The sequence below is a fragment of the Tetrahymena thermophila genome (assembly GCF_000189635.1).
Source record: "Tetrahymena thermophila SB210 genomic scaffold scf_8254385, whole genome shotgun sequence".
NCBI classification, from domain to species: domain Eukaryota; phylum Ciliophora; class Oligohymenophorea; order Hymenostomatida; family Tetrahymenidae; genus Tetrahymena; species Tetrahymena thermophila.
The window spans coordinates 165-144,343 of NW_002476169.1; the positions used below are offsets into that span (position 1 = coordinate 165).

Genomic DNA, 144,179 nt, shown 5'->3' on the forward strand with positions numbered 1-144,179 from the left:
ACCCCAACCCCAACCCCAACCCCAACCCCAACCCCAACCCCAACCCCAACCCCAACCCCAACCCCAACCCCAACCCCAACCCCAACCCCAACCCCAACCCCAACCCCAACCCCAACCCCAACCCCCCTGATTTAATTTTTATAATATTTTTATGTTTAGAGTTTAATATCTATTAACAATAGGTTATATTTGCAATTTAGTTTGTAGTTTTTTGTTTGATTATTTTAAATAATAAATCATGTCTAATATTTATTTTTATCTCTTAATTTATATAATCAATTAAAAATTTTATTTTATTATTTATATTTTTATAATTAAAAGTATTATTTAAACTTACATTTTATATATTTTTCATAAAAAAAAACTCCTAAATTGAATAATAGAATCATTTATTTTAAAATAAAAATTATTTTTTATTATGTCTTTTATAAATTTATTGCTTTAATATGGTTATAGCTAAATCCAAATAAAAATTTAGTGATATCACTATTTTTTTATTAGTTGTAATTTAGAGAACTTTGGCATTTTTTAAATATTTAAATAATTTTGAAATACAAGCTTTTTATATCTGAATAACAAAATAATACTTAAATTTACAAATTGGTAGTTTAAAATAAATTGTTTATTATTTAAAAAAATGAATGAGTAATTTTTTTTGTATACTAAGTGCACTGTAATAAAAAATAAGTTCTAGTCATAAACTCTAAATGCAATTTCATGCACGCTAAATTTATATTCAATAGAAAAACATAATTAATGAATATGTCTATTCATATTGCTAATAAATCATAAATCTCTTTCTGTAATATTAATGTCTTAAATAGAGCTCATATCAATGATATTTCTCTTTTTACTTGATGGGTGTGATATTTAGTCAACTGTTAAATTATTTTCTTCAAATTTCTTTGCAGCAGCTCTTTTTCTTAGGCAAATATATATTATTAAAACACATATTACAACTGCAAAAGAACCAAGTGATATAAAAATAATATCAGAAGTAGATAATTTTGAGCTTTCTTAATTATTTTAGCAAATCGATTTGTTAATGAACTAACAATTTTCATCATAAATTACCAAAGTGTTTTAAATAAAAGAGCATATTATATTAGAATCATTAGAATTAGAAATTGAATTAACTGATAGTTAAGGTTAGTTATTGATTTAATCAATTGTTAGACAAACAAATTTTGAGATATCTTTATTTTTAGTATTGATTGGGATTTCAATTTTCTGTACAACATTTGCTTACTAAAGTTGTCTTTTCTTAGAAATATAGTTAAATGTAACATAAGGAATGAAGTTATTTTATATCGAATTAAAAGGATTAGATGTTTTTGAAATTATGACTGAAATAGATTAATAATTAATTTATTCACACTCAGCTTAATCAATTTTATTTAAAATTAACTATGATTAAATATTACCTTAATTATCAAGCTTTATTAGACAATTTAATTTTTAATTTTGATTTAAGGTTGTCATCGTTAAAGAGTACTTTTCTGATTATTTAACAAGATACTTTTAGTTAATATTATCGCTTTATGATTATTATAATATCTTGATTGACTTTTAAATATAATTATAGTTTTATACCTCACTTACTTTATCGTTTTACAAATTCATTATAGTATCTACATAATTAGAGAGTTAAGTAATAATTGAGTTATTGAACTAATTATTATTATTTGATTGAATATTATTAATTATTACATTAAATTATTTTTCTAAATCTTATGAAGTAATTTAAGGTATCATTTCACATTAATTGCTATTAATATTACTAATTTATTAAAAGGGTGGACATTAATCTAAGCAAAATTTAGAATCAGCTGAAATAAATTATTTACCAATACAATTTTAAATATTATCGCATTTTCCAGTAATGCTATTACCAATTTAGTTATTAGAACAGCTCAAAACACAAGAATTTTAGTTATAATCAAAATAAAATAGATTTGAGCATTCACATAAATGTATCTCTTATTTAATTGATGGCTATTCATTAATACCACATTAAATGAGGCATTGTGTTTTATCTAAGCTGAGGTATGGATATTGGTCAGTACACTTTTCGCATTAAGTAGATCCTGGAAGGTTATTTGTTTTACCATTTTAACACTAAATACAACCATTACCTTTACCATCTTAATCATAACCAGAATTACTATAGTAACCTTTAGGGCATAATTTAAGATTCAAATCGCAAACAGAATCATTAATACCTTGTGTTTATACTTATTTTGTTGATTTACCAATACTGCATGGTTTACATCCATCACCTTATCCATTATTATCAAAACCAGTTAAGCTATAAAATCCAATTTAGCATGCTTTCAAAGTACAAGCTAAATTATCATTTCCTGCTGTTTATTATTATTTAGTAGTATATCCACTATCACATGGTTTGCATCCTCCATTATTTGTATCATTGTCAAATCCATCTGTGCTGTAAAATCCTTTAAGACAAGCTTTCCTTTTACAAGCTGAGTTATCTATTCCTATTGTTTATTCAGATAATGTTGTATATCCACTGTCACATGGTTTACATCCTCCATTATTTGTATCATTGTCGAATCCATCTGTGCTGTAAAATCCCTTAAGACAAGCTTTCCTTTTACAAGCTGAGTTATCTATTCCTATTGTTTATTCAGATTATGTTGTATATCCACTGTCACATGGTTTGCATCCTCCATTATTTGTATCATTGTCGAATCCATCTGTGTTGTAAAATCCCTTAAGACAAGCTTTCCTTTTACAAGCTGAGTTATCTATTCCTACTGTTTATTCAGATAATGTTGTATATCCATTGTCACATGGTTTACATCCTCCATTATTTGTATCATTGTCAAATCCATCTGTGCTGTAAAATCCTTTAAGGCAAGCTTTCCTTTTACAAGCTGAGTTATCTATTCCTATTGTTTATTCAGATAATGTTGTATATCCACTGTCACATGGTTTGCATCCTCCATTATTTGTATCATTGTCGAATCCATCTGTGCTGTAAAATCCCTTAAGGCAAGCTTTCCTTTTACAAGCTGAGTTATCTATTCCTATTGTTTATTCAGATAATGTTGTATATCCACTGTCACATGGTTTGCATCCTCCATTATTTGTATCATTGCCGAATCCATCTGTGCTGTAAAATCCCTTAAGACAAGCTTTCCTTTTACAAGCTGAGTTATCTATTCCTATTGTTTATTCAGATAATGTTGTATATCCACTGTCACATGGTTTGCATCCTCCATTATTTGTATCATTGTCAAATCCATCTGTGCTGTAAAATCCTTTAAGACAAGCTTTCCTTTTACAAGCTGAGTTATCTATTCCTATTGTTTATTCAGATAATGTTGTATATCCACTGTCACATGGTTTACATCCTCCATTATTTGTATCATTATCAAATCCATCTGTGCTGTAAAATCCTTTAAGACAAGCTTTCCTTTTACAAGCTGAGTTATCTATTCCTGTTGTTTATTCAGATTATGTTGTATATCCACTGTCACATGGTTTGCATCCTCCATTATTTGTATCATTGTCGAATCCATCTGTGCTGTAAAATCCCTTAAGGCAAGCTTTCCTTTTACAAGCTGAGTTATCTATTCCTATTGTTTATTCAGATAATGTTGTATATCCACTGTCACATGGTTTACATCCTCCATTATTTGTATCATTGTCAAATCCATCTGTGCTGTAAAATCCTTTAAGACAAGCTTTCCTTTTACAAGCTGAGTTATCTATTCCTACTGTTTATTCAGATAATGTTGTATATCCATTGTCACATGGTTTACATCCTCCATTATTTGTATCATTGTCAAATCCATCTGTGCTGTAAAATCCTTTAAGGCAAGCTTTCCTTTTACAAGCTGAGTTATCTATTCCTATTGTTTATTCAGATTATGTTGTATATCCACTGTCACATGGTTTACATCCTCCATTATTTGTATCATTGTCAAATCCATCTGTGCTGTAAAATCCCTTAAGGCAAGCTTTCCTTTTACAAGCTGAGTTATCTATTCCTATTGTTTATTCAGTTAATGTTGTATATCCACTGTCACATGGTTTACATCCTCCATTATTTGTATCATTGTCGAATCCATCTGTGCTGTAAAATCCCTTAAGACAAGCTTTCCTTTTACAAGCTGAGTTATCTATTCCTATTGTTTATTCAGATAATGTTGTATATCCACTGTCACATGGTTTGCATCCTCCATTATTTGTATCATTGTCGAATCCATCTGTGCTGTAAAATCCCTTAAGACAAGCTTTCCTTTTACAAGCTGAGTTATCTATTCCTATTGTTTATTCAGATAATGTTGTATATCCACTGTCACATGGTTTGCATCCTCCATTATTTGTATCATTGTCGAATCCATCTGTACTGTAAAATCCCTTAAGGCAAGCTTTCCTTTTACAAGCTGAGTTATCTATTCCTATTGTTTATTCAGATAATGTTGTATATCCACTGTCACATGGTTTGCATCCTCCATTATTTGTATCATTGCCGAATCCATCTGTGCTGTAAAATCCCTTAAGACAAGCTTTCCTTTTACAAGCTGAGTTATCAATTCCTATTGTTTATTCAGATAATGTTGTATATCCACTGTCACATGGTTTGCATCCCCCATTATTTGTATCATTGTCGAATCCATCTGTGCTGTAAAATCCCTTAAGGCAAGCTTTCCTTTTACAAGCTGAGTTATCTATTCCTATTGTTTATTCAGATAATGTTGTATATCCATTGTCACATGGTTTACATCCTCCATTATTTGTATCATTGTCAAATCCATCTGTGCTGTAAAATCCTTTAAGGCAAGCTTTCCTTTTACAAGCTGAGTTATCTATTCCTATTGTTTATTCAGATTATGTTGTATATCCACTGTCACATGGTTTACATCCTCCATTATTTGTATCATTGCCGAATCCATCTGTGCTGTAAAATCCCTTAAGACAAGCTTTCCTTTTACAAGCTGAGTTATCTATTCCTATTGTTTATTCAGATAATGTTGTATATCCATTGTCACATGGTTTACATCCTCCATTATTTGTATCATTATCAAATCCATCTGTGCTGTAAAATCCTTTAAGACAAGCTTTCCTTTTACAAGCTGAGTTATCTATTCCTATTGTTTATTCAGATTATGTTGTATATCCACTGTCACATGGTTTACATCCTCCATTATTTGTATCATTGTCAAATCCATCTGTGCTGTAAAATCCTTTAAGGCAAGCTTTCCTTTTACAAGCTGAGTTATCTATTCCTATTGTTTATTCAGATTATGTTGTATATCCACTGTCACATGGTTTGCATCCTCCATTATTTGTATCATTGTCGAACCCATCTGTGCTGTAAAATCCCTTAAGACAAGCTTTCCTTTTACAAGCTGAGTTATCTATTCCTATTGTTTATTCAGATTATGTTGTATATCCACTGTCACATGATTTACATCCTCCATTATTTGTATCATTATCAAATCCATCTGTGCTGTAAAATCCTTTAAGACAAGCTTTCCTTTTACAAGCTGAGTTATCTATTCCTGTTGTTTATTCAGATTATGTTGTATATCCACTGTCACATGGTTTGCATCCTCCATTATTTGTATCATTGTCGAATCCATCTGTGCTGTAAAATCCCTTAAGACAAGCTTTCCTTTTACAAGCTGAGTTATCTATTCCTATTGTTTATTCAGATAATGTTGTATATCCATTGTCACATGGTTTACATCCTCCATTATTTGTATCATTGTCAAATCCATCTGTGCTGTAAAATCCTTTAAGACAAGCTTTCCTTTTACAAGCTGAGTTATCTATTCCTATTGTTTATTCAGATAATGTTGTATATCCACTGTCACATGGTTTGCATCCTCCATTATTTGTATCATTGTCAAATCCATCTGTGCTGTAAAATCCTTTAAGACAAGCTTTCCTTTTACAAGCTGAGTTATCTATTCCTATTGTTTATTCAGATAATGTTGTATATCCACTGTCACATGGTTTACATCCTCCATTATTTGTATCATTATCAAATCCATCTGTGCTGTAAAATCCTTTAAGACAAGCTTTCCTTTTACAAGCTGAGTTATCTATTCCTGTTGTTTATTCAGATTATGTTGTATATCCACTGTCACATGGTTTGCATCCTCCATTATTTGTATCATTGCCGAATCCATCTGTGCTGTAAAATCCCTTAAGACAAGCTTTCCTTTTACAAGCTGAGTTATCTATTCCTATTGTTTATTCAGATAATGTTGTATATCCACTGTCACATGGTTTACATCCTCCATTATTTGTATCATTATCAAATCCATCTGTGCTGTAAAATCCTTTAAGACAAGCTTTCCTTTTACAAGCTGAGTTATCTATTCCTGTTGTTTATTCAGATTATGTTGTATATCCACTGTCACATGGTTTGCATCCTCCATTATTTGTATCATTGCCGAATCCATCTGTGCTGTAAAATCCCTTAAGACAAGCTTTCCTTTTACAAGCTGAGTTATCTATTCCTATTGTTTATTCAGTTAATGTTGTATATCCACTGTCACATGGTTTGCATCCTCCATTATTTGTATCATTGTCGAATCCATCTGTGCTGTAAAATCCCTTAAGGCAAGCTTTCCTTTTACAAGCTGAGTTATCTATTCCTATTGTTTATTCAGATAATGTTGTATATCCACTGTCACATGGTTTGCATCCTCCATTATTTGTATCATTGTCAAATCCATCTGTGCTGTAAAATCCTTTAAGGCAAGCTTTCCTTTTACAAGCTGAGTTATCTATTCCTATTGTTTATTCAGATAATGTTGTATATCCATTGTCACATGGTTTACATCCTCCATTATTTGTATCATTGTCAAATCCATCTGTGCTGTAAAATCCTTTAAGGCAAGCTTTCCTTTTACAAGCTGAGTTATCTATTCCTATTGTTTATTCAGATAATGTTGTATATCCATTGTCACATGGTTTACATCCTCCATTATTTGTATCATTATCAAATCCATCTGTGCTGTAAAATCCTTTAAGACAAGCTTTCCTTTTACAAGCTGAGTTATCTATTCCTGTTGTTTATTCAGATTATGTTGTATATCCACTGTCACATGGTTTGCATCCTCCATTATTTGTATCATTGTCGAATCCATCTGTGTTGTAAAATCCCTTAAGACAAGCTTTCCTTTTACAAGCTGAGTTATCTATTCCTATTGTTTATTCAGATAATGTTGTATATCCATTGTCACATGGTTTACATCCTCCATTATTTGTATCATTGTCAAATCCATCTGTGCTGTAAAATCCTTTAAGGCAAGCTTTCCTTTTACAAGCTGAGTTATCTATTCCTATTGTTTATTCAGATAATGTTGTATATCCATTGTCACATGGTTTACATCCTCCATTATTTGTATCATTGTCGAATCCATCTGTGCTGTAAAATCCCTTAAGACAAGCTTTCCTTTTACAAGCTGAGTTATCTATTCCTGTTGTTTATTCAGATAATGTTGTATATCCACTGTCACATGGTTTACATCCTCCATTATTTGTATCATTATCAAATCCATCTGTGCTGTAAAATCCTTTAAGACAAGCTTTCCTTTTACAAGCTGAGTTATCTATTCCTGTTGTTTATTCAGATTATGTTGTATATCCACTGTCACATGGTTTGCATCCTCCATTATTTGTATCATTGTCGAATCCATCTGTGCTGTAAAATCCCTTAAGGCAAGCTTTCCTTTTACAAGCTGAGTTATCTATTCCTATTGTTTATTCAGATAATGTTGTATATCCACTGTCACATGGTTTGCATCCTCCATTATTTGTATCATTGTCAAATCCATCTGTGCTGTAAAATCCCTTAAGACAAGCTTTCCTTTTACAAGCTGAGTTATCTATTCCTGTTGTTTATTCAGATAATGTTGTATATCCACTATCACAAGGTTTACATCCATCACCATGACCATCATTATCAAAGCCACTTAAGCTGTATAAACCTACTTTACAAGATTTAAGAGGGCAATCTTTAGATGCTTTTTAAGAATTACTTTATCCTTAATAATTATACAAAAATTATTTTTTTAATATTTAAATATTATTTTAAATAGTTAAAAAATATTTAAAATTAAATGAATTAATAAATAAGCTTAAAAATGATCTATATATTGTTAATAGAGGTACTAAAATATAAAGAACTGGATAGAATTATATTTTAATATCTGAATTTAATTTAATTTAAAATGAAAAAAAATAAATTAAAATATTTATGAAAAAGTAAGTAAAATCACTATTCAATAAAATTGAATATAAATTGGTATAAAAAGTATTCAAATTAAATATTCAAATTTTTTTCAAATTTTAAGAGATAATATTGATAAAATTTTAAACTTAATATTTTATATTTATTCTATTTTTAAAAATTTATGGTATTTATTAACTCTAGTAAGTTTTTAATATTTTTTTTAATCAAACAATTAATTAATTTTAAATCTATAAAAAATAATATATTAACTAAATAAAATTAAATTCTAATATCAAAGTTTAACTTTAAATGATTTAAAATGATTAATTCTTAGTAAAATAAAATTGTTTAAATAATAAAAAAATATTAATTATTATATTTATTACCTTAATCACACTTTTTACAATCTGATTCATTTCCATCAGTATAATAGCCATTAGTACTAAAGTAACCTATATCGCATTACATATAAGGGCAATCTGATGATCCTTCAGATAAATTATACTTGCCGCTAGCACATTAATTACAACCTCCACTATTTCCATCATTATCATAGCCTGTTGGACTAAAATAATTTATTTTACATTTTTAAGTTATCACACTACAAGAATCCTTTTCATTTCCGCTAGTTCCTTCACCTGGCGTACAATAACCTAGATCGCATTTAGAGCATTATCCATTATCGTCAGTTCCATCGGAACTATAATAGCAGATAGGACATTAAGATTATAAGGAAATTGCAAATAATTGAATAAAAACCAAATTTCTAATTAAAATTTTCTACATTTTTTACAGCTTTTTAAGTAGAAATATTTATTTATAATTTGTAATTACTATTTATTAAGAGTTAGATTTTTTGTCTTTGTTGTTTTGAAAATCTTAGGATTAAAGTGAATTTTGAAGATTATCTTATTTCAATTTTTTTATTAAATATTAGGAAAATACAATATCCATTTAATAAAAGTTTTTGAGCCACTTTATTCTCACATCAAAATAGAAACCACTAAAAATCTTATGAGTTAACAAACGAGTTTATTTCTTATCTTATTAATAAACTATTTACATATTTTATTAAAGAATAGTGACGTATTTATAAACAAAACATCAATTAGTAAGTGTATTATAATTTATCATGTAAATATTTTTGTTACTTAATTTAAATCTCTATTTTTTTCTTCTTCTACTTAATCTAAACAAAATAATTTTTTACCACATATATGCAAATCTGAAAGTATATGAATAATAGAATATTTAAACCACAAATCTTTGGTATTATCTTTCTATATAAGCACCTCGTATTTCTTTAAAAAGCCCAATTTTATGCATATATTTAAAATTACATTAAAATAAAATTAAACATGTTAAAGCTTATATTTATTTTTGAAATAAAATTATTTTTAAAGCTATTAGAATATAAATTAAATTTATTTTTTTCTCAATAACATAAGTAACAGAATTCATAATATAATTTTGTAAACAAAAAGCTTTAATAAAAACTCTTTGAGTCACTAGTTCTCACATCAAAAAAACCACAAATATTAATAAACGATCATTATATATTTTTTTATTAAAAATAGTTTTTCATATTTAAAAACAATGCTTCAATAATCTGTAAGATTATTATAATTTATTACGTATTCATTTTTATTATTTTTAATTTAAATATCTATTATTCTTCTTCTTCTAAACAAAATTAATTTTTACCTCAAAAATGCAAATTAGTATAAATTATATGTTTCCTTATAAATATCATACAATTTATAAATAATAAACTTTGACACAATCTTTCTATAGATGTCATTTATTTTCATTTTAAAAACTTCATTTTAAGAATAAATTTAAAATTATTTTCAAATAAAATTAAATGTTGAAATCATTTGTTTATTTTTGAAATAAAAACATATTTAAAACTTAGAATATAAATTAAATTAATTTTTTTCTACAAAAATATAAGTAGTAGAGCAGAATTCATATTATAATTTCATAAACAAATAATTTTAAGAAGTTGATAAAATTATATTTTTTAAAATAAATTATATTATAATCACAATAAATACAAGTATTACTTACTAATTCAAGCTAATTAAATAATATATTTTTTTATTTAAAAAATTAATCAATGTTATAGATATATCAAATAATTATATATTTGAGAATATCAAAAATAATAAAATTTTTGAAGAAATATCCTTATTAATATCTGAATCCACAATTTTGATAAAATTTTAAACTTAATATTTTATATTTATTCTATTTTTAAAAAGTTATGGTATTTATTAACTCTAGTAAATTTTTAATATTTCTTTTAATCAAACAATTAATTAATTTTAAATATATCAAAAATAATATATTAACTAAATAAAATTATATTCTAATATCAAAGTTTAACTTTAAATGATTTAAAATGATTAACTCTTAGTAAAATAAAATTGTTTAAATAATAAAAAAATATTAATTATTATATTTATTACCTTAATCACACTTTTTATAATCTGATTCATTTCCATCAGTAAAATAACGATTAGTACTATAGTAACCTATATCGCATTACATATAAGGGTAATCTGATGATCCTTCAGATAAATTATATTTGCAACTAGCACATTAATTACAACCTCCACTTTTTCCATTGTTATCATAGCCTGTTGGACTAAATTATTTATTTTACATTTTTAAGTTATCACACTTAAACAATTATTATCATGTCCTATAGTTCCTTCACCTGGCGTACAATAACCTAGATCACATTTAGAGCATTATTCATAATCGTCAGTTCCATTGGACTTATATTAGCAGATATGACATTAAGATTATAAGGATATTGCAAATAATTATATAAAAACAAAATTTCAAATTAAAATTCTCTACATTTTTAACAGCTTTTTAAGTAGAAATATTTACTTATAAGTTGTAATTACTATTTATTAAGAGTTAGATTTTTTGTCTTTGTTATTTTGAAAATCTTAGGATTATAGTTAATTTTTAAGATTACTCAATTTAGATTTTTTTATTAAATATCAGGGAAATACAATATCCATTTAATAAAACTATTTGAATTACTTTATTCTCACGTCTTAATAGAAACCACTAAAAAGGTTATGTATTGACAAACGATTTTATATATCACATAGATATTTTTGTTACTTAATTAAAAACTTTATTCTTCTTTTTCTAAAATAAATTAATTTTTGCCACTAATATTCAAATTAGAAATTATATGAATAATACAATTTATAAGCCACAGATCTTTGGCACAATCTTTCTATAAGAAGCAACTCATATTTCTTTAAAATACTCAAATTTAAGCTTTCATTTAAAATTATTTTCATATAACTTTAATATTTTAAAGATATGTTTATTTTTTATATAAAACTAGCACTTAAATATAAATTAAATTTATTCTATCTATTTAAAAATAAGTAACAGAATTTATATTATAATTTTGTAAACAAATAACTTTAATAAAAACTTTTTGAGCCACTAGTTCTCATCAAAAAGAACCACAAATAAATGAAATGAGAAATACAATTTTATTTCGTATTTTATTAATAATCGATTATTTTAGATTTTTTATTAATAGAAATCCATATTTAAAAATAATACATCAATAATTAGTAAGATTATTAGAATTTATTACGTAAGTATTTTGTTATTCAATTTAAATCTCTCTTCTTCATCTTCTAAACAAAATTAATTTCTACCTCAAATATTCAAATAAGTTTAAATTATTTGTTTCATTATAAATTTAATACAATTTATAAACTATAAATGTTTGACTCAATGTTTCTATAGAAGCCATTCATTTTTCATTTTAAAAACTCTATTTTATGCATAAATTTAAAATTATTTTCAAATAAAATTAAATATTTGAAAACTTACATTTATTTTTAAAATAAAAATATAATAAAAATTTTTAGAATATAAATATTAAATTAATTTTTTTCTATTAAAATAAGTAACAGAATACATATTACAATTTTATAAGCAAAGAACTTTAAGAAGTTAATAAAATTATATCATTAAAAAGAAATAAAAATCTCAATAAATAGCAATTATTTACTTACTAATTCAATCTAAATTTTTTAAATTAATTTTTTAATTATTACTTTTTAATTTATAATATCTAACTATGTAAATATTCAAAATATATTTTTTATTAAAAAATTTATTAAATATAATTTTTGAAAAACTTTGAAAACTTTTTTACTATTTTAAATTTTCTTTTTTCATATTAAAAATATTTTTATTACGTTAAATGCATATTTTCTACTCACAAAATAATTATTAGTGAATACAAAGCATTTTTTTTAGGTAAGAAACCTAATACTAAACCTTTTTATTATTATTTTATTAAATATATATTAACTACATGTTTATTTATAAATTTAAAAAACTGTAAATTTTTGCTTAACACAATCTTTCAACAGAAGCAGTTTTTATTTTAAAAACTTAATTTTATGTAGAAATTTAAAATTATTTTCAAATAAAACTAGATATTTATTTAAAAGCTTATGTTTATTTTTGTAATAAAAATATTTTTAAGACTTATAAAATATAAATTAAATTAATTTATTTATAAACAAATATAAGAAAAAGAATTCATATTATAACTTTGTAAAGTATACAACTTTAATAAATTTAGAGCCACTTATACTCACATGATAAAATAAAGGACAAAAAATTGATATGCATTGAAATAGGATTTTATTTCTTATTTAATATTAAATATTATTTATTATTTTTTATTTAAAAATAGAGATCCTTATTTAAAAATGAAGATCTATTAATAAGATAATTATAATTTATTATCTAAATATTCTTTTTACTTAATTAGAAACTCTATTCTTCTTCTAAACAAAATTATTTTTTGCCACAAACATGCAAATTACTTTAAATTTTATGTTTCTTTATAAATTTAAAAACTGTAAATCTTTGATACAATCTTTCTATAGAAGCCATTCATTTTTTTTTTAGAAACTCAATAATATGCATAAATTTGAAATTATTTATTATTAAATAAAATAAAATATCTTAAAGCTTATTCTTATTTTATTTTTGAAATAAACTATTTTTAAAACTTTAAGAATATTAATTAAAATTTATTTTTTCTTTTCAATAATAAGTACTATAATACATATTAAAATTTTGTATACAAATAACTTTAAGAAGTTAATAAAATTATATTTTTAAAGGAAATTTAGCTAAATTTAAAAATTTTGATGTAAAAAAATTATGTATTTTTGAAATTATAATAAATTAAAATATTAATTTTAATTCTATTATAAAATATAAAAATCTGATTTTTTAGTAAATAATTAAAAAATCTATTTCATTTTAAGTTAATTCCAAACGACGGAATTTTTTAATGGCATCTTGCTATATTTAAAAAATAAAGTAAAATCTTGTACTTTTTAATCTAAGATTTAATTAAAATTATATCTTAAATTAAGAGCTAATTATTGATAATAAAAATGACTAGTATTAAAGATAATATTTTGTGATATATATTTTATAGAACTTAAAGTTCTATCAACTAAAATTATAATCAAATAAAGATAATTAAAAGATATGTTGTTTATAACAATATAAATGTATTTATTATCTTTAGCATTCCACTCTAATCATATTTTGCTATTTAAATTTCATCATTAACTTATTAATTAGTTCAATAAAAAAAATTATTTAAATTTGATATAAAACTTAAAAATCATAAATGTCAAAATAGCAAAATACAGAAGAAGTAAATCTATTAAAAAACAATAGAAGTAGAAGCTATGAAGAGTAAAGCTTATACGAAAGACACAATGACTCTTTAATGATTCTTTTTTGGCTTGTGCTAGTAATAATTTAGTGGAATTGTTTGAGTGAAACATTAGATATCATCGAGCTTAAAGATTAGAATTCAACTCATTTATAAGTTGGAATAATAGGAGAAATTATTATAAATCTAATCTTTACCTTTGACTTTTTCTTTTTCAAAAAAGAAAATTATAAGTCCTTATAGCTATACTCTGGGCTATATCTTGGGATAGACTTCTTAGCAGGTCCTGTTGCACTTATAGGTGATATAATAAGCTTAATTTTTTATAGGAGATTGAATATTTACTCTACAATTTTTAGAAGTTTGAAAGCTTTAAGCACAATTTAAGCAAGAAGAGTTTTTAGTAAGATTGCTTAGATTCTACCTCGTGTAAAAGACATGTTCTTATGTTTATTCTGCGTTTTTTACTTATTTACATACATTGCAACTTATATGTATGGTGATCTATTTAGAAAGCAATACTATTTTAACTCTATTGGCTTCAGTTTTTTCACAATGTTACAAATCATGACATTAGATGGATGGGGAGAAGTAGGAAGAGATGTCTTGAGAAAGTAAAGCACACTAAGCGCTTTCTTCTTAGTTATTTTTGTCTTCATTATGGGTTATTTCTTTTGGAATATCTTAATTGGGTTCATATTAGAAATACTAAGATCATTAGATTAAGAACAAGATAATGGAAAGTAGTCACCAAATAACATTCTTAGCGAAATTAAATAGTAAGAAGATGGCATCAATTAAAGTATAAGCTTGGAATAAAATAAACTTTCATAACCTAATGAAGTAGGAATGAACTCAAGCAATAAAGTTGACTTAATTGGAAAAGAAAATTAAAATTAAAAAAACCTTAATCTGTAGAAAAAAGCTAAAACATCATCTGATGAGAATAGTGAGAATTAGGACGACTCAGACTAAGAAAAACTTGCAAGATTAATTTAAAACGAAAATCAGAGCTTTTTCGAGCATCTTTGCTTTGGAAGTCTTTACAACAAAATTGTTATGGGCTTATATTTTTTGGTTCTACTTAACACCTTCTTTAATGAAGATTTGCAAAATATTGACGGACTATTTTCTGAAACAGTTCACACCACCACCAGCTTTATCTATACCTTGCACACAATACTTTTATACACTTAAGACTCATATTCATTTTAGATTGAGCGCAAGCATACATGGATGATGTTTTTCCATATCATAAGTGGTCCTGTTGCACTAATTTTTGACATTATATCTCTTTCTCTTTCAGGAAATATTGGATTCGGTGGAATTCTTAAGCTTTTTAAAGTATTTACTGTTACCAGAGAAACAATAATGGGAGCTGTTATGATTTTCCCTACTCTCCTACCAGCTTTCTTGGGTATTATATCTATTATATTCTTACTAGCTTTGTGGGCATTGAACTACTTAAAATAAGTAGAAAATTATTGGACTGACTTTGTTACCAGTGTTTATACTTTTGTATAGATCTTAACTTTAGATGATTGGGCAGCTAGACTAATTAAAGATTTGTTCAAGCAAGAGAGGTACTTAGTTCCCATAGTATTTGTAGGATTTATTTTTGTTGCAAATTACTTTTTCTTAAATATGATGATTGCCTTCAGTTGTGAGACGTTTAAAAAAATTACCAATGAAGATTATGTTTATAGAAACTAACGTAAGTAATTAGACTTTTATGAGTAAGAAGATAAAGCAGTTTAAGGAAGTGCTTATCATTCTTTGTAGGAATTATATAGTGATTTGGAAGTGATAAAAGGATCTCATTTGAACAAGCAAGCTTATCATCATATAATTGATAATGGTCCAGAGAAAGAAATAGATCAAAATGAAAAATAGATTTATCAGTTACTTTTAGAAGCTAAGTATGGGTCTGTAAATTTGAACTCTAATATTACATTTAAGTTAAATGGAAAAACTGTAAATTTAAGATAAAAAGATTTGTCTCATCTTAAATTCAGTTTATGTAGCCCTAACTTCGAAGCATCAGATAGTGGCGAAGAAAATAATTCTAAAGTTTGATAAAATACTTTAAAATATTTTTAAATTTATACTAAATTTATAAAATCAATAAAATTAAAAGTTTTTGGTATAATTTTTATGTTTAAGTAATAAGTAAAAAGTTATTTTATGATTCAAAAAAATGTTTGGATATTATTTTTTTTATTTAAAATGGATATTTTTTAGGATTTAAACATTTAAAAATAAAATTTTATAATATCTTACATCACGTCATTAATTTAATAATAAAACAAAATTTTAAATTACTCATTTTTAAATAATAATTTGAAGATAAGAGATTGGTTAGTGGAAAATATTGAGGTTTTTTTAATTGAATTTGATTTATAAAATAAAATTTATTATACAAATTTGATATTAAAAAATAAGAAATGCAAAATAGGTATTTATTTTTATTTATTAATACAAGTAATTATCTTTAATTAATTTATATGTAATGATGTCTAATTTTTGCTCATTCGAGTTTTTTTTTCCCAGAATTATATATGTCATTTCTTTTAGGTTATGGTAAATTTATATTGTCAATATTTGAGCGAGGTACTTATAAATAATTTCCTCTTGGAGGTTTTCCTGGTGATATATTCATATTTGGTTAATAATTTTATTCAGGAGAGTTTTCTCTTGAATCTTCGAAATTAATTTGACCTGTATTTCCAAAACCTACAGCTGAATTACTGTGCCTATTTCTTTATGCTGATAGTGTTTTTTTAGGATCTTCTACTCTAACTGAAGGAATAACTCTGAAAGAGCCATTCAAATTTTATGTGGAACCCTTCATTATAAATTTATCAAGCATACTTTATTTTGGTAAATCATTTAAGACTTAGGGTTTTGGAGGATTATTCTAAGTGATATACTATTACAAATTTTTAACTTCTTTAATTTCAGGTTAATAACTTGAAAAGAATTTCCTATCATATTCTTTACCACTAGGTAATAAAAAGTCATCAATTAAATCCCTTTCTGACTATTTTATCAATTAATATTAAAAATAATAGTATCATTAACTTTAAATAATTTTTTACCTTTTTAGGTTGTATGAATTTTTCTTAAACAGGCTTAGGGATAGGTGGTTTCTAATCATAGTATTCTGTTCCATATAAATCCTTAAATTCCTTCATATATCTTTTGTCAGTCTCCAACTCTGCTTAAGAACTAGTCTTTTTGAGCATTTTCTTAGTTTCCATCTTGCATTTAAATAGTAAATAAGATTAAGTTAAAATTTCAATATAACAATTACCACTTCCCTTTCAAGTTATTCTCTCTTTGCTTTAATTTGATCAAGGTATTCAAAACTCTCATATTTTTGATTCATAATTTCATAAAAGTTTATATTTTCTTTTCTGTTAAGATCTTTTAAAGTCTATTATTTTATGCAAGTAAGTTGTAAAAATATATTTTTAATTCTATAAATATGTGAAGTAAATTACCTCAAGTCTTCTTTCAAGCTAGGACTTTTTCTTTTCCATTTATACTTTTTATTTATCAGCACTAATTTTTAAATTAAGCTCATTTTAAAAAATCTTTGAAAAACTTAAATTTTATTATCTTACTAATCTGGATATGCCAAAACTAAGAAATCATTGAGATAAATTTTTTCAGCAACTGTCTTTTTTTGAGATTTAATTATTCTATACGAGTTGGCCTATTTATTTAAACTACATTAATTTGCTTTAAACTAAAATATATGTTTATTTACTAAGTATCTAGAATATACATCTTTAATTTGGTTTCTAAATTCTTTATTTCTAAGCTGATGAGCTTGGCTATTTGTTTTAAAAATTCAAATTTAATTCATTTTTTGAGATGTGAAATAAGATTCAAAATATATAAATGTTTTAATATAAGTTAAAAATAAAAAAATTACCTAGTTCTATCAAGAGTATTCATTTCATTTTAAACTGATCTATTTTATATTAATAGTAATGTAAGCAATTATTTTTATAAATTTATTGCTAATTCTCTTAAAGTATTTAAGAAGTTACTTCAAATATAGTTGCGTCGCTTTGTTATATTACTCTTAACGTTCTTTAGATCTTTCATCTATATGGAGCTTATCTAATCTCCTAATTTTTATATAACAATTTTATTTAAACTAACCCTTAATTATGCAATTTATGTTTACAATTATTCTAAAAATTAGTCTATGTTTGGCAGCATTTTAGTTTATATCTAAAAAATAGAAGTTCTTTATTGATTTATTTGTATTTATAATGTTTCACTTGAATTTTATTAAATATCTTGCTTTTTAAAGTTCAAAACTTCAATTAATTTCTAAAGATAGCTTTTAAATATTATTTTTATGATTTATAATCAATATTTTTTTTGAATTTTATTTTTAAATAATACAAACAAATCATTTATTATTACTTGAAAATTTTATTTGGAATTTAACATATCTTGGGAATTATTTTAATTCAATCAATCTATCAATCATATTTTTTTTTCCAAATAATTAACTGAACAGAAACAATATTAAAACCAAGTAATATATTAATAGCTTTTAGTCAAAATATTTTTTCTCAACAATTTATTACTGATATCATTGTGAATTTATTAATATATGAAATTTAAAATATTTCAAGAAAATGTTAAAAAATCTAGAAATGAATTAAAACGATTAAATAAGTTTATTGTTGATAAATTTTTTATTGTAAAATAGTATCTAAATTTATTAAAATTATCAAGAGCAATAGATCTAATTGCGTTTCTATAATAAACTATATATACTACATACAATTTTTATAAATTTAATTTTTAAGGATATATAAAGGTAAATAATTTAGTAGGATTAGTCATGAATAGGATTAAAATTTTCAAGAAACCTCTACCATTTATATGTTTACTAATAAATGGATTTATAATAACAAATTATTGGTTTGAATAGATAAAAAACTAGAGAATTATAGCCAAAGAATTAGCTAATGATCCTAATAGAGTTATTGAAGGCGAATACTGGCGCCTCTTTACTTCATTTTTAACACATAAAACCATTTATTAATTACTCTTAAGTTCTTATTTACTCATTATGGAAGGTGCTGCTTTTGAGAATTTAATTGGAAGTGTTACTTATTTGGTTTTATTTTTAGTTAAAATGTTTTTAGTTTCAGTGACTTATTGCATTTGGTATTTAGGTTTAAAATAAATATTAAAATATAATGATGAATTAATTAATCCATTAGCAGAAGGGGCTTGGATGGTTATACTTAGTGATTTGGTTTCTCGTACTTTTGCAAATCCTAATGAACTCAGAATTTTTAAAACAATTACTAATAAATTCTATACTCTTATACTTTTATTAATTGCATTTTTTGTTTCTTATCTTGGGGTACATGTACTAGCTATAATTGCTATAGCATTTATTGAGCACAAATGCTTTAATGGATTGATAATACGCCCATACAAATCTCATATAAAATGTGTTGAAAAATACACATTTTTTTTAATATTTAAACACCTTTTTAAATTCTGCTTCGTATCTGTTGATGATGTTAACTAAAATTTTTTTCGCTTAGAAAGTACTGATTAATTTGAAGCTGTTTAATAGTAAAATTAAGTAAGTGTGAATGAGTCTTTCTATGGGAATAGCAATTATCAGGGGAAGCTTGCTATTTAATAAAGCTATTACAGCCAGGATGTAAAAAGGTGGAAAGAAGAAGATTTTGATGAAAATTTAAACGATGATGTTGAAAATCCACAATAAAAGCGTGAAGAAATCGAGGTAGAAATGTAATGATAAGTTTGTATTTAGGAAATAGATCATGCAAAATTTCAATTAAAATAATAATAATATTATATCATTTGATAATGTGCAATATTGCTATTCATTTTACTCAATTGAGAAATCCAAAATTAATTTAAGATGATATTAATATTTCTTTATTCATATATAATTTTTTTTAATTTATAAGGATTATAAAAAGGTTAATTCATTTTGTTTAGTTTTTATAATAAATCAGTAATATATTTTGAGTAAATTTATTTTATTTACATTTTTAAATATTTTATTGTTCAATAAAATTTTTTAATAAAAATTACAGAAAATTAATTTAATAATAGGCTAAAATCTTCAGGCAAGAAAGCAAATTAATTTTATTTTTAAATGGTTATCACATTAAAAACTATGCTTCAATGCATATTAAAATTTTGATAATTGTATTACTTTATTTGATTATTTAGTTAACTTAAATGAAAAATAAATATTCTAATAAATAATAGATTGAGCCTTTTACATGATTATATTTGATGAAAAGAATAATAAATAATTAAAAATCAAATTTTAAGAAAAATCTTATTGTTTTAAAAATCAGATATCTTTTTCAAGCTCACATAGAAATTAAAACAAAATATCTAAGAAATGAAGTAAAATAAAGTAAATATAAATGATATGGATAATTAATTGTAGTAGTTTGCTACTTAGTCATAGGCTATCTTTGGTAATAATGTGGGTGGAAATTAATTTCAAATTCTAACTAAAATTTTAACTCAATATGAATATATTAAATAAAAAATATAATGCAAACCAGAATATTTGTAAGAATTTGTGAAAAATTATTAAGATTTGTTTGGCTTAGTTAATCAGTCTGTAGGATTTAATGCGAAAATGTCAGAAGATCTAAAGAATTAGAATAATAAAAGGTTGTAAGCAGAATTCAATAAGCTAGAAATGCTTAAAAAAGCCATTTTACTTGGATTCAATAAATAAATCTTAATATTGATGGAGGACTAAAAATAAAGCGATATTGTAAAAAAATAAGTAGAATATATTACTTTATAGATAGCTGATCAAAACAAAGAATTTAAACAAGAATAGGAATAAAAAGAATCAATAACTTTGCATTCCTTTAAAAATGATACTACCATGAAGGAACATATTAAGAATCATAGTAAAAGCTCTCCTGTTATAATCATAACTACAAGATCCTAGCTTTTTAATAACTCTGTATTAGAGTATTTAAATGATTAAAATAATGTGAAATTTTTGAGATTAGAAGGAGTCATTTGCTTATGCGATCCTTAAAAGCTTTAAAATACAAAAAGCTAACTATAATTATGTTCAGTACCATTTAGATTCATTGACAATTAAGTAAAAAATTATTTTTTATATTCATAATAATTATCTTTAAATTTAATATAAAAAAAGGATTAAATATGCTAAGAGCTATACGATTTGATCAACAAAAATCAGTTTTTAAGAATAATTTCTTTAGAAGATTTTTCATTTTACATTACCAAGAAGCCTGTTTAATATTTTTCTGATAAAATTAACACGGAATATAAAAATAACAAAACACTTTATTCCTTGAAGCAACAAAATTATTTAGATTTATTTCAAAAATTAGCAAACTATATTGATAATAACAATATACCTGTTTACAAAGAGAATTACAATAAGTAAGCTATAAAGTTTATGTGTAAACATTTGTAAGATAATGTATTTAACACCTAAAATGAAGAATAACTAGCTTCTAACTTTATTTACTTCTACACGATGGAATCTCCATTTTACAAGCTAGTAAACAGTTGTTTAAATATATTAAATGAAGGTCTAATTTCATGTTTAGAGCCTATTATATTACCTCTTTAGCTTGCTTTGAAAAAGGCTAAAAGCCAAGAATAGTCTATCTTTAGCTTAACCAAGGAATAGTATGTCACTTTATACAGAGGTACAACTATACCATAAGGACAGCTAGATTTAATATCAAAAAATAAAGTAAGAAATCTTTATCTGTCTGTCTTAATCTTAATTTTTTTATTTTTATTTTTAAACAAAGTAATTAGTATTTCCATCGTTCTCATCCTTTACTTCCTCTGAAAAAGTAGCATTGAGCTTTATGAAAACCACTAAATCAGATTAGGACTCTGTTAGAATAATATTTATTGTTAAATTCTAAAAAGATTAAAACCCTGATTAAAATCCAAAATATCTTAAGTACTTAAGTGCTATTCCTTCTGAGGAAGAATATCTTATTCCACCATTCACTCTCTTTAAAGTTTCAGAGTCCAAAAAAGATAATGATTTTTATTAAGTCTTTTTAAATAATTGATTTCTAATTTAAAAATTGCTTATTAAATTTGAAAATAAAATATTTCATAAAAAAAATGAGACAACCAAAAAATTAATTGTGGCTAAAATTGTAAGATGTCAAAAGTCAATATATAACTAACTAAATATAAAATTTTATGTAATTTAGGATATTTAAGTTGTTTTGAATATATTAAAAAAATAAATATTTAATTTCATTGAAAAAAAATATTATCTTTTCGTTTAATTGTAAATAATTAGTATAATAAATCTCATTTAAAAAAATTTTAAAAATAAAATGATATAGATTTGAAAAGATATTATTGATTAAATAGTTTTCATTATAAAAATAAAATTATATTATAAATTTAATAATTATTGAACTTTAAATGTAACAAAAAAAGAATATGATTAGCAAATAATAAAAGAATTTATTTTTCTAAAATTTATCCTAATTATAAATATATATAAAAAAAATAAAAAATATTTAAAAAACTTAAAGTTATTTTATTTATTAGAAGAGTTTAATTTAATTTCTCAGTGTTATACAACTGCATAGTGAGTACGATAAGTACCACCAATAGAGAGAATATTTCCTCTATCGAATACTGTATTATCTGCAGAATAGACACCAGTTTTAATATTTTCGTTATCTGTTTTCAAGAATTTATTCTTCATAAATATATTATTATTTTCATCAACTATGGCAAATGAACGGAATGCAGCACCAAAAGTCTTTATCTTACCAGCTTCTGTTGGTAATTCGAATTTCTTAGGGAGATAAGCAAGTTTCATGCCACTGTAATGAATTTCACCATTTTATAGCTTGATAACTACAACATCTTCTGCTATTTAGAAATCTTCTATTGGTGATTTAAATGTTTCTGAGTGCACTAGAGATGGATAGGGTGAAGTTTCATGCATTTCAACTCCAATTTCATTATTGATACCCATTTAACCATAGTCGTTTGATCCCCAACCGACAAGTTTGCCATCACTAAGATGAGCAACAGTGTAGTAATTACAACTTTTTAATGATTTAATAATAGTTTTTTCAGTTTTTTAAAGTACATCAAAGTAATTATGTCTACGGGGAAGCAATAAATCTTTAGAGTAGCCATCACCAAAAGCACCGTGGGAACCTCTGCCCCAATAATAAAGTTCGTTTTAAACATTCATAGCTAAAGAGAAATAGAGACCTCCTGAAATGGATTTTACTTGTGGTAATTTACGTAAAGCTTGAACAGGTTGAGGAGAATAATGATGTTTTTAATCGCCATGACCTAAAGCACCAGCAAAAGAAAAGAATTACTACATGATTATATTACGGCCTTTTCCACCCCATCCCCAAGTCCATACATCTCCATCGTGAGTAAGTGCCATCATACAACTATTACCACAAGTAACGTCAACAACACGAAGATTCTTTTTAGCAAAGAATTCAAGATGCTTAGGTTCCTTGTAATCTTTGCCATCATTGTGACCCAATGCACCAAACTTTCCTTCACCAAATGTATAAAGATGACCATCAGTAGTTATCAAAGCTGAAACATTTTAACCTAAAACTACTTTTTCAACCTTGTTGTTTAGCTATTTACCGGTTTCATCACAAACCTTAACTAAGACAGGCTTTAAATCTGATGTTGAAGTAAATGTGCTGCCTTACCATAAGTAAAGATTACCACCTTACTTTTATGCTTAGGTAGAAAAATTATATCTGCCAAAAGCTAAGTTTTTTAAATACTTTCTAATGAACATTTTCAATTTATGCTAAATGATTTTATTCTATTAATAAGCTTTTCAATAATAAAATATTATTATTAATCAATTTTAGAAATAACTTTTATGTAATATAATGCATTAGCAGCTAAAATGTATACTTCATATTTTATAAAACTGTATTTTTTTTTCTAAAAGATGAATAGATAATCTGAAATGATATTTTTTAATATAGCAGATTGATATTCATAAAGTGCTAAAAAAAACATCCTAATCAGGGAATACATCAAGCTAATCTGTTAATAAATTAATGATAATTTCAAAGCATTACTTTTTAGATTGATATCTTTGAAAACTTGCCTACTACTTTAGAATATGGATAGTAAAAATATTAAAATTTTTAAGTAATCTATAAAAACTTTCTTTTTATACTTTTAAAATTAAATAATTAAAGTCTGTCTAATAAAAGCAATCAAAACAAAATAAATATTTAGATTTTTTTCTAATACTCATAAAGATATGTTAAAAGTATATATGTTTCTAGCTCTTTCTAATTTTTAAAATTATTAGAAATTAAATTGCTTAGAAAAGTGGACATTAACAAATCTTTATAAAATTTATTTTAATCTTAAATTACTTCGTGTATTTCAAATCAAAATTAATCATAGCTTAAAAAATTTCTACTTATAAAAATTATTTAAAATTAAAATTCTAATTAAATTTTTATTAATAACTTTTAATGATAATTTAAGTTAGATGAATTTCATAAATGAATTAAAAATTTGAACTAACCTTTCAAAATAATTTTCTATTTGTAAAAATACTCTTGTATGGTTGCACTAAAATTATATAAGTAAAGGTTAATGGAAAATAAATTAAAATCTCATCAATTTTTTTTCATAAAATAGTTAAAATTTCAGACACTCATTCTTTATTTATTAATTTCTTTCAAAAATATGTTAATTTGTTTTCAATGTATTGCAAATTTAGTGTAATATTAATCTCTAAAACTGCATAAGTAATAATCAAATTGATAAAAATATAAATATAATTAATTAAATATTTATATAATCTATATACAATAACATTATGAAATATATTTCCGAAAAATTATTTGAAAATATGTATTATTCATCATAAAATTTATTTATAACTTTAATTAATTAATTAACATTTTTATTTTTTTTAACTATTTTCTTTCAATCATTTAGTTGAGTCAAAGCAGCCACACCTCTCTTTACCCAATGCTCTGGTCTATGATAAGGAGCAATAGGAATATACATACTTAAAACAAAATTAGTACTGTGACCAGTTGTACTTAAAGTACCTGCTCTTCTACTTGTCTTATAAACAGGCATTTCATACACCTAATTTATTGTTTTTAGCTATTTAAATTTGAAATTAAAAATAATAAATTTACTGTTGAATCATTATCATAATCTCTCTTTTCGTCTGTTGGAACTAGCCATATATATGGAACCTTTGAGTAAAGAACTTTTGGCTAAGATTCGTTTAGATAATTTTGTTTATGATCCCATGCTGCGCCGTCGAAAAATAGGCCATAAATGTAGCAACCATCTTCAGGTTATTTAGTTAAATCAAAATCTGTTGAATTTTCAGGAATTACAACAAAATCAAATGTTAAGGTGTCAATAGGAATTTTTTTCTATAAATTTTAAGTAAATAGAAATTTTAAATAAATTATTTCTTTTTCCAATTAAATAAACAAATACCTTTCTGGCGTAATTTTACAGTGTTCCTGTTAGGAAAGACTAAGTAAAGAAGAATCCAGATACCCAAAAACTAGCTGGAGAACCTTTATCTATCCATCTTTGCATTTCTTTTAATCTATCTACAAAATCATTAATCCATGAACCAAGTGGTTTAAGTGAAGGATATGAGACCTATAATTAAAAAAGATTTTAATTTTAAATAAAAAATAAAATATTTACTTTATGCCATATATCAGGTACTTTATTATCAAAAACACAGTTATAAACTTCTTCTAAGTCTGCAGACATAACTAAAAATCCATCTATTGCTTTATCTAAGTTAGCTAAGCTTGTTCTTACTGTAGAAAGTAACTTATTGAATCTTATTAATTCTTGCTAGAGTACTGTGTTCATAGATTGCTCATACTTGACTGGATGTTTTTAAGCTGCATCTTCAACATCAAATAATTTAGGTAATTTATCTTGTAGTGCATGTATCTTCTCTTTTATGAGTTGATCAGCGCTCTTACCGCCACCTCCCACTATTTTATGAAAATAAAAATTTTGTTTAATGATAATAATTTTGAGTAAAATTTTAATATTTAAAGAAAAATTTTAATTTAATATTAAAATGTTTACATGATCTTGGGAGAAGACCGAGTACAGTATTGCATATCTAGTTTGTTTCAATAATAGCTGAAGAAATTTAAGCATTCTAATGCAATCCATAGACTTCAGTTGTTTCATTACGAGGAAGTTCTTGAATATATTCTTTATATGAGTTCAAATCTCCATCTGCAGGAGCGTAGTAAATACCGCTCTCTGAAAACTTAATGAAAAATTATAAAAAATAAATATTAACTGCGAAATTATAATATTTTACTTTATAATCATCTTGTAAAATATCTTCTGTGTAGAAATTTTTAAGTAATATTTTAATTAATCTTCTATCTTTAGGATCAGTGACACGACCACCATAGTTTGCTTCTGCTACCATATAATTAAGTGCATCCCAAGGAATTTCTTCTTACTCATTTAAGAACATTTTAAGTTAAGAATAAGAAATAGTGAAATCTGCTGCTGTAAACTCATAAGGGATATTCCAACCAAGTGGTCCATATTTTCTCCTAAAATTAATAAATTATTTAATAAATAAATATATTAAAAAAAACAAGTTCATTTTAGTTTTACCTTTCTAAAATCAAAGCATGGAAGAAAGCTAAACCAAAGAATAATTTTTTCCATTGCTAAGGTTTTTCACATTCTTCAAATTTTTTAATGTCTTATTATTAGAAACTTCTGAGCAAATTATTTTTAAGACCTCTTGGTGGTTCAAATGTCATTTTTATACCCTTCATTAAAATGGTAGGTGGGAATACATCTGAAGGCATAGATGTAAGCCAAATTCTAAAATCTGGATGAATAGTAGGAGGAACATTTTCCAAAATTCTTTCTAACTCAGGCATAAATGAAGGTGCTAAGTGACAATTTTGCAATAGGACCCAGTAACCCTTTTCTATAGCCTCTGAAATAGCTTTTTCAGCAAATTCTCCTTACCCTTAACCTAAAGATATTTAATTGAAAGTAGCCTTAAAACCTAGTTTTTCTGAAAGAGTTATAATTTCCAATCTAGGGTCTGCACCAGAAGATAGAATAAAAATAAGAGGTGTATAGCAATCTGCATCAACATAGGTCTATTCTAAATTGAATGGAGGAGGTTGTATGAATTTTTCTCCCATTTCATTGATAATTAATTTTTAAACACCAAACTAGAACTTATCTGGGAATAGTATGCGGACTAATACAAGCTTTTTTTAAAAAGAATTTATTTATTTAAAAGATATTTAATAAAATTAAACATACTTTTTAGAACTCATTTAAATTTTAAATTATTTTTCCAGGGAAATGCTGTTCATGTGGGTTTTCGCTTTGATATAGTTCATACCATTTATCAACATGTTAGGCAAATTCTTCATCGAATCCTTTATATTATTCTATGGACTGAGACAATTCACAAATTGTGCACCAAGTTTTATTTGAAAGCCATGATTTTGCATTTTCAGGAATTTACTTAGGAGATTCTGTCCAAGTTCCACCAACCATCATAAATCTTAAAATGAAAAAATGTTTAATTTAAAAATTTTTTGAGTTAAAATTAACGCTAAAATAATTTACCTTGTTTATTCTTTTGTTATCATATTTTCAACCTCCATAATTTTAACGCAGAGAAGGAAAGAGAATATCAGTTTATCCTTTTCAAGCAAACTTCTACATATACTCTCATATAATAAAAATTAGAAACTGTCTATAATATTTTTACACCTATTTTGTATAAATGTAGAATTTAATATTTGATTTTACAAAAAATTTCAAAATTAGTACCTATTTTCTCTTCCTGGAATAGCTTGTGTAATCGCTTTTAAGAATAGTGTGATGTAAAATTCTAGGGACCATTAATAGGTAGGTTCAATAAGAGCAAGATCAAGAATTACAAAGTATAAATTAGCAACTCTTTTTGCTACTTCTCTATAAAAATCTCTAATTTAATTAAATACAAGCCTATCTTACTCTTGCTTCTTAAGCTTTTCTTAAATTTCTTTGTTATCATTTTTAGATTATTGTAACTAATAAATAAGATTTTCATCATCTAAAAGGTTTCCTTTAGACTCAAAAAGCATTTATAAAATTTTATTTTCAGTCTGCACTTACTTTTCTTTATTTGCAAAGAATTCTACAACATTTTTTTCTCTTTATTGATCTTTTTAAGGTTCTTCTTATTTTACAATAATATTGAGCATTTAATCTTCAAGTCCCTCTGCTGTTACTTAGAAATTAAGTAGTGTTACTTTAACACAAACCTCAGGAGGATAATGAGGACGAGGAAGTTTAGTAGTCATGTAAAACCTAAATTGATCATTGTAATCAATAAACTTATCACCAAACTTAATTCTATATGAGCTACCTTATTTAACTAGCTTCTTTTACAAAACTGGTTCAAATACACTGTCTATTTATTCACCTAAATTCTCTAACAAAATTTTCTAACCTAATGTAATAGAATTCTCAAGTTTGAGTAAGATATCATTCATGTTTTAAGTAGGCCTTAATATGATCAGACCTTCTTCTAAGTTTCTAATCCAAGTATTTGCTTGTGTTTAAGGATCTATCATCAAAGGCCATCTAGAGGCATTTTTCAATATAATTGCATTATCAATAGAAAATGAGTCATTAGGAAGCTATAATTAATTTTAAAAAGAATTACTTTATTTTTTCAATAATAAATAAATACCTTATATCTATTTGTCCATTAACCAATTGTGATAGGATTACACAAGATATTCTAAATGTTAAAGTCTTGTGAGAATAAAATTTTATATTCTATCAAAAGATTTTTCCAAGCTTGAATTACTTCTTCTCTATAAGAAATTGGGAAGGCACCAAGGTAAGCAATTATACCAGCAGAAATCATACAATCACCAATTACTGAGGTAGATTCTAACCTATTTAATTCAGCTTTTTGCTTCCATGAATTTTTTTCTCCTCCTAAACCACTGATCAAAGCATCAGCTCTTTCTAATTAAACTTTACATTTGTTAACCTAAAGTTTTTAAGTGATTGTTTAATTTAAATTTTCAAAAAATTAATAAGTTTACCTTCTATTCAAGCTCTTCTTTTTCTTTTTGAGCTCTTTCATAATCATTCTACAAGGATTGTAACAAATCAATAACTTCTTGGAGATTTTTTTTCTTTTCATTTAAAATACTCTCTGCTTATTTTAGTTAATTTTCTGCGTCTTCAAGCATTCTTCTTTTGGGTTCTACTACAAGTAAGGCATCATAAGTTTAAATAACAGCTCTAATCCAGAGAGACAAATTACCTGCTGCCTTGGAGGCATTAAAAACTTTGTCTTTTTCGAAAAGTGGATTCTGTACGAAGACTTTGAGCTTTTCTACTTTTTCTTTTGGAATAGATTTAATTTTATCTTCTTTGAAATCTTTAACTCTATTAATCAATTTATCAGTAAGAAGCTTCTTTTTAGCATAATCCCAGAAATCTTTCTTCTTTTCCATAGATCCAGGAGCTACAGGTACTAGCTTAACGTTTTAATCTTCATCAAAGGCATAGCACATACCTTCCATAACTATAGCTGCAGCCTCAGGTGGTTTGGTAAATGATTTTAAAGTTGTCATATCGTCTTTAGTAATATTATCTAAAGCTTATGCTGCTTTACCAAGTATGGGTAGTACTTTATCTAATTCTTGTTAACAATCTTCTTTTAATGCATTAGCCTTATCTCTTTGAACATTGCAATCTTTTTCTTCATTTTCGCAAACTTCCCTCTTTGCATCTGCTTCTTTCTGCTTCTTTTGCAAATGAATAAGCATTTTTTGATTTTACTCTGTTTTAATAACTAACTGAGGCTACAGTTCTTCAAGTTCTTTTTGCATAACTTGAACTTATTGCTCTGTGGATAAAATTTTACTAACACCAGTTTCGTATCTTGATATTATATCAAAAATTTTCTTTGTTCTATCCTAAACAAGCTTTTCAAACGAATTAAGTAATTCGAGGTAAGAAGTAGGAGTCACATAATAATATCTTCTCAATTCTTAAATGTATCTTTCACTTAAATTAGTAATTCTTACTTGCATATCAACTGCTATTTCTACTAATCCCTTTACTTATTCCTAATCTTTCAATTTCATAATATTTACGAAATGGTTGGATGCTGTAGAACGAAGAGCATCTTCAGGCCATGGCAAGAACCAGTCTATAGTAGTACAATTAACCAAGGAAGGGAAAGTTCTTAATCTCCTTCTAAAAGCTTCACCAACAGGTGAGAAAGCTAGCACTAAATGTAAATTTTATCTGCAAACTTTAACAAAATATTTATATTTTTCATTAGGAGTACCTCCAGGACAATCTTGCCCAACTTCTTCAATAATTTTTGCTCTTTCTTCATTTGGGAACAAGTTTGGTACCTTAATTTAAAAAATGCTTAAATATAAAAAATCAATTTAATTAAATATTATTTTTACTTCACCGTTATTCAAGATATTGCAAATATCTTCAACCATCGATTCTTTGGCAATTTGAGTATCAGAAAATAAGAAAATTGTATCCTTTAAATAGAAATATAAATTTGTAAATTAACTAAATATTTTCAAAACTAACTTACTTTTTTATCAACACCTGCTGATTTCATTACTCTCTAAAGATCTTCTATCCAATTTTTTTGGTCTACTTGTATAGGTTCATTTGTGTATGCAATAAACGAAGCAAGGGTTGCAAGTGATTTCCTTCCACTACCTCCAACACCAATTAACAAACAATGACCAAATGGAGTTGTAATAACTCTTACAATTTTAATGATATGTTGTATAGCAGTCATGAAAAGGACTAAGTTCATCCTATTTCCAGAGTAAAGATTGTTATATTCTTCAAGCATAGCATAACAAATTTTTTTCACATCTTCCCTATTTGTTAATTCACAGTAAACATCAGTAAGCTATCTCTTAGAAGTATCACCTTCAGGATAGAGAGTGGGAACAAAAGATGCCCATAAAAGTGGTTGAACTTCAATAAGCTAATCCCAGTCTCTCTTGAAATTTTTACTTATAATTTGTTTCAAAATTCCTTCAAATACTGCTTAGTCCTAATTATTAATTAAACGATCTTAGAATACTCTCATACATTCATGAGCCCATAATTTTATGAAATCTTAGTCAGCTTAGAAACTCTTATAAGATGCTTTTGAAATACCTTAAAAGACCTTAGAGATATCTCTTAAGTTATAAATATAATGAGATTTTGCAGGAGTAGGTAGCAATTCTTTTGATGTTCTAATGGCATTATACACCTCAATAGTTGATTTTACAACTACTTCTCCCATAGAAGTAATTGATTTAGAAAGATTGCCTTTCTATGTATTAAAGTACCATTCGATTATATTGTTGAATATTCTTAATAGAGAATCTTCATCAAAAGGTTAAACATACAAAAGATTATAGTGACGCAAGTATCTCATAGTCACACTATTACGTCCACCCACTGGAGGTAACATAGCTGCTATAAATATTATGTCTTATAGCTGCTTCCATTCTTTTGTTTCTAAATCATACCATCCACCTTCATCCATCCATTAACGAAGCAATTCTATAGGAGGTTAGGCTCCATACTTTTCTTTTGCTGGCATATTTAGATCATCAATAAATATGACTATATGTCTTTTACCTTCTTCTGGACCATAAACACCTTTTCTTCTTCTTGTACATACTTTTGACTCAATTAATCTCTAAACCTGAATTAATAATTAAGAAAACATATTTAATATTTGTTTTTTAAAATAAGCTTAGAAATTACTTGATTAGCTTGAGTTTAACCTGAGAAAGATGTACATAAATTAGTGTATTCTGAGTTAAAGTAATGTTGTTGAAGTTCATTAATAATATTTACAGTCTTACCAGTACCAGTTGGACCACAAATAAGTAAATGGTTATTGCTTTAGATACATTTATGCAAGAAAAAGTTGTTTCTAATAGAATCATTAGTTGGTACAAAAATATCATGGAATTCTCCTTCTTTTGGAACAATGTATTTGTCAACAGTTTAAGTCCAATTAACCCACTAATTCTTTTTGGAGTCAAAGCATATGTCGAAAACAGTAACTTTATCAGGTAATTTAATACTTAATTATCTTGGCTCATATGGGTGTTTAATATCTAATTGAAGCTTATAATTATTTATAAGATCAGGTGCACCCTTTTTCATTTAAAAAAGAAATTTAATTTAAAATAGTATATAAAAAAATTATTTTTTTACCAAAATAAGATGAGAAATAACTTCGTGTAATTATTTTCTGGTATTTTCTTCAAGAGCACCTCCTATTGCCCATATTGTTGAAAACAAAGCTATGTTATTAAAATGTTCATCCATATCTTTAGGCACCTTTTTTTCTTCATCTTCGAATTCTTTAACCCATGTATTCATTAATTGAATAAGTGTATTTACAATATTCATATAGCTCTTATGGACTAAGAACTATCCATATCTTAGAGCCCAAGCTAAAATAGGATCTATTAACCATAATAATGTAGCTTAAAATGCTTCTGCAAACTTTTCTAAAGACTTTGGTAATTTTTAGATAAAGCTCTTAATTAATGGAGTCCAACCTAGTTAATTAGTTTCTAAGAAAACCATACCGCAACGACTAACAGTTGCAGGTGAAGCCTAAGCCAAGTCTTAGACTTCAAACATCATAGTCATCCAGTTTGACATTTTTATAATTTCTCCTGATGTTAAACAAAGTTTCTTGTTATCATCTAGTACAGTGTTCATATTTTCAATCCAAACTGCATCAACAGGACCATCGAAGATAATCCACTTTCTTTCTGCTAAATCAGAATCTTAAGCACACAGTCTCATAATAATAGCTATAACACCATCTGACCAAGATTTAGTGTCTGGATCTAGCTTACCATATAATTGATCACTATATTTTTAATAATTATTCCAATTAATTATTTTATTTTCAAATATTTTTTATTAATGATTACCTGGTTATAGATTTAGGATTTAATTTATATGAAGCCACATTCACATAACTTTCTATACCTTTGAGAGAACTGATAGCTTTTTGAAGACATGAAGTAATCGAAGATTTTCTAATGAGATTTAGAAGTAGAAAAAATTATAAATTAAATAAATTGTTATAATTTAAAATTACCCAGAAAATGCATCACCAACTACCATGAGACCATGACGTACATTAATGGTATCAAACAATTAAATGCATTTATTGATAAAGTTTTTTTCAGGTTATAATTTGCTTGAAAAACAAGCCATTTTAAGGGCATTTTCAAGTTTTCCATAATCTATTTCTGGAAGTTTAACTCCAGGGAAAAGATCATTAGTGATTGATAAGAAAAGTGGAACATCGTTGTAAGTAAACTTAGGAATATTAACATCCATTAATGCTCTAAGGCAAACAATATCTTCAATTTCTTTCATTGTTCTCTTTAAATTACCTGCTGCTGTAAGTATAGCCTTTAAAGCTCTCATACCAAAATCATAATGATCCTGTGAGCTTAATTATTCAGAACTTAAACGGAGTGAAGCTACAATCTATTTTATTATTTATTGTAATGAATGAATACTTTCATTTTAAAATAAAAGCTATTACCTTTCTAGCAAGGTTTCTAGCATCTTAGAAACCCACTGAATATAAATAAATTTCTGCAATAAGAGCATAATCAGGAACCATCATCGCGCAAGGTCTGAAAAGGGCCTTTAAGTTATCAGGTAGTTCAGAACGACCTGCATAACCAGGATTCATTGTAATATTAATAGCACATGAAGGAATCAAAGAGAGTGATTCACCATCGAAAATAAAATCTCTACGTTTTTCCTTAATTGCAGTTTAAATTGTTAGAACTTATTAAGCAATAACTGAAAGTACTTCTAAGTCAATTCTATTAAACTCATCAAAGCAGCACCATGCTCCTATAAAATAAAATGTAAAATTTAATTTTAAAAAATCTTCAGTAAATTATTAATGATTTACCTGATGAAGCAATACCTTTAAAGAATTTTCTCATAGATAAATAGTTCAAACCATCAGAACAGTTAAATACGACTATCTAAACTGCAAGAGCCTTAGCTAAATCTTTGACTGTCTCAGTTTTACCAGTACCTATGATAATTTAATATGAATTATAAATACTAATAATTAAATTATTTGTCTTGTTAATTACCTGCAGGTCCTTCTGGAGCACCACCATAAGATAAATGGAAAGCTCCCATAAGTGTTCTATAACATCTATCTGTTAGAGGAGTAATAACTAAACGTGGAGAATTTCCCAAATATTCAAATCTAAAATATATTAAGCAAAAATAAATTTTATAACAAAATTAAAGTAATAATTACCCATATTTTAATACTGCATTTATCATTTTCACATTTAAAATTTATTCTTTACGAACTTCTTCCCAATAATATCTTAATTGACAAGTCCAATTAAAGTCATGAATACTTGTGCAACCAGTTTTCTCTAAATCTAAAATAACATCCTTAGCATGCACATCAAGCACAACAAGTGCACCTAAAGTAAGTCTTGCTAGAGGTGTGAGATCAGTTCTAACAAGGTCTACAACATCTTTCAATTATCTATCTAAAAATTCGCTATACTCTTTGAGATTGTTAAAGTTAATTGATAATCCTTAATTGTATTCATTAATTTCTAAATCTTCTCCTCCACCTTTACCATTTATAATAGCTATTTCAGCCCCTCTTGTCTATATATTTTAGTAAATAATTATAAAGGATACTATTAAAATATTTTTTGTTACCCATCTCATCATATTAACAGCCAAAACAATCTATCCAGGCCATTTTTAAATCCACTTTGTCCTAGCAGTCTGAACATCAACCATGCAATCTTTTGTAATTTGATGAAGAGTTCTTATCATACTCTTTTCTATTTCAAGCAACCATTTTTCAACATTACCCTTTTTTTCACCTTCTGTAACATCAATAGGCTTTAAGAGTTTAACCTTTTCTTTTTCACTTGAAATTAGAGCACCAACCTTTTTATTTAAAGATTAAATATTATTACAATTAAAAATATATGTTTTAATTTTTATGATTTATTACTTCATTTTGAGTGAAGAAATCAAGAAGATTAACAGCTTCAAAGCATTTGTTAATATGCTTTTAAACTTTTTATGGATCTTTAGTATCTGCTAATATTTCCAATAGTTCTTCATCTGATAGGAAAAAGAATCTAGGGAAATCCCTTCTTTTAGATTCTAAATAATCACTTAAACTTTTCTAAATTTAGTCTAAACTCTAATATTTTGAAAAAATAAAATATTATATTATAATATTAAATTAACTTTATATTTTAGTTTTTCGGAAAACTAAACAAATAAAATTTTTTTTAATTTAAATTACTTTGTTGTATGTTATTAACTCTGATTTAAGACGATCATTATCAATACTTTCCCATAAATTAGATTCTTTGTTAAATTAATCCATAGTAATTCTCCAAAAATTGTCAACTCCATCAAATTTTAATTTTTCTTTTTCCATTTTCTTTTTAATATCTTCTGATGCAAAAATAGGCTCAAGATACATCCAACCTCTTTGACACTTCAACCATTATTCTAAAGTATCTTGAATAAGAATCATTTTCATTTCAATGTGCTAAGCTTATTTCAAAACTGGCTTTATGTAAGGTGATGCCTATAATTCATTTATAAATTTTATACATATTGATTAAAAATAATTAAAAGTAAATGATTACTTTCATCATGAGAAGGACATTAAGTTAATCATCAAGAAGTTATTAAATTTCATCTACTCCCTTTAGTACATAAGTTCCAGTTTTCTTATATTTCATAAGTTCTACTCTGATAACTTTAACTTTGTCTTCCATTTCCTTTAGTTTCTTTTCAATTGTGTATTACTTTTCAGCTCTCTTTGAAACTTCTTCAATCACCTCCCTGTAGTTATTTAAGCCTTAATCGAGTAAAAGTTTTAAACTCATTTCTTCATTTGGAACTAAATCTTTTATATTTGCTGCCTTAAATATCTCATTCCAGTGAACAATAGCCTTCTTTAGGTTACTCATAGCTTCTGTGGAAAGAAGCTCAATCATCCACATATTTTCTCTAAATGACTCTATGTGCTTCTTTAGTTCCAAAGTAACATTAGCAGCATTGTCATCTTCTAAGTCCAAGAATATTTTATTCAATTTAATACATTCTTTATAGAAAGTTTGGTTGACCTTTTTCTCCATAGATGGGAAATTTTGTTTAGTAATAGGGCTAATTTTATTAAAAATTGATAAATATTTGAAATAATTAAATAAAAAAGTATTACCCGTGAGTCCATTCTTCATATTTATGATCAAATTCCCAAGAGTAAAACCAAAGTAAATAATATGGCTAAAATTCAGTTTCAACTTGGTTAAGATTGCTATACTCAGAAACAGCTAGTTTCAACTTAACTTCTCTATCATTAAAGCTTTTAATCTTTTCTTTAGCAGCATTTATCCTATCTTTAAGACCTTCAGTCTAGCTATTATTATCTTTAAGCTTGCTATAATCGGAAAATGTTTTTACCATTTTCAAATGGTCAGAAATTCCTGTAAGTTCTTTTTCAAAATTGTCTTTTTCTCTTTCTAATATTTGAGTGAATTCTTCTTCCTTAATTTATGCGTTTCTTTATCCTTCAACTACACATTACTAATTTTCATAAAATAAATTGATTTAAAATAATTCCATTTTATATTTATTTTACTTTAATTGTATCAGAGAAAATAAACAGATCAAAGTAATCATAAAAATTTTTGAAATATTATTTGTAAGCTTCATTCTCCTCACCAGGTTTATCTACTTTAATAGTGTATGATTCTAGAATAGCAACAAATTCCTAAAGACAATCTAGTTAAGCTTTCATTTTAGCAATATCGACTTCATTCTCTGCCAATCTATTTTTTAAGTTCACTAAATCTTCTTCGTTTTAAGGAATTGAAACTATTATTTCTGATAACTCCTTCTGCTCATCAGTTATTCTTTGTTTTAAATTAAAAATTAAACTCTAAGTTATTTTGACGATAATATTTAAATTTACACTTAAACATTGAATTCTACAACTTATCTAAGTTTAGCTAAAATTTTTTGAATATTTTCATCTGCTCTTTGAATTAAATCGTCTTTGGCTTGTTTTGTCCTAATTCTAAACAATCTGCAGTCTTTTTCATCTATACAAAGTCTTTAAATATTTTCTTTAGCCTCCTTAAATTCTCTAAGTTTGTTGAGAATTTCTATCCTTTCAAGATCCATAATGTGAATTTTAGGGCCTTCGTGCTTACCTTGAACCTTTCCTTCCTTAGGATCAACTAAAGTTGCTTTTTTATCAGGGAACAAATGAGAAACTATCCTATCAGAGCTTTTCTCATACAAAAAAGTAAATGTATTAAAATCGTTTATGATTTTTTGAATCTCTTCATAACCCTCATTAAAGCAATCATTAATAATCTTTTCGGCTTCAATAATTAATGGATCATCTCTTTATATGTAGTAGCTGATTGGATATGGAGCTTATTTATCTAATTTCAGAAGAGAAACTAAATCAGTTTCCAAGCACTTAAACTTATGGACAGATTCAATCAACCAATCAAATGGTTGTAATAAGTTTTGCTTTATTTCGTCTTTGCTTGGTTCTAAGAAAATAACTTCATCTTTCTACAAATTAAAAATAAAATTAGTTTTTAAATTAAATTAAAATAAAATAAAGGAATAAAAGTTTTTACTTGTTCCTCAATTTCGTCAGCAATATTATAATCTTTCTTTTTTTCATCTTTTTTCTTTTTATCTTTTCTTCTCTTATAGTTTGTATTAACTCTCAGATTGACTATCAAGAGAGGGAAGTTGTTGATAAGCCAGTTTTGCTCATGGTCTAAAGTGTTTGTAGATTTTGGTTAAGTAAATCTCTTAAAGAAATTGACATACTCTCTAATATTTTGCTAAACTATCAACTAACGAATGTATGAATTAAACATGTAATCCATTTTGTTAACGATTAACTAAATTTCCTTTCCTATGTATTCTTTTTCACTTGTTACATAAAATTTATATCCTTCCATATGTTCTTGGATGTTGGAAACTAGAAGCTCTTACCAAAGCATTTTGATATCTTTAAATTTTTTATTATGAAAATCTTTTTGAATATCAGAAAATTCATTTAATGCTACAGGAAGTTCTTTTTTGCCTAAATTAGTTTAGAAAATCTAAAATAGTCTCTTTTATTAACAAATATCTGTTTTCTGAGCAATTATGTTTAAAGTTTTAGTAACTTGAGGACTCTTTGAGTAGTGCTACTAAGCAAATTGAGCTCTATTAATAGATAAAAATTTATAATTTATAATTAAAAATATATTATTTAATTTTAGATCATACTGTATTTATGGGTATTGCAATTAGACATGCTTACTCTTTGTATATGACTTACCATCCTTTACTCTTTTTAAAATAAAAAAAAATATGCAGTTAAAAAAAAATAAAATTTATTTACTTTTTAACTGTTATTCCAACAGTAAAGTTTATCTTAAGAATAGTTCCAATAAATGGAATAATAGGAGCCACATATCTATTTTAAATTCTTGCTTCTTACCATTAGAAAGTATTTGAGTTGTATTGCATTTCTCTTAAGAGGATACCCTTTTTAATTTAGCGGATGTAATCAATCTCAAGTTCAGAAATAAGCTCCTTCATCATTTTGTTTAGTTGCACATCGATTATCTTCTATTCAGGTATATCTTTATTTCTCCTGAAAGTTAAATTGACTATTTCCCTTCTCCATTGAGGAAGTAATTTTGTTTTTTAATCTAGAGGCATTTTATCAATAAAATTCAAAAATCTTGTTTCATCTTCAGCTGTTTGCATTCTAGATTTGGCGAGTTCAAGTCTTTCATAATACTTTTATGGGTCTTCATGATTAAATAAAATTGATAATCTTATGACCCACTTTTTAATACCAGTAGCTAAAACTCTGACTAAATATTTCTCAGATTCTTCATCATAATCTAGAATCTAAATTGGTGTTCTTTAGTACCTATTATATATATGATTTATTAAATAAAAGAATTCTCAAAAGTTATTAATACTTTTAGTTGATGTAAGTTGGGCACATTCCATGAGGACCTGTGTTATTTTTATAAAATTTTAACCACTCTTAAGGTGTTTTATCTTAATCCCAGCAATCATATTTTTTCAAGCTTTACTTTGTCTTCAACCCTTAATCGGGGAACTGGTTATTAATTTTATCTTCATCCTCTTCTGGTTCATTTTGATTGCTATGGATAGCGCTAGTATCTGCTTGTAATGTTTTCTTCTTCTCAAAAGACTTATTTTAGTTTTCATCATTAAATATTAAGTACAGTCTATTTACCCAAATCTTTTCTCCACTTTCTAAAATTTTTACTTAATATTTTTCTTCCTATTAGTCATATTCTAACAATTAAAATTGGAGCAATTTTTATCTATTTATTTTAAAATTTATATAATAAATTTTATAGAATTTTTATGATAGGAATAAATTTAATTTTTTTTAATTCAATTTACTTGTTATTAACATTTGTAGTGACTAAGCCGTGAGGCACAGGTTAATTTTTGTAAAGTTTCAACCATTCTTCTGGAGATCTCTCGCTATCCCAGCGATCATATTACTTCTAATTTCCACTTACCTTTTAACCGGCTAATCTATGAGCTCCTCCTTACTTGCTGCTTTCTATAAGATTGTAATTTTGAATCTAATCTGACTACTTTCCAGTCAAAAGAATACTTTTGTTCAAATTATTTTTGTTATTGTTCGAGCCCTAATCAACTAATAATGGATTATAATTATAAACAGGTTCTCTAGGTTAGGCTACATTCCAAGAACCTTGCTATTTTTAATTATCTTTGAATTGTTTTGTTTCTTGTGCTTGCATTTTTGACCTCTCGATCAGTGTTGATTAGTTTAAAGATTTTTTGTCATTAAATGACTATTCAAACTGGTGAGCTTCATTATTTTGTTAAAGGATATGCTAATTTGTATTTCTATTATCTTGGTTAACTTATGAGTACCCTAATTATGAATTTTTATCCATTAATTAGCTGTTTTTTAAAATTTTTTTATGTTCATTTTTATTTGACATGCTTTCATCTTTTTTGGAATTAAATATTTAACTTGATTGTTTAATCTTTATTGAATTTCCAGCACCACCCATACTTTTATTTAGAAAACTATTGTCATTCATTATACCAGAAACATCTAGGATGTGATTGTTAATCTTATTTTATTATTGCATTGTTACTTAAATACGATTTGGATTTCTAGCAGGCATTCTTATAATTTTAGCTTGCTCTTTACGTGCTAAGGTACTTATCCAATCTAAATGGGAGTTATTCATATCTTATTGCTACTATTTTCCAGGGCTATTTTAACTCAATACTGAGCCGTTTAAAATTTTACTTTGACTGCTTTGATAATCAATTAAACTTTTTGAATGGCTTCTTTAAGGTTGTTGCATCTACTAAGATTCATTTTAATTTAGACTTTTATTATTCATCGTTAACGAAAGATTATTATTCTAATTTTATCCTCCATTACTGTCATATCTAAAGCTTTAATTATTAGATTATTTTTTATAGTTTTATTAGCTGCTAGGTCTTTAAGTTGAGCTTGCTCTTCTATTGCCTTAAATCTAAATTTTATTTACCAATAATTATTTTCGCAACTGATGAATTATTAACATTTTAATAGTGCAGCTATATAAAGAAAATGTAAATCAAATTATAAATTGCATTTATTACCTAAGGCAAATTTGTTTAATGATTGCCCATTCTATTTTATGTGCGATTGTTAGTATTATAGGTATTGTTCATAGACCTATTTAAAAAAATAAGGAAAATTAAGCTTTAATCTTAATCAAAAAGCCATAAGATGTTTCAAATAAATGAATCATCTTAGCTGTTTTCAAAATGATTTACGTATCATTATATTCACCATCTTCTATAACTTATGGATTGTAAGGATCATTTTAATATTCTTATTGGGGCATTTAATTTCCTTGTTATTAATCAAGGAAAGATTCTACATTTTTCTCTTCTTATTGAGCTTCTTCAAATGCAAATTTAGGAATATTAATTTTAACAATGGGTCCTATTAATTTATAATTTTATAATATGTAGATTTATTTAACTAGGTGCTTTCTTTATAATAAACTCTATAAACTATAAATGAATCTGATATAAAATCCTATTATAATTTCTTCAAAAATATATTACCTAAACTGCGATTTTTCTAATGCCTATAACTCATTTTTAATCTGTTATTATTACAACCACTAATATTAAATTTAATTCAAATCAAAAATTTGGATAAAGAGATGGTATGTATTCTTTAATAAAATATTAAAATCAAATTTTTAATGATAATGATTAATTCAAAAATTTTGGCTTTAACATACAAAAAGTAAATAAAAATAAGCAAATAGTTGCTTTAATATCTCAATTTTCAAAAAATTTGTTTAGATTCATTTAATTAATTTTATCAAATAATATTCAGATAAATAAAAAATAACAACTTTTAAAATTAATACTAATCACTCATTTCAATAAGATTTGAATTCAGAGAAGTGTTGTTTATCCCTTTAAATTTTGAAAAGAAAATCTATGGTTATTATCTTTAGATATATTTTATATTTTTCAAATCAAAAATTTGCATTAATTTTGTTTGGCTATCAATTTTATTCAATATATAATGTTAAATTTATTTATTATTTTGCTTATCTAATATAAATGTTTTAATAATTATCCATAAATTAATCATAAAAAAGCAGCTTTCATTTTTATTGTTACAAATAAACTGCATAAAATTTATTTATTTTATTTTAAAATAATTAACAATTTTTTTTCAAAAAAACTTATAAAACTTAAATTTATCATATGATTGATTATTAAAAAATTTAACTTTCAATTTGAATTCTAAAAATACTTTCTTTTTAAGATTTATAAATAAAAAGATTCTACAAAAAATAATATCTTTATAATCCAATTTTGTAATAATCATTGAATTATCTCAAAATTTTAAAATAAACAACATCACATATTTGTTTTAATAATTTTATTTAATTTGCTTTATTATTTTCGATTGTACCTCTAAAATATAAATAATCAGAATAAACTGAATGATATTTTTAAATATAGTAATATGTAAAGCTAAATAATTTACTATTATTTAATATTAAATTAATGTACATGGAAAACTTTATTAATATTTTCAAAACAAAAAGGATATTAGATTAATAAAAATTTTACCTATAAATTTTTTTAAAATATTCAATTTAAAAAATTTAACCTTATTTATTATGTCTAATTACCTAATTTAATAAATATTATTTTAATTAAATCATTTAATATTTTTAAAAATTGAATTAATAAGTATATATAAATATTCTGATAGCTAAAATACATATAAATTTTAATTTTGTAATTAAAGTTTTTTAATATTGAATTTATAAAAATTAATCTAAATTTGATTATGTTATATTAAAAACATAAATATATAGTAATTTATTTAATATTAATTATACAAACAATATCAAAAATCTTTCTTTTTTATTAGTTAAATTGATTGCATTAAAGAAATAAATGAATATCAATCAATAAGCTTAAAATTAACTAATATAATTTTTTATAAAATAAAATCAATCATTAATTTTATATTTTTTTTTTAAAATTTTAATTTTAACTATTTTAAAATTAGATAGAATTAGTATTTTGTTAATTAATTAATTATTTATGTCAAGTTTTTAGATTTCTGATTAAATGTCAGAATTAATTGAATTATCTTCTCTGATATTAGAAAAGTGCATTTATATATATCCTGATTGAATTTCTTTATATAGAGATTATACTTATTTTATTATTGTAAATAATTATTAATTAAATGGAAAAAGTTTTAGAACTAGCAAAAAAGTTAGAGAATACTCAATACTAGGAATAGTCTGAATGGATAGCAGACTACTTTTAATATTTTGGATAAGAAGAGTATCTATAATAGAATGAAGAAGCTCAAAAACTTATAAAAGAGATTGAAGAAAAGCTTTAATTTTTAAGTGAATAATCTCGATTTGGATTTTAATACTTTTCATCTTACTTTAAAGGAAACCAAAGCGATCAAAGCAATACCAATAAGGAGATAATCGCAAAGAATATTAAACAGCTATGCTATATAATAATTTAAAATAAAACAGAAAGTAGCTTGACTTTAAAATAAAAATAAATACTTATCTAAGAGTATTTTTCTCTCCATATTTAAATCAATTAAGTATCAATACCTCATGAACTGAAGTTGCAAAAAATAAAAGAAACTTATTGTTTTAAGACGAAGTAAGCTAATGAATTTTATTCAAAGTATTTACAAGAATATATATCTAAGCACGGAAATAGTTAGAAAATATTTTGGACGGACTTTAAACCAATTTTAGAAAAGTTTTTAAAAGACTAATTCAACTATAAAAATAAAAACGATTGTAACTTTAATGACCTTACTGCGTACTTAAAGTAATTTATAGATAAGAAGTAAGATAATACAATTGACTTTGAAGAAATAGATGATTTTTTTTTATAGTACTTAAATAAAGACAGCTTTTCTGTAGATGACTTATACTAAATTGTTGAAAATAAAATTTACAAGCCTATTAACACAAATTTAAAACTATCTCTACTAAAATATCCTTCTGTTTATAGCGGTTTTTACAAGTAAAATGGTATTCAATTTCAAATAAAACCTTACTATGATCGCATATCATTAGGTAGAAAAGCTGATAAATAAAATACCATTCAAATATTCCCAGAGGATGATGCAAGTATGAGCAGATAATAATTTTAAATCTACAAAAATGAGATGCAAAATTATTTCATTGAAAATTTACACTAAAATATATAAATGAAGATTAGGGTAAATGATATAAAACAAATTGTCAGAAAAGGATTTACTTATGTTTTTCCCAAAAAAAATAATGTTTTAATAGAAGATATTATCCCCAGTAATGAAAATGTTCATGAAGGTGTGAATTAAATAAATCCTTAACTTGATTAATACTAAATTGAATTGAAGGCTAATATTAGCTAAATTGAGTCTGAAAAGGCAGAAGATCAGGAAGGTGAAATCCACTTCAAGTATAATAATATCAGATACCCTTGTAAAATCTAAAAGTTTACTATAGGAAAAAGTCTATCTGATGACATATAAATAGATAGTGCGGAAGAAGACTAGTAAATTATTTTTGAGTACATTAAGAATTATGGATGGGTTGTTTATGAACCAAAGCCAACAAAAAAAGGAACATTTGTTAAATTTAATTATAAGGATGTTACAAAAAACCAAGAATTGAAATTGCAAAAAAATGATTTAGATAATAATTAAGTTTTAAATTCTTAACAAGTGAATCCCAAGTTTTAAATATTTAATGGTATGTAATTCTAACTTGCTGATTATGAGTGTAGACTTAATTTTGAAAATTGAATTAATAAGATTATTTGATATTTTTTAATATAAATTTTAAAAATGTTTAAAAGTATCATAAAATATAAGAAAAAATTTAATAAAATTTAAAATTAACTATTTTATAATTTTTGTTGTTTAAAATCTTACAAACAAAATATTTTAATTTATTAAATACCTATTTTTAATAACTTTTTATATTTTAAATCATAAAAAATTCCTCTAATTTATTTTTAAATTTGAGACACTAAATTAACTAGGCAATCAATTTAACTCAAAATCACTTTAAATAGCTTTTTAAAATAAACTAATAAGCAGCTTCAACTTAAATATTTTTTAATTAAGCAAAATAAAATTACAAAATTAAAATTAAAGAATGCAACACTTTGAAGAGACATAATCTTCAGAAAAACTGAGCCCAAATACAAGTAACTTGTAGCCTCGTCAAGAGAAGCTATTGTGTTTTTGTGGAAGAGTTATCATAGAAAAACCTGTTACTTTACCTTGTGGTCATTAATACCACTTTAAATGTGCTAGAGATTATGTTTTTAATGTCTAAACATAAATATAGAGTATTGAAGATATGATCTGCCCCTTTTGCTAAAGTAATAACAATAATTCCTAATGTGATAATTTTTAAACTAGTCACTACGTACTATAAGAGGAATTAGATGAAGAGAATGAAAACTTTATTAATTTGAAATTTAAAAAGATAAATACTTAGCATAACAATAACTAAACTCCACTAAGCAATTAAACAAATACAAGCTTGAATTAGAATTCTTAAAATACCTCTAATGATTAAAGTTTCAAATACTAAACTCCCAACATGAATAAATATAGCAAAAGGTCTAGATATTCTAATAATGATGACTCTAACAGCACAAATAAACAAAACAACTTAAATACATTTTTAATTAGTCCAGCCTAGGCATCATTCAAAAGTACTTAAGAGCGTGTGCCCTTTACAGATATAACTGCATAAATTAACAAAAAATCTCCTTAAACTTAATATAATTCAATAAAGAATAAAATTTGTTTTGGTAATTTTTAAAAATTTTTATTGATTTTTTATTTTTATTTTTTCAAAAATTAACAAAAGAAAATGTGAATTAGGATACAAGTAAAGAAATGTAGCCAAGAGAAATAATTCAAAACAATTAATTTAGCTTTTATGAAAGCAAAATTTAAGAGTAAAAAGCTTAAAATATTAACCAACCTTTCGCTATTACAAATTCAGAATCCCAAAAGAATATTTATCAAAAAAATAGATATGGAAATTACATCTAAGTTTTGGGAGAAAGGATTATTAAGAAAAGTTTAGAAATAAAGAATAATTAATATTCTTCAATATCTGCTTCTTCTTCGTCATCCTCATCATTTTCTTCTTAATTATAAGGAAATCGAAATTCAATCTAAAAAATAAATCTCAGCTGTTCAGATATTATGTAAAATGTGTCTTTATCAGATTCAAGTTTAATTTCAAATAGCTTTTATTAGCAATACCCTTCTATCTTTCCAAATAATGCTACTTCAAATATGTTTACCAGAATGAAATAAATTTTGCATTCATCATAAGTAATGAATTACTCATTTAATAATTCTATGGCTTCTATAGGTAGTGATAAAGAAAATGTTAGGAACATAACAACGAGAAGAGCAAGAAATAACGTTTTGTAAGCTTCATTTTATGAAGGAGTTTCTTATATGTGCCCTAACAGCTTATACACTAAATTTAATAAAAAAGAGCAAGAAAAGACTCTTTAAAATGAAATTTTTAAACCCGAAAAATAACTCTCAGATATTGAAGAAAGAGATAAAGAATGTTTAGCATACCCATTTTGTATTGAGCTATCTAATTTATTTAATTCGAATGAGAATAATAATTTCAAGAATACCCAAGATTTTCTTATTCTGTTTGTACATGACAAATTAACAAGTGAGTAAAGATACCTAGCTATGAAAAGTCTTTACACATGTCTTGATACCTATGATACTTTATCACTCTCTTGGATAAATTCCACTACAAATAAAGTATTTAAGTCTTCATCTGATTACTTTTTTGGAAGAGAAATGGATGAGTTAGTATCAAGCGAATTTATGAGGCTTTAAGCTAACAAACAGTCTGAAATTATTTTAGAAGCTGACTAGAAACCAGAACTTACTCGCTAAAAAGAGAATTATGTTTTAGATAGCGATGAAAAATCTGAAATCAAGAAGAAAAATCTAAGCCTATTTGTGCAAGAATAATTCAAACTGTTAAAGATCAAGAGAATGATTTAACATTTTGTATTAATATAAGCAGAGGATGTTGAGTTAAATTTTTTGAAAGAGCTAGATGGCATAAAAAATGTTATGACAAGTGTTATCAAAATCCCATCAAACATTTTAAATCTCTCAAATAGTTTGGAATTCAGTGAAAGTTGTAAAAATCTCTTTAACAATCAAATTGATGGAACAAGGCGAACAAATATTAAGAATTTAAATATAGCAATTGAGATTAATCCTTATTTAAATAATCTACTAGATCTATCCCTTGTTAATAAAGAAGAGTTTTCAGCTAAAGTAAAAAAAACTACTCTAAGGAATGTAAAGTCCTCTTCAAAAAGCAGTGAAAATCTAGTAACTGATGAAGAGCTAGAAAATTAAATGGAGAAAGATAAACATAACGAAGTAGATTAATAATTGAGAGAAAACTCCAACTTTCCTGAATTAAGCACAATATTTGAGGTTGATATTGACTATTTAAAAAAAGATAGAGAATTATTACTTTTTGAAATTACATTTAGCAAGGACATAAACCCAAGTTATCAGAGCGCTCAGCTTTTTAATTGTTCCATTTAATACGATTTTATTTATGTTGAATTACCAAATAACCAAATTGAATATTCGGTAAACTCGCAAACAGGTGAGTTTGAATTATCTGATTCTTAAAATTTTATGAATTTTCCTCCTATGTTTTAAGACATTTCACAAAACTTAAAAAATCTATATCTTCTTTTTGAGTGGCATAAAGACACAAATCATCTGCGTTATAATAGGAGAGTAATGTATTCATTTTGGGAGGAGGAAGTAAAACAATCTAATTTATAACAAGTAATCTACGATAAATATAAACAGATTTTTGACTCAATTGCTCAAAAAAAATAGAACTAAGATTTTGAAGAATATAAAATGTTCACAGAATATTATCAAAAGCTATTGAAACTAAATCAAAATTGAAGAATAGAAATAATTTTTGTTTTTTTTTATCACAAATATTATCAATAAATAAAGAGAAATAATCTTTAATGTTAAACTTGAAATATCCATTTATTTTTTTTGTATTTATTTGATATGTAGTATTAAAATTTTGTAAAAAGTAATGTAAATTACAGAATATAACAAAAGAAGAATTATTTATTGATATAGATCAAATAGTCAATAAAAGAAACTTGTAATTTTGTCAAAGTAGCAAGATCTTATGTTTTTGATCTGCTATTGACAAACGTAACTAAAATATGTAAAAATTTTTATACAAAAAAGAGAAAGTTCAGTAAAATTAGTAAAAATATATTATTTTAGCATACAATTGTTTTGTTAAAATTTAAAAAAAAAATAATTTTTAAAATATATCAATCAATGAATATAAAAAATGACTAAAATTAGAAAATTCAATATTTCAATAAAATAATTAAAAATATATGTAAAAAAATGATATTAGAATAATTACAAATTCTTATTTTTGCGTGCCAGTTTAGAGAATTCTATCATAAAATGTACAGATATTTTAATTAGGATCATTAAAAGTCAGATTATAGATGAAAGAAGTAAAGAAATAAATTTAAGATTAATAATATAAGCAGAAGACCTCCTAAATGATTATTTTTGCAATAGATTTAAATTTAAAAGACGAAAAAATTGCATTTTAAAAAGCATGTTTGCAAATAAGTTATTATGAGTCAACTGAGCTGTTTGATGGTAAAAAAGATTTAAGAAAAAATAGCTATGATAATTAAATGAAAGAATTAGTTATGATAATTAAATGAAATAAAAAAATACGTAAGAAATAGATAGAGTGATTGATATGAATGAATTTAATCAATACAAATTCACTTAGATAATGAAGTATTACTTTTTAAAATAAAGTTCATGGAATTATAAATCTAGAAATGCTTGTGGAAAAATAGAAAGTATAAAGGGCTAATATATAAGGTTTTAAACAGAATGATGAAATCGTGGATTTCTATGCAAATCAAAAGAAATTTAAAATAATACAAGGGTGCCAGAAACTGATAAAAAATAACAAAGACTTTTACTTTTTTATAGTCTGCGTCTTCTAAGAATATTAGAATGAGCGGAGCTTATTTCAAATAGAGGAGTTGAGCAAGCACAAAATTAATGTAAAAACTAATAATTAAAAATTATATTTTACAAACAAAAAGCAAAAAAAACAAAAGAAAAGAAAAATAAATTAAACAAGCAAACAAAGATGGCTTTAAAAAGAATTCAAAAGGTTTGAAGCATTTTATTTTGCAGATCAATTTCTGATTCCGCAAAACGAGTGTGTACTTATTGTGCTTATCAAAATAGCAATGAATTATTTTTGGTTAGCGCAAGAAAAACGACTCGTTTAGCAGAAAAATGAAAGACTTTAGTTAGATTATTAATTAATTTTTTCTCTAATAAATAACAAATAGGAACTCTTAGATTTAGGTCGTGAACCTCCTTGCAACTGCTCTGCTGGCCCAGTAGAAGGACAAGTAATTTTATTTTAATGATTACCAATTTAATTTATTTTCTTAGTTAAGTTTAATGATAATTTATAATTTAACTAACTTCCTTTCCTTTTTTAAATATTTAAAATATTAACATTTTTTTTTACAATTTAATTAACAGAAAGATGCTTTCCAATGGCAAGCTACTATTATGGGACCTGTAAGTATTTTTTTAAAAACATTTCTCATTTAGATATGGCAAATAAGCAACAGATCTAAGCATTAAACAAGCTCTCATTCTTTTGAAGATTTTAAATTTTTCTTTTAACATATAGTCTGATTCTCCCTACTCCGGTGGTGTTTTCTTCTTGAACATTCACTTCCCCACTGATTACCCCTTCAAACCTCCTAAAGTAAAAATTATTTTATTTATATACATTTAATTTTAATTCCATAACTAATACTTTTTTAATTAAATTATCAAAAGGTTTCCTTCACTACTAGAATCTACCATCCTAACATCAGTAATTATTTAAACTAATTCATTTTATGAAGTGTAAGTTTTTTGTCAAACAAATAATTTCTTGTTTCAGACAGACAACTGATCAAGTTACTTGATAAATTATTGAATTGATTGAGGACTACGCTCATTTTTTCAACTAAATTTTCATTTTTAAGCTTACTAATTGCCTTCTTTTATTCAAATATAGATTCTAACGGTTCCATTTGTCTTGATATTCTTAAGGATTAATGGTCTCCTGCCCTTACTATTTCTAAAGGTAAACTTACATAAAAACTTATCTTTCTTTACTTTCGCGGATCAAAAAAAAAATTAAGATATTTGCTTTAGCAAAGAATTCAAAGTTATTCATACTTCCAATGCAAAACAACTGATTAACTAACTATATGACATATGAGAAATATTTTATTTAAAAATTTAAACTTTTATAAATATAGTTTTGTTATCTATCAGCTCATTGTTGACTGACCCCAACCCCGATGATCCTTTAGTCCCTGAAATTGCTCAAATATTTAAAAACGATAGAGTTAGATACGAGGCTACTGCTAGAGAATGGACCCGTAAATACGCTATGTGAGGTCGCAAAAAAGAAATGCCCATACCCAATATTATTAACTTCATTCATTATCTATCTTCTTCTTATTGCTTGCATTCGATATATTAGTTTCAGCAGCTGAATTATTTTAATAATTTACATATATATAGTAACTATTATATAAAATGATATAGTAGGATAGAGTTAATTGTGCGACCATTATCATATACTAACTAATCCACTCACACAAAAACATTACAAAAATAATATTAATATAATAACAACTAATCAACCATAAAACATTAATTCTCTTTTATGACATATATTTATCTCTTCAAAGTCTTTGTAAATAATAACATACAAATGAAAAAAACAAACTAATGAATAAAAAACTCCAGCTATCTTAAATTTCACTGCATATTAATTTAATGACAGGCAATTGGAGCTTAAACATAAGATAATAAGCTTAATGGGAGTGTTATCACCAATGAAGAGAAATAAAATGAATTATATAAATTCGTTTATAAAAAAATATATTCTTTATTTTGTATGTGTTTAATGGGCAACAACGTTCACTCAATTTATATCATTTCGTAGTAATCGTATACATATATTTTAATAAATATTTTTTACTAATTAATTCCAAATCCAAATTCTGCATGTCTAACTTAAACAATCTATCTATATATTCATTATAACCCTATTTTTCTACTTAGAAACTAAAAATAATATTATTTGTTTATTTATTCACTTTCAAAAAAAAATTGTATGAAGAGAGCTGAAATTAGGTGCAATTTAATTAATTTTCTTTGATATATTTGGAATAAGCTAATGCTCTTGTTAAATAAGTAAACAAACCTAGTAATTAATTTTTCTTTTTTTCTCACTTTTAATAAATTAAAAGAATATTAAAATACAAAAAATACTCTCTCGACCACTTTTTTGAAGTGGTTTTTGAGAAATAAAAGTTAATCTTTAATCAAATAATTTACTTTAATAAATTGTAATAGAAAGTTAACAAAATAATTTGATAAGCGGTTCAACAAAATTTGTTTATTAAATCGTTATAAAGCGAAATTTGTCAACGACAAAAAGTTTATTTTTATCATTTTTTAAAATTTAAACTCCAAAGAGTGTTTTTTTTTTTCTTTTTAATTTTTAAAATAAAAACTAAATTCTCTTTTAAATTAAAATAAAAATATGTCTAAAATTTAATTATTATTTATTATAAAATTTAAATAAATAGGTTTAAAATAGAAATTTTATATTTTTTAAATTTGAATTTAAATTAAAAATTTTATTTCATTTGATGATTTTTTTAAATTTATTCTTATTTTATATTTTAATATGAAATTTGAATTATTTTTCTTTTTATATTTAATTTCTTTATTTATTTATCTTCATTTTTTATTTTTATTTTATTTATTAAGATTTTCTTTTATTTTTTAGTAATATTAATTTATTTTTTTATTATTTGTTTTTTTTATCTAGTTTTTTAATTCTTTTTATTTCGATGAGAGAGCTTTTGCAGAGATTTTTTAAAAATAGTTTTATTTTAATATATTTATATTTAATCGATTTTCACGGGCATGCGATTGATTTAATTTAAAAACTTAGTGGCATTTAATTTGAGGATAGTTTTTATTTTATATTTATATTTACGATTGAGCAGTTCCTATTTTTTTAAACAATAGATGATTAATATAAAATTAATAGGGGACATTTAGGATAGAAGAGAAAATCTTTAAGGATTAGATTGTTCTCTTTAGATTACTTTTAAATATATTTTCTAAACATTCAAAGAGTTAGAAAATAAATTTAAATAGTAATAGATTAATGGATAGACTTTTTGCTGTTGTTTTAATTTCTCATAAAATATAATAGTTAATATGAATATTATTAAGTAAGTAAGAGTCAAATCAAATCAAATGAAATAAAATTTAAACTCACCATATTACCTTTGGTAGTGGATGTTAGAAGATAGTTGGATATTTAGGATATTAGGATAGATTTAAGCAAGATTTTATTATTAAGTTTTGGTTATTATAAAATGGCTATAAGCCAAGTGAATTCCTTTTTTTTTTTCTTATTAAGAAATCAAAAAAGAAATTAAAATTTATAATCTTTTGGGAAGATCAGAGATAATTTTTATTTAATTTTCAAAATTCAAATATGAGTTTATTTAATTAACAGGATATTAACTTTTTCAAATAATTTAAGTCTAATTTTTTATATCATATTTTTTAATTATTTAATTTGTAAAAAAATAATTATTTTTATTTTTAATATCAATAAAAATTTTATTTTTTTAGTAATATTTATAATATTTTATTATAGAATTAGATATGCTTTAAGAGGATACAAATAAATTAGTTAAAAATTGCCTAAATTAACTAATAAATACTTATTTTATATTGGTAAGATATTTAAACACTTTCAGAAAGAAAAAATTTATAATTAATTAATAAGAAAAATAAATTAATAAAAGCAAAAAAGAAAAGTATTTTTACAAAACCAAGTTATTAATTAATAATTTTTTAAGGTTAAACAAACAAACAGTTTGAACTGAACGCAACCCAAGTTTTTTGTGCAAAAAGCATTCTTCCAAATCAATTAAATATTGGAGGTCTGTGAATACTCTTTTAAGAGATTAAATTCACTTTTTTGGAATAATGCTTAATGATCTTAAAATAACTTGATTTGTTAAAAATACTTTTCATAAAATCGCTTCAATATAATAAATTGTTTATCAATCTATATTGAATCGTAACTGTATTTTCAAAACAATAAAACTAAAATAAAAATGAGAATAACAATATCTCGATTTTCTATTAGTATCCAATATATAAAAAGTATTTTTTAAAAGCTAGGAATTCATGAATTGATTTTAGATATAATGGCTATGATGATGATGCTGGCGGTGATGAATGTGATGCCTTTAAAAAGAAAAAGAAAAAAGAAGAAAATAAATAAAAATAAAAATTATTAAAATAAAGAAAAAGAAAATAATGAAATATTAAAATTCAGAAAAAATGAACAAATTATTAAAACAAATAAATAATTAATAAAATTACAAATAATTAAATAAATAAATAAATAAAATATAAAAAATAAATCCAAATAAAAATAAAAACAAAAAATTATTAAAATACAAAAAATTAATTAATACAAGATATTATTTCATTTTTTTATTTTTTTGGCAAATATTTTTTTTTTAGCAATTTATTTCAATATTTTTTAAAAATTTTAGTCAATACATAAAATAATTCATATATTTTTTTCTTTTTGGAGTAAAAAAATAAAATTTATAAGTAGCCTTTCATTTCTATATTGAAAAAGCTTGTTTTTTGTATATTTAACTTATTTTAAACTGGTTTTTTTCCCATTAATTAATTCAATTATATCTTAAATGATGTTTTATTACTGATATGAATAGAGTGTTTAAAAATAAATAATTGCATCTTGACTTTAATAAATTATCACGCAACGATGGTTTATTTAAAATAAATATGCTTTTTCCTAAATTATTTTAAGAATTTGGTTTCTAAAAGTGATATTTTTATCATATAAACTATTAAAATTATGAATAAAATAGATATTTTTCCGCTACAAGTTTATTATAAATTTTATTTAGTTACTTCATATTTATTATGCATTTTGTTTATGATGCTTTCAGAACTAAATTTGTAAACTCAAATTATTAATTTGTTTCATAGAACAATATTTAATTACATTGTTTGGCTAATTAAAAATTAACACTTTATTTACCACTCCTAATTTTTAAAAGGATAATTAATTATTATTTTTTTAATACAAACATTATTCATGCTTGAAATTATTACTCCATTAAAAGAATATTTTGATTTTATGTTGCTTTGATTTGAGTAAAGAAAAATAATATTAAATAATTCTATTAAACAATTTATGCCCTCTTGTGCTGATACTAAATTTTGCTTAAAAGCTAGAAAACGATTAAAATTAATACATGTACTTTTTAACTCTATACATTCATTTTCAAAAGAGTGAAAATTGGCATGAATTTAATGAAAAGAAATTTAAAAATTAAAATTAGTAAATTTTAGAAATAAGAATTTGATTCAAGTGGCTTATAAAGACTATATGCAAAATTAATGATGTCAATCATTTAAATTTTAAATTAAAGAAAGTTAGTTTTACATAATAAAAGTAAGCTAGTAAGTCTTAATATTGAAAAAATATAGAAATAACTCATTAGTTTTAATGTATTTTAAGTACTCAGTAGAATTTAAACTGTTAATTATTCCCTCAAAAAATCAATAATGTTTAGTCTTTTTCTATATTTATTTTAAAGATTAAATCAAATTTGAATTTTAACATAAATTCACTCTTAATTGCTTGATTGACAAAATTTTCAAACAAAATCTGAATATTTATTTATTACTTATAGAAAATTATTAAAATTTGTCTCTCTAAAGAATTAATAATTATGTAAATAAATATGAAAATATTTACCATTAAAGATCTTTATTTTAATTCTGATTAAAAAAATATTCTTTACATTTAAAAAAAGTAATCTTGCTTGAACCTCTATTACTACAAGTAAAATAGAATCAATAGAGATTTTCATTGGTATTTTTAAGCAAAGATTATAAAAATTATAAAGAAATAAAAAAAATTATAATTTACGATTTTAATTCAAATGTTAATGATAATTATATTTAATTATATTTATTATTTATAAAATATTAGGTAATAGAAATAAGGATTTTTAAATTTTTTCTTATAAAAACTTACACTTGTTTTCTTTATAAATAGATTAATTACAAATATTGTTTACAAAATTTTAATATAAATAATGTAATAATTGTGACAAATTTGAAATAGAAAATATAGTGAAGAACAAAAAAAAAATATCTTCTTTAATAAATTGACAACAGAAAATATTTTTTTTTTCTTTTAATTTCCTTAAAATATTTTTTTTCCTTATTTATTTATAAAGCTTTATAGAATTTTAAAAAATTTCATCGGTAATAATAGTAAATTTAGCTCAAATTTATAATTTTCAATGCTTGATTGTCAATTAAAAACCTCTTAATCAAAAAAATGCATTTCTTTCATAAAATAATCCACCAATTAATATTTAAATTTTCCCTTTGGTATTGACCAAAATGTATATCTATTTATTCCTTTAAATCTTTTCTCAATTTTTTTTTTTTTTGATAAGTTTCAATATAATTTCTCTTACCTATATTTTAAGAAATCCATTTTTTAAACATTAATGAAGGTTTTACTGGATATGAAAATACAGCTGTTAAAAATGTACAAAAAATTGCTCAAATTTCGAAAAGGCTGAGCATAAAAAAAAGTATAAATTTTTCATTTTAATAATTGAATTATGAGAAAAAAAACTAATTGTAACATAAAAATTAAAAAATTTACAGTTTCTTATCATATTATGAATAAAAACTTATTTATAAGATGATGAAAAAATATGAATATAGTTTATGGATTTTACATTTAATGAAAAAATAAACATGATTTAAATAGAAAATCAACTTTTTAAAGATTTGACATAGTTTTGATAAAAGATATTTGAAATAGTCTTAAAAATTTTTTTCAGAAAAAATTTCATTTGGCTCTCTTTAGAAATAATTATATTAATAAAAGCATTAAAATTTGAAACAATATTAAGTTCCAATCTCTTATCACTAGAAATTTGTAAAATTTATTCAAATAAGCTCATTTGGTTTCTTTTTATAAGTCCTTTACACAATAATCTTTTTTCGCCAAATATTTTGATAGATTTTATTATTCCATTAATGATAATCTTTTTAAAAAATTGTCTCAAGGTGAATTCAATTCAATTATTTTTAATTATTTTAGGTGTGTATTTTCATATGTTGCTACAAAAATATTTCAAAAAAATTTAGACAGATAATTCTTACAGTCATATTTTAGAGTTTTTAATTCTTAATATAAAATAAATATCTCTCTTTATAATCAAATAAATAAATATACACCATGTAGATTAAATTAAGAATTGCTAGCACTTAAAATTTCAGCAAGGTTAAATGAAATTATATAAATTAAACAGAATTTTATTCTTAAATATAATATCAAATCTATTTATGAATATCAATTCAATAAAAATAAAAAATTTACTGATATAATATTTGAGGTGATTTATTAGATTATGTAAATATTTGTTTTTATAAAAATAATATATAGAACTCATTCTGATTAAAAGCAAACAACTATAATTGCTATCTGTAATCGCTCAAAAAAAAAATAATAACTTGCTTTAAAAAAATTAAAAAGTAAAATAGTTAGAATGATGGATATTAAATCTATGGCCTTTGTTCTTTAATTGTACAATACAATACAATAAATAAATCAATTAAAGTTAATCAAAATTAGAAAATGCAAGTTAATATTGGTTTGCATAATATAGAGAACAATTTATGTCATTTGTATTTAAAGGAAAAAATAATAAATTGAATAAAAAAGGAGAAAGAATAAAAAAGCTCCTAAAAATTAGTATAAAATAATACCACGAATAGAAATTAGATTGCCTACAAAATTCTTAATTGATCATAAAGTATATTAAAAAAATAAGAGTGATTGATATAAGCATAAATTAATTAATAGATTAAAATGCGGGGTGAGATAATTAATATCAATTAAAAAAGAAAGAAATTAAAAGAGGAATAAAGAGAGAGAGATAGATGAGTAATACAATTAATCTTGTCTAATTTCAATTTAGAATCAGATTTCTTTGTAGAATTTTTTAGAATTGAGATAAGAAAACTCGATTTTTTTCCCATTTTAAAAATTCTGTGTAACAATAATTTAGTGTAAAGAGAATTCGATGCAAAGATTATTTTATACTTGAATTTTCATTTATTAATTAAAACAAACAAACAAACTATTTCTCATGAATTAATTGCATTAATTTACTTTGCATGAAGAAATCAATTATAACTTTTATTGACTCAAAGAGAGTTATAGATTATAATTCAAAAAAAATCAAAACAAATATTAAAGATAAAAAATCTCTTGATTAAAAAAATCCATAAGTTTTTGTTTTTGACAAATAAAAGCCAAAAGACAAAGAATAAATAATTTTGCTATTTAATTTTTATTTATTCAGCCACTAAAGTTAGAAAAGTAAATAGAATATTTATTAAATAGTTTATTCTAATATATCACAACAGTTAATTAATCTATCCTAGAAAATATTTTCCCTTTTTGTAAAAGTAGCGTTGATGCTAAGAAAGAATTTTGTCCAATAAAAATATTAACATTATAAACATAAAAAATAACTTTATATAATCTGTGATTTATGAATTAAGTTAAGATATAATCAAATTGATGATAATATAAATAAATCAACTCAATTTATTAATAAATAAATCAATAACTCAATTTGATTTAAAAAATTATTAGATTACACAGTAAGGATTAGCATAAAATAAAATTTTGAATATTTGAAAAATAAATGAACGAATAAATAAAAAAATAAACAATAACAAAAATTCTAACTAAATTTTACCTATTTTTTAAAATTAGGTACATGAGTTGTTTACTAAAGGCTGAATATAACTAATAAATAGGTACATCATCATTTTGTTAAGCTAATGTTGGAGAATAGATAAATTAAACTTTTTAACAGCAAAGAAAATGTTCATTCAAAAGAAAAAGTACTTCGGATAATCGTAAGGTGAAAGAATATTTGCTTCCTCTGGTGTCTAATTTTTTGCTTTACTTAATATTGATTTTATCATAAATTTAAAATGTGAGTGCTAACCCATATTCTTAGTTAAATAATTTCATTAATTTTACTATGAATGGGAATCTATAAATTAGTTAGGACGCCAACATTATAATGGAATTTAATTAATAAGCTTATTATAAGCTGTCAAATTATTTTATAAACTTAGAAATTAATAATTAAAATTCACCAGTTTTTTTGTGCCTCTGCGTAGCTAAAAACTGCTAGGTCGAAAGCCTTAAATGGACATTCGATGCTCTAGTCTTCTATAGCAAATAAAATAAAGGCTAAAGCCTCCAAAACTAATTAAAAAGTAATCCTATTATTTGTAACATAGAAAACTATTACCACTCATCAACAGAAAGAGAGCTGTATATTAATATAAATTCTTAAATTTAAGAGATATACCAATAAAATTAGCATTTGGGAATTATTATCAGATCATAAACTAATTTAAATACTTCATACACTCTCAGCTTATAATAAAAGAGAAATTTTTGCAGGAAATGCCTTAATATAGTTTAATGCGATAGTTCAAGCTGCATATGTGAATGCTAAGCAGGATTTTTCGGTTAATACTGCAGTGAAAATGCAGTTGTTTTCAAACTTGGATTAGGAGCTGATGATATGACTTAAAGTGCTTATTAGCTGAAATAAAAAGTCTTTGCTGCTACTCTTTAGCTCTCTAATCTAGAATCTAATACAAATCTCAGATCTCTCTAATAAAATCATTCTTCTCCATTCTTTCATAATAGTAATAATGAATAAAGTTATAAAACTAGTAACAGTTCTTCTCCATTAATATAAACAAGTAAATCAACTTAATACATTAAATTAGAAGTTCAACCTTTTTTAGACATGACCCCTAACATTACTTATACAAACTTTTACATCAGTCTTTCTAAAAATTCTAATGATTAATTTAAACTTTTTGTTGCTGATTAATATTAAATTAACTCTAGTTACATATCCCAAAATGACTTTGTTTAAGAAATCGACTTTAATGCTGGCGAAACTGATATTTATATCGAAATTTATGCTTACAACAGAGAATATCCTAAATAAAAAGTTCTTGAAAAAATTACTTAAGATCCTATTGGAAAAAGCGCAGTTATCAAATAAATGAAGACTTACAGAATTATGCTTTAGTTTGACCCTTAATAAGCTTAAAATTATTAACTTTTACTTGTAAATTAATGTGAAAAAAATAATGCTTCCTGTTTAAACTAAGTCTAAATTAATTACTCTCTTTCTGATTTCCTTTTTTCGCCGATAACATAAGTTAAATCTAATTTAACTTATATGATAGTGTTTTTATCTATCACATTTGCTGGCATGGCTTGCTTTTGCTGTTATTCAATATACAAAAATTATTAAAAAAAGAGAATTCAAAGAGAACAAGAAAAAATAAAGAAAAGCAGCAATACTAATAATAATGAGTCATAGTTTAAGTAAATTCGTTAAAAAGTTGAAGCTTAGGCTATATAAGATGAAGAAATGCACAAAATGAGAGATTAAACTGTTGTAATTGAAGTCGAAGCTAAATCTATATCTAATTTACAACTAAACAATCCTATATCACATACTACTAGTACTAACAAAATTCTTGATGTAAAAAATTAATACAGCGTCAATAAATTTAACATCGTTCAAGCATCAAGAGTTTTCTAATCTAACTTAATTAAGCTTTAAAAATAAGAATCAGATGGAAAAAGTAACACTGAAATAGCTGCAAGAAGCTAAAGTAGATTTAACTCTTAGTAAGAAAATAAAGTTAAAATGAAATAACTCTATAACACTAACAGTGAATTATGTGAATAGGATAAAAGAATTGAGAGAATAAACTAAATTCTAGAATAGAATAATTAATTACAAATTTGTACAATATAAAATCAAAATTTAAACATTTAGACTAATTAGTAACCAAACAGTCCTAACAAAATAAAGAAAGAATTAAAACTTGAATAAGCTACCACATAAAATACATACAACAACTTAGGATGTCACAATATTTCAAATAACTTTAATGAAATAAGTAGTAACAATACAACTGTAAAATAAAACTCAAACAAAGAGAGCTTGAATAATACAGTATATTTAAAAAAATAAACTGATCATTAAGATGGAGAATACGATAGCACTTGTCTTAATTAATAAAGAGCATCCAAAGCAAGTATTCCTAGCGAAGATTCTCATGCTCTACCTCAAATTAATAACAACCACGCTAGGCCAGTTTATCATTATGAAATTTAGCAAATAGAATAAAAAAAAGAGTAACTCAAGGCTTAGTAAAAACCATAAGAAAATTGTTTGGGCTACCAAACCTTGAATTACATTACAACAAACTCGTCTAACACTATAAATTAAATTTTTTCTAATTTGGACTTTGAAAATTAATCTCCGATCGACAATTTAATGTAAGGATAAAGAGTTCCATTAATAACCAGACCAGAATTAACTAAATATCTATCAAATCAAAATAACTAAAATTTAAACTCAGCTGTTTTTTTAGTAAACAATCCTTCTAAAACCAATCAATCTTCTCACGCATAATTAAATATTAATGAATCCTCTTCAGAGGAAGAAGAATCCTCATAACTCAAAAATGATAAAAAAATGTTGCCAAATATTAAAGAAGAAAATTATAATATAACCTAAGAAAAAGAAGAACAATAAGAAGCTGATTACAAAAAACTAAACTCATAATAGTAATAATACGACCTATCTTAAAATATTGAAAATATTTGCGAAGGTTATCCAGCCGAATTAAAGGCAATAGATGGAAGTAAGATACAGAGCCATAGGAGAAAGATACTAAGTATGGGAGTGAAAAAAGAAATTAATAATTAAGATACAGAAAAAGCAGATGCTAAAGAAAACGAATTGTTGCTTATTTGCTAATAAGAAATCTCAAACATCATGCTTAAAAAGAAAAATGAAATGGACTCAATAAATAACTCCGTAAATAATGGAGCAGAGGATCTAGAAAAAGGAGTCAGATTAGATTAACTTATCTACGAAGAAAAGGATGATAATTAAAGCATCTCGAATGACGGAATATAAAAGCTAGATTTTTTCAAAATAGAAACACCTGAAATATTTTTCTAGAACTGTCCTAAATGTTAAAGTAAATAACATGAATTCTAATTAAAACTAAGCAATTTTGGAGAATAGGGAGTCAAACCTAAAGATAAATATTGCTCATTGTGCCTAATGAAAGCAGAGATGAGTGAAGTTAAAATGGCAGATTCATTTTGAAATCTTAAAACTCTCAAATTATGAAAACAAACAAAAGTTTTACTAACAAAATGTTTATAATTAATAATCATCAAGACTCAAATATTAACCAAATTAATTTAATTTTATATTACATTATTAGTTAGATTATTTAATAATCACCTTCTACCTTAAAAAAATAATGCAAACAGTTAAAATATTATTATTACTATATCAAAATAATATAAGTTTAACCAATTAAAATATCAAACAAATATTTTATCAATTTTACTAAATTAATTTAATTCTATTAAATATTAACTAAGATAAGAATAAATAAATATTTCAACTAAAAAAATTGTTTTTATTCAAATTAATATATTTATCTAATATATAAATAACTATATAAAATTAATGCAACCTTCATACACTTATTTACTTTTCAAGTCTGTTTTTAAAATTTCATTTTTATTAATTTTTTTAATTTATTAAATAAAACAATTAAGCAAAAGATAAATATTTTACTCATCAAACAAAATATTTTAAATATCAACATGTTAAACAATTAAGTATTGATTATTAAATAAATTTAAATTCTATTCAATTTTGAAATATATTTAATTACTTTAACTTTTATTTTTCCAACTTTTAATTCACTTTAAAAATAATTTATTTCATTTGAGTAAAAAAAATATATTTTACTTACCAAATTTAATCTAATGTTTGCTATTAGTTAAAATAATTTAATATAAAATTGTTTTATCGGATTAAATAAATTTGCTGTAAAAATATTTAAATTAAAATATTGCTAATATGCTTTACAATTACTAAATAGTTAACAATTTTAATTAATTTCAGTTAATAGCAATAAATATTTCATTCATTTACTTAAAAAATTGATTTTACCAACTAAATTAATGTCCTATTAATTTTTACATAAATCCATTTAATTTTTTATCTCAAAAAATACTTGAATTGATAAGATTTTAAAGTGATTTTAATTCAATTAATTTATTTAAAATTAAAATTTTTAGCATCATATTTTTTATACAGGTATGTGAAAAAGTTAATTTATCCAACTAAATAAATTTTAAAAAATTACTCTGAAAAATATATAATGCACCTCCTAAAAATTTTTCAATTTTATGTAAAATTATGCACGTCATATTTGAAAGTCTCTGGTATTTATTTAATAGTAAATAAGAAAGTCATTTAGATTTAAATTTTAATAGTATTCAAATTTAATAGTTTAAAATTTATCTATATTATTATTAAGCTAAATATTACATATTTTATAATTATTTGTTAATCAATTAAAATAATTTAATAGTATATTTTTGTTAGAAAAGAATGAATTAATTCATTCATTTATTTTAAAACAAATAATTAAGTAAATGGGATAATATGATCAATTCAATCTAAAAAGCATAAATATTTTAATATCAAAATGATATCAAATTCATACAAGAATATTTTTTTGTAATTTAATATGTCAAAGAACTTTAGTACTGCTTTTAGTATTTTAACTTGAAATCAATACTTATAAAAAATTACAAAAAAATAATTCAATTTTTACATAGTTAAATAAAATTATAAAATAATTATATACTTTGTGTATTATATTCAAAACTTAAAAAAATAAATAAATATGAATTTAATTTATTTCATTTAATCATTAGCATTTGTAAATATATTTTAAAGGTTTTTTTTTATACATATTAAATTTAATTTAAACAATAATTTTAAAATAAAATTTAGTGTAAAAATAAAAAATTAATATATTTAGTATTTAGTTAACAAATTAAAGTTAAAATCCAGTAAATTTTAACAAATAGACTCAAAGACTTAGAGAATCATCGTCTATATCTAGGTTATCTTCTTACTATTTAATTTTTTTTCTTTTTTAGTGGCTTTATCCGTTATTTTCTCCTTCATCCTCATCATCAGAAAAGTTAATTTTTAATTCATCTATATCTTTTTAATTTTAATTTTTTCCTTACTCATCAGTTAATAAGAATTTATTATTTGAACCTTATTTATTTTTAGAGCTAGAATTTTCTAACATTTCAAACTAATCATCAAGTTCATCAGTTTTTAAGTCACTTATATTGTCAGATAGGTTTATCTCTTCATCACTTATTGCTTAAATTGAATGTTTCTTTTGAGAAATTTATAGTTGAGAAAGGTTTTTCTAATTATCCTCTGGATATTCAACTTCAATCTTCTGTTTTTACTTTTCTTTTTCTTTAATTTTCTTGTTTTTTTTACTTCCTACAAATTGTTCAGGTTCATCAGTATTCTTATCTTACAATTTCCTTTTATTGTTCAGATTACTTTTTGTCCTGCTGAAATTTTCAATTTTATTTGAATTTTATTAATTTTAGGTATTTAATTTGTTGATTTAATCTTTTTATTCTGTGTCTAATTCATTTTTTTATGACTAGCTATTTTCTTCTTTACTATCACTCTCATTTTCTACATCATCACTTTAGTTATCTTTCTATTCATCTTCTTCCTCTTCATTTTATTCATTATCATCATCATCATCATCGTCTTCATCTTCTTCTTCTCCATTATCATTATCATTATCATCATTATCATCATCATCTTCATCTTCTTCATCATCATCATTGTTTTCGTCATCATCGTCATCATCTTCTTCTTCATCATCTTCATCTTAATTTAAGATCTCATCATCCTCATAAATATCTTCTTCTAAGTTTATTTCATCGTTATCTTCATCGTCAACACTTCCTAGATTATCGTTTCTTTCTTCTGCTGATGGCGATCCTTATGAGTTATTTAGAGATCTTTGATTTTTATGGAAATAAGATAGACTAAAATTTTCAATATCTCTTTTAACTTAATCTTGAAGAGGAATCTAATTTTCTAGTGCCCTTTTCCTTAAACCAATCATATATGGTTGTTTTTCAAATCTAACATGGTTTTAATGAACGTTATTACCCATTTCTGAAGCAATACGTCTATTATTAACTGGGTATTTCATATATTTTAAGTACAGTTCTAAAAACTTTTTATATTACTCTTCAGTCCATTTTACTCTATTCTCATTATGATATAAATACCCTCTCATCTTTAAAGTATCAGGATTAGATAGATAATCTTTATATTATTTTATTGAATTATCAATTTATTCCTATTGAAATATTAATGGTAAAATTTCTTCTTTGAAAATAAGTTATTTATATTTTATGAAATTACTTATGAAGAGAATGCTCCTATTACTTATTTTTACTTTGCTTGGCTATTTAAAATAAGGTATTCTTTAAGCTAAGCTTGGTAATTATCAATAAAATATTCGTAATTTTTAATGTAATAAACTAGAGTTTCATTTATTTTGAGGGTAAAATAATCTACAACCTCCATAGAATCTAATTGCTAAGAGATGTAATTTTTATTTTTAGATGTTGTTTTTCTTTTGCCCCTTTGTTTACTTGTATTTTAATTTTATTTCTAGTCTCCTTTACCAATTTATTCTTCATTTAATTCAGAATTAAAATTCTCATCATTTATCATATTTTGATTTTCTTTTGAAGAAATAAAGGTGTAAAAATCTATTCCTAATTTTATAGTATTGAAAAGCAACGTCTTCTCTCTTTTACTTGCCTCAATCAATGAAGATGAATAGTAATTTTAAATCAGAAATCCCTTTTTGAAAATGAAAATTTATGAAAATAAAAATAGTTTTGTAGATAATTTACAAATTTCTATAGACAAAAATTAGAAAAAGCATCTAAGTACTCATTTCTAAATTATGATCTTTGATGCTTGATATTTTTTGTTTATTTTTTTTCTTACTCTTTCTCTTACTAAATTTAATTGCTGCTTTCGCTTTGATTTTTACTTAGCTTTGAGTTTTCATCATTATTATTTTCTTCAATTTCATCTTCATCATTATCATCATCTTCTTAATTTGATTAATTTTCGCTATCATTTTCATCGTTATTTTGAATGAGAGATTGAGTTTTATCTTTTTTTATGTATGTTAGTTTGTTTTCCACTTTTTGGTTTTCGTTTTTCATTTCTTCATCTTGCTCTTAAAAATAGCTCTTACGACTTCTCGGCCTTTTCTAATTAGAAATCATTTATTTTTCACTTAGCAAAAGCAAAAATATAAAATTCTAAAGTCTAAAATTTTTTTCATCATTTATTTCTATGTCCTTTTACTTATTTTATTTTATAAAATTTATAGTTTAAAAAATTGTTTTAATTTATTAATTTTTATATCTATTTACGACGTTAGTGATTTAGTGTATTATGAACTGGTATACCATAGGAAAAATAAAGAAATCTATCTTTGGATATTTAAAAAATCTATCAGGAACTATTATATTTTTCATTCTGAGATAGGAAAAGTAAGTTTATTCAGTTATCTCATCCATCATCTTAGAAGAATTAGATGAATACTGTGAGTAGCTATTTTTGTATTACTTTTAGTATTAATCTGTAGTAGTATCATAATATCCCTAACTAAAGTTCAAATTAGGCCTAATTTTTTTGACTTTTTCTTCAAATCTAGTTTATTCTTCAGAGTCATTCTCTTGTCTTTCAAACTTTTCAATTATGTATTCCTCCGGTAAAATACAATTTTTTAACATTATGTATTTCTTTTTTAAATCTTTAATGTCTTCTTGATAATTATTATAGATACTCATAGCCTAAACAACTCTATTTTTATCTTCTTTTTACTGCTTTTACTCCTTTTATATATTTACATTTCAATTATTTTATAAAATAAAAATGAACTCAAATAAATTTAACTAATTATTCTTTTAAAATATTAAAATTGTATTTTTGAAATCAATTTTATTATATTTTTTAAAGATATTTCAAATTATTTAAATAGGATAATTTATTTTTTTAACAACAACCTACTTCCAAATTATTTCATTACAAATTTTAAAATTCTGATCTAAAAATTTTAACGAAATATTTCAAAATTCATTCAAAAGGAAATTTAAATTATTTCATGTAGAATATGGTTTTAATGATCATGTAGAACAAAATATTCAAATTAATATGAAAATAATAATTCTTTTACTTAATCTTTAACCTTTTAGCTAACTTCATCTGAGCTACTACCAGATTCTGAATAGCTTTCTATGTTTCTATCAGGATTTTCTTTTCTCCATTACTCCATCCTATGCTATTTTTCTAGCGAAGCTTAATGTCTTATTTATGCGGATTTCTAAATGCTTGAGTTTTAAAGCCAAAATGAGGGGCATGATTTGATATGAGCAAGTACATAAGCCCTTAATTAATTAATATCTGTTAATTAAACCTCATTTAGTGATAGTTCTATGATAAAAGTTTGAAACTAATGGTCTTAAAGAGCTGCTTTCTCTTCAGGACTCAAAAATTTTTTTATGGAATGCTAAAAATGTGGAAGATAGTTTATGTTTAAAAAGTGTTATTTTTTTTTATCCAATGTAATTGTTTGAAATAAGTTTTTGACTAAAAACCCATCATCAATTCTAAATCCATTTTCGTATTCGGGCTAGTTAAATCTAGGAGGCATTCGCTTTAATCCTATAAAACAATATAATTATATTCCTTTTATTAATTGAATAAATTTAAAACCAAATAAAAATATTATTATTGATATCTTAAATTTGATTATTTTTGAGTTATAACATATTCGATAATTATTTGAGATTCAATTATTTAAATTTTTCTTAATTTACTAAAAAATAAATCAGTTTGGCGGAATAAATCAGTTTTTTTTCTGAATAAAAAATATGATTTTATTCATTTCTTTTTTTATGTCTTTTATCAAAATGTAAATATGTTTTTATTGTAATTATTTTTTAAAATAAAAATTTTTTAAAAATGCTGCGTCCGGGAATCGAACCCGAGCCGATTGCTTGGAAGGCAATAATCCTGCCACTAGACCAACGCAGCTCAGTGAAATTAATTAAGTGAAAAAGCTTGATTAATAAAATGATCAATTATTTATATTTTATTAAAATGATTATTTAAAATAAAACTCATTTTAAAATGTTAGCATTTAGCTTCGAAAAGCTTATATTATATTTTATTATTTTTAAAAAGCAAAGAAGTATCAAGAAAATAAAAAAATAGAAAACTTTTTAAAAAATGCTGCGTCCGGGAATCGAACCCGAGCCGATTGCTTGGAAGGCAATAATCCTGCCACTAGACCAACGCAGCTCAGTGATAATTTTTGTGACAATCATGTAGATCAAAATAAAGTAAAAAAAAATTTGAAATAAAAAAATAAGAAAAATACACATATAAAGTATGAATTTTAAAAAAATAATATTTAATTACTATTGAATTTTAACTTCATCTACTAATGTAGAAGGATTATAAAATGTTAGCATAGGAAAATCAGCTAATAATTGATTAATTAATTATAATAATTTTATTGTGGTTTGCAAGAAAAAAAAGTTAACGCGTGCATATATTATTTAGATTACTCTTTTGAAAATTTAAAATAAATTTTTTTTTATTTAAATTGATGCTGATTTAAATATTAGCTTTTCCTCTCCTTTCTTGTTACAATTTACAATTTGATTTGTAAATTTTTTAATTTTTTTTGCTTTTACCATTTAAAAATTAAGTTGGTTAACAAATGCAAATAAATAACTAAATTAGTTTAAATAAAATATTCAAAGTATTCAAAATTAAAATATTAGTTTTTGATGAGACTTAGAGAAGGATATTAAAATTTTGAAACTAATTCATAATTTTTCATACTTTCTTAAACTACATGCGTATTTTAACAAATATTAATTGCTTTTTATTTTAATCATGTACTTGTAAAAAAATTGACTTTTTTTGAAATATTAAAAATAAATTATCTCTTTGTTAGCTTCTTTTCTTTTAAAAAGAATTTATTGAAAAAACATCAATAATAATAAAGCAAGAAGAAAAAATTAATAGTTAAAATAACATATTTAATTCATTTTTCATCCTCAATTTTTTTTTCAAATACAAATGTAATACTTCCAATCACATCAAAATCTATTACTATTTGAATTATTATTGTAATTAAGAAATTTATTAATTCAATTAGTTATTGGGTGAGATTGATCGATCGCTGGGGAATTTTTAGAAATTCGTGATGATTTAAATTTTTACTACCCTTTATATCTGTATAAATTGGAATAAAATCTATTAATAACCCAAATTTCTCGCAATAACATTATCTTTCAATATTTTTTTTTAAGTAGATTAAATCCAAAAGGTATGTAACGTTATACCAATTTTTTCAATTAACAGACCAACAGTTAACAGTTGAGTGGGAGTGAGAAAGAAAAAAATTAAATGAAAACATGTATTTTAAAATTATGCCTTGTAAAAATAAAAAAATAAGTAAAAATTAAAGTAAAATTTTGAGTTTTCAAATATAGAAAATTGAAGAATTGTATTTAAATGCTAAAATTTGATATAAATTAAAAACATAAATATATAGGACATAAGCCTGGGTTACTTTTTGAATGAAATAAATGGAAAATAGGAAACTTTATAAAATAATTCTTATTGTTTCGAAATATTTTTTGCTTAAAAATTTTTTAAATCAGGATTAGTAATTATTATATTTTTTTGTAAATATTATTTAGATAAAGATGATTTTATCTTATTAAATGATTTTGAATTTTTTATTATGAATCATCAATTAGAAGTTTTGATTATAATTTATTTATATTATATATTAGTGATCTATGAAGAGTAATTAATAATAGTTTCTTTACTTACTATTTTTTTTAAATTTTGACTATAAGATTGTCATTATTTTATTATATTATGTTTATAACTTTTCCAATATTATTAATTTAAATTAATAAGGTATTTTCTTTATACTCATTTCAGAATCTTCTAACTATCATACCCTAGTTCAACACTTTGATCCCTTAAAGGGCGCGCTTAGTGTATATTTACTTGGTCATTATTGCTTATTAGTTTGTTTATTAACCTTTAATATCATCTATTTCTTCACCTAAATCTGATTGCAATACAATCTCGCATGCATATTTTTTAACTATATTTATGTATTCTATTTTCTCAAGAATTTGAGGAGTGTTTTAAGAATGCTCAAGAGGCAGTTTAACATCATTAAGATCAAATTTAAAACAAGACAAATGTAACATTTTGTTATTTGAATTTTCTCTCATATACTAAATTGTCTAGCTATTCAAAGTCAAAAAAAGTAAATTATAATGATCATGACTGAAGAAATCAGTTTTTTGCTTGCTTTAAAACTATGATTGCTGCTTAGAAGATAATTTTACTAAAGAAATTAACTTCTTTAGGATCTCTCGAATGTTAAAGGGAACATTTAGTTTCTCTAAATTCTCAAGATAAAAGGAAGACAGTAGTTTATACATGAAGAGTTTATTCATATTGTGAAATTTAGAGTTGATTACTTTTTTAGAAGAAGTTAACTGGCTGCTTTTAGGTGAATTTTCATCCTCTTCTTCTTTGTAAGCTTATTTTTTGTTGTCAGCTTGGATGGAATTTTTAGAGTTTTATGCTTCATTTTCTTCTTCCATTTAGATGAAATCTTGTTCTGTTTCCATAGCTTCAGTTTTTAGGATACTATGTGCTGATTAATCTAAATCCATTTTCTCGCTAAGTTTACTTTATTAGGAAGCGCATTTTATACAATCAGCCAATAGGGTCAATTAGGTGTCATTACCTTTACTGATTGAATTGCATCTGCAAGTAATTGGAAGAGTTTCTGCTTTGCTTAAAGTTGAGTTTTTAAGGTTGCTTTATTAATTTTTGAACTAATCACAATATTCTGTTTCTTTGTTTATTTAAATTTTCTTGTTTTAGCTATTTTCTTCTTTATCAGAAAATTTTTCATCAAAAGAATCGTCAACATAAGAATGGAGATTCAAAGAAAGTGAGGCCTCATTTAGCTGTCCTTCGTTGTATTCTGCCTTTTAAGCAACTTTTATATATGAGTTTTATTAATGGTCAGCTAATTTCGTGGCGGCCTCTCCCTAAAAATTTTATTCTTAATTTTCTGTTTGGGAGTTTTAAATATTATTTTTAGTTTACAATACTGTATGTATACTAAATTTATTATTAGCCAGCTATTGTTTTCTGATTTTTTTTTTTAGCTTAAACACATTACTGTATTTTTAATTATTTGAAATTAAGGAAGAGAGACTCTCTTTTGCGAAATGAGAGCATCTATTAAACGAGATTGCCCATTTTAGATAAGCATTCTTACTTACTAAATTTTATAATTCTTCCTCTCCTTCAAAGCATTGACCTGCTAGCTGTTTTTAATGACAGCTGTTTCCTTTATTACTAATGGATATTTTTGATTATTCTAAAAAAGAATAACTATATGACTGCTCATGTAATTACTAAAGATATGTTTAAATATGAGGCTCAAATTAATTTAAATACTTTTTTCTACCTTCTTCATCTTAGTTAAGCTAGTTTATGGTGAATGAATTTTAGCTTTGGTATTTAGTTGTTATGAGAGTTGACTCATTTAAGTTGTTTGAGCAGCTCGAGGCTGTTGATACGCTAGATGTTACACTTGTTCTCTTTTTAGAGTTTTTAAGTTAGTCTTGGTCAATAAAGTTGAGATTTTCACTAAATGAGTTGTCTTACTAAGTCTTCACTTTTCCCTAAGAGCTTTAAATGTCGCGGATTTCAGCCTAGCATTCATTGTTATCAAGTATTTAGCCAGATTGTTAATCATATTATTAAAAATGCTAAATTTGATGATGATTATCGTTTTTTTTAAATGACTACTAAAGCTACTATTTACTCTTATTAGCTACAAGTAAGGAAGGATTTTAAGCAGCATTGTAAGGATGAGCAGAAGATAAAGGAAAAAAATTTAGCTATAAATTAGGATTTTAGTGTAATTTTTGTTGTTCGTAAAAACTCTACTAAATTATTTATGATTATTATTATTGCTACTATTTTTACTGTTAAATAAAATCCTATTGTGAGAATTGTTAGTGGAAGTAGAATGGCATCTAATTTTAAGGAGCTGCCATCATTACGAAAGGAACATTAGATGAAGCTGGATTATTAAGAATAGGAAAAGATTAGGTAGGTGGGTAGAATGAGTTAGAAGGCACCATCATCATAGCCATTTATCCATTGTAAGAAGCCAGATTTTAAGGATGCATCAAGTAGCTATTTTAGAAGTTTATCATTTATTTAAAATTAATATTTCTTTTACAAAAGTAATTTAAAGGCTCTTTAAATAAATATAGAACTATGAAAATTAACTTATTTAATTAATTTTTTTTTCTTTTTTACTAATTTTTGTTTCCTGATTTATTTTTATTATAAGTTTTGTTTCTCTCTAGCTTAATTTCAACGAAAAAATTTACTTTGATTAATAAAAAAACTATTCATTATTCATAATTTTTATAAGTGATATTTTATTGCTTTTATTCAACTTTGCTTTGTTTTACTTTTTAAGTTTTTTATTTAATTTTAAAATAAATTCGCAATCAGCACAATTCATTCTATTAGTGCCGAAAGTAGATTGTATAGACTAAAAGTTGTTTATAATAAATTTAAATAATAGTGAAGCTATATTTTTTGAAACAAACCTTACCCGATAATTTATTTTTAACAGGTAATGAATACTCATATTTATCATACATGAGACCGACCTGAATTTAGGAGCAAAATTAGCGTTTATGATAAAATTGAAAATATTTTTTAACAAATTTTGATAATTTGGATATATATTAATTTTTAAAACAAATATATTTTAATAGAAAGTATCTGATAGTTAAATATCAAAGATAATATTCTCTAATTTTTATAAATGAGTTTGTTATTAATTTAAAAGTTATTTTTTTATTATTTAAATAAGCACAATAATTTTAAGTTGATTTACATTTAAATATTTATTTTTTTAAAAGTAAATAAACAAATATTTTTGCTTTCTCCTAATTGATTTTATTTATATATTAGATTTATTTATTTATTAATGTGTTTTTTTAGCTTTACTAAAATAGAAAAATAAATACTTAATACTTTGAAATTCAAATTCTCTAGTAGAAAATTAAAATTTGTAAACACATATACTAATAATATGTCAATTATTATATTATATTTTTAATTATATTAAGTTAAAAATAATTAATTCCAACCATTTTATTATATTTCATATTAAAATAAAAAGATTTTTTTATAATTCCTTCTTTTCAATGCAAAAAAAATTTTTTTATTTTTATTTGTTTTTTTAAAAAATACATTAGAAAAAGGCTAAAGAATAAGATGAAGACATTCAAGAAAAAGCATGTTTTATTATTAATATAGCTAATTTGAGGTTTGTTTATAATTCAAAATTTAATAAGTTTTCTATATTATTGTAAATAAATAACATCAAAACCCTAAATAAAAGCTATATTATTTTTTCTATGATTAATTATGGATGAAAAGTAAGTGCAAGTTTTTAGAAATCTACTTTCATTTTCCATAATTCTTCATTAAATAGCTTACTTAAACTATGAGATGTAATAAAATATTTTTATTATATTCATTCTTTGCTTAATTTATAAGAAAATTAGAATTTAATATTAAAGAAAGACATTTATTTTTACATTTGAAAAATAATTTAAAAATTTTTTTTAATTATATTTATTTTTCTAAAAAATGACAAAATTCAGTTAAAAATTATTATTATTTTCTACTAAATAACATTTTATTATAGAAGGGCAATAGTTTAAAACATTTCAAGCTAATCATTGAAGTTGTTTAAAACTAATGTTGTATATTTTCGGGATTATTTTATAAGAATATTATCCATTTTACTAAACAGTAAAATTAATCATACGCTAATTAATTAAAAATGATAAATTCTTTATCACACCATTTTGGTTGATTAACTTGATTTGCTAGATTAAAAGACATAAAACTCTAAAATGATACTTACTATAATAAAAAGAATAGATATTTTAGTTAAATATAATTGTGCTAACTATTTCAGGAATATAAAAAATATAAGTAAACATAAAATTCATAAGTTTTTTGGTATTAAAAAAAGCCAACTGAGTTATAAATGAATAGAAATTTTTATTTTAACTGGTCTTATTTCAAGTACTTGTTTATTGCTCAACTATTTTATTTTACAATAAATGTAGAACAGTTTACAGTATATCAATTGAATTTGATATCTTCTGCAAAAAATATATATGAGTTTTTAACCAGTTTTTTTAAAAAAGGGAGGAGCAATTATTACACTTTTTACTTTTTTTCAAATTTCTTTAGAGGTTTTATACTATCTAATTACCGAATTTCTTCACATGTATATTTTAATTAATGCTTTATATGATCTTTCATTTTAGTTTTTGCTGCAGAGAAATAATTAATTTCCCATTTGGTGTTTATGATATTGTAAAATAATTAAGGGAAATTAATAGTTATTTTAGTTAGAAATCATTAAAAGTTAATTTAAATTTAAGCTTTACACATTAATTATCATAGATTTTTAAATTTATAAAGAGAAAAATAAATAAAAATTTGAGTAAATTTTAATTTTCGACAAGAAATAGTTTTTTTTCATTATAATTAAAAGGCATTTTTTATCTACATTTTTATATGGTAATAATGAAAGTATTTAATTTAATAATAACAACAATTTATCTAGTTAACAACAATTAAAAGTATTACATATTTAATTTTATAATAATTATTTTATTATATTAAGTATTTTATTTTCAGTCATTAATTAGCTATTGTGAAAATAAAAATAACATATATTCATACAAGAGTAATTAATTTTAATATTTGGTTCATTTCGAAATGATATAATAACTATCTGAAATTATTAAGGAAGCATTCTATAACTATAATTTGGCTATAGTTTATTGTTACTCAAACATATTTTTATTAAGCTATTCATTTTCGATCCTGAGTTCTTCTATTAGTTTTGAAAATTCTACTTACCAAGCATTTCGATCTTAAATTTATTTTAGCACTTCTATTGAATCTGTTCTTTTTTTAGCAGTATTTTTATCTTTCTTTTGGTATATTTCTATAAGCTTTTCTAGTTCTTAAATTTTGAGTTCTTTTTCATGAATCGAAACTTAATAACCTATTCTTTCTGCATATAGCTCAAAACTACTTTTGTCTAATCGTTCATCGTTTATCTTTTTTATTTCTTTTTTTAATTTTCTTACTTCCTACCAATTTTTGTCAAAAAATACATAAATAAGATTAAAAGGTAATTTAAAATTTTAGCAATTTACCTCGTTTTTCTGCCTTTCCGTTGCTTCAAGCCTGAGTTGTAGGGATTTATTTTCCGAAATCTTTATTTCAACTAGCTTTTTCAGTTCCTTAAAATTTGATTTAAAAAATATTCAGGTTTTTTTTATGTTAAACATGTCATTACGTCATTTTATGATTTTTGAAGTGATTGATTTTCATAAAATCTGACAAGTTCGTCCTGCTCATCGAGTTGATTTTATAATACACCGAGTTGTAATTTCAATTCAGCTATTATTCTTTCATACATACATTTCTATATTAGATATTAAGAAACAAGTGATTTGATTTCTTCTTCAAAATTTTTTCTAATCTTTTTCTCCAATTCAATCCTTTTTTATTGCTAATCTAGATTTTCTTTTTCAAAAAAAAAGTCAGTTAGTTAGTTAATGTTCAAATTTCAAATAGAAACTAAAATACAAAAATGGTAAAACTTATTGGCATTTATATGATTTAAGAAAAATACAAACTTGAATTTCTTTTGAAAATACTAGAGTTTAAAAAGGTATTTCTGTAAATAAATGGAAAAAATTGATGGTCTTTTTGGTACATTTTAAAATAATTTAAGAAAAATAAGAAATTTTGTGAAATTAAAAAAGAAAAATGGTTGTTATAATTGCAGATTTAATTATTCTTAAAGTTAAAATCAATAAAAATCTATATCTATGTTGTAAATATAATTAAATTTTAGATTTATTGAAAAAAGATGACATTGATATGTACACTATAATCAATTTTGGTTGTAAAATTGAGTTGTAATATAAAAATTAATACAAATAAATAGGGATTTTAACTAAAAATAATCTATTTATTTTATTATTTTAATAATTTTTTAGCAAGTTTTTTTGCTAAGGATGTTTCTAATAATAACGAAAAAGACCATTAAATTTAATGCGCTTCGTAAATAATAATAAAAAGTTCAATTCTTTTAATTACCATCAAATACTACGCATTATTATTAGATGTTTTTGTTTTCTAAATAATTTATTTTTTTATAAAGGAAATGCTCATCATTTAATTGATTTTACTGTTCAACTTTTGCATCAATTTTATTTTAAAAAGTTTCACTAATCTATTCTTTTTATTTTTCCAGCTCTTTCTATTTATATTAAAGCTAATTTTAGAGTCTTTCAACTTCTTAAGCTAAAAGTACTTTATCGAATTAACATTTATCTATTATTTGAATCAGCTCTTGAATTTTTTACTCATTTATCTACTAAGTTTAACTGTCTGATTCCTTATTATTTATAAAAAATTAAAATAATTTTTATCATAATTTTAATATAAAAGTTTTGTATTAAGATTATTTAACTGAAGTAAGTAATTTTATTCTTTTTTAATTTCAAAATTCTTATTCAGATAAAAAAAAAAAAAAAGTTAAATCAAAAATAATTTATTTATTTATTTTAACATTTGATTACATTACTAAATTTACTGAGATTTCCCACAAATTAATTTTTTTGAATTACATTTTGACTTTACTAGCTATTATTTTACTGAAATTCAGTTATCCTATTGTGGAGCTTATATTTACATAAATAAATGTAATTAAATAAATGGAAACGACAAAATAAAAAATTACTCTTTAATTTTCATCTAAAATTTTTACTATACTTTCTCTAAGATGAATTAAATTTTACTCTGAAATCTCCAAATTTTATCTAGTTTCTTCTACTTCTTTTTTACATTTTGATAATTCTGTTCGCAAAGTTTGAATAGCATGGTCTTTTGACTCAATCTATGTACTAAAAATAGTTATTTATTCTTTTAACATTTCAACTTCTCCCTTTTATTAATCTTGGTTTTTAAGAGCACTAGATTAAATTTTTTCAAGATCACTATTATTCGGTCTTTCATCAACTCTTTGTAGTTGATTGATGTCATTAGACTTTTTCGTATTTTCCACGCAAAGATCTTACTATAAAAAGTTACTTTCATTTAGCTTTTATTCTTATTTCTTTTCAAAAAAGTTTAGGTTAAAACCATACCCGCCATACTGAATTACTTTATCTTTATTCTAAAATTTTCTTTAATTAGCTTTCAAGTAGTTACTCTCTTCTTCCAACTAGCTCATTTTTTTACCCATTTAAATCAACTCATTTTTCTACAAATTAATTGTATTGTCTTTAGAAAAGCATGAAGCCATTAATTCAGATTTTTGAGTTAGCAATAATATACATTCCTCATTTTTTTAATCTAACTCTGATCTAAGCAATTTTAAATTTGACTCCAAATCTTGCTTAATTTTTTCGTCTTTTTAACTTTAATCCTTCATTTAAAGTTTGATTTATTCTATTTCATACTTAATATTGGAAATCAAATACAATAAACTAAAAAAAGCATAATCAATTTAATTGAAAAGTAAAAATTGAAAAGAAATTTCTAAAAATAATAAAAGTTATTATCAACTCAACTAAAATAGTAATAAATCGAAATAACTGAGATATTATTTGAATAACATTTAAATTAAAATAAGAATTTAATAAGTAGTAAACTACAAAATTCATTTAAAAAATTTTTGCTAGTGATTTTTTTTTTTACTGATTCTAATTCCTATTAACTTATTTTTTTTTTATTTTAAAAAGTAACAACATTTAAATAAAATCACGTTTTATTTATTACCATCAACCCAGATATTTGTGACTAGCCTTATTAGAGAGTGCTGCTAGCTTAATTACTGTGATTAATAAAATTTTGTTGAATTTGTAATTAAAGCTTGTTTATCTCTTAGGACAGCTAGATGTTTTAGCTGTCTTTTTATGATATAATTTCTTGTAGCTTATCCATTTCACTGGAAAGGAGTTCCATTTTTCTAAGATACTCATCTATTTTAGTTTGTAGTATCTTTATTTCACTGTTCTTAGTTTAAAGCATATTAGTAAGTTTTTCTTCTTCTAATATTTAGTTCTTTTTTATGAATTTAGAATTAAACTAATTAAAAAATTTTTTTTATTTCTTACATGCTAAATCTAATTGATTCTTTATTCGTATACAGTTTCTAGATTTCTTATGTTGATCTCACTTCTTTCTGTGTCCTTTGTTTTCATAAATATTTTTTATTTTCAGAGAAATTTAATGTATAAAATAGTGAATTTACAAGCTTTTTTGGATTATAATCTGTAAAAATAGCGGACTCCTTTTGATTGTTGGAGAACTCCAATTCTTAAATAAGATAATTTTTATCTTCTATTACTTTTTTCAGCTCTTGTATTTATTTATCATACATTTCAGTTTTTTCCTTTAAAAGTATGTTAAATTCTTTTTCATTATTCATGAGCTATTGATTATACTAAGATATTTAGTCTTTAAAAAGCTATTCTTAGAGCTTTAATTTTTTATTTTCATGCTCCATATCTTAAAATCTATTTTTTAATATGCCCAAATCTACATTTAATTAACTTATTTGTTGCTGATAAATGGCATTATTATGATGATCTTTTAACTAGAATTGTAAGTTTGATACCATTTCTTATTATTAGCTTAGTAAATTTTATTTACTTTATAATTCGATTTCTAAAATTCCTAATTAGCCTTCTTTTTCCCCTAAATTTTTTTAGCTGCTTGATAAACAATCTTCCAACATTTTGCATCTATATTCTAACTTTTTCATTTCAGCTTTCTAAATAAAATAAAATAAAATATGCTTAAAAAAATATAAAGTTTAAGTATAAAATACTATGTTTGCATTTTCCTTGTCTAGGTTCTAAAAATTCTAATTCTAAATTTAGAAGTTTTCTTAGTTTGTTTTTGAAATTTCTTCTAATATTTTTGTCCTTTCTTTCATTTATTATATCATTAAATTTTATTCTTCTATTTATTCTAGTAGATCACTGTTTTTTTCTCTCTCCTCTTAGTACAAATTCAAATAATTGTTTTCAACGCTATAGCATTCATTTTACTCTAGCTGCTCCTAATATCTGTAATTTTCTATTCTAAGTTATTCTGTAATAAGTTATTCCTGCTTAATCTAATTCAAAAGCTCTTGGTTTCTACTTTTAAGTTCTATTTACTAAACATTCAATTAATCACACAACATCTTTTGCTCTTCAAGTTAAAATTAATATTGATCTACCTTTGTTCTTTCTGTATCATACCTACTAGTTAATGCTTATTTATTTTCATATTCTTTCTATAATTGATCACTAATAGCTTATAATTCATTTTCAAGTTAACTAACTTTTTAAAATAAAATGCTAGCTTCAGATTTAGAGGAGCTTAAAGTTTATATCACTTCGTATTGTGATTTGCTTTTTTAATTTAATTGGTGTATTGTATCTACCAAAATTTAATTTTCCCTCTTGACCTATTCCAGTTCCTCTTCTGCTGTTTGCAATTACTTTAATAAACTTGCTTTTTCCTGATTGAAATTCTCTCCAAGTTTAATAAACTCTTCTTAAATATTATTTTTCAGTTCAATTTCATTTTCTTAAAGCTTTCTTTTAAAATTGATGACTTCTTAGTCCTTTTCTTTTTCAATTTCCTTGCACATATTTCTTAAATGCTGATTTTCTTAAATTTAGTTTTGCACTTCTCCTTCCAAGTTAATTTATTGATTTTAAAGACATTTTATTTAATTTTCAAGCCCTACTCTTTCTAATGCAAATTTTTAAGCCAATAGCTTTACATCTCTTTCCTTTAATAAATATAATATTTATAAAAAACTTCAAAATAAAAATAAAAACTACTGAGATATTTGTCCTTTAAGTATTCTATTAGTTATATAATGAGTTAGTAGAATCATTAAAATTTTTATTCAAGTCACTTTAGCTTTTAAAAATATTATCACTTTCATTGATACTATAATTGCTCTTTTGGTATAGATTATCTTTATTTTATTAGCATTTAAAAAGCTATTCATATTTTTCCTTCCATTTGCAAGCTTCTTTTTATGCCTTTTTTAATTCAGACTCTATTTCAGAGCGCTCTACTGCTAATTATTGAGTTAGATTTTTTAATTCTTTGTCCTTTTAAAAATATAAAAATAAAAATTAAATCTAAAATTTATGTAGAATCTTATACCATTGAAGGTGTGTGGTAGTGAAGTCCTTTAAACCCATTATTATTATTTATGATATTAGAGTCTATTTTTCTAAAAACAGATTGATTAATACCTGATGTGTTTTCATCTAATTTACTGTTTTTAAAAAATATTTTAACAAACTTTCAAAGAATATAAAAATATTTACATATTTTTTGATGGAGATTTATTTAATGTAAGAGTTAAAGTTTAATTTTATTTTGCAGCTCCTTCTATATATCTAACACTAGGTATCGATATGTTGCCATCTTATAAATAATTATTATTTCCTTTGTTATCTTTTTTTAAAAAATTTGAAGAAGAGTAGCTTCTCTTTATATCTTTTCTCTCCATATCACTAGTTTTGGTATTCTACTTGATTTGTAGTCTCATTTTTTTAAAATTATGCAACTGCTTTTAAGAAAATATTTATATTAGTTAAATATTTTTGCTTTATCTATGTTTGTATTAGAATTAAGTAAATTAAGTTGATCACAATTTTTGAAATCTTATTTGTATTTAAAAGTATCAAAAACGATTAACAATTATATAATATTCAAATTTTAATTAATTGATTAGTTTTAAATTTAACTGAAAAATTAATTAGTTCAGCTGATTTTATTTTTATTTAAAAACATTTATGAAATAATTATATTATAAATCCAAAATATTCCATGAAAAAAATCATATATTGATTATGTTACATAATGAGGTAGCTAGATTTAAAAATTTTACTTAAATATTATGAAATACTACTATTAATAAAATAAATTATAAATTTTATAATAAATATTTGCTTAATTCATTTTTCTAATGAATCATACATAATAAATTAATCATTTTTAAAATAAATAAATTTCATTTTATCAAAAGAAATTTTAATTTAATCAATTCTTTTTTAAATTTAAAATAATTATAAATAATAAAAATTTTTAAATGTTTGTTTTAATCAGAAAAAAAGAAAACATTAGAAAATTCTATTAAATATAATTAATGTTATCAATATCTTAAATAAAGTTATAATTTCGAGAATAATCTAATTTTTATATTATCCTTATGTCATAATTTAAATATTTTGTAAATTATTTTAGTTTTATTAAAAAAAGAAATAGATTTTTGATTGTTTTAAAAATATAATCAATTAAAAAATAATTTAAATTACAAAAATTATTAATTCTTAGAATTATTTATTTTAATTCTAAGAATTATTAATAATAATTTTTAAAAAAGTAAGTCAAACTTTATATTTATGATTTTTGTCCTTTTAATATTATAAAATCTTTGTTGATAGATCTTTATTTTATTTAATGAATTTCTTTCTTTTTAGAATTATAAGAAGAGTTATTGTTAGATACATAGAGTAAGCTTATTGTTTGTTTAGATTATAAGATATCATATGAAAAATTTCTGATATTTGAAATAAAACACAAAGATTTGTTTGCGTTGGATATAAATAAATTAAATTAGTTAACACAACGAATCTCTTTTTGTTATTAAATAATATTTACGAATAAGAGACACAGAAGATAATTTCAAGGAGAAATATTAGCGAACTTTAAATTAAAAGTGTGTTTTTTAATATAAACATAAATCAAAACAAAAAATTAAAAAAAATTGAAAGATAATAAATAATTAATAAATAAACAAACAAACAAATAAATAAATAATAGAGATATAATTAGGATTAAAATTAGAAAACAAGAAAATAATTAAAGAAATAGCGATAACCTATATCTAATTATATATAAATACATAAAAAATATTATTTTTGAGAATAGTATTAAGGCAAATTTAAAATACACATATATATAATAATAATAAATTCATTCATATATAGCTAATAATCTAAAAGCTAGTTCGCTTAAATCACAAAATGAATAAAATAGATAATTAGAATATTGCAGAGAAAATATAGCTACTTGAGTAGCGCATTTCGAAGAATGGCTAGGTAAACCAAATTTATGCAATTTTTAAAGTTTTTTCTTTTGCTAAGTTTAGTTTCTTTAAATTAACATCCGTTAAACAGAATTCTAGACATTTTTTCATTTTATATTTTCTCTAGGAGCTTTTACAAAAATTTACATTTTCATAGATGTCTTTTAGTTTTTACAAGCTATATGAAATTTTAAAATAAACTAAGTTATTTCTTTTAATAAAAAGGCAACTATTCAGAGTTCCTTCAAGTAAAATATTGAAAGCTTGTAAGATTAGACTACTGAAAGTTTTAAGGGTTCAGCCAATAATGGTATGACTTAGTAGAATTCGGTTGAAAACTCACAACTAGAAAAAAATAATTAAGCAAGCTCAAATAAGGAAAATGTTAAGGAGGAAGAAGAAATTCAAAGCGTTTTAAATAAAAAAGGGGATTATTATGAAAAATAATTCTACGAATCAAGTAATTTATAAATAGGGTAAGTTATGCATAAGATGGATGAAGTAGCTGAGCAATTAGAATAGTTAGAGTAAGACGATGAAGAAAATTAAGAAAACAAATCTAATAAGAATAATTAGCATTAATCTAACGGATAAGGACTATTAAACAGTGATAACATATGGGATAAGCAGAATTCTAATTAGGAAGGAAATTATCAGAATGATACAGATGAATTTTATGCACCTTAAGAAAAGTTAAGTGATTTTAGTTCAATGAATATTTTGGAAGCAAAAGATATGTAGCAATAATAGCTTCTTAAAATTCCTTAACCCTAGATTTAGCAACAAAATATGCTGCAGGTACAATAGCAATTAGAATAGAGTGATAGACACTAGTAATAATAAAATGCTATATTATAGCAAGGAATTACTACAAATTAGTCAACTGGAGGAGCTAGCAGTTTAGGATAAAAAGGTACACAAAATACTAATACTCCCGTCATGTAAAACTCGCGGGAAAAATATTAGAAAAGTACCGGCAAAAAACGTAGAACAACACAAACTACTCTTGCTATGAATAAATTAAAAAAATACGACACAACTACACCTTGTCCTTCTATTGTTCAAATATAAAATACTAATCAAGTTTCAAATCGTCCACGCTTAAATTCTGAAAGCAGTAATTCTAACGAGGCTATTTAATTAAATAATGTTCCTCCTCCTGGAAATTCTAAAATAACCCAATTCTTTAAAATGAAAAATACACCTACTTAAAATACTACTGCTATAAGTGGTCAACCATTAAATAATTTAAACTCATAGCCACAGCAGTAAAATTAGATAAATAATTAAGCTCCATAAACACCATCTTAGTAAAATGGTTAGTAAGTAAGCTAAAAAGAGAACATAAACATCTAAGTATTACCACCTTAAAATCTCTCGAATGGATAAAGTTTATAAACACCATCAATTTCATAATACAATACACCTATGGCTACTTAAAACAATTCCAATTATCCTAATACAAACAAAAAATCAGTCTAAAACACTAGCAATGGTATGATGATAGATGAAAATAAAATTCAATAAAATGGGGCTTTAGCTCATTTACAGTCTCCATCGTAATCTGTATCATCAATTGCAAATGCTAACTCAACTAACTCAAATGTTTAACAAAATTCTACATCTTCTCATCATTAGCATTATAACCAACTAAAATTATCAAGTTCTAACTAAATGAAAATTTATGATCCTAAACTTGAAAATAGATATCAAGATTTATAGGAAGAAATCAAACAAAAAGAACTAGAATTAAATGAAAAAAATAATATTATTAAATACCTTGAGCAAGACAAAGTAATAAAAATCTTATTTGATATTTTTACTCTTCGTAGCTAAATAAATTCTTCTCATTTTTTCGTTTTTAGCTTTTTATTTTCTCAAAATAACTCACTAATTTAATTTTATATAAATCATTTTATAAAAAATTAGAAAGAAATAGATAAGTTGCTTCAAATTTCTGAGAAGACTAGCCAAGTAAATATTTTTAATAGTAAAAAAGGAATAGGGATTAAGTAGTATGTATTATTTTTAAATAGAATTACAAAGCAAAAGCACAGAAAATTATTTAGCAGACCTTGTTAGAAGTAGAGAAATTAAAAAGAGAGGAAATGAGATAATATATAGCCAAAGAAAAACAAAGATTAGGAGAATATGTACAAACTAGAGATTGTACTAAATTTGATGAGACTTGGCAAGAGGGAACTGAATTTAAAAAAATAAAAGAGCGTCTTGTAATTTATTTAAAAATTTATCTTTAAAAAGCTTTATCAAGTTAATTATTTTAAAGGGGGGTTTTGAGCTGAACAATAATTTTTGATATGCTTTTTTTACTTACTATTTTAATTGAAAATTTTAATTAGAAATCCGCTCAATAAATATTTTTTGTATTTCAGATTTTGAAATTTGAAATTTTTGATTTTGTGAGGGAAATTTAAATTTTTGTCAATTCAAAATATTCTAATTAACAGTCTTATTTTTAATTAAGTTAATTAAACATTCTAATTTATTTTTTTTAATTAAATATTAAATAAAAATTCCTTTTTAATTCTTTTAAAGAGAGTCATAGAAGCTGAAAAGGAGGAATTAGAAAAGAAAAAAAAGAACGTTAAGGGTAGCAGAAAATCAACAAATGAAACTGATATTTCATAAGAACTTGATCTAGCTGAGTAAAAGCAAAGAATTAATCTATAAATATAATTTTTACAAAAGGTAAATAAATAAATAAAAAAATTTAGTAATTTTATTTTTTGTACAATTTCTAATGAAAAAGAATTTTTTTTAATTTATATATATGATCCTCATTATTGAATTTATATTTTAAAAGGAAGAAGCTGACTTAATAGAAATGTATAAAAACCTTGATCATGAGAAATTCTTATTTGTATAAAAGCTTAAGAGATTTTAAGATGAATAAAAGTAAACTTTTTTTATAATTTAAAAGAAATTATTAATATTAAATTAAATTAATTTAAAAGCTCTAGATATGGATAAGAATGGCCATGTTTGGGAGAAAGATATCAGCTATTGTCTTTATTAGGAAGAGGTGGTTTTTCAGAAGTATATAAGGCATATGATCTCCATGAATTTAAAGAAGTTGCTTGCAAAATTCATCAATTAAATTTAAATTGGTCTGAACCTTCAAAAGCAAATTATATAAAGCATGCAGTACGTGAAAGTAAAATTCACTCAGAATTAAAGCATGCAAATATTGTTTAGCTTTACGATACTGTTGAAATAGATAATAACTCCTTTGCGACTATATTAGAATACTGTGAAGGACCTGATCTATATTTCTACTTAAAAAAACATAAAGTAAGGAATTAATTATTTAGATACATGATTGAATTAAGTTTTTACTTTTTATCTTTATCTAGGTTTTACCAGAAAAAGAAGCTAAAATACTTATTAGATAAATTTTATGTGCTTTAAGATACATGAATTCTTTAAAAACCCGTATTATTCATTATGATCTCAAACCTTAGAATATTATTTTCCATAAAGGAGAACTAAAAATATCCGATTTCGGATTAAGTAAAATTTTTGATGATGGGTAAACTCGTATGGAATTGACAAGTTAAGGTGTTGGAACCTATTGGTATTTACCACCTGAAACTTTTGAATTTGAAAACAGTGCCCTTATTTCTCCTAAAGTAGATATTTGGAGTGTTGGTGTTATTTTCTTCGAAATGGTATTTGGTTAGAGACCTTTTGGAAATAATAAAAGTTAAGATTAGATACTTAAGGTAAAAAAAATATATTTTAATGATTTTATTTTAATTTTGTTCTTTTAAAAAAAGGAAAATATAATATTAAAATCAACATCTGTAACATTCCCTAGCAAGCCTAGTGTTAGCAACGAGTGTAAAGATTTCATTAGAAATTGCTTGACTTATGATTAAAATAGAAGATGGGATATTTAAAAAGCATGGGATAGTCCTTACATGAATAGTAAGACTAGATGATTTAGTTTACACTAAATATGATAAAAATCAAATTCTTTTTTCTCTCTTTTAACAATCTCATTAATTAAAACAAGTGAAAGTAGTTAATTTATATTTGATTCTAAATAAAATAAGTAGAAAACTTATCATGTATTTATAAACTCTATGCTAAATGATATTAAATGAAAGATAAGAATCACTATTTATTCATTTTGCATAAAATTCTAATAAAATTTGCTTGAAATTATTAAAAATTATTCACTAGTGTCATACAAAAAGAATAAAAAGTAACTTTTGGATTAAACTGAATCAAATATAAGTTAAGCATTCTAACTAAATAAATGTCTACAATATTTATATAATAAAACTATTTATAATTAAACTATATATAATTCATTCATATATTCACAATTAGAATTAATTATTTTGTATCAACTTTTCTCTATTAATAAAATAATTTAACTAAATATCAATATTATTTTATATCTTTATCTTTGTATTAGGTCTAAAATCTATTTATTTACTCACTTACTTATTTCCTAAAACAAACACACTTTTTTCTTCAGATGAAATTCAAAATATCTATTTATGCTTTTATATTTTAGAATAATCAATTATATACAAAATTAAAGTTAAACATTGTATGCTCAATCAACCCAACATATTTAACTGATCCTAATTTTTTAAAAATATTTTGAAATTTACTAGCTTTCTATTTGTTTTTCTAATTCGGGTATGTCTATAAAATAATAATCAATTATTAATTTAAGTACATTTAAGTCTTATATTTATTTATTTAAATATTTTAGTAAATTAAATTAAGTGAAATGATAAATTTTAATTACTTAACTAGGTTTTTTTATCAAAAAAATACAATCAATTTAAAAAAAAAATTAAAGATTTTATTTGAATATTTAAATTTATTTTTATTATCTTAGAATGATATTTTTTTTTTTAAAAAACGAATTAATTAATTTTACTATAATTTCTTGCAATTAAAAAGTTAAATTTTTAATTTATTATTTTAAAAAAATATTTTGAATGTTAATCATTTTTATGATTTATATTTTTATTTAAAATTTTTCTTTGGAAAAAATAGTTACAGGATAGCTCTTTAATTTATTGAGTGTATAAAAATTTTTAAGCGAACATATTACTTTTTACGTAGGTCAAGTAAAATGTATTAGAAAATTAATATATTTTAGTTGATATATTATTTTTATTTATTTAAATTGTAGAATAAACATATTTCTCATAATTTGAAATACTTTTTAGTTTTTGTATTGAAATTATAATGATAATAATTGTATCTTTTTAATAATAATAAATTATTACTTTATAATTAATATTTTTAAGCATACTAATTTAAATACTATTAAATTTTAATTTACTATATAAAGTACATTAATTTAGATCCACAATTAACTAAATAACTAACTAACTAGACTTTGAAGAATAATAAATTATTGAATTTTTACAAAAAATATCATTTACAAATAAACAGCATTCATTATAGAGAAAATAGCTAATAAATTTTAAGTTTCTTTTATTATTTTTAATTCTATATAGTTAGCTTAATTAAGCCAAATAAGATATTCATTTAGCAAAAATGGATGAAATTATTCAAAGTATTTTAGATGAAAATGATTTAGTTGTCAAGTAAATTCCTGAAGTAAGATATTTCTATTGACATATTATATAATCAACATATAAAATTAGGTTACTAAATGTTAAAGAATATTTTTATATTATAATTATCAGGGTCCTTTTAGTTTAATGAGAGCTATATCTAATTGCCTTTACTTCACTTCTATAAATTATAAATAGATTTAAGAGCAGTGTATTAGGTTTCTATAGCAAATGATTGATTAAAAGGTATTGACATTTACAAATGATTATTATATTAAATAATAAAATTTTATGAAACATCAAGTTCTTTTAAAAATGAAAGCAGATTATCTAATTTGTTTTGATAAAAATGATTATTTATAATTAATAATTAGAAATTACCTGAAAAGCTGAATCAATTTAAAAATAGCATCACTTTATACAACGACTTTATCTTAGACCCAAATAAATTTGACTATCATAAGGTATAGCTTATAATTAAGCTATGATTGATTAGTAGGAATACATTGTTAATAATAAAATATTTAATGAATAATAGGTGAATTTAGAGTTAGTGTCTCTACTTTTTTAAACTAAAATATAAGTTTATTATATAAATGAAGAAAATCAACTTCTTTCATTCATAATCAATAACAGATATAAGCGTAAAATAGAGATGATATATACTAATAATCATTACGACCCTATATTTTCTAGGAAGTTTATTTAGCTTATTACTATTTCCTAATCAATAGTTTAGAAGGTAAAATAATTATGATTCGTTTGTTATTGTTATTTAGTTAGCATTTATTTTATAGATTATTGATTAAAGCTTAGAAGTTAATGGTAAGGCTTAAGATAAATTTATAAATTATGAATATGAAAATTGGCTTTTAGATAGAATCATGTAACTTAACGAAATGAATTCAATGACACAAATCAACCAATGTGATTCTAATGGTACTTAACAATATACAAGATTTAAGAGATCTCTTTCAGATAATTACAATGTCAATTATGGTACATAATAAGATATTTATTAAGAAGAGAATTAGATTCCTAAGTAATCTGGAATAATTGAAGAGAGTGATGAGTCTTCTAACCAAAATGATAACAATATATAAGCAGGCCATAATTAATTTTAGAAAACAAATAATGAACATTAAAAAAAAAAACAACAAGGTTATTAAGAAAATGAATATTTTGAGCAAAATAAATTTGAGTCTAATTTATATAGAGAAAAGGCAGATTCTCTAATTACTCCAAAACTAGATATCAGTTAAGTTTAAACTTTAGATAAAAGGCCCATAATATCTCCAATTTATTTTGTAAAAAGCAATCCTCCAGGTAATCTATATAAAGTAAGACTGTCTTGCATTGTTTTAAAATAAATTGTTTTAAAATATAGGCATATCTCCAAAGCCAAACTTAAATACAAATGTTTAAAAATTTGAATGGAAAAATCAAGATGATAGCAACGAAGACTCAATTATAGAAGAAAGATCTAATGGAAATGAAATGAGTGCACAAAGTAGTTTAAATACAAGTTCATAAGGACCTTCTTCAAAGAGAGGAAGTGGAAAATTTAATGCAGCAAACATAACCGGTAACTCTCCAACTAAGCTCAAAAGCGAAAAAGATGCTCCTCTCAGTTAGTTTGCTTAAAAAAAGCCTAAAATAGTTGAAATGGGATAAGAAAAAGTTACAGGTAGTTTGAAGTTCTTTGATGAAAAAAAAAATTTTGGTTTCTTTGTCTTAGACTCTGACGGTAGCGATATATTCGTTTATTATGACGATTTAGAACAAGCTGGAATCACCAAAAAAATGTTGAAAGAAAGTGTTGAAAAGAAAACGAAGCTATATTTCAAATTTAATTGTATGAGTTATGTAGGGAAATATTAAAACTCAAAGAAGGCTGTTGATATAGAGCTAATTGGAAGTTTTTAAACTGAAGAATCAGAAGCTGCTAAATAAGAAACGGATGATAATCTTGAAGAATAAACAAAATAAAGTAATTTGTTGGAGGGATTAGTAAATTAGTCTTCAACCGAAAATTAATAAATTACATCTGAATAAAAGAAAAAATAATTATCTGAGAGATTTGCAGGCTTTTCTTCAATTATTGCTGCTTCTTAAAATACAAAAAGTTGAAAGCAATCAAAAATTAGAAAAAATTATTAAAATTTAAAACTATAAATTAAAATACATCGTATTCAAAACCTTATTTGTAAATTCATTTTCCTAAAAAATTATAATTATATTTGATTTCATATTTTTATTTTCCAATAATTTGTTTTGTTTCCAAATGTTAAATATCTTCATAATCTCCTTAAAAAAATTTAAATAAGATATTTTCAAATATTTTTATTAAACAATTTAAAAAAATAAATAAATAATTAATTAATTAACTATGATAAAAAAGTTTTTGAGAAACAAGAAAATTATTTTTATAGTAATTAACTTAAAAATATGTTTTATTTTAAAAAACTAAATTATTTCATAAAATAAAATCGTTTAATTAAACATAAAATTCAATAAGTTTAAAAATATTTTTATGAATTAATTAGAAAAATAATTTGTCTTAAAACTTATTTTAAAAAAATCTGTGGTTAATTGTTGTCTAAAACAAGATCCAAATATTAAAAAATTTTAAACTCAAAATAAAATTTCTTACTACCTAAAACATTAATTATCATTTCAATTAACATTCATCCTAAAATTTTTATGATCTTTTAAATCAAATGATCTTATTTTTGCTTATCACAACAGATTTTTATTTTTACAAACTTTATTTAACTTATTAAATGTTTTCAAGTTATCTTAAAAATGCATTTTTTAATGATTCTCTAAGCAAAATAACCTACATAGATTTGCTAAAATCAAGAAGGATTTTTGATGAAGAATAAATTTTTTTAAGATTTATATTTTGTTTACATAAGTATATATTTTTTAATATACAATAACTACTTACTCAAATGAATTGAATTCATGCTTAAATATTGAAGTCTTTTTAAATATTTTCCCTAAACCAATTCCAATAATTATATCTTATTCTATCTACTTCTGAAGCTTGGAGTTAGCAAATCTAAATTAAATAACAAAAAATAATTGAAAGAGTTAATCTATCTATAAAAATGAATTTATACATCTAAAGCTTCTTTTAAATCTTGTTGAGAAGGGTTTTCACTTGTAAGAATGATTTAAATTCTTAAATAAAGTAAATATCTATTCAAGTTAGATTTTTTTAGAAGTTCAGTTTAGAATTCTTGCACTTCAGGAAATTCACTGAACTTAAAAATCCATTTTTAGTTAAAGATATTTAATTCACCAGGTTATTAATTTTCATTTTACAGTGACTTAAATTCAAATGTCTTAAACCATCCCATTAAATAGTTCCAAGATGCTTCGTTTTCAGGTGCTTGATTAATTGATTCAAATATAAATTGTAGCTCCTTTTTAAAATCACTTTTTTCTTTTAAAATTCTCTAACTCAATAAAAAGTGACGGTAATTCCATGCTGAATTGTTTCTGATATCCTCCTCAAAATAATATTATATTCTTTCCCATTCATCTTCAAAAAGATCGAATTTTTAGCATAGCCATATTCTAAAAATATTATTTATATTTATATTAAATAAAAGCTTCTTTTTTATAAGCAATTTTTATGGAAAAACTAAATAATCATTTACTAAATGTTTTTAAATTAACTTTATCATAAAATTTATTAAAAAACTTACCTATAACCCCAGCCATGATAATTCTTATTGTCTTCAGAAAAAACGCTTTCTTCAAGAAAATCAATCTCTCCATCACATTTATTAAGAACTTCAATAACATATCTACGATGTTCCCTAAATTAAAATAAATTTACAGATAAAATTATCCAATTTTAAAAGTGATTGTTTGTTTACCATGATTAATATGTTTTTGGATTTCCCTCTATAACTTCAGTAATAAACTTTAGTTCATCTTCATAGCTTAGCTTTAATTACTCTAAGCATTTTCTTCTTATGTGGTAGGCATTATAGTTAGAAGTTAGTTATTATAACACAAAGCCACTTAACTCAAAGCTTCTCATACTTATTTCATCGCTTTTAATGATAGCTCTAAAGTAATCCATAAGCTCAACATCTTTAGATTTATTTTATAATTAAAAATATATTATCTAAGCAACTACAATTCAAAATTACACTCTGGCTTATATTTCAAATTTAGGATAGTTGGTTACCCATCATATTGAGGAACTCTTTCAACATCATCCCAGTTAAACTTTGATTTACTTTTGAATGAAAGCTTAGTTTCCTTTAGTTATTAGATTTTAAATATATTTTTTAAATTATTTGCTTTTGAAATTTATTTATTTACCATTTTAAGTTTGCAACTCGATTTTTCAGAATAGATCTATTTATTTTAAAAAGGAATTTCTTATATCCTAAATGTTAATAATTTTTTGATTGATGCTAAATATAAATAATAATCATAAATAAATAAATAAATACCAACAAAATATTTTGGTTGTAATAAAATTTATAATTTAATGTCAAGATATTTATTATGTAATATAAAAATAAAAATCTAAAACCTAAATATTTTAAAATAGTATAAAAGATTATTTTATATAAAATTATAATCAGTTTAAATCATACAATATTTAAATATTTAGAATATATATTAATATTTTAATAATGACATAAATTAATTGCAAAAACAATTTATAAGTAAGTAGTATTCCAAATTCATAAAAAATTTTATGATAAAATAATTTCTCAACTAAAAAAATATATTGATAGTGTTATACCAACCTGATTGAAATGCTTTAAATTGGTATTCTATGTTAATTTTATATTCAATGAGTTAAATAATAGAATATGCTTTCTTTTTAACTTTAAAATAATAAACAGCTTTTATGAATAGAGTGAGCATTATTTTTTCAAATTTCGATAAAAATTAATTACTTAATTAAACTAAATTTATTATTTACCTTAAAATTCTAATTTATAAAATCTATATTTCTATTTCTTATACGGGTTTATTTTAACAAAAATTTAAAATTTATATAAATTATTATTTGTTTAAATTCTTTCTTTATATTTGAAGAAAAGCGGTATTTTTTTAATTTAGTTCATAAATTAAGTTATGGAAATGATAAATACTAAAATATGCTAAACTTTATGCAAAAAATTTAAGTTAATCACATGAGATAGTTTAAAGTAATTAATTAAGTTAAAAACTTTTTTACTGGGATTAAAAAATTGAAATTTATTTTAAATAGAAATGATATCTCGATTTTCATAGCTTTCACAAAATTGACTATTAATAGGATGGATGTTAAAAAAAAGAAAATAAAATTTGTGAGTTGAAACAATTTATATTAAATTGTTATGTAAATTATTATGAGGTAAATTTATTTTGCTTATTTAACATATTTTTTAACTAATTTATATTTAAAATTTACCAAATGCTTTTTTAACAAAAATTATGCTTGATTGTTTGGAATTTAGAATAAGCATATAATAAGTAAAATAAGAATAAACAAACAAGATCTTATTTCTAACTTAATTGTTAAAAATAAACATTATATATAGCAGAAATCTCTCAGAGTTACTTTCTGAGAAAATAGTTTGAATCATAAAACAATTAAATAGACTGCGTATAGACAAACTCCTTAAGTTATTATTAAATATAAAATTCGATAGAATCGCTTTTTATAAAAGACATATTAGCTAATCTTTAAGAAATGCAATAGATTAAATCATAAATAAAGCAAGTGGAATCAGCTAGGGAATTTGTATATTGTGCAAATTTATAAAATATACTTACTTTGCATAATTAAGGAGTTAATAAAAACATATACTAAGGTGTTATTGTTCTTTTTGTAGTGCTCATTTTTGATTTGCTCAATCTTTCTATAAATTATAGCAGCTTTGGAAAGTCATTGCTTCTCATTTTAATCTTTAAATTAAGTCTACTTGTTGCATTTTTAATGGCGTGGAATAGTAAATCGTACTAAAAACTTAATCTTAATACAAAGAAAGTGATTCTGTTTATATATTCGATAATATTGATGGTTATTTTCGCTGAAGAAATAATTTTAAAGGAGAATAGTTAAAACTAAAAAAACATAATCATTATTGGTTTAATACAGATCTTCATTATTATAATTATATTTTGGCAATTATACTAAGATAACAATCTGGTAATCGTAATTATTTGTTTGACAGCTGCATATTTTTTAGCAAGGTTATTTTATTACGACACTCAAAATCCGGTAGAAATAGTTTTTGGCATTTTACAATTTTTGTCATTAGTAGCATATATAAGCTTTAGAATGCATAATTAAATATTACTAAATTAAATTAAAGCAGAAGGATGTAATTACATTAGCACTTAGAGATTTTTATAAAATAATATGGATGTAAATTAATCACAGATATAAAGGAGTAAAATAAAAAATGAGTAAAATTGTGACATATTTAATGATACTCTAAATATACATCCAAGCTAGATAAACCTTAAATAGTAAAAATAATACAGCAATAATTAATCACATATTTAAAACTAACTAGATTAGTCTGGAATGAATTCACATTAAAAAGATAAGGGTTTTTCATTTTCGTTTGATCTATAAGGAAGAGAACCACAAACTCCACTTTAGTAATAGTTAGTATAAGAAAATTAAGCTAACAGCTAAATACATAAATACTAATTAAATGGGAGTTATTAATACGAAAAAGAGAGTGAATTAGCTCTTAAAAGTACTAGTAATAACAGTTAAAAATAAAATATAAGACCAACTATTCGAGACTAGTCCAATAGTGTTTAAAAAGCTAATTCTGAATCATAATAAAAGCTAAATGGATATGGAGAATTTAGCATAAATAATTTTTAAAGCAATGAGTAAATTTAGCAGGGATAGAAACAATAATTTAAATCTTAAATTGCCTGTTAAGCGTCAATTTAAGCTTCACCTGTTTTTAACATGTCATAAGGTGGTTAAAATCAATATGGGTCTTAGCAGTAATTAGAATCCTCAAAAAATATAAGTCTTGCACACTTAGAAACTGTCTATACCAAAAAGAATCATACTGGAAAATCTATGAATTCTGAAACAGTTAATTTGGTTAATTTTTACAATATGTTTTTCAACATACTGCCTTAGGGAATAGCAATCATTCCTCTTTCAAATTTTCCTGAGAGTTTGGAAGTAATTTTTATTGAATTAATAAAATATTAAACTAAGAAGATAAATTTAAGAAAAATATAGATTTAAGTTTTCATTTTTTATAGAATTTATTTCTTTTTAAAAATTTAGGGATGCCAAATAAATTAAACTCTTAGCTCCTTATTAGAATGCGACAATAAAGAAGTATGTATATAAATGCTTACAGAGCTAAAGAACTCGAAGCTAGAGGAGCAGTTAGCATAGATAAATAGCAATGTAAATGTACCTAATTTGGGTAGCAGTGGTTCCTATATGCATTAAGAATTTGCAGCATTCAAAAGTGATTCAATAGTCAGTTCAACAAGCATAAACAACCAACAGCAGTAAGAACCTTTAAAAACAAAAAAAACAAATTAATTATTATCAACTCACAGCCTGAAGGAAGATGCCCATAACATATTATTAGATAATATAAATTTAGAAGAAGCAAGTGAAAATTATATAAATGAAAAAACCAGGCGTATCACATTTGTGATAGATTATAATGGCTTAAAAAGAAATAAAAACATTTCAAGTCATAGCGAAATTGTTTAGAATTAAAGGAAATTTTCATTAAATGAGTCAAGGAGTAATAGATTCTACTCTAATGTTAATCAAGAAGATTCTAAAGGCAATTAGAATGGAGATAATTAAAGTGTTAAAGGACTACCTCTTTTAAAACCTAGCAACTACTAAGTTTAAGTGGTAAGTTATAAAAATCAAAATGTTTAAATTTACTTACTAACATTTCTTTTAACTATCAAATAAGAATTCCTCAACTAAAATGTCTGTAAAGCTCGAGATAGAACATATTAAAGTAATTTATTTGGCTAAATAATCAATTTATTTAATCTTTATTTTTGTTAATATTTAGAAATAAATTCAAAATTTAAAGTTCTTTGATAGCTATGAAATGATTGGAGTGCATGTGAGAATGGTTTCAAAATGTTAATTAAATAGCTAAAAAACTAAATATTTCGAAATAATATTTATACCATGCATTGTTAAATCTGAAATTACAGTTGTACTTGTTGTCAAAGATATCACCCACTTTAATGAAATTGAAGTTTTAAAGGTAATTAATATAATTCAATAAATATTATTTATTGCTAGCTTAATAATAATTCTATGTAAATAGATGGTAAATGAAAATAAAAGCTAAATGTTATCTTAAGTGGCTCATGAAATAAGAACACCTTTAAATTGTGTGATAAGTATGATAGAAATAACCAAAGATTTAGCAGAGTAGTCTGTGTGTGAAAATTTTTTAGCACCTGCATTAACAAGTGCTCGTTTACTGAATAATTTAATATAAGATTTATTAGACATGGCATAAGTAAAAGCCGGCTGCTTTTAACTTAAATCTACAAAATTTAACATTAGAAATTTGTTAGAGGAGGTTAAGTAATTGATGAAAGTGTAAGTGCAAAGCTCTAATATATAAATGGAAATTTCAATTAGCGATTAAGTGCCAACGTTTATATACTCTGATCCTTTTCGAATAAGATAAATACTAATAAATCTTATAGGCAACGCTCTTAAATTTACTTAGAAAGGATTTATTACAGTCGTAGCTGAAAGGTACACATATTAAAATATTGACACCATAGTTAGAATATCAGTAAAAGATACAGGTATTGGTATTAAGCCAAAGTAAAAGTAAAAATTATTTCAAGCTTTTGGAAAGTTAGACGATGATAACTAAGAATACCTTAATCCTAAGGGAGTTGGTTTAGGACTTATGATTTCAAATGAATTAGCTAAAAAATTGAGCAATCCTATATTTACGTAAGAAAAAATTCTAATAATTAAATTAATTTCAAATAAAAAACTGAATAAATGCTCTCATAAAATTAAAATTTCATTGAAAAAGAAAAAAATTTTAAATTAAATACAATTTTTTTTGATATTTAACAAAATAAATAAAAACTTTAAATGAAATTAAAAAAAGATATGCTTAAACCAATTTTATTTCAATCAATCTGTATAAACTTTTGAATGTAATTACCAAAATATTATTAATAAATTTTTATTATACTTAGAAACTAGGGATTAGAGGTAGAATCTGTTTATGGATAAGGATCATAATTTTCTTTTTTTATTATTGATAATGTCTAGCTTCAAGCTTCGGTACTATAAGTCTCTTAAAAATAGATATAAATATATGATGCAAAAACAGAAAGAACTATTGGTATCAAAAAAAAGGTAGATTAAAGTTCTTTACATAGAATAGATGAAGAGGACAGAGAAGTAAAGAGTCAGAATGAAATTTTCCTTGAAAATAGTGGAATACATTTGTCAAAACAAAATAATCCATCAATCTAAAATTATTAAATGTCTAATACTTTATAAGCAATTTCAAACAATTCTAATTAATGGAACTAGAGCACAAGTATTATATATGCCTAAAACCATGATTAAAACTAGAAATAGCTAAATAGCAGCTTAAATAATTAACTAACACATGACATAAATCATTAGTAAAACAACATGAAAAAAGGTTCATCTCTCAACCCTGCATAAGAACCAAATAAAGTAGTTCATTCACATAACAGTTTTGATCACAATATAGAAGATGAAGAGAGTAGAATAAACCCGATAAATAGCTAGTAATATAATAAACAAGATGAATCAAATTTAGCTCCTCATTTTAATGATAATAAATTAATAAACAAGTCTTTTACACCATAACCTCATAATTCAAATATGAGCACTAATGACTACAATTACGATGCTGTTGATTATGATTCTCAATATTAAAAATAGTAAAACAATTCCTAATTTTCAAATAAATTACAAAACTAGGTATCACAATAAAAAATAAATATATAATCATTAATCCCACATAGTGGTCCTTCATTGTAATCTCCAAATATTAACTCTGTTTAAACAAAGAGAATGAGTATCCATAAACAATTTTTTATCAAGTAATATGAGGAACTTGAAAATCAGTTTGGTTCTGTTGTTAATCCTCTTGAAACTAAGGAGTTTGGTTCTGTTATATCTTCTTAGCTAGAAGAATAGCAAGCAACAAACAGTAAAACTGAAAAAATAGTTTGTTAATGCAAAAAAATACTTATAGTTGATGATAATACATTTAATGTCTATGCTCTTTAGTAATTAATTAAAACATTAAAGTAGGTAGAATGTGATACTTCATTGAGTGGAGAATTAGCAATTGAACTCATTAAATAAAAATTAACAAAAAACTGTTGTCAGTCTTATAAAATAATATTCATGGATATTGACATGCCTTAACAAAGTGGTTTAGAAACTACGAGAATAATAAGATAAAATTTTTTGAGCTCAAAAGAAACTATGATAATTGGGTGCTCAGGCTATTCAAATTCTTAAGAATATCAAAATTGTATAGAAGCTGGAATGAATGATTATCTGTCAAAACCTATTGATAAAAATCTTCTTAAAGATATGTTAGAAAATTTTTTGTGATTTTTGACATAAAAGTAAAAAAAATAGCTTCCTAAAATGATTTTCATGCTTATATTGATAATAAATAACTTAAAATTTAATTATCTTTGATTAATTAATTAATGATAAATCACAATTATTCTTAGAAATAGCTTACTGAGAAGAGAATCGTTAAAAACTTTTAATCATAAATTTTATACATTATTTTAAAAATAAATTAAAATTTCAAATTTAATCAATTTTATCATTTCAATCAATTAAAAATGTACATACATATACATACATGTAACTATATATATTACTTTCTATAGTAAGCTAAATTAGTTTTATATAATTCAACTTATTCATTTCAATATCTTTTTTTTAAAATTTTTTAAGAGTATTTAGAAATCTATTAACTAAAAATATTTTTAAATTAAGTATTTCTTAAGATAATATTTAAGAGAATTAAAAGGTATAATTTAAAATAAAATTGTTATATTATTTATTTAAATATTTTGAAATAAAGAATATCTATCTATTACATCATTTATTAATAAAAATAAAACTGATTATTTCTACTATTTATTAACATTTTGAAATAAAGAATATCTATCTATTACATCATTTATTAATAAAAATAAAATTGATTATTTATTTACATATTTTTAAATGGAGATTATCTATTACATCATTTATTAATAAAAATAAAATTGATTATTTCTGCTATTTATTTACAGACTTTTAAATGAAGAATATCTATCTATTACATCATTTATTAATAAAAATAAAACTGACCATTTCTACTATTTATTTAAAGATTTTAAAATAAATAATATTTATCTATTACACCATTTATTAATAAAATAAAACTTATTATTTCTACTGTTTATTTAAAGATTTTGAAATAAAGAAGATCTATCACATCATTAATTAATAAAAATTTTTTTGGAGATATATCCTAATCTTTCAAAAGCTTACATAACTTAATTAATTAATTAATTTATCAATCTAAAAGCAATATAAAAATTTAACAAAAGTAGAAATTAAATAAGAAACCATGATTATTGTGTATTTAGCTGATAGAGACTTAAATTTAATACTTTCAAAACAAGAATTAGTAAAAAAAACAATAATTTATTTTTTAGAAATTGCTATTTTTATAATATTTGGATTACTTTTTATCGAATTTGAAAAAGAGCCTGAGAGATATGATTATTGTTCTTAGAGAGAATTTAGATTATGGAGCAAAGCTACAGGTATTGTTTGCTTGATATATATAGGTATGTGCTTTTTAAGAATTATTATGCTAAATTATACTAAACAAGAATAAAGATATGTTAGATGGATTGTTTTTGCATCATTTTTAGTAAGAGTTATTCTTTCAGTTGGAATGTTAAAAAATCATGATTCTGATTGCGGTTAATTGAATATACTAAGCTTAGTATTTTCAATAATTCATGTTGTAATATTTACACTTGTCTTTGGCTTTTTAGTAATCATACTTATATAATTCTTTAATAATTGATTAGATTAGCTTGGAATAAAAGAAATAGTATTTACTAATATAAACCAATACTCTATTATATAGTTTTAGAGGATATTAATAAATTTACAAATATACTTATAGAAAGATTAAAAGCTTCTTAAAAATTAGAATTTAAATCTTTTGTTTATTTTTATTAAAAAAAATTCAATATGTGATATAAAAAGCATTATTTGTAAAAATTAATTATTTTATATTGATATTTTTTAATAACCTGCTTATCCATATGTCTTAAAATTTGATTAATTAATGTTTTATTTAAAACTTCATTATTATTCTTACATTAAATTTAAGTTTTTTTAGAATAATGCTTTTTATTTGAAAAAATCTAAAAATATTTCTCAAATAAAAAAGTATTTTATTTATTTTCATTTTAATAGCTAATTAAGTTATCAAATTCTTTTCATTAAAATGTTCAAGAATTTATTTAATATTTTAAAGCTTTGCTTTTCAACCTTTGTACAAAAATAAATTTTTTTGCCGTTTACAAATAAAATCTAACTTTTAATTTATTATTTTGTTGTCGGCCATACTAAGGTGAAAACACCGGATCCCATTCGAACTCCGAAGTTAAGCGCCTTAAGGCTGGGTTAGTACTAAGGTGGGGGACCGCTTGGGAAGTCCCAGTGTCGACAACCTTTTTTTATATTAAGGCACTTATTTTTATTTTATAGTAGTTTTGTTAGATAGCAAATTCTATTATTATTTTTATTTTATATTATCAATTAAATTAATTATAAATAGACATTTAATTTATTAATTTTGTTGTCGGCCATACTAAGGTGAAAACACCGGATCCCATTTGAACTCCGAAGTTAAGCGCCTTAAGGCTGGGTTAGTACTAAGGTGGGGGACCGCTTGGGAAGTCCCAGTGTCGACAACCTTTTTTTATTTTAATACATTTATTTTTATTTAAAAGTAGTTTTATTTGATAACAAATTCTATTATTATCCTCATTTTATATAATCAATTAAATTAATTATAAATACACATTTAATTTATTAATTTTGTTGTCGGCCATACTAAGGTGAAAACACCGGATCCCATTCGAACTCCGAAGTTAAGCGCCTTAAGGCTGGGTTAGTACTAAGGTGGGGGACCGCTTGGGAAGTCCCAGTGTCGACAACCTTTTTTTATATTAAGGCACTTATTTTTATTTTATAGTAGTTTTGTTAGATAGCAAATTCTATTACTATTTTTATTTTATATTATCAATTAAATTAATTATAAATAGACATTTAATTTATTAATTTTGTTGTCGGCCATACTAAGGTGAAAACACCGGATCCCATTCGAACTCCGAAGTTAAGCGCCTTAAGGCTGGGTTAGTACTAAGGTGGGGGACCGCTTGGGAAGTCCCAGTGTCGACAACCTTTTTATATTTTAATGTTTTTATTTCTATTTTATAGTAGTACTATTTGATAACAAACTCTATTATTATTTTAGCTTCAAGTTATGAATGAATTAATTATAAATTCAATTTATTAATTTTGTTGTCGGCCATACTAAGGTGAAAACACCGGATCCCATTCGAACTCCGAAGTTAAGCGCCTTAAGGCTGGGTTAGTACTAAGGTGGGGGACCGCTTGGGAAGTCCCAGTGTCGACAACCTTTTTTATGTCGGCAATAAAAAAATATTTTAGTTTTTTTTAAAGATAATTAAATAGACTACTTAACGATAAAAAATCTAACATAATTAATGAGAAAATTTAAAAAATTAAAAAGATTTGTGAAACTCAGAATTAAAGAGATGATTTAAATGTAATATTATTGAATTCCTAGTATTTTCTTACAATTTTTAATTTAAATAATTTGCATGGCTAATATAAAAAGGTTATTGGTTCAACATAAAAATTTCAAAAATAATAGAAATAAAAGGATTATTTTTAGATTTTTATTATTTTTTATAAATAATTTTATTCAATTTATCTAAATAAATTAGGCAAATTTTACTATTCAAAATTAAAGAGATGAGATTAAAGTATCTCAAAAATGAATACATTATAAAAAGACAGAGTTTTTTTTTAAGATTAATATTAAATTGTACTTAAACAAAATAGCAAAATTAAATATTCAATTAAAAGGAAAATCACTAGAAACTGATTGGTAAATTAGTTTGAATTTTCAAAACAAACCCAAAAAAATAATTGAAATACTTAGATATTTACTAGAAGTAATGAAATATGATGATTAATCATACTTTATCTGTTGATTTTCATTTAGATGTATTCTTTTATGTGTTTTATTTATTATTTTAAATTACTATATTATAATAACAATAATAATAATAAGAATAAATCTCTTTTTGGTTCTTTAAAACTTAAAAAATTATTTTATTTTCATTTGTTTTTGAATTTCAGCTTTCAGATTTTAATTTTATTTTTGGATAAAGTAGCTAATTCAAAATTTGAAATTTGCTAAATACTATGAAAATGGTAAGACAGTATTTTGCAATAAGATTATAATATTAATTTATTTTATGAAATTAAAGTTAAGGCACCAATAAAATCCTCTTGCAAAAAAATCCAACGAAGTGAATCTATCAAGTACAATAAATTTGTTGATATTGATTTTTTTCTTAAAACATTTTTTTAAAATAATTAGTGAATTTATTTGTTTTAATACCAATCTAGTTAAACATGACATCTATTTATATAAATAAATAAGTATCTATATTTTTACTAGTTAATTTGGTCTAAATGAACTCTTAATTTAATTTTGAAAAATATGAATTAAATTCTACTAATTTATTTATTTATTTATTTTTGAACATAAAACTAATTTAAAAATAAATTTCTAGTAATTTATCATCTGATTATCTTTTTTACTGAATTTCATCAATAATCACTGAATAACCTTAGAATACTTATATCATATAAAAATTTTACGTTTTAATATTTTACAATAAAATTAGCAGTAGCTATCTATTGTGCTCTCATTCTTTAAATTCCAGTTTACAAAACTACCAATCATCAAAATAATTCAATTTAAATAATAAAAATAAAATAAAAAAACTCTTGATAAAAAAATGAGAAAAATTGTTTTAGTTGCTCTCAGCTTAGCTGTTTTAACTTCTCTTGTATATTGCTAAAATGTCTTTTAACAAGCCCTTACTGTTGAAGAATTGATTGCATATAACCTTTGGAGATAAAATAATGGAAGAGTCTACAATTCTGAGGAAGAATAGTTTTTCAGATAACTTATCTTTGTTGAAAACAAAAGACAAGTTGACAGTCACAACAGCCAAAATCCAACTTTTACTTAATCATTGAACTAATTTGCAGATTTCACTGATGAAGAATTCAAATACAGAGTTCTCAACACTAAGGTTTCCTAAACTCGTCCCAAGAAAGGAAGACGTCTTGAATCTCGTGTATTAGATTAATAAATCCCTGAATCTGTTGATTGGAGAAACGTAACTAATGTTGTTGGTCCTATTAAAAACTAAGGTCACTGTGGTTCTTGCTGGACTTTCTCAATTGCTGGTATCGTTGAATCCCATTATGTTCTTAAGCATGGATCATATGTTAGCTATGCTGAATAAGAAATATTAGACTGTGTTAGTGTATCTGCAGGATATTAATCTGATGGATGCAATGGTGGTTGGCCTGAAGAAGCTCTTCAATATGTTATTGAGTATGGTATTGTTAAATCAGAAGTTTATCCTTATGTTGCTGTTTAAGGTAAATGCAGAGATATTCCTTATGATGTTCCTAAATACTATCCTGAAGGCTGGTATGTCAACCTTGATTAAACATCTGAAGCTTTGAAGGCTGCTATTGCTAAAGCTCCTGTTTCTGTTTGTGTAGATGCATCTACTTGGAAATTCTACAAGTCTGGTATTTTCAGTGGCTGCGGTCCTACCACTGAAGATGATCTTAATCATGCCATTGTTGCTGTAGGTTATGATGCTGATGGAAATTGGATCATTAGAAACTCTTGGGCAACAAAATGGGGTGAAAACGGATACATCAGACTTGCTGCAGGTAACACTTGTGGTGTTCTCCTTTCTAACTTGGCTTTTGACAACTGATAAAAAATAATTTATTAGAAGATAATTTTCTAATTTTAAAACTTGTCTTAATTATATATATATAAATTATCTGTGAGTTAATTCATAAAATAATAATTTCTCATTTTTGAAAAAAAAATTCAATTATTAAACCTATGTAATTAATATTAAAAAACTAAATTAAGTAAAGATTTGTTATTTAAAGCTACATTAAATTAAGGTTTATTTTTAGAAAATTTGAAACTTTATTTAATTAAGACAAATATTATCTTCATAAAATGATTTTCATTTAAAATGTGATTCAAAAATATTTCAAGTTTTAAAATTAATAAGTGCAAGTAAGTTGGTAGGTAGGTAAGTAGGTAGATTATATAAATTTTAATAATTAACATTTTCTAAAATTTATATGAAAAATACTCAAAAAGAAAATAGAAAACAAACGAATAAATAATTAATGAAATAAAGAGAGTTTGATTAATTTGCAATAATGAATGAAAGAGAATACTTTATTATATTTAAAATGTATCAAACAATTTAAAATAGGTGTGGTGTTTATTACTTTTAATTAATTAAGAATTAATGATTAAAATTGTTATTTTATTTAATTATTTATTATTTGTGAAAAGTTATAGTTTTTTTTTATAAAGAATTTTTTATCCAGAATATTTTAAGATATATAGTAATTATTGATCCAATCCAATCCAATCTATGTATTAAGTTGCTTTTCTGAAAGAAATATTATATAAATTGTATTGTCAAAATATTTAGCAATAGCATTTATCGTTGTTTGGTTGTTGTTTTTCGTTTAATTCATAATTTTTACGTTTTACAATCGAAGATTTATGATAGTGATTAGTTGATTAGTTATTCTCCTTTTATTCGTTATTATCATGATTTACACTTTCTTCCTAATTATTTTCATCCTCATTTTCTTCATCTGTCTCATTATATGCTTCATTTTGATTTTTATAATTCAGGAAAGATTTCTTTTTTATCAAAATTAATTTTTAATTTAATAAATGAAAATGTTAAAAAACAAACAAAAACAATAAATTACTGTATTTGTTAATTTGCTCTTCTATTCCATGAGGTTTCTGACTTGAACTTATTTTTATTCAATGATCTTTTTCTTTTATTCTAACTCTACTATGATACCTTTTAATTAAGATTCATACCCAATTTATTGCTTTTCTAAATCTTGCTGGCGTTGTTTTTCTTCTCTCATCTAAATTTCGGCTTTTGACAACATTTCTTCATGCTGAGAAACATCTTTTGTTATTTAATCTAACTCTTCCTTTTTAGACTACAAAGTCTTTTTCAACTCATCTATCTCTTTAAATTTCTAACCATAAATAAAAGTAATTTAAAATTTAACTTTGTTGTTAAAGTTTATTACATTATCTTTGATATCGTTTATATCCTTTTAAACTTAAAGTATTTCCTTTTTTAGTACTTCTTATGATTATTTTAATTAAGTAATTGTATTCTTTTTTGTATTGAGTTAATCCTTCCTTCTTTGTTCAGTCTAAGATATAAAAGAATTTATAAAGATAGAAGAATAGTCAATCAATCGAAAATAGTAAGTGATAGAATGATTAAGAAAATTTTATTCTGTGTTAGAAAGTAACTAATTGATTAAAAGTATTAAGGATTATTTTCAGTAAATTTCAATCTTATATTAAATAAGCTTTAATTAGTATAAATTTTTCAGTGCCTTTCTGATTGAAATATTAGATTTTTAATTCTTAAATCAACAATAGAGACAAAAAAATAGTAATTGAATACATTTTTTTTCACTAAAAAAAAAGTTTATTTTCTAAAGTCCGCATATTTTTGTTCATTTATTTATTATTACTATTCGCTTTTTATTTTATAATATCCTTTATAAATAATCAACCCAATTGAAAACCCATTTCTATAAAATTACAGCATAAAAAAGTACTTACTTTTTTAATGAAACATCTTAAAAAGCACAAATCACAAACTCTATTAGAATTAATTTGTCTTCTAGAACATGGTCCACAAACTGAGGCACCACAAACTCTACTGTATATGAATAAAAATAATTGTTAAATTATGCATATTTTTTATATTTAAATAGTTATCTAGCTAATTGAATTGTTTAAGTTTGATTTTTATTATTATTAAATATGTTTAAAAATTTTTTTTGTATTTAATATTTTACCAATGATGTTGGGAAACTCCTCCAAATGTCTCAAATGATATGTTGCAAATCAGGCAGTTTTCAAGATTCTCATACTCGCTCTTAGATATAAACGAAACTTCAGCTTTTAAAAACTCTATTTTTAAGTTGTATCTTAATATTGAACTCACATAATAACTCCAAATATAAATAAAGAATATAAATTGATAAAAAGGATTACTTTATGTCACCATAGTTGCTGTGCCTTCTGAAAAGGAATCTATAAGATTATGTAGAAAAGAAAATTAAGTTTTTGATATTTAGAATAAAAAAATTAGCAAACCTGAATTATCAAAATCGTCATTATTCGAGATTGAACCTTTAAAAATAGTACAAATAATGATTAAAATGATAGCTTAATGAAATTCACAAAAAAAAGAGGCATATTTTATGATAAATAATCTACTTCTATCTTATAAATCCTGAATTCCATTATTTCTTGGTGATAAATTTGTTGGACTAAACATCTTTTTTTGGCTAAATATCTGGCTTTTTTGCTTATTTACTCTTATATTACTAAGTGTTTTACTATTTTTGATAAAAATATTAAATATTATTAAATTATTTTTAACAACATAAAGAAAAATAATAAATAATTGATTCACTCATTGTCCTCACATTAAAATTACGATTAAATAACTAAATATACACACATACAAGTTTAATAATAAGTAAATGGGTTAAGCTAGATGTTAAATTTTAATATCCATGAATAATAAGCTTTTTTTATGATAAGGAAGCAATTCCTTTTATTTATTAGGATGCTTTTCTGCTTATAAAATACTTCAAAGAAATATTTTTAAATTTGTGTAAGATAGATAGAATAAGCCTACTTATTTTATTTTGTCTTCTTCATCTTGATAAATTTTGATCCAGCTAACAAATAAGTATAAAAAATTATTTCACTAAACTTAAAAAATATATTTATTAAAATATCATAATTAATAAAACACGAATATTATTGCGATTTTAATATGAGACTATCTTCTTTATAAAATATAACATTTTGAAATAAAAAGTGAGGAACTATGAAACAAAATGCTTTTCGAAGTATTCTTATAATATCAGTTAGGTATTATATTTATATATTATATTATTTATTTAGTATGATTTTTATCCTCTTTAAACATAGTTAAATAATATGTTTATTAATGCATAATAGTAATAAAATATGAATTATAAAGGCAATTTTTATATGCTATTTTAACATTACACTATTATTTTTATAATAAATGAAATTTAGTAATAAAAGTAGAGGGACTATTTAACTACATTTACTTTAGAAATATGGTTATCTAATCCTTTATGCTTTTTTACAACTTAATTTACTAAAATATAATGTTATTTATTTTTATTTTATAAATCATATGTATATACATATTATATAATAAATATTTTAAATGTTATTAAAGACTAGTAAAAAATTATAAAATTACAATCTTTCATCACAAGCCTAAATTATTTTATGTCAATCCATTCAATATAGAAAGATTTAAATAAATTATTTTATTTAATTGAGTATGAAAATAAATTTTATTATTCTAATTTATGTATGTATATAATTATTGTGATTTTTATAAAAATTTAATTTCATTTATTCATTTGTTTTGTTGATCTTAAAAATATAATATTTAAAATATTTTCATTCCATATATAATTTACTTTTTTCTCAAATTGTTATTTAAAATTTTTAAGATTTAAGTTTTTATCTATTTTGTATTTATAATAGTAATTAATTTTTAAATATATGAGATATTCATTCATATTTGATATGTAATGCAATAGTCGCTATCAATTTTGATAGATTCAAAAGAAATATCTCAAATTTTTGTTGTTTAAGCAGGTATTAACAAATTGAAATAAAATAATAAAAAGAAAAAAATGCGTGTTAACAAGAGTTGCTAAATTGGGAAAATATTTATGATATAAACAGATTTAAATGAGGGAAAGTAGAAAAATAAGGTTAAATTGAAGGAATATAGGAATTATGATATGAAGGAGACTGCGAAATGACATGCATTAAAAGATTAAGGCTATGCAAATATACTATTTCTGCTTATTTGTTGGAATATCTGAGTTGTTTTTTTGTACCTTATATAGGCTTTCTTTTGATTTTATGTATTTATTTTGTATATAGATCCTTAATAATTTTTATATAATTTATCATCACTATCATGTTAAAGACGCATGCAATAAATAGAAAATATATCTCCTCTGAATAAATTCCAATACAACAATAATCAATCAGATTCGCTAATATTTAAGTTGACTACAAATATTGCTTATGTTAAATGCTAATGATTTATATTTTAATAATATTATTTATAAATTGCTATGTTTTCACTCAGAAGGAGCTTGTTCAGAAACAAGAGTGATTAATTGATTGTATAAATCTTAAACACTCTAGCTTGAGTTAATTTCTTTTTAATAAGCAGCCTTCTTCTCAGCAAAATGCTTAGCATTTTTTTCCAAGAGAGCCTTAGAAACTCTGTATTAAAGCAAGTAATCCATAAATTCAATAGACTTAAATTGAGAAGTCTTGTTGCCCCAGGTGAAGGCAAGTTCTACAGCAGTGGGAAGAACAAATAATCCCAATCTGAATGAGTAGGGTAAGTTAAAAAGATGAGCAAAAGCAAAGAAACCAGCACCTACAGTCATACCTCTCACAGGCCAAAGAAGCTTAGCATTAAAAGTGAGGTTCAAATCATTAGCAATATCAGGGTTAATTTATGTATAGCTGCTGACTTCTTCAGGATAAATCTTACCTAATTATTATTTTCTACGTAAAACTTCCAATTCAAGAATATCTTTTTAGAAATATCTGGGATACATCCACTCACCAAAAACAGCGATACCTCTTTAGGATCTTTGGAGGTGATAAGTGGTAGCATCGATTCTATTTTAATATTCTTCATAATTTTGTCTCATATCCTTATCCCATTTTGCTAAGAAAGGATATTCGTTTTAATCAACGTTTGACTTAAGGTTTAATCTGACCATCTTACTTACTAATTATTAATTAATAATTTTTTTCTTAAAAGATCTGCTTTTCTTCTGATTGTTTCTAAATCTCTTTTGATTTTTTATTTATATTTATTTTATTTAAAGAAAGTAATCCTCATCTTAATCTGAATGAAAAAATACTGTCTCAGCAAATGCAAAAATACAACCTAATAACACCTCTGCTACATATATATAAATGAATAGTTAATGAAGAAGATATTTTATCATTTGAACATATCAATTCACATTATTATTAGAAATTTATTTTATTGCCTATTCAATTTATTATGATTTCATTTCAAAAACGAGTTAAATAAATTATTTTTTATCTAAAATATTTTTTCTAGAGTGTAAATAAATAATAGATGAAAGGTAATATAAGTTTATTAATATTTTCAATTATGAAATATATTGATTTACAAAAAAAAGTGTTAGCTAATACAAATACTTTTAATAAATTGATTTTTATTTATTTTTATCTTAATTTAAGTTAGTTCTTTATAATACAAACATTTCAAATTCTTAAAATATATTATTTTAGTTAATAATTTACTTAATAATTAAATAAAATTGTATCTTACATGAGTAATTGTTTGAAATAATTTTTGTATTATATTAAAAATTCAAAATTATAATTATTATTTTATGAAATAACTTAGAATAAAATCATTTGTAAAAATAAATTGGTTTTTTTTAATTTAAATTATAATATAAATTTAGATTTTAATTAAAATTATTATCTCAATTCAAATTTTAATTTAAGAAATTATTATTTGATGAATATTTTTTTTTGTATTATTTGAATAAATTAACTTAATTTAGTCAATTCTTTATTTTGAATTAAACTATTTTATGTATGATTTATCCTTCAAATTCATTAATTATTATGATTTTTTAGATTTTATTGATGCTAACAAAAAACCATTTTTAACTTGAATATAATTTATATTTTTTTTTTACTAAAATGAAAAAAACATATTCTTAAATTACAAAATTTTGAATTTAACTACTAAATTTGATAATGAAAAAGTTAAAAAATTATTATTTAAATAAAGACTTTATATTTTAGACTTTATTTTAAAAAGTTATAATGTAATTATAAAAGAATATTTACAAACATGAATTTTCAGAATTTTACATCTTTTTGTTTGGTAGGAGAAGTTTCAAAGCTAATTATTTTGATATTAATTGAGTAAGAAAGATAAGTAATAAATATTTGATTTCATATTTTTAAAGCTTAAAGAACACTATTTTATCAAAGTAAGTAAGTTATTTATTTTATTATTAATTTGAAATAAAATAATTTTAAATATATTGTTTTTGATAAATATGTTTTATTTTGAAATTAAAGGCCATCTTGTAGTTTTTCATTTACTTAAGTAAGTATTAGTTAGGTTTTGAAAAAAATTTGATTGCTTGAATCAAAAATTAATTTTCTATTCTGAATAATTAGAAAATATGATTAAAAATATTCAATTAACATCATTAGAGAAAGGTTGAAAAATTAATGAAACATACACTATCATTAAGTTTTCATTATTAAGCTAATAATGCAAGTAATTCATAATAGTTTCTTTGATGAAAGAGCAAATATTAAAATTATACATTTAGTGACAGTGAATTTTAATGAATTTAATATAAATTTACTGGTGTTTTATTATATTAATAATACAAAAATAAATTATTTGTTGGGTAATTGTAAAAAAAAATGATTCAGTGCTGAGTTATTTCTATTTTGTAGATTAAATTAGTAAAATTTTGCTTATTGTAAACATTAGCCTAGACAAATAATTTAGTTTGCAAAATGAAAATTGTAAAAATTATGATTTTTGTTAATTACTGAACGAACTATTAATTTTAGTGGTAATAGTTATGGTAATTACTAAATTTTTATGTTTGATGAAAGAAATAACTCTAAAAATTTTCTTTTAATCGCAAATAAAATAATATAGCTAACTTTTTTTAATAAATTTATTTTCAAATTCTACTCACTGTAAATAAAGCTTAATATCCATGCTAAAAGTAATTTATTTGTTAATCAAATATATAAAATATCTAGGAGAATATTTTATTTACTTTTTTAAATTGTCCAGCGCAGATTAGATCTATCATTCAATTTAAACAGATTTTCCTTCTAAAAAAGGAATTAACTCTCTTTAGCGATCTCTCTACCAAATTAGTTATTAAATTTTATTATGGAAGATAAAAACAAAGGCAATGATTTATAGTTTATTCAACCTGATATTTTTAAAGAGTTTGGATAAATTATCTTAGCAATAATCATGCAAATCATGTCATTAAAATTTATTCTTTGAAGGCAAAATCATTATATTTATTAATTAAATCTAACCATTTGATTAAATATATAATAATTTACTTATTTAGAAAATATTCTGAAAGGAAAGAATTAGATTGAGAGAAAGAAAGAGAGGCAGAGGAAATAATCTCGCTAATTAAAATCACACAATTAATTAAAAGCAGAACTCATTCATCATAATTATAAAAACATAAATTGATCACTTATAAAAATATTGCTATTAAAAAAGATTTTGCTTTGCCAGTAAATCGAGATTCAATACAAAAAAAAAAATATAATTGATTATAAAGGTAAAGTTAATTAAAAAAAATTTTTAGATAGAAGTTTTAGAAATGCAAGCCAAAAAAAATTACGATAAAGAATTAGAGTTTGATCAACCTTAAAGAGACTCTTCATCACCTGAAACTTAAGCAAAAAGAGTTTCATGGATAGTAGCTTTGATTATAATTATAATTTCAGTTTTTATAGCTATAATTTGCTCAGCAATATACAACCAACAACCAGCACTACCAATAGAATATGATTATGTCATAAGCAACTGGTAGACTTCCCCAATCTACGCTATTACACCAAGTGCTTCTGGTTGTACTGAGTATTTTACTGCTTACTAATTCCCAGGTACAGTTGATGGTTGTGATTGCACAAGTTCTCCAAGTGTCAAATACAGTAACAATATTTTTGCTTCTCAGTGTTCTTAAGAGTAATTAAGTAATGGTTGTAAGTCTGTAAATAGTACCCCTCAAACGACCTTTACTTAATGGCAGCTTTAAAGTTAAATCCTCTAATTATGCGTAACTCGTATAAAAGGTTTCAACTACATGCAATCTGATTGTTCAGTAGTTGGATACTAAAGATGTGGAGTCGCCTAAGGAGATACTACAAATCCCAATATGTTCTGCCTACCAGCTAGTGCTTAATGCCCAATCAACTCAATAATTTACGGAGCTACTGCACCTGATACATCTTACGTCTCTATAATTAATGTTGGAACATAGAAGATCTTCACTTCCAGTTCAGTTGTCAACAGCTAGCCACTAGCATTTTCTCATATATCAAGAGGTAACGGAGAATGTAAAGACTTTTAAAACTATCACTATATAGACCCAAATATGAATGAGTATCAATTAATGCGCGGAAAAAGCAATACTTGCACATCCAGCTAGACTGACCCTCGTTTCTAATAGCTCTTCTAAATCACAGAATCTACATACTTCAGCGCAAATAGTTATGATGTAAGTAACTTACCATAATACCCTCTCTCTCAAAACATGCAATATTATTTCCTAACTAGAAGTTATATTCCTTGGTAATAGCTTGGAAACTGTCGTTATACTCATATGCCTTACTTTATAAACTTAAAATCTAATTTAGACACCATTAGCAACCTATGGATAGGATGCATAATCGTTAATTGGTTTGTTGCAATCTTATATGGTGGTCTAGCTAGCGCTTTAAGACTAAAATTAACTTGGAAAATAAAAAATTGGTATATTATACCTACTATCATATTATTATTGATCTAGACAATCATGACAGTTTTAACTTTTGCATATGCAGTTTACAATAATAACAAAATCTCAAGTATGAATAATGCTTAATGCTCAGACGTACAAACAAATAACATGATTTCTTCTTTTAGCAGTAGCTTTAATACAAGCGTTCTCACATACCAAATTGTACTTCTTGTTTTTGTTTTGGTGCTAAACATATTTACAATTTTCTTCATGAAAACAATCTTCATAATTATAAGAAACTCTTCAGGCAAAGAAGTCATCCTTCCCTAATAGTAGACTACCTCTAAAGTAAATTTCAAAGAATCTAGTAATAGAAATAAGAAAAAGGTTGATTACCATGAAAATGATCAAGATCATAATTTATTAGAAGATAGAGGATAAGTTGCTGGAGGCTTCGACAACACATACTAACCTAACAGTAATGCAGATGCAAATACATTATAGTATTAGCATGTAGATGGTGCAAGTGATGTTGTGTCGAATATGAATAGTAATAATATAAATGCTAATGCAAATACAATAAATTAAGAAACCATCAACGTTCCTTTAGTAGTTAAAGTAAATGATAATCTTGAAGGAAATAAGCAAAAAGGAGTCCTTAAAAAAGGAGCAAATTAACCACCTGGTTAGAACTTGCAAATAATTTAACCAAATAATAACTAAAATGGAGGCATCAATATTAAGGTGACTAAATTTGATAATGATAATAACTAAACTTATTAAACTAAAGATTAAGAGTTAGAAAACCTATACCAATAAATAACTAATACTGATTTATCTGGTAATAAAAGAAATGATAATAATAACAGCAACAATTATAATAATAATTCATAAAATAAACAAGGAGGAGGAAAAATGACATTGGACGTACAAGGCAATAATATGAATAAAAATAATAGCAACAATAATATTAATAGCAGGAATAATTTAGATATGCAGTTGAATATTTTATCTGGAAATAATGTAGACAAATATTAAAATAATGAATCCCATTTTATTCCTGAACCTGTCAAATCCCAGCAACCTTCAGCAGCTTAAATTGCTTACTAAGAATCTTAAGACTAGTAAGCAATAAAAAGTTTTGCGAATATGGAAGGATTAATGGATAAAGAAGATTGGGAATTCGAAATCGATGATTATGTCAAAAAACACAGAGAAAACTAGCAATCTCATAACCGTATAGGTGGTGGATATGAGATTGGTAAACCAAGAGAAAAGTATCTAGGCCATAAATTCAAAAAATCACATACAAGAAGATTCCAACAACAAAGCTCTATGGAGTTTGATTAAGATATAGGAAAGAAAACCCAATAAAATCTTTTAGGCTCACAGGTTACAATTAATTAAATGACCACTAACTAGATAAATAACTAAGAAATAGTAGAAAATTTAGATGATTATGATTCATAATCTAATAACTAAAAATTACCATGATCCAATTTTTTTCTTCTCTTTTTATTGAAAATAATCTAGAAAATTGATTTAATTGTTTAATTAATTAATTAAATAAACAAATACAACATATTATAAATTATACTTAAAAATAATTTTTCATAAATAAACTAATTTGATAGTAGTGTATTTACATTAATTTTATTCATTTTTCGCTAAAATAATTATTGTTTCTAAAATAGATTATTTTTAAATTTAAAATTGTCTTATATAAATTTATTAAAATGATATATTGAAATCTGTAAATTTTTATATTTTGATAAATATCATTCATAGTAAAAATAAAATATTAATACATTTGATTTAAATTAAAAAAAAAAATTTCATAAATTTTATTAGATTTTATTTAAGTAATTTTAAATCAGAAAGTTTTTTTTATAAATTTTCTATTTACATTTAAATATTAATATTTTTAAAAATAATATTTCTTCACATGAACTACAAATTGAATTCTTTATTATGAAAAGCCATTTTAATTTTATTATTTCCCAAAAATGTTTGTTTAAATTTAGATATTCATTAACTTACAAAAAATTCTTTAAAGTTTTCCTATATTAATTAGTGTAACACATTTATTTTATAATAATTAAAGAGTTGATTATAATCAATCAAAGAATCTTTATAAAGTTTAAGATAATACTAAAAATTGGTTTGAATAATCACCTACTAGTAATTATGTATACTAGTTCACTTAAACATATTATTTCTAAATTCATTTTGAAAAATAAAATAAAAAGAAAAAAATATTTAAAAACTAATTTTTGCTAAATAAATAAAATGAAAATTAAGTGCTTGATATTACTTTTTAAACTATAGTGTGAACTATAAATCTTGATATAATCAAATTTCTTGGGATAATATCTTTAAATAGTAAACAATTACTATAACACTTTGACTATTCAAATAGTAAATTATTTAGTTACAATCCTTTGAATTTTTATTACTAGTAGCAAAAAAGCAATCAATACATTTTTAAACTTTAAAAATATTAAATCATATTAAAAGAGCAAGTTTATTGTACTTCGAATTTCTATTTGCTTAAAAGTAAATTAAATTTATTTCCTGATACAAAAAATATAAACATTTGCAAAAAGAAACGGTGGTAGAAATAATTTAAATGAAAAAATAATATTTAAGATATTAGTAAAACGTATATTTTAAAGATTAGAATTTAGAACCTAAAAAAAAATGTAATCACCTTTTTTTAATAGAATAATTCAAATAATATAGCAGCATGTGAAGTTGATTCAGTACATTTATATATCATAAATTTATCAAGTAAAAATTGTTCATAATATTTTATGTAACAAGAAAAATTTTTCTAATCAAAAAGAAGATGATTAAATTATAAAAAAAGAGAAAAAAGAGAAAAGTTTATATTAATAGTATTTTTGCTGTTAATGGCTAAATTTTGTAAAATAAAATGCTAATCAAGAGCTGTTTGCAATAATTGCAAAGTAAAAATAAATTTTACTGGACATTTTACATGAAATTATTATTGTCTTAAATGAAAAATAAATTTAATCTAGAAATGATAAAAAAGAAAAAAAGTAAATATATAAGTAATTTACAGTTTTACAAATCAAATTATTATTTGGCTAGTATCTGAAATAAATATTCTTTTTCTCTATAAACATGATTACATATTAATATTCTACTTCAATATTTAGCTCATTGCGTCTAAGGTAAAGGCATTGAAAAATTAAAAAAAAAAAATTATTTAGAAAAACAAAGTAAATTTTAATCTATTTTAACTTAAACACTTAATTATTCAGAATAGTTTCTTTTAAAAAAGAAGGTAAGATATTCATATAAAAATATATAAATTTTAATAGTAATTTAATGGCATAAGATTATAAAATGACTAAGTTATTGTGAAATTAAATTTATACTTTAAAATATAAAATTTACATTTTTACTCATAAAAATATAATTTTTTTGTTGTTAAAGATGAATTTATAAATTTTATAAAAACCAATTATTTTGAAATTCTTTTATAAAGATAAATTAATTAAAAAAATTATCTTTTTTGGTTTTCCTTTACTGCCAATTTATTATGAACTTGATAGTAATTTAGATAAAATAAATCTAGAAGTGATAAAAAATGAGAGTATTTAAAGAAACTTTTATATAAAAAATAACTGATTTTTATAAAAAGTATTTTTACATTGATTTGGTAGCTACACTTTGAAAAGTGTGGTATAAATATCCTAGGAAATTTTAAGATAAATTTATTTTATTAAATATTTATAGCAACTAAATTTTAATTAAATTATGAATGATTGAATGAATGAACTTATTAATCAAATTATTTATCAGTCTTTTCTCCTTAGTTGATTTGCAAAAAGATTTTGAAGATTGTATGTAATATTTTTCAACCAATTCAAAACATATTTTTTTTATTGAAGATCTTCTTAACTATTTATGTTTTTTATATTCAAAAAGTGTTTCATCACATTTTCTCTAAATCAAGTTGCTTTTGATTTCAAAATTTACAAATTAATGTAAGCACAAAAATTTTTTACTTAGGGAAAATCATCTAATCTTAGATTATTAACAAAAATAGGTAACCCAGGCATATATGAATACAAAAATAAATTAATAGTTTATTTTTTTTATTTATTTATCTTTGTTAATTTATTTTTGTTTGTTTGTTTGTTTGTTTCTTTATTTGAGAATGCAATTTGAATTTTAATACTCTTTTTTTTGAGATATTTATTTTCTTAGTAATATTAATATTAAATAATTTCTTTAAAAATTTTTGTAAGAATAAAGAAACAAAAAATATTTAGTGATAGGAGCGAACAAAAAATTTATATTTTATATTAAAAACAAGAAAAAATATAGTTGTAATTGACATGATTTAATCAAGTCAAGTTAGTTAATTTGGCTACTCAATAGCATAAGCAGGAGGTACGGGTCAGCATGGGTTAACTCAAGGCGATGATAGCTAGTCAAACACAAACATAGGAGGTAATCCTTTATCCAACAGTGGAGGAGGTACCACAAATAATTTAGCTAATTCTTATAGGACACCTAACCTTTCTCTTAATCCTTCATCATCTGAATAGTACCCTTACAATACTAGTATTTTAGGATAAAATCAAAATTCTAATAATATGCAAAGAAATTATAAAAATGTACCATAGCCTATTCCTATCAGCGGAGATCTAATATAGGACGATTAAAATGCTATAAGAAATAATATAAATTCATAGAGAATTGCCTTTAAATCAGACTCTCATATAAATCCTTATTCTTCAACTAAAATTAATTAAGGTAGTTATGTTACATAGAATCCATCTGTAGCACCATAGCAGTAGGCATTTTTATAAAGCAGTGGAGGAGCAGAACAAATTTAACCAGGATTAAAAACATCTTTAAGCAATATACCAGGAAGCTAAAGGGAAATCCTACAAACAAATTCATCATTAAACCTCAGCAATGAGCTTGACAATAACACCAAATTAAAAATTTGTTCTTATTCATTTATCCCAAACAATGATTAGCAAGAAAAGGTTTTACATATTAAAGGAGGTATTATGGTTGACGAAAAAGTTATTTTGACTGAAAATAACGAAGACTACTTAGTGCATTAAAACTTTTCTTAGTACATAGATTGCCAACTTATTTAAAAATTATCAATTAATTGTGGTGATGGAGTTTAGCCTATTGATATAATAGAGATTCCAATTAAAAAAAAAGAAGGTGAAACATAATTTTCCGATTTAGTGAATCAATTTAAGAAGGGAAATGCAAATTCTTATGAAATAGCTTAAAGCCTTGAGTAGTATTAATATCTTGTAAATAGCTAGATGCTCCATAACAATAGTAGTTAATACCAATAAAATTTATTAAATAACTCAAATAAAAGCGAAAATATTGATTGCAGTCATTTATAAAGTTAAAGTTTTGCTAATTAGTAATCTAATTCTTCCTAGATCAAATAAGAATATGGAGGAAATCAAAAATCTAATACTGGTCTAATTACATTGCAAAAATAGCATAGTTAGAATTACTCTCCTTTTCAAGTGTAGAATGGTGCTTAAATGATAGGTCAAGGTTTTAGCTAAAAGCAAAACAATTCTTTCAGTAATCCAGCTACTAGTGAAATTTATTAGTAGCAATTAAGCTAATAAAAAGAAGAAAATAATTCATTAAACCCTATTGTTGGGAAAAAAAATAACTAGAACCAGTAACAATAATAGTATTAAAATTAAACTAAAATTGAATTAGGTACTGAATTGAATAGAAGCAACTCAGGAGGTAATAAATCAAAGCAATTATAGCAGTAAAATCTTTCTGATGGAGCAATAAATCAAGAATAATCTGAAAGCAATTTTAGTGATTAAGATTTAGAAAAGTTACAAAGAGAATCTATAAACAATATTTTACTGAGACACAAATCAGATTACTTTTCATATGTGGTAGTTTTTAAAAGCTAAAGCGAAGGTTTGGAATCTCAACAACAACAAAACAACTAAAATTATATTGGATAAACTAGAAACTAATAATTCAAAGAGGACAAAATGGTTATCGGGCATGCCAAAAAGTTTTTGAATTTGTTAAGCCAAGATGATGATTTGCTTTTAGCGGGTAAAATGATTCGCGAAAAAAAATTGTGTATATTTTTAACAAAGCTGAATAAAGAAAATTACTTTGAGTACTTAAAATAGCGTATAAATACTGAATTATAAAATAGCAGTGGTTTTTCATAATAATTTCCATTTACTTGCATAAGTAGCCTAGACCATGTATTTAAACCAACTGTTTCTTATGTAAATATTAAAAATTCTACTAAATCTAATTCTCAAGCTGCTGATGAAAAAAGTTAAAATCCTGAAAATCATTTGAATTCTTCAACTTCTTCTTCAACTATTCAATAGCAACTATAGCAGCAGCAATAACAACAATAATAATTATAATCATAGCAGTCAAATTTAAATAAAGGTTAGCATAGAGAATAGCTAGTCAATAGCAGCAGATGTCCGTTTGCGAATTAATTTGAAAATAAAATAGAAGTCAAAACATATAAGTAAATGGATGTGATAACATTAGATAATTTTTTATTCAAAGTCGATATAGATGTAATAGAAGAATAAACTGCATATTTTAAAATAATAATATTTAAATACATAATTACTGATTCGCATATATAAGAGTTAGAGAATAATAGAGGAACATCAATTAATAAATAAACTACTTCTTTAAATCAAAGTGGTGGAGGAACTCCCTTTTAGCGTAGACCAAATAAAAGACCATCATTGAAATAATAACAAACTTTCAGTGAAACAGCTAAACTTAGTAGAGATAAAAGCGTTTCAATGGGGGATGATAAATAAAGAAGTCAAACATTTATGAATAACTCTACTTCGAGCTTAAAGAATATTCCTCATACAGCTTCCTCTACTCAAGATGTCTTTAATCCTAAGAATATGTAATATGAAACAAACTCAGAAAAGTTTATTATTAAATTTTATCCATAATAAAGTTAAAATTTATCTAAAAATATTTCTGAAAACTATTAAGCAAGTAATAAAGCTTCTGGGGAGTCATCTACTAGAAACAAATCAAGCAAAACGAACTTAAATAAAGAATAAATTACATTTAATGACCAAGTTTAATTAGCTTAACAAGATGTATAGTAGCAGAATTAAAACTAAGATTTAATTGATGAAGATTATCTTGAGAGACAATTTAAATATTACAATCCAACTTTCGATAACAATTAAGCAGAAAATTTTGGTGAATAATAAAATAATCTGTAATTTAATGGCTAAAATAGCATACAAGAATTTTAATAGCACAGTCAATAGGGATTTAACATGTTTGGAAAGGAATAAAATTCCTAATAAGAATTATAACCAAATAATATTAAAATCTAAATCAAATAAAATCAAGGGTAATAACCTGCTCAATTTTAAATATAAGGACCGTAATAAAATTAGTCAAACTAAATTTAAAAGCAATAAATGCAGTAATAGATTTTGAAGATAGAAATACCTAAGCTAAATCAAAGCTCAGAACCAGTTACTTAAAATGATAAAAAGACAGAAAATGAGAGTAATATTTTTAAATTAGTTAGACCTAATCCTCTTAATAATTCTCAGCCAATAATACCCTAAGAAGAGTAAGTTTAAAATGAAAAAGGTAAAAAAAAGCCATAGCAGAGAGCAAGTAAAAAAAAGTAAGATGACGATGCTGAGGAACAGTAGAACACTCCAGCAGCTAAAACAAAAAGAATTAAAAAAGATACAAGTGCAAGTGAAGAAAATAAAAAGGATTAAGTAGATGCATAAAATAAAGAAAAGAAGCAAACAAAAAGAACTAAAAAGCAAAAAGAATCTGATAAATAAGACAAATAAGAGAGCGAAGGAGATAAAGGTGACGATCTCTAGTTAAATAAAAAGTAAAATGATATAGTTAGTTTGAAGAATATTACTATGTCTTAAGAGTAGCTTGAATAATAACATTCAAGCTAATTTGATTCTTAAAAAATGGTTAACAATCTATCTTAAGCAAATATATAAGCTTATTAAGCTCCATAGTAGCAACAGCCTTAATAAAAATAAATATCCTAACATCCTTACAATTAATAAGCTTAAATTTAACAATAGCCAGGATATAATATAAGCTAATAGAGCATTTAAATGGCTTAGTAACAAAATATATAATAATAAAAATAACCATTTAGTTATCAATTGAATCAATAGTAAAACCAAACGTATCAACAATATTAACAATAAAATGTATAATAATAGAACCCAAATCATTTATAGATGTATTATAATTAAAATGGTTAATAAATACCATAACAATAAATGCAACAAGGTTAATATATAAACATAAATGGGTAATTATACTAATAAAATTATATGTAATCTCCTCATTTAAATTATTCACCTTAACTTACTAATTCACCTTATTTGCAGAGTTAAAAAATACCAAACTACTCTCCTTCTCCAAATCTTATAGCTTAAAATACATCTTAATCTGCTCCAAATTTACCTCCTTTAGATCTTAATTCAACTAACAATATTAACACTATGTATTAATAGTATAAATAATTTTAGAATTTCTCAAATTAGCCAAGCTAATAAAAGTAGTAAAATCCATTTTAAATTCCTCAAGCTAAATCATAACCAGTAGTAACACCACATGTATAATCTTAAGAAGTAATTTAAACGCCAGTACCTACAGTAAATGAGTAGCAAAAGTAGGAATCTTCTAAAATCTAAGTTGAAAACTAAAATTAAATTCAAGAAGAATAATAACAGGATTCTAAGTAAAAAAAGGGCAAAAAAAGAGAGCCAAAATAAAAAAAATAGCCAGCAAACAAATCGCCTTCAAAAAATAGTTAGGAAGATGACTTAAATGATAACTACTAAGAAGAAGACTTAAAAAAATAGCAGGCACCACAAAAGTAGAAAAGAATTGCAAAAAACAAAAAAAATGAAGTCTAGTAATCTGTAGCAGACGAAAAAGAAAAAGAAGAAAAACCAGTAAAAAAATAATATTAAAGAAAATCGAAGGCAGCTCAAAACAAACCTGAGTAAGAGGATGTAAAAGAATAAAATAATTCTCTTAATGTTAAATAAAGCCTTAATTAACAGGATAATAATTTGTAAATAAATTAAGATGAAGACGCTTAAAATTAATAAAAACCCAAGTAAGTGGATTAACCTTTACCTCCTAAAATTCCAAATAGCAGCGCTGTTCCAAACCACCCTATTCATGACTCACCTTACTAACAACAACAACAACATCAACAATAATAATAATAAATTTACTATTAGTAACCTTAGTATTATCCATATTAGCACACCCACGATAATTACTATGATCAAGAATATTATAACACCCACAATTACTAATACTCTCAATATTAGAATCCTGAGATTTCTCATCATAACAATTAACAGCACTAACTTTAATAATAAGGACATACTTAAAACTAATAATACCAATATATGAATAATGACTATTTCAATTAACAAAATTATAATTACTATTATCAACAAAATGAGCTTCACCACAATATTAACTCCTAACAATCTTAAAATGAAATTAATAATGCCTCTAATCTGTCAAATCAAGTAGAACAAAGCTAAAATGAGGGGAAAAATACAAAAAAGGCCAAAAATACCCAACCAAAGCAAAAAGCAGCTTCTTCAAAAGGGACAACAAAAAATGGAAACTCTTAAAAAACTGAATAAAAATGAAATCGTTAAAATTTAAAAAAAATGAGTAAAAAATTTTTAGAAAACCTTTCTAGTAATTACTGAAATTTAACTGTTGATTTATTAACAAATTTAATATCTTTATATAAAATGAGCTTTAATAATTCAGTTTATGCATGATTTTTTAGCATTATTTTTAAAAACTAGTTTAATTAAATAAAAATGCTTTTTGCCTATTAAAAATAAATAAATAGTAATTTATGAAACATTTAAGTCTAAAATTTATTTGTTAACCTATTTTATAATATTAAATAAAATCTTATTATATGTAAGTCAAATTCATTTATTATTTTGTGTATAATTAATAAATAATTTTTGCTTCAATTTATATTATTTTAAATGTTTTTGCAATTTTATTCTTGTTTATTTTCAATTTCTAGAACAAAATTTTTTTTAATTTACTTTATTTAACATTTTAAACACATTAAATTAAAAATGAAAAATTATTAAATAATTACTTTATTTATTATTAAAAAAACATTGAAACTGTATTAAAAAATATAAAGTTAGATCCATCAATAGAAAAATGGTAATTCATTATTTAAACCCTATTGAAATAACTTTAAATTATAAGTTAATCTTAAAATAGCATAACCTTTAAAGCAGAAAAATAAAATAAAATAGCTATTTGTCAAATAAGATTGATATAAATTTTTAATTATAATTTTTTAATATTTTTTAAAAAATGAATGAGATAAGGTTAATATGAAACTTTAATATAAAACTCATTCTAGTTAAATATAAATATTTATTTATTGAATATTTTTTAAAAATATTAATTATTGTAATTACTTATAATTATAACATATTTTTTTAATTTTGGATGCCATACAAAAAATTGTAGTTAAATTTAAAGTAATATAATTTTATTAAGAATACAATTTTGTATTAATTTTTGAAGAATTAAGATATCTATAAACTTACTTCAATTTTTAATATTTTAAATATATACAGTTTCACTAATAAAAAGAGTTATCTTCCTCTAATTGGATTAAATCATTTTCAACATGGCAATTATTATTATTGGAATTTTATGGATTTTCTTCATTTGGGCTATTTTAAAATTAATTTTAAATTTGTTCTTATTTTTTGCTGTAATGGTTTACAAATTGAGGATGATGCTCTTACAACTATTGGTTAACAAATATTTATTATTCTTAATCCTATTGCTTTTATACAGATATTTTAGAGCTGCGATTGCTCTTTTCTTATTCTAGTTTTGAATGGTTTTGACAAGAGTTATCTTAATTTTCACCATAAGATTAATTACTAGCTTTTTTAACGACTTCACTTAAAGAGTCTTAAACTTTCCTTTCTGAATTTTACATTTCTATGCCGTCATCATTTTTCTTTTTCTAAATTTAAGTGTATTCGTTTGGCTTGGGCAAAGAAAAAAACTCATCAAATAATGTCAATTTTTTTTATTTCATCAAAAAATTCTCTCTTATCAGATTCATGAAATCAATATCTGCAGACCAAAAGCAGAAACAAATAATAATATGAAAGAATATTCCATAAAAAGATAAGCTATCTCTCATAGTTGCAAATTGTTAAGATGTAATGTCATCAGTACACTTTCTAACTATTATATCTTGGCCTAACTCTCTACATGTTACCATTTTATATAAAATGATGTAATCTAAAATACAAAGACTGAATGCTAAAGGATACTTAAGTATACTATAGATGATTAAAAACCATTTACTCTTTTTGATAGGATAAGGTTCTTCTGGAGGTTTTCTTGCAACTATATACATAATGTAAACTACATCCACAATTTAAAATATACAGAGCACTGATGAAGTTACTGATATTGAAATTGAAATTTTTTCTATCTAGCTTATAGAATTTCCTAGATGCTAAACATCGTCTAAAAAACTTTTGCATGAACTTGAAAATTTGATGTAATTTCTGTAAAAAAGTTCATAAAATACTTTTTACTATGGTAAAAAAAATTTAGGATACTAAGCATTAATCATGTTTTATAATAGCTAAGTATAATTATATAAATTTTTTTTTTGAATGAGAAAACCAACTGGTATGTATCTCGTATCTACTTTGCATTTGAATGACTGCAACTGATTAATCAAAGGATTATAGAGTATATTTTCATCTGAAAGACGCCATTTTTATTAACCATTTGAATTGACTATGCAAGGCCCATCACTTTCATATAAATTAATCTCACTTATAGGCATTGTTGAGTTCTATTTTCTAGAAATTAGTACTGTGTAGCCATTTTACATATTAAATTATTCTTCGTAAACATATTTTACTTCATTAACTTAACTTGTAGGAACAATATGAAAACTTCTAATTGGGCATTTTTCACCATTATTTATACAAAAAGAATAACTTTTATCTTTTTCAATACCTTTTTTTTTTTTATAAATTATTTAATCTTAGCCTTTAAAAAGAAAATATTACCTTTACAAAGAATCTATCCCTGGCTACATTTTCCTTTGTTATTTAAATTAGAACTAAAAAAGTTTCTATCTTTGCTTCTTGTCACGCATAAGTTTATTTCTGTATTAAGACCTCCAAGCAAAAAGTCTATATCCATACTATCTACTGAATTGATGTCTTAAAAAAATTTGGTTTTATCAAGAGATTTAGCATTTGAGCAACTTCTACCTAAAATTTTGTAACTCAAAATAGGATCAAAATCTGATAAATTAACATCTGTATATTCCGATTATGTCACTAATTATAAAATATTATTTTTTTATTATTCTAATCTTCTCCTTCTCCTTATCCTTGCTCTAGCTCTTCTATCATAATCGCTGTCTAATGAATTAAATATACTTTATTCCTCATGAAGTCCTTATCCTTTAATCAAGCTAAAAATTGTAAATTAATTTTTATCTGAGCATTTTTCGCAAAAGCATCCCTATTTTTAGTTTAAATACAGTTAGTTAATTAATTAATTAATTAATGAATAAGTAAGTAGTCAAATAATTCATTTATAATTTATCTAAAATAAAAAAAACATCTTGTACAATTTTAGAGCCATAAAATTTATATTAAAATAAATTAGATGAATATTATTTGTCTTCACATGGCACACCATCTTACTTTTCATAAATATCTACGATAAAATTGTTAGCCCAATTTTAATAGATATCATCAAAAATAGACAATGCATCCTCTACTTTAACCATCAAATAAATTGCAGATATTAATATTCCTAATACAAATACTATTAAATAGCTTGCATAAGAGATCTTTTTTATTTTATTTTAAAGTTCTAATCTTATTTCTTTGTTTTCTCTTTTGATGGTTGATTCGGGAGAACTTAATTCTTGATGTTATGAGACTTGTTCTGGTATTTAAATGTCATTTTATGATTTGTTTTTATCATGATCAATCATTTTAGAGAATTTTATTAGTTATTATTTTGTATAATTAGAATAATAATTGAATAAATATTAATTTTCAAATCATACGAATTCTATTAAAATAGTAAATATCAGTATAAATTCTTTAATTATGAAATTATAATGTGTAAACAACAAAGCAATACAGCAAAAATTAAAAAACAGTATATTTAGTTTTAAAAAATACAATTTTTTACTTGAGCTATTTACAATATTTATTTAAAATATCTTTACTCTATTTAATGTAATGAGCTTAATGAATGATATAAATATTTTTAGTATTCTTTATTGTGCTTCTTTGTTTTTTAATTTTTTCAAAACTATTTGAAGTAGTTATTAAAATAAGTTAAACATTTTATTTTAAATAGTTATTAAAATACCAACACGACGGATACTATATTTATTGTATTTATGTAAGTTATTTTATACTCTCACTTCAAAAAATTTTTTTCTTATAAAACTTAAGATAAATCGGAAATATTTTATTTAAAAGATGAGCTGAGTTGTTTTAAAAATTTTCAGAAAGTCATATCAAAAATAAAAAATATTATATACATACACATTTATATTGAAAATGATGCTTATTTTTTCTATTAAAAAATTCATTTCGTTAAGAGTTAAGAACCTGAATTATACTAGGCATTATCATATGATGGAGGGGAATAATTCTACTCTTATAAGAGTTTAGTTTCTTCATGTTAATAATTATTATTTGAATCGTGTATCTGTTTATTGTTGTCAAAATCAATTAGAGGTAATTCAAATTCTTTATCCAAATCTACTCCAATATCTTTTAGGAAATCATCCCAATCTTTACGCAAGAAAAACATAATTTAAAAAATACAAACTATCACATTTGAGGTAAGATACGAAATCCATATTCCTTGCAATCTCAGTGAAGTAAAGATACCCAGGATATATACTAAAGGGATACCAATAAAGTAGAAACCTACTAAATAGAATGTCAAATTTTATTTTAGCTAGCTACAACCTTTCATTATTCCAGTAAACATAAATTAATGGCTCTCAACGTAGATTATAAAAAATATATAAAGGTTAAAAATTATATCAAATTAGACAACTTCGTTTTCATCAGAAATAGAAAGGAATTACTTTAAAGGCACAGATAGCCAGTAGCCAAAAGCCATTTAAATTAAAAAATAGATATTACAAGCTATAACTCCCATTAATGAAGCTGTTTATGCTTTCTTCTTAGCATTTTCTCCTATAGATTAGCCGACAAAGCTAGTGACAGATACAGAAGTTCCTAAAGGTATAGCAAAGAGAAGAGGTCTCAAATTGAGGAATGAAAAATGTGCATTCAGTGCTGATTTATCATTTAGGTTTGAGACAAATACTGTTAAAATTTCCATATATAAGTAATGGAGGTAAAGAGCAAGACCTCCTGAGAAATTGAATTTAAAATAATCCCACCATTTAGTCCACATTTAAATTGAAGGTGAAATCCAACTCCTCAAGTCAAGCTTAGATATGAACACATAAAGCAATATAACACCTACAAATTCGCCAATATTTTTTGCAAATGCTAATCCTACTAACCCATACTTATCAATAAGAGTGTCGGCTAAAAATATATTAACAAAAGTTATAACTAATTTTATGTAAAAAGGTAGTCCAAAGTGATTTTAGCCACATAGGTAAATCCTTCCAACGTCATATATTCCTTATAAGAGAACACTAACAGCACTCCATTAAACAAATAACTTAGCATTTTAGTATACTTCTTATTCTAGATGCTATCCAAAAATCATCATTATCCAATCAATTAAGTAGATAGCAATTAAAAGAAAAATAAAAAGAGGAAATTAAAATAGCAGACCTCTTTGAAAGTGGATACCAACTGCATAAGGATCTTTCGCTCCATGAGCTTAAGAAATTAAGGCAATCAAATTATTATTGAAAGCAAACATCACATGATAGCCAAACAAATTAAGAAACGTAGTACCTAATTAGAATAAAAAGAATTTAGTAATCATGTAAAAGATTATTTTCAAAAAAATAAATATATGTTAAAAACTCATTCATTATGATAGTTATATCTGATTGTTGCTTTATAAACTTTTGTTTGCATATGTGTTTATTTAGAATTTTTAAAAACCATTACTATATTGTCACTCTTTATTTATTCTGATTATTATATTATTTACTAATTATTTTAAAATTATTTCTAATTTTAGTAAACTACTTTTAATATGCAATTATGGATCGATAAATTGGAACTTAGATCTTTGATATTATATTCATGCTTATAAAATTTTATTTATTTGTCGAATTTTTATATAAAACTACTTAGCTATCAAAGATAAATACTTAAACTTATAAAAAAATTAATGGCTAAATGGAAGTAAAATAGTACCTACGGCAAAAGCACTGATGAGAACCGGATTCTTAGTTGATGTTACATAATAGACATTTACAAAATTCTATAAAAAAATTGCTACTATTGTTAAAATTGGTGAAATGGAACAGTATATTAGCTAACAAGTTCCTTTAACTAAAATATCTAGTTTTAAATCTGCCTTGAAACTGTGATACTTTGATTCCAAAGTCAAATTAGGAATTTCTTAGTTTTTATTATCTATAAAATGGAATCTAACTGTAAGTTCATTATGCTCAATAGCTTAGATTTCCATTGTTGCCTTAAGCAAGCCTTGCTGTCTATTTTCAAGATGTCCTTTATTAATATCTGAGAGCTATTTGCTAAATAGATATATATTTATTTTATATTTAATGAACTAAATAATATTGCGCTATTTTAATTAATTTGTTTCAATAATAATAAATAATAAAGAATTATTTGATAAATTGACTTTTATATTTTGTTTTACTTAATAATAGAATCAAACAAATAAATCCAAAAATTATTCATTTGTTAAAACAAATAATAAAATATCTAATAACTCTTGAATTATATTTTAAAATTTAAAGCAAATTGCATCTCATTAAATTTAATATTACATTATTCACTATCTGTTTGTCCTACTTTATAAATTGTGAGTGATTTTGATGAATAATTTATTTATTTTTCTTGTTATAAAACCAAGTATTATTTTTTTATTTATTACCAATTTTAAAATACTGGTGAAAATTAATAATTTTTTAGAATAAAGTTATGATAATTCCAAATACTTTTTATGGTTAGAGCTAATTACGTTTTTTTAATTTAACAATTTTCGAACATAATTTGTAACATAAAATTGTTAGGATAAAAAAAAGATTGAAAATTATTATTAAACAGAACTCATTTATTTTTTCAAGCAAATTATAAAGTTTGCATATTTAAAAATGATAAAATTCAAATGTATTCAATTATAAATATTATTGATACATTATTTACTTATTCTTAACTTAAAAATTAATTTATTTTTTCACAAAGATAAACAAACCTATTTTCTTATATTTTTAAAAAAAGTAAATTTTTTTGTATTTAATTATTACCATATTTTTTCAATATCATATTTAAGATGTTAAAATAAATTTATTTTTATGATAATTTATTATTGATTATTTTAAAAAATACTTTCAAATATTATCTAATTTTTAAGTTTTACAAAAAAGGTGGTAACGTTAAAAATAATATTCATACTTCTTAATTATAAATTTATATTAAAAAAGTAAAGAATAAAAAAATCTTTGGTGAAGATAAGCGTTTACATCAAAGTATCTTTTGAGCTTTTTATTTGTTTATCTAAAAATTAGATTTTATTTAATTTAATAAGTATTTTATAATATAAATATAATCTCTATTCAATACAATAAATTATAGATTACATAATTGTATTTTTCATAATCATTATTTTATAAAGAATTTTTTCTATTATTTAAAACTTTCTAATAATTTGTGGCGTTTTATGATAACTTCATCATGCTAACTTAATTTTTTTTGAAACGTAATTTTGTCTCTTGAGAATATGATAAGAAATAATTCATAAACAAGCAATATTATTACTGCTTTATTAATGTTTATTTTTAATGAAACAACTTAGAAAATAGATTATGAATTAAAAAAAACAAATGAACAAGGGAATTAAGTTTATTTAAAAATTAAAGCTAACTCAAAATTATCAAACAAATTTTAATTAACAAAATATAAAATCAAAAAAGTTACTAGCAAAAAAAAGTAAATATAAATAAATATGTAAAAATTTGATATATTTGGTTCTCCGTTTGTGTTAGAAATGGGGATTGGAAAAGCTAGCATGAAAACTAATTTAGGAGGTATTTTATCTTTATTAGTTTTAGCAACTGCATTAGCATATTTCGTCTATCTAAACTACATGTATGGCACAGGAAATATATAACCTAAAGTAACATCTTTGTAATAAAAAATCACGAAGAATTCATATATACCTCTTAAATCAAATTTAATATCGTTCGATATCTTAAACTAAGAAACTGATGAATTTCTGATGATGCAATAAAAATTACTAAATTTAGATTTAATATCCTATACTGCTACTCTTTAGTAGACTGATGGAAACGGAAAGAGGATAACTCCAGATATTAACATTCCTGTAAGATTTTGTTCAGAATTGACAGACGATACAGATGTCGAATAAGAAGCTTAGTGCTTGGATTTTTCAGCCCTAACTGATGATGAGGCATAATTTATTACTTACGCTGGAAAAGGGTTTGATACTAGAATTTACATTGAGCTTAATTCTCTTTGTACTGGAGTTATCCAAACATGCCTTGATTCAGCTATTTATGAGTAATATATTTTTAGTGATGATGTAGAATTTATAATCAATATTAAAGAGTAATAATTTAATTCAAATAAATAATCCTTAGAAACTAATATAGTAAAACTTGCTTGGGATTTAGATTCAAGTTTATTAACAACTTCAAAGATCAGTCTTCAGGTATCTGAAATATCTTTACAAAAAGGATTTTTTTTATCACCAACTTAAAATTATACCCATCTTTCTGATGCAGTCTACATAGATTCTTATAAAACAAGAGGTAGTAATAGCAACATAGGCTAAAATGTAATATCTAGGTTCTTTATTTCTGTAGATTCAATTTAAACACATTAAATAATTTAGTTTCCTCAATACCCAGAAATTTTAGCTTAGTTTATGAGTGTACTTAATGTTTTATTACTCTTAAAAGTGTTAGGAGTCATTTTTGCATAGGTTGAGATTAATTAGTTTTTTGTTAATCAAAAAATGAAAAAATACTATAGCTAAACAGCTTTGAAATTGATAAGATAGCAGGAAGAAGAGAAAAGTGACAAAACTCAACAAGGATTTTTATCTAATTAATCTAATGTTAAAGTATAAAAGCTAACTAAAGATGAAATTTTAAAATAACTAAAACAATTGGAAGAAAAAGATATTAACTAAGAATTAGCAAAACAATTAAGTGTTTCATATCCAGAAAGAATCATTAGAACATTAAAAGGAGAGTAAAAACAAGATTACATGAAGAAAAAAAGAAGCAACAAAGATTTATATGAGACATTGTTTTACTAAGCAACTTAATCTAAAGATGTATTTGAATTATAGTCAGAGTTATTATAAATCAAAAAAATCTTAGCGATTGTCTTAACTCCATACTAATATGCAGCAATTAAATGTTGTGGCACATCTTTAAGTGATTAAATACCTTTTTTGTTAGATAGAATGAACAACAACGACTCAAAAAAGATATAAATTTAACCAGAATAATTATAGAAAGAATAAATCGAATTAGAATCCTAAACGGCTCTTTTATCTTCATAGCACTATAATCATATTGAATTAATCGATAAAGTAGACTATGATGATTAATTCTTTTAAACATAATTAGATAAATTCTTATCAGAAGCTGAGAAAGGATTTTCTAACTTGGATGAACATGAAAAAAAAGTGAATGAGCGTTTATTAGATTGTTTAAATAAGACTTATGGTTTTACAAGTAAATGATTGTAAATTAATTTTTGTTATTTTAGTTTTTGATGTATGATTTTTTTTTATTTTTGAAGAAGTTAATCAATTAATTGTCTTTTTAATAAATTAAATAATCCTGTTAATTATAGTTAATTCAAATTTTATAGTTTTTTCCCCTTAACTATTTGATCAAATTGATAGATCATTCTTTGTTACACTTATAAATTTCCTATAATGAAATTACTTTTATGATTTTATTTGCATAGAATTATACATTAATATTAGTATCTTGAAGTTCAAAAAATATTAATCAACTTCCTCAAGTGATGAACATTTACTATCAACTGTTACAATTTATCCATTTATTTTTTATTTTATCAATTAAATTTCGTAATCAAGATAATTCCACCAGTAATATAAGATTGAGGATTCTATTACTTCTAATTTTTAAAACAAAAATAGACAAAAAATTTTTTTTAATTAAATAAATAAACAGCTGGGTTTAAATAAAAGAAATTCATTAAATGAAGCTGTTAATAAATTATTTTTATTCGCAAGGAAAAATACTTAGAATATGTTCAATCCATGTTGAATAATTAAGTTAACTTTAAAGAAAATACAATTTTATTTTATTTTCTTTTGCAAATACTTAAAATAAAGCATTTTATCTTGCAAAATGCTAAGAAAATAAATGAAAAAAAAAAAAAATCTTAATAATCAAGTTATATTTGAAATAAATAAATGATAGATATTAAATAAATACATAATATTAAGCAAAACATACATAAAGAAAAAGTTATTTAACAAATAAATAAATATTTTTATGATATAAATATAAAACAAATTTAGTTAACTACAAAGAAAAGAAAATTAGAATTGTATTTTCTTTTGCAAATACTTAAAATAGAGCATTTTATTTATCATGCAAAATACTAAGAAAATAAATGAAAAAAAAAAACATCTAAATAATCAAGTTATGTTTCAAATAAATAAATGATAGATATTAAATAAATACATAATATAAAAATAATCAAGCAAAACATAAAGACAATGAAATTTAACAAATAAAAAAATAAATTATATGATATGAAATATAAAACAAATTAGTAATGTATTTTCATATTTATGATTAATGCTTAAAGTATTGATTTATTTATTTTATATAAAAGATAAAAATTTTTTAAATATTTTCTTAGTAAATATTTTGATTAAGATATAAATAGTTTTAACTTCCAAATATTTTCATTATTAAAATCTTCTAATCTATTATTATTTTAAATTTTTGTTTTCTTTTTATTATTATTCTTATAATATTATCATGTTTATTCTTGCTTATTTGTATATTTTAATATATATTTTATAAATTTTAAAGCTATATTATAAAATTGAGTAATTCTTTTGTTTAATTTTTAATTAAGCTTATGATTTCTTTTATTTAATCTAGGAAGTATTCTATTAGTTATATTTTTTTACTGCAATATTTAAACTATAGCTCAAGCTTTTCTAGAAATTTATCACAAGCCAAGCCTTAAAAATTTAGGCCTACTTACATACCTACTTATATGTAAAAAAATTAATCTAGAAAAATTGTATCTATTTTTATTTAATAAAAACATACAAGGTAACAACAGATAAAGAAAATACTACTATACTCATAAAATCTAAAATCTTTTTTTCTATACCTCTAATTTAGAAACCTTGAGATTATATAATCATATTAAAAACTTTTGAAAAAATAGCTATTCATAATAATTTTTAATCAACAATTTAAATTAAATCTTAGTAATAATAAAATGAATAAGGCACCTACTAATTCGACTGCTAAGCAACCAAATAATACAACTTAAAATAAAACTGTGGTAAATACAGCTAAGAGTTCTACTGTTACAAAAGCCCCTGTAAATACTACAGCATCAAAGAGCGTTTCTTCTACTTAACCTAAACCTGTTAATAACACTGCTAAAACTTCAAATATAAAACCTACATCAACTAATTCCACTAAAGTATCTTCAACAAGCACTGCAAAGAGCAGTTCTTCCAAGCCTGATGCTAAATTAACTACAAACAAAACATCTACTACCACCTAATAAAAAAAGCCAGATTAAAAGCCTGATGCTCAATAAGTAAAAGAGGTTAAGCAAGAACCAATAGTTAAAAAGATGAATGTAGAACATATCAAATTGCAATAATTATTTAACAAAATAGAAGAATATAGAGACAAGAATAGATCATTATTAATAATTGACAAACTATAGGCAAATGATTCATTTACATTCTTTAAGTATAAAGGGTATATAGCCGATGTCTCTGAATACTTAATTAAGGAATAAACAAATACATAGAATAGAGAAAAAAGTGTTGAAACTGCTAGAAAATAAGTAGTCTATTCTTTGAAAGCTGGTGGAACATTAGTTTTCTTTGTGGATTCTATGCTAGTTGATCTTCCAAATTTCTTTAAAGAAGCCCAATTCTTCTCTCCTAGCTAATTATTTGTACCCGAAGAAGTCCAAAAAGATACATATTATGTTTAAAAACTCTTAAAAGAAGAAGAAAATGTTGATGGTTTTGGTAACAAAGGTGGTTACTATCCTAAAAAAGAATTTGCTGCTACAATTTTATCAAAAACAAGTGATATGGAACCAGATGAGTTAATCAAAAAGCTAAATATGCCTGCAGATTTATTCGACTGCATTATAATAAGTTGATTTAAAATTAAATTTAATAGTTAGATTTGCAATCATTTATGATAAAATTTATTAATAATGTATTTGATGTATTAACTATAAAAGATAAATAAATTCATCAAAAACATAATATTTCATATAGAATATCTTAAAAACTCTAATTCAACAAATAAATAAAATATCTAAAGTACTCTTCAAATTGTTTATATAAGATCAATCATAAATAAATAAAACATATATTTTGTTATATAAAATCAATCATAAAAAAACATATATTTTGTAATTAATTGCAATAAAAAAATAAATAAATGTTGTTCTAGAATATTTTTACTTTGCATAAATCAAATTAATTTTAATAAAAATTAGATGTTAACTTTACAATTTGAGACAGATAAATTATTTTACAATTCAAATTCAAAGTTATTGCTTATTATTTTTAATTTTATTAATACGAGCAGAAGAATGATTTATTAAATTTTGAATATCCTAAAATTATTTTTGAATGCTTTGATTATTCATTATGTTTTCGAATCTTTACTATTTCATATCAATTTTTACACTTGCATACTTTTTCAATTTGCAAGGACTGCGGTTTATTGCAGAAAAATCATACTTTGCTAATTCTCCTACTTCCTCTTTTTTTCTCTCTCTTATCTCGTGCTTTTTAATCACTATATCAGCAAAATCTTATGTAGTATCTTAAGAGATAATAATTTGTTGTTTAGATCTTTTTTCTTTAATATTTTTTATAGGTTAATTATTTAATAAAATATTTTGGCTCAGTTTTCGAATAGAAGAAATTGTTTTAGGTTCTATATTTTATTCTAAGGTTTATTCTAGCTTAGCAGTTAGAGGTGATTCGCACTTTAAATTGACACTTTCCTACGATTCTGAGTAACCTTTTTTTAGTTTTAAAGGTTCAGGTGATTCTATAAAATTATTTTAGTAGTCTTGATATGAAATTTTTCTTGAATATTTTTAACTCTAATTTAAAATATTATATCCTTGACTCATACTCTATTCGATCATAGAATTATTTACCTATTATTAGTTTGCTTACATACTTCTATATTAATGTTTAAGTTTTTCTAAACACCTATTAATTGATATTTTAAATTATTTTATTTCATTTTTTTAGCTCTCTTTTAGACATTCCAATTAATATTCTTGAATTTTTTACTTTTGTCTTTGTGACAATGGTTCAGATTTTATCTTCTCATTATTTTGTTAAATTTTTTTGTCTAAAAGGAAATTAATTTCATTTAATTATTTGATTTTAGGTATGTCTACTTTTGAAGGTTTATTTAATAGAAATTCGAAGTATTTGTGAAGATTTTAGTTATCAGTATTATTCTTTTTTAATGTCGATGAATTTATCTTATTAAGAGAAATACTATTTTCAGATTTTTATTTATTAATCTGCTCATTTATTTCTTAAGTATTTTCTTAGATTTAATAATCTAATTTAGAACAATTAAATTCGAGATTGTCATTTTTCTAATTCTAACTCTATAAAGGAAATTAAAGAGTATTTTAATTGATTGGTCTATGATAAATCAGCTAATTATATTTATTATTTAATTATCTTCTCATTTAAAATATTGTTTGACAGGTTGCATCACTTTGAAAACACATCTTTTCTCGTTATTTATTTAAATGAGAGGTTGATGTTGTTTCTGAAATTTAAGATTAAGGTAAATTAAAAGAGCTATTTGAACTTATATTTGTAGAAAAACTCCTATTACTCTTAGGTGTTAAAATATAATCATTGCTCTGATTTTGTCGCGTTTTGGAAAAACTCAATCCTCTTTACTAATATTATACAAGCTTACTTTGTTTATATGGAGCTATTTCATATAAATTCTGATTATTCAAATGATTTTTTTCTTAAATACCTAAGCAAGAGCTTTAATTCTATATGTTTTCAATAGGTATTAAAGTATTTTAAAATACTTAGCTTTAAGTATATTAATCTTAATCTAAATTTGGCTATAATTTTTGTTGATTTTTCTTCTTAAAAACTATTTTTTTTTTACAATTTAGTTTATAATTAATAGGTCTCTCACTTTTTATTATCATTTTTGAATCTTTTGTTAAGTAACCTGATTAAATAAGTGATTCATCATGTATGATACTATTTTAGGAATCTTAAAAAAAATCATTATCGTCTTACTAATTAATCATTTATTATCACAAATCTAAAACTTTTATAATTGTTTTTTTCTTTTATTTGTTTATTAATTCTAAATCAATGAGAACATATATTAAAATAAAAATTTGATATTAGCATATCTTAATCCATTAGCATTTCATGAAAATATTAATTAATAAATCTTAAATGAAAGCTAATTTAACAATGCAGCTATTTTAAATTACTCTTTTTGATATGTAAATTAATCTAAAGTTTTCAAAGAGTTTACAAAAATTTTTTGATAAAATTCAAATAAAAGAAAAGAGTCAAATTAAGTATCTCTTTTAGCAAATTTATAAATACTGTATTTCCATATTAATTAAAAAATACTCTTTCCTTCAATTAAAAAAATTCTAATTTTTAGTGATCTATTTTTTATATTTATCATTGTCCATTTCATCATCTCAATCTGAATCTTGTACTTATATATATATAATTTTGATCTATTTTTGATATAGTTTAATTAATTTAAAGTAAATATTTTGATAAATACTATCTGTAATATGTTTGACTCAAGTAAATTATTATTTTAACAAAATCTTTGCTTTGATAAATTGAAGCCTAATAATAACTCTGAAAATTTCACTTATTTTTTTTGATGATTAATAATTTATATTTTTGTATTTAATGTTAAAAATCAACAATTTTATAAAATAAATTAATTATGTTTGTTTTATTTAAAATAAAGTAAAATAAATATTTTTTTGATATGCAAATTTAAATTAAAGAAAATACTTTCTGTAAGCAAAAAAAAATATCTGATAATCAAATTCATAGTTATTATCTATTTATTTTTGCAATTTTTTAATTTACCAACAAAATACACTTTTCTTGCATATTCTTATATCATTATTAATGAATGATATTCCAAAAGCTTAACCTAAACTTGAAAGGAAAAGAGATTGCAAAATTTAGTAAAAGATTTTTATTATTATTAAATAGTGTAATTAGCAATTAAGGTTAAAATGAAATAAATGTCAGTTTAAGTTTTTTTGTTACTGTTATCGTTAGGCATTACTTTTTCTGCTCACCATATAGAAATTTCTCCTATAGTTGGTGAAAGAGTCACTGCTTTTTCTTTGGTTGATAACAAAACTGTTGCAAAGGCATTTTATACAAATGCTCTTAACACAACTGGTTGGACAATCCTGTCAATAGAAACAAGTAAACATTTTTCTGATAGAGATTAACTATATCATGCTGGCTATTTAGAAGGTTATCTTACATATGACCTTATCAATTATGCATACTATAATTTCTTAAATACTGTGTTAAATGGATAAGAGTTAAACGAATTATAGCAGTAATTTATAACAAATCAAACATAATGGATTGAAGGATAATTATAATAAAACAATCAAACAAGCCAAGGATATTGGGGTTTAGTTGGTAGCTTAATGTCTCAATTAAATGGAACTTATGATGGTTATGTTGATGCCATGAGGAAGAATCAATAGCAATAAAATATCTTATCATTCAATCAATTTTATTACCTAACAAATATGGGCGATCTTGAAGATATATAAAATGCTGTGCTAAAGACTAACAAAACTGAGTAAATGAGTAATATGAATTCTATAAATTTATTTATTTAATATTAATTAGAAAAAATTGTGATGCTTATGTAAAATTAACTCATAATGATCTCGTTTGTGCCCACAGTACTTTCAACATTTATTCTTTAATGCTTCGTGTTTACAAAGTAATTTAAAAAATTTTTTTAACAATGCATTTTGTAGCTTTTAATATTTCAATACATATTAATCAGCCTTTAACTTTCAATTAAATATTAAAAACAGGCTTACAAATTTGAATTCCACAATAAAGATGTAAAAGCTTCATTTTAGGCATTTTCAAGTAGACCAGGAGATTTAGAGAGTAAAGATGACTTCTATATTTTAAATAATGGAGTTGTTGTAATGGAGACTAGGTACTAAAAAAATTAAATTTATTTTAAATTAATAAAATTTACAAAAAAATAGTTTAAATAATTATAATAAATCCAACTACGATTATCTTCACTATGACAGTGTTCCATGCTGGATGAGAGTTAATTTAGCAAATAGATTATCATCAAACGGTAGTGAATGGGCTTAGGTGTTCTCTAATTATAGGAGTGGAACTCACAATAACTAATGGATTGTTGTTGATTATAACTAATGGAGAGCAGGAAGTAGAAAAAGTAATTAATTAATTTATTTAAAATCGTAATCTTGAAGTAAAATTAATATATTTTAATGAATACAGATATTGTTTGGATGGTTGAAGAATCTTTTTATTTATACAAACCTATTGATGTCACTTACCAACTTTTCTCTTAAGGATATGTAGCAAGTTATAATGTGCCCTTTAATCAAGTAAGATTATATTATATTTTTTTAGTATTAAAACATTTTAACATAACTATCTTTATTTTGTTATTCGAGTTTAAAAAATAATTAAAATAATATTTTTGTTTTATACTTGAAAAGGAAATATTCAACATCACTATGTATTAGTAAGGGTATGGATTCAATTATACTAATGATCCTAGAGCTATCGAATTTGCTTAATATTCTAAGAATGTTAGTACTACTAAAGATGTCATGAAATTAATTAGATTGAATCATAATGCTACAGGAGATCCATCAGATGCTATAGCTCCAAGATTTGATTTATTAAATTAAGGAGCTTACACATATGGTGCTATTGATGCCAAAGTTACAAATGATGTAATTAAGTTATATTTTACTATTTTATCCTTAATTTATTTATTTTATAACACAGAAATTATTATAAGTCCTACAAAGCTTTATGATTAGTTCCCCAACCAATGATGGATTACCTTATTTCAGCTGGAATAATTGGAATTCAGTACCTCATTAAGGAATGCCTGATAACTATAATTTTGATTGGATTAACTATAACTACAACAACTAAAATTACACTTTTGTAGAGCATAGTTCATCAAATCAAATTAAAAATCTAAGAGTTGAATCTTATTGATATTAAATTTATATTATAAAAATGATAAATATTTATAAATTAAATCTATATTCCATAAATTTTTGATTAGTTTTAAATCCAATCATTAATTAATTCGTTTTTGATTATTGAAACTTGATTAATATTCAACACAAATTCATGGAAACTGATAAAAATCTATAATTCAGTAAATAGCAAGCAAAAGCTTTTATTGTAGATATTCTTAATTTTAAGATATAACCAAACATCAAATGAACTAATAAATACTACTACTATCTAGTTTTTGTTTCAAGCTTTAGATTTTCTTTATAAAAAAATAACTATTATAATTAAGAGATAAGACTTTCAAGTGCTTTGCATGTATTTATGTACCCTCAGTTATATATTTTAAGTGTTAATTATCTTTAATATATATCAAAAAAAAAAAAAAATCACTAAAAACTTATCAGATTTTATAAATTCCATTATTATTAGGCTAAGATAGGATAAAATGAAAAAATAGCAAAATAGAGTAGACTCTGCTCACTTCAGAGAAGGTGAAAGAAATAAATCTGTAGATAATAACTCTGAATATAGCAAAGCAAAATATGCTGATTAGCCTATCTAATAATTATAATAAAATTTAGATACAAAGTGGAGCGAAATTAAAATATTTAATAAAAATATTTGTCGCAGAAGCTATCACTCTGGAGTCAGTCATGAAGATAGGTATTTATTTATAAATGGTTTTCTTTATTTTTTAAGTAAATGCTTTGAGGTATTGAATGAATGCTTCTTTTTATTGATAATATAAAGTTAAGTAAAAAATATCTATTTCTATATTTAATACGATAGGATGTACATTTATGGTGGATATGAAGTAAATGAAGGAATATTGGGAGATTTTTATGAAATGATGATTAAAAATAATTAAGTATTTTAATGGTAAAAAGTTAATTTGTCAAAGTATGGACCTAATAATGATAAACCCTTAACTCCTGGTCCTTTGATGAGACATACAGCTGTAACTTACAAAGATAAAATGTACATTTACGGAGGTAATTAGCAATCTTTAAAGCCTTCTAGTTAACTTTGGTCATTTGACTTTAATGAAGACGAGTGGCAAATAGTTAAGCCTAACGTAAATATTTAGCTGCTTTTAATAAAATTTAAATAAATAAATTCTATATTTTTTAAGGGAGAGCAGGCTCCTCCTTCATTAGATTCTCATGCTGCCGCAGTAGATGAAATAAATCATGCTATGTATATTTTTGGTGGTTTTTCTGATAGCCAAAAAGATGGAGGTTACTAAAATAAGGTTTGGAAATTTAGTTTTGAGAGTCAATAATGGGATTTATTGGGTGAGAACTCTGAAACTAAACCATGTAAGCGTGCTGGATCAAGTATCACACTCTATGATAATATTTTGTATATGTTTGGAGGTAAAGTACCTTTTTTTATTACTTAAAGCGAAAATAATTTTAATTAAATAACTCACAGGGACTATAGTTGATGCAAAGTATAATGATATGTGGTCTTTTGATTTATAAACATAATAATGGGAGCATATTAAGTAAGAAAAAGAAGATTTAGTACCCGAAGTAATAAATTAATAGTAAACAAATATTATAAAATAAAGCATTTTATTTATATAAATAGACTAGAAATGGACATTCTCTCCTAACTTATAAAGATAAATTAATTTTATTTGGAGGTATTCATGATATTACTCATGAAAAGAATGACATGTATGTTTTTAATGTGAGAACTAAAAAATGGAGTTTAAGTATTTATTTTTAATTTATTTAATTAAATTGTATGAAAATATTTTTTTTTTAAAGTTGATGACAATACTTCACATAATTAAAGCAGTTTGAATGATGATATCTTAGCAATTGAATAAAGCTTTTCAAATGGATTTTAAAATGAACAATCATTTAAAGATTAAAACAAGAAAATCCATTCTGAAGTTAACTAGCAAAGCCATAATGTTCGTACTAAAACTAAAAATTCTTCTTTAGAACGAATTAAAGCAACAAATAGTGAAAAGCATAATCTATCAAATAGTTCTCGCATAATAAAACAAAGTATGAAAAAATAAAATGACAGCATTGGCTCAAAAGAAGAATCGCACACTGTCAATAATTAGATGGAAGAAAATAGAAAAAAAAGAATCTAAATGAAAAAAATGAATTTACTTTCTGAATTTGAATTAAACGAATCAGAAAAGAGTATAATCAGGTAAAAAAATTCAATTTTCTATAAAATAATTTTGATAACGATTATTTATAATATACTGTGTTGCTTTCCAAGTGTTTTTTTAAGAATTATAAAAATTTTACAAATACTCAAAGTTTCAGATAAAAATGTAAGCTTAATTGAAAAGTTAAGTTGATATTGCTTCTTATTTTATTAAAATAAATTAAATTGTGTAAACTTTAAATTTAATCTTTATTTATACTTAAATAGACCAGTAAGTCCTACTACAGAAAATATGAAGAATAGTATATAAACAGTTGGTAATCCCTTAGGTAAAACAAAGTATTCACTAAGAATTCTAGATAGCTCCTTGACTAGAACATAGCTTGGAGGAAATAGTGAGCAAAGATAAAATAAAATGATAGGTAGACGCCCTTGTGCAAGAGATGGTCATTCTGCTGTGATTTGTGATAATTTTTGCTATATTTTTGGAGGTGATCGTCATATGATGTCATATAATGATTTATTTTGTGTTGATTTAGATAAAATAATGGAATCTTTGTCTTGATATTTAAATCTAAATAGCTTTAGGATTGCAATAAAAAATATGTTTTTTATTGAATTTTAAGCTTTAAAATCATATTATCAAAATAAATCAATTTTTTGGTTTAAAATAAAAAATTGATTGATATTCACTTTTATATTTATTTATTTATCTTTTCGTTTATATATTTGATATTTTAACATTATTAATTGTTTATATCTAATAACGAATATTATTTGATAGAAATTCACTTAGAAATGAATACATATATACAATGCAATGCAATACAATACAATACAAGAAATAGATTCATAAATATATAAAAAAATTGATTTAAAAAAATATATTTAATAAATAATCAAATAATTTCTTAATAAAAAATAATAAATAGAGCTTTTAAAATGGAGGAAAGTAATACAATTAAAATTAGAAGTAGTGATGGGCAAATTGTAGAGTTTAAAAATGAATTTAAGAGCCTTTCTAAATTAGTTAGCATGACTGAAGATAGCGATGAAATTACTACAGACATGTAAATTTTTAATAGAAATGTTTTCAATATTTGTAAAAAAAATATGTTGGGATTATGTTTTTGCAAAGCAAAAATGAGAAAATCATTGAATATTTTTCATACATCTATCTTAAATAATTAAGAGTTAAACATTTAAGTAAAATATTTTTTAATTTATATTTTTTTAATATATAGTTCATTTGATGTCTTGCAAGTTATAAAAAAATTTTGTGAGGTTCATGATTACAAGCCAAGCAGCATCGATTTCAAATCACCATTAAAAAGTGATAAATTAAGTGATAACATAGACTCAAAGTCTTATAGCATCATGAAAGACTATTATGGAATTAAACCAGAATAAGCTGAAAAACTGAAACCCCTCATATATGCTGCTTATCACTTAGATTTTGAAAAATTCAAAGAAATATGCTTAGTAACTCTTGGTTGTCCATTTTATGTAGGCGATACAGATTAAGAAATAGAAAGATTTAAACAAAAATGGGATATTAATGAAATTACCCCTGAAGAGGAAAGAGTAATTATGGAGAATAATAAGCCAATATTTGATCATATTAATGAAACATTTGAGAAAAAAATGTAATAGGAGGAATAAAAATATTTGCAATCATTCTAAGAATAAAACGCTAACAATAACTCTAATTGATAAATTCTTTTCGCTTTTTTCTATATTAAATTCCATAAAATCAATAAAACTTTCCAAACACATAAATTTATGCAGACTTTGTTTTTAAATTATTTTTTATTAAAAATTACTTATTATAAATTGAAAAAAAATAGGGTAAAATGTTTTATTTAATATTAAATGCATTTTAATTTTTTAATTTACTATTTCTGTTCCTATCTATTTTTAATTTTTTTGTTTTTCATTAATATTTTTTAATAAAAATTTTTTATATTTTAAAATTTCATAGAATAAAAAAATATAACAAATTTAACAACATCTTATATTTGTTGCTATAAGAAGTAAATAGTATACATTATTATTTTTTATATAAAAATCAAACCTTAAAATACTAATCTAAAGTATATATATTTTTATATATTTATGAATATAAGAATGCTAGCTTTTTATTTAAAGAAACTTAAAAATTACAAATAGAATTAAATTAAAAACATTTAAATAGGCTATGAATGAAATTAAATAAAGGTTTATATTATTTAACCTTGAGATAAGGTATAAAATATTCTTTTTATATTCAGAATAAAAAAGTATATTAAAATATAAAAAGAATCAATAAAAAAGATAAAAAATTAAAATTTTAATTTAATTTAATGCTGATAAAATAAATAAATATAATTAATAATTAAATGAGAAAGAAATAAAGAAATTAAATATTTTTTTTTTATGAATAGTTTAAATTTGTAATTGTTTAAATTGATGGGAAATAATTCTAATCTTTTGAAGAGTTTTATATGTTTATTTATGAAACTATTATTATTATTTTTTATAATAATAGAAAAACCAGAACTTTTTATCTTGTTTTTTTAATAAAAATATTTATTAATTTAAATTTTAAATATCCTTTTTTAAAAATTGAAAATTTTAAAATAAATTATTTAATAATTAATTAAAGAATTTAATTTATAAATTTCGAGAATTTTCAATAGAAATTTTATAAAATAAATATATTAAATTCATTTTTATTATATACATTTCATTTATTATTCTAAATTTTAAACGTTAATTTATCCAATATTTAATGAACAAAACTCTTCATTATTTTAATTTTTTAATCTTGGAGATATTTGTATTTGCTACCTAGCTATTTACATTATTTACTCCATGTTTCTGTCAACATAAGAATGAACAGGAAGATCTGATTTTCTTCCTGCCCTTTGATATATTCTTTTATTTATATTGGAGCCACTCTTTACCATAATTTCATTTTATTCCAT

General features: G+C 23.3%; 36 protein-coding genes across 36 annotated transcripts in view; 20 read left to right on the forward strand and 16 right to left on the reverse strand. All coding sequences in view use genetic code 6, as the record gives it.

Annotated features, from left to right (window-relative positions):
• Window positions 1-786: 786 nt before the first annotated feature.
• On the reverse strand, window positions 787-9,007 carry TTHERM_000531819 (hypothetical protein; the record flags this gene model as incomplete). Its single annotated transcript, XM_012800084.1, has 4 exons — window positions 787-1,346; window positions 1,425-1,518; window positions 1,594-8,033; window positions 8,608-9,007. 4 exons carry the CDS (start codon window positions 9,005-9,007, stop codon window positions 787-789), a joined length of 7,494 nt encoding a protein of 2,497 aa, XP_012655538.1.
• Window positions 9,008-10,598: 1,591 nt separating this feature from the next.
• On the reverse strand, window positions 10,599-10,891 carry TTHERM_00531820 (hypothetical protein; the record flags this gene model as incomplete). Its single annotated transcript, XM_001024307.2, has 2 exons — window positions 10,599-10,609; window positions 10,693-10,891. 2 exons carry the CDS (start codon window positions 10,889-10,891, stop codon window positions 10,599-10,601), a joined length of 210 nt encoding a protein of 69 aa, XP_001024307.2.
• A 3,043-nt stretch (window positions 10,892-13,934) lies between these two features.
• Window positions 13,935-16,058, forward strand: TTHERM_00531830 (cation channel family transporter; the record flags this gene model as incomplete). Its single annotated transcript, XM_001024308.3, has 1 exon — window positions 13,935-16,058. One exon carries the CDS (start codon window positions 13,935-13,937, stop codon window positions 16,056-16,058), a length of 2,124 nt encoding a protein of 707 aa, XP_001024308.1.
• Window positions 16,059-16,509: 451 nt separating this feature from the next.
• On the reverse strand, window positions 16,510-18,215 carry TTHERM_00531840 (hypothetical protein; the record flags this gene model as incomplete). The annotated part of the gene is made up of 9 exons (XM_001024309.3): window positions 16,510-17,022; window positions 17,081-17,242; window positions 17,296-17,418; window positions 17,486-17,546; window positions 17,609-17,700; window positions 17,755-17,821; window positions 17,923-17,961; window positions 18,041-18,121; window positions 18,181-18,215. The coding sequence occupies 9 exons, from the start codon at window positions 18,213-18,215 to the stop codon at window positions 16,510-16,512; spliced, it is 1,173 nt and encodes a 390-aa protein (XP_001024309.2).
• Window positions 18,216-18,852: 637 nt separating this feature from the next.
• TTHERM_000531841 (S54 family peptidase) lies at window positions 18,853-19,791 on the forward strand (the record flags this gene model as incomplete). Its single annotated transcript, XM_012800085.1, has 1 exon — window positions 18,853-19,791. One exon carries the CDS (start codon window positions 18,853-18,855, stop codon window positions 19,789-19,791), a length of 939 nt encoding a protein of 312 aa, XP_012655539.1.
• Window positions 19,792-20,412: 621 nt separating this feature from the next.
• On the forward strand, window positions 20,413-22,102 carry TTHERM_00531850 (NAD:arginine ADP-ribosyltransferase; the record flags this gene model as incomplete). Its single annotated transcript, XM_001024310.3, has 3 exons — window positions 20,413-21,141; window positions 21,199-21,768; window positions 21,830-22,102. The coding sequence occupies 3 exons, from the start codon at window positions 20,413-20,415 to the stop codon at window positions 22,100-22,102; spliced, it is 1,572 nt and encodes a 523-aa protein (XP_001024310.2).
• Window positions 22,103-22,617: 515 nt separating this feature from the next.
• TTHERM_00531860 (chromosome condensation regulator RCC1 repeat protein) lies at window positions 22,618-23,838 on the reverse strand (the record flags this gene model as incomplete). The annotated part of the gene is made up of 1 exon (XM_001024311.3): window positions 22,618-23,838. The coding sequence occupies one exon, from the start codon at window positions 23,836-23,838 to the stop codon at window positions 22,618-22,620; it is 1,221 nt and encodes a 406-aa protein (XP_001024311.1).
• Window positions 23,839-24,998: 1,160 nt separating this feature from the next.
• On the reverse strand, window positions 24,999-41,379 carry TTHERM_00531870 (axonemal dynein heavy chain; the record flags this gene model as incomplete). The annotated part of the gene is made up of 37 exons (XM_001024312.1): window positions 24,999-25,166; window positions 25,220-25,465; window positions 25,533-25,703; window positions 25,752-26,053; window positions 26,151-26,340; window positions 26,395-26,638; window positions 26,703-27,319; window positions 27,375-27,621; window positions 27,687-27,833; window positions 27,894-28,747; window positions 28,801-29,109; window positions 29,165-30,493; window positions 30,551-30,634; window positions 30,691-31,812; window positions 31,875-32,273; window positions 32,334-33,003; window positions 33,068-33,175; window positions 33,238-33,635; window positions 33,694-34,013; window positions 34,075-34,203; window positions 34,265-34,383; window positions 34,438-34,805; window positions 34,860-35,096; window positions 35,164-35,358; window positions 35,464-35,754; window positions 35,816-36,338; window positions 36,394-36,758; window positions 36,814-37,087; window positions 37,147-37,760; window positions 37,829-38,411; window positions 38,475-38,537; window positions 38,590-39,129; window positions 39,182-39,556; window positions 39,639-40,762; window positions 40,872-40,947; window positions 41,049-41,220; window positions 41,346-41,379. 37 exons carry the CDS (start codon window positions 41,377-41,379, stop codon window positions 24,999-25,001), a joined length of 14,007 nt encoding a protein of 4,668 aa, XP_001024312.1.
• Window positions 41,380-42,945: 1,566 nt separating this feature from the next.
• TTHERM_00531880 (hypothetical protein) lies at window positions 42,946-44,589 on the forward strand (the record flags this gene model as incomplete). The annotated part of the gene is made up of 1 exon (XM_001024313.4): window positions 42,946-44,589. The coding sequence occupies exon 1, from the start codon at window positions 43,009-43,011 to the stop codon at window positions 44,587-44,589; it is 1,581 nt and encodes a 526-aa protein (XP_001024313.3). The 5' UTR covers window positions 42,946-43,008.
• Window positions 44,590-44,944: 355 nt separating this feature from the next.
• On the forward strand, window positions 44,945-47,790 carry TTHERM_00531890 (hypothetical protein; the record flags this gene model as incomplete). Its single annotated transcript, XM_001024314.3, has 2 exons — window positions 44,945-45,611; window positions 45,671-47,790. The coding sequence occupies 2 exons, from the start codon at window positions 44,945-44,947 to the stop codon at window positions 47,788-47,790; spliced, it is 2,787 nt and encodes a 928-aa protein (XP_001024314.2).
• Window positions 47,791-48,719: 929 nt separating this feature from the next.
• On the forward strand, window positions 48,720-50,362 carry TTHERM_00531900 (ubiquitin-conjugating enzyme; the record flags this gene model as incomplete). The annotated part of the gene is made up of 6 exons (XM_001024315.3): window positions 48,720-49,310; window positions 49,447-49,485; window positions 49,601-49,678; window positions 49,753-49,789; window positions 49,976-50,044; window positions 50,223-50,362. 6 exons carry the CDS (start codon window positions 48,720-48,722, stop codon window positions 50,360-50,362), a joined length of 954 nt encoding a protein of 317 aa, XP_001024315.2.
• Window positions 50,363-51,909: 1,547 nt separating this feature from the next.
• TTHERM_00531920 (transmembrane protein, putative) lies at window positions 51,910-52,389 on the forward strand (the record flags this gene model as incomplete). Its single annotated transcript, XM_001024317.2, has 1 exon — window positions 51,910-52,389. One exon carries the CDS (start codon window positions 51,910-51,912, stop codon window positions 52,387-52,389), a length of 480 nt encoding a protein of 159 aa, XP_001024317.2.
• A 734-nt stretch (window positions 52,390-53,123) lies between these two features.
• TTHERM_000531929 (transmembrane protein, putative) lies at window positions 53,124-53,654 on the forward strand (the record flags this gene model as incomplete). Its single annotated transcript, XM_012800086.1, has 1 exon — window positions 53,124-53,654. One exon carries the CDS (start codon window positions 53,124-53,126, stop codon window positions 53,652-53,654), a length of 531 nt encoding a protein of 176 aa, XP_012655540.1.
• Window positions 53,655-57,317: 3,663 nt separating this feature from the next.
• Window positions 57,318-61,863, forward strand: TTHERM_00531930 (transmembrane protein, putative). Its single transcript, XM_001024318.3, has one exon. It carries the CDS (start codon window positions 57,798-57,800, stop codon window positions 61,326-61,328), a length of 3,531 nt encoding a protein of 1,176 aa, XP_001024318.2. The 5' UTR covers window positions 57,318-57,797; the 3' UTR covers window positions 61,329-61,863.
• A 1,260-nt stretch (window positions 61,864-63,123) lies between these two features.
• TTHERM_00531940 (hypothetical protein) lies at window positions 63,124-66,957 on the reverse strand (the record flags this gene model as incomplete). Its single annotated transcript, XM_001024319.2, has 5 exons — window positions 66,349-66,957; window positions 65,543-66,007; window positions 65,009-65,473; window positions 64,509-64,955; window positions 63,124-64,443 (listed from the first exon to the last, which is right to left on the reverse strand). The coding sequence occupies exons 1-5, from the start codon at window positions 66,823-66,825 to the stop codon at window positions 63,124-63,126; spliced, it is 3,174 nt and encodes a 1,057-aa protein (XP_001024319.2). The 5' UTR covers window positions 66,826-66,957.
• A 2,179-nt stretch (window positions 66,958-69,136) lies between these two features.
• On the reverse strand, window positions 69,137-71,458 carry TTHERM_00531970 (hypothetical protein; the record flags this gene model as incomplete). Its single annotated transcript, XM_001024320.2, has 1 exon — window positions 69,137-71,458. The coding sequence occupies one exon, from the start codon at window positions 71,456-71,458 to the stop codon at window positions 69,137-69,139; it is 2,322 nt and encodes a 773-aa protein (XP_001024320.2).
• Window positions 71,459-74,056: 2,598 nt separating this feature from the next.
• TTHERM_00531990 (hypothetical protein) lies at window positions 74,057-79,938 on the reverse strand (the record flags this gene model as incomplete). Its single annotated transcript, XM_001024322.2, has 13 exons — window positions 74,057-74,446; window positions 74,513-74,599; window positions 74,656-74,885; window positions 75,465-75,765; window positions 75,950-76,051; window positions 76,111-76,830; window positions 77,151-77,435; window positions 77,489-77,563; window positions 77,626-78,147; window positions 78,205-79,161; window positions 79,214-79,492; window positions 79,548-79,662; window positions 79,715-79,938. The coding sequence occupies 13 exons, from the start codon at window positions 79,936-79,938 to the stop codon at window positions 74,057-74,059; spliced, it is 4,287 nt and encodes a 1,428-aa protein (XP_001024322.2).
• A 1,480-nt stretch (window positions 79,939-81,418) lies between these two features.
• Window positions 81,419-85,442, forward strand: TTHERM_00532000 (Serine/Threonine kinase; the record flags this gene model as incomplete). The annotated part of the gene is made up of 9 exons (XM_001024323.4): window positions 81,419-81,493; window positions 81,706-83,274; window positions 83,410-83,454; window positions 83,517-83,711; window positions 84,037-84,189; window positions 84,305-84,396; window positions 84,456-84,792; window positions 84,855-85,223; window positions 85,278-85,442. 9 exons carry the CDS (start codon window positions 81,419-81,421, stop codon window positions 85,440-85,442), a joined length of 3,000 nt encoding a protein of 999 aa, XP_001024323.4.
• Window positions 85,443-87,030: 1,588 nt separating this feature from the next.
• TTHERM_00532020 (cold-shock protein, putative) lies at window positions 87,031-89,180 on the forward strand (the record flags this gene model as incomplete). The annotated part of the gene is made up of 6 exons (XM_001024325.2): window positions 87,031-87,093; window positions 87,183-87,296; window positions 87,425-87,514; window positions 87,589-87,792; window positions 87,848-88,376; window positions 88,438-89,180. The coding sequence occupies 6 exons, from the start codon at window positions 87,031-87,033 to the stop codon at window positions 89,178-89,180; spliced, it is 1,743 nt and encodes a 580-aa protein (XP_001024325.2).
• Window positions 89,181-90,015: 835 nt separating this feature from the next.
• TTHERM_00532030 (protein farnesyltransferase/geranylgeranyltransferase type-1 subunit alpha) lies at window positions 90,016-91,397 on the reverse strand (the record flags this gene model as incomplete). Its single annotated transcript, XM_001024326.3, has 6 exons — window positions 90,016-90,114; window positions 90,176-90,635; window positions 90,767-90,880; window positions 90,941-91,160; window positions 91,220-91,331; window positions 91,395-91,397. The coding sequence occupies 6 exons, from the start codon at window positions 91,395-91,397 to the stop codon at window positions 90,016-90,018; spliced, it is 1,008 nt and encodes a 335-aa protein (XP_001024326.2).
• A 1,090-nt stretch (window positions 91,398-92,487) lies between these two features.
• TTHERM_00532040 (ATPase, histidine kinase-, DNA gyrase B) lies at window positions 92,488-97,680 on the forward strand (the record flags this gene model as incomplete). The annotated part of the gene is made up of 6 exons (XM_001024327.3): window positions 92,488-94,233; window positions 94,342-94,935; window positions 95,000-95,047; window positions 95,105-95,305; window positions 95,369-96,018; window positions 96,273-97,680. 6 exons carry the CDS (start codon window positions 92,488-92,490, stop codon window positions 97,678-97,680), a joined length of 4,647 nt encoding a protein of 1,548 aa, XP_001024327.2.
• A 1,896-nt stretch (window positions 97,681-99,576) lies between these two features.
• TTHERM_00532050 (MFS transporter) lies at window positions 99,577-100,688 on the reverse strand (the record flags this gene model as incomplete). Its single annotated transcript, XM_001024328.2, has 4 exons — window positions 99,577-99,880; window positions 99,931-100,066; window positions 100,174-100,311; window positions 100,421-100,688. 4 exons carry the CDS (start codon window positions 100,686-100,688, stop codon window positions 99,577-99,579), a joined length of 846 nt encoding a protein of 281 aa, XP_001024328.2.
• A 1,422-nt stretch (window positions 100,689-102,110) lies between these two features.
• On the forward strand, window positions 102,111-103,217 carry TTHERM_00532060 (papain family cysteine protease; the record flags this gene model as incomplete). The annotated part of the gene is made up of 1 exon (XM_001024329.2): window positions 102,111-103,217. Exon 1 carries the CDS (start codon window positions 102,213-102,215, stop codon window positions 103,215-103,217), a length of 1,005 nt encoding a protein of 334 aa, XP_001024329.1. The 5' UTR covers window positions 102,111-102,212.
• A 734-nt stretch (window positions 103,218-103,951) lies between these two features.
• On the reverse strand, window positions 103,952-105,866 carry TTHERM_000532061 (FYVE zinc finger protein; the record flags this gene model as incomplete). Its single annotated transcript, XM_012800087.1, has 8 exons — window positions 103,952-104,182; window positions 104,254-104,538; window positions 104,593-104,721; window positions 105,143-105,242; window positions 105,382-105,496; window positions 105,581-105,619; window positions 105,683-105,718; window positions 105,806-105,866. 8 exons carry the CDS (start codon window positions 105,864-105,866, stop codon window positions 103,952-103,954), a joined length of 996 nt encoding a protein of 331 aa, XP_012655541.1.
• A 1,873-nt stretch (window positions 105,867-107,739) lies between these two features.
• On the reverse strand, window positions 107,740-108,630 carry TTHERM_00532090 (transmembrane protein, putative; the record flags this gene model as incomplete). Its single annotated transcript, XM_001024332.2, has 1 exon — window positions 107,740-108,630. One exon carries the CDS (start codon window positions 108,628-108,630, stop codon window positions 107,740-107,742), a length of 891 nt encoding a protein of 296 aa, XP_001024332.2.
• A 2,421-nt stretch (window positions 108,631-111,051) lies between these two features.
• Window positions 111,052-113,667, forward strand: TTHERM_00532100 (transmembrane protein, putative; the record flags this gene model as incomplete). Its single annotated transcript, XM_001024333.1, has 1 exon — window positions 111,052-113,667. One exon carries the CDS (start codon window positions 111,052-111,054, stop codon window positions 113,665-113,667), a length of 2,616 nt encoding a protein of 871 aa, XP_001024333.1.
• Window positions 113,668-116,543: 2,876 nt separating this feature from the next.
• Window positions 116,544-121,907, forward strand: TTHERM_00532110 (hypothetical protein; the record flags this gene model as incomplete). The annotated part of the gene is made up of 1 exon (XM_001024334.1): window positions 116,544-121,907. The coding sequence occupies one exon, from the start codon at window positions 116,544-116,546 to the stop codon at window positions 121,905-121,907; it is 5,364 nt and encodes a 1,787-aa protein (XP_001024334.1).
• A 974-nt stretch (window positions 121,908-122,881) lies between these two features.
• TTHERM_00532120 (transmembrane protein, putative) lies at window positions 122,882-125,296 on the reverse strand (the record flags this gene model as incomplete). Its single annotated transcript, XM_001024335.2, has 3 exons — window positions 122,882-124,299; window positions 124,353-124,815; window positions 124,925-125,296. The coding sequence occupies 3 exons, from the start codon at window positions 125,294-125,296 to the stop codon at window positions 122,882-122,884; spliced, it is 2,253 nt and encodes a 750-aa protein (XP_001024335.2).
• A 608-nt stretch (window positions 125,297-125,904) lies between these two features.
• Window positions 125,905-127,956, reverse strand: TTHERM_000532139 (MATE domain protein; the record flags this gene model as incomplete). The annotated part of the gene is made up of 2 exons (XM_012800088.1): window positions 125,905-127,268; window positions 127,680-127,956. The coding sequence occupies 2 exons, from the start codon at window positions 127,954-127,956 to the stop codon at window positions 125,905-125,907; spliced, it is 1,641 nt and encodes a 546-aa protein (XP_012655542.1).
• A 1,503-nt stretch (window positions 127,957-129,459) lies between these two features.
• On the forward strand, window positions 129,460-131,229 carry TTHERM_00532140 (transmembrane protein, putative; the record flags this gene model as incomplete). Its single annotated transcript, XM_001024337.2, has 1 exon — window positions 129,460-131,229. The coding sequence occupies one exon, from the start codon at window positions 129,460-129,462 to the stop codon at window positions 131,227-131,229; it is 1,770 nt and encodes a 589-aa protein (XP_001024337.2).
• Window positions 131,230-132,986: 1,757 nt separating this feature from the next.
• TTHERM_00532150 (hypothetical protein) lies at window positions 132,987-133,898 on the forward strand (the record flags this gene model as incomplete). The annotated part of the gene is made up of 1 exon (XM_001024338.1): window positions 132,987-133,898. The coding sequence occupies one exon, from the start codon at window positions 132,987-132,989 to the stop codon at window positions 133,896-133,898; it is 912 nt and encodes a 303-aa protein (XP_001024338.1).
• Window positions 133,899-134,291: 393 nt separating this feature from the next.
• Window positions 134,292-135,512, reverse strand: TTHERM_00532160 (hypothetical protein; the record flags this gene model as incomplete). The annotated part of the gene is made up of 3 exons (XM_001024339.2): window positions 134,292-134,861; window positions 134,919-134,973; window positions 135,058-135,512. The coding sequence occupies 3 exons, from the start codon at window positions 135,510-135,512 to the stop codon at window positions 134,292-134,294; spliced, it is 1,080 nt and encodes a 359-aa protein (XP_001024339.2).
• A 1,521-nt stretch (window positions 135,513-137,033) lies between these two features.
• TTHERM_00532170 (phospholipase B-like protein) lies at window positions 137,034-139,053 on the forward strand (the record flags this gene model as incomplete). Its single annotated transcript, XM_001024340.3, has 7 exons — window positions 137,034-137,623; window positions 137,674-137,770; window positions 137,868-137,998; window positions 138,051-138,250; window positions 138,316-138,425; window positions 138,540-138,779; window positions 138,835-139,053. The coding sequence occupies 7 exons, from the start codon at window positions 137,034-137,036 to the stop codon at window positions 139,051-139,053; spliced, it is 1,587 nt and encodes a 528-aa protein (XP_001024340.2).
• A 469-nt stretch (window positions 139,054-139,522) lies between these two features.
• On the forward strand, window positions 139,523-141,778 carry TTHERM_00532180 (kelch motif protein; the record flags this gene model as incomplete). Its single annotated transcript, XM_001024341.1, has 7 exons — window positions 139,523-139,740; window positions 139,867-140,152; window positions 140,210-140,453; window positions 140,512-140,612; window positions 140,671-140,797; window positions 140,853-141,252; window positions 141,481-141,778. 7 exons carry the CDS (start codon window positions 139,523-139,525, stop codon window positions 141,776-141,778), a joined length of 1,674 nt encoding a protein of 557 aa, XP_001024341.1.
• A 377-nt stretch (window positions 141,779-142,155) lies between these two features.
• Window positions 142,156-142,926, forward strand: TTHERM_00532190 (S-phase kinase-associated protein, putative; the record flags this gene model as incomplete). The annotated part of the gene is made up of 2 exons (XM_001024342.1): window positions 142,156-142,283; window positions 142,458-142,926. The coding sequence occupies 2 exons, from the start codon at window positions 142,156-142,158 to the stop codon at window positions 142,924-142,926; spliced, it is 597 nt and encodes a 198-aa protein (XP_001024342.1).
• A 992-nt stretch (window positions 142,927-143,918) lies between these two features.
• The window catches only part of TTHERM_00532200 (cyclic nucleotide-binding domain protein), a gene marked incomplete at both ends in the record, with an annotated part of 3,838 nt that continues 3,577 nt past the window's right edge, over window positions 143,919-144,179 (reverse strand). Inside the window, one exon of the mRNA XM_001024343.2 lies at window positions 143,919-144,179. This exon is cut by the window's right edge and continues 1,314 nt beyond it. Within this exon, the coding sequence (XP_001024343.2) occupies window positions 143,919-144,179 (261 nt within the window).